This window comes from Phacochoerus africanus, chromosome 16 (assembly GCF_016906955.1).
Source record: "Phacochoerus africanus isolate WHEZ1 chromosome 16, ROS_Pafr_v1, whole genome shotgun sequence".
NCBI classification, from domain to species: domain Eukaryota; kingdom Metazoa; phylum Chordata; class Mammalia; order Artiodactyla; family Suidae; genus Phacochoerus; species Phacochoerus africanus.
The window spans coordinates 42,527,399-42,671,577 of NC_062559.1; the positions used below are offsets into that span (position 1 = coordinate 42,527,399).

The 144,179-nt window shown below is 39.2% G+C and overlaps 1 protein-coding gene and 1 pseudogene across 1 annotated transcript; one reads left to right on the forward strand and one right to left on the reverse strand.

Moving 5' to 3' along the window:
- Window positions 1-2,346: 2,346 nt before the first annotated feature.
- On the reverse strand, window positions 2,347-110,127 carry ZNRF2 (zinc and ring finger 2). The gene is made up of 5 exons (XM_047762895.1): window positions 109,598-110,127; window positions 48,491-48,586; window positions 20,437-20,542; window positions 13,129-13,209; window positions 2,347-12,729 (listed from the first exon to the last, which is right to left on the reverse strand). The coding sequence occupies exons 1-4, from the start codon at window positions 110,058-110,060 to the stop codon at window positions 13,152-13,154; spliced, it is 723 nt and encodes a 240-aa protein (XP_047618851.1). The 5' UTR covers window positions 110,061-110,127; the 3' UTR covers window positions 2,347-12,729; window positions 13,129-13,151.
- LOC125117204 (alkaline ceramidase 3-like) lies at window positions 53,315-54,030 on the forward strand (annotated as a pseudogene).
- Window positions 110,128-144,179: the final 34,052 nt, after the last annotated feature.

Below are 144,179 nucleotides of genomic sequence, written 5' to 3' on the forward strand. Positions count from 1 at the left end.
AAAGGACATGACAATTTAGGACTCTACAGCCAGCAAAATTTCTTTCAAAACTGAAGGCAATGATTTAAGACTTACTATGAACCTACAATAATCTAGACAGTATAACATTAGCATAAATACAGACATATAGTTCAGTGGAACAAAACAGAGTCCACAAATACCCACGCATGCAAGTTATTTGCTTTTCAACAAAAATGCCAAGTTAATTCAACAAAGAGAAGCATTTCAACAAATGACCTGGAATAAACTAGAGAGTCATATGGATAACATAAACCTCAACACTTAACTTCACAATACACAAAAATCATCTCAAATTCTATCACAGCTCTAAATTTAAGAGCTATAGAGAAAACGTGGCTTTGCATTAGGCAAGAATTTCTTAGGATACAAAAAGCAAGGGGAAAAAAATAAACTTAACTTCATCAAAACTGAAGTTTTGCTCTTTCAGACACTGTTAAGAAAATGAAAAGGCAAGCCATACATAGACTGAAAGTATTTGCAAATCATATATCTGATAAAAGATTGATGCAGAATGCATAAAGAACTCTTGCAGCTCATAAGAAAATGATGCACGACCCAATTTAAAAGTGAGCAGGTCCGTGTGACTTCAGGAATAACTGAGTAAGGAGTATGGCAAATTTTCTTCCCCAATATAGTAATAAAATTTGACAAAAATGTCAAAACAACCATTTCAAAACTTTGGAAGTTGACCAAAGTAACAAACTGAGATGTATTTACTTAAGAAAACCTATTGGCAGTTCCCACCATGGCTCAGTGGAAACAAACTTGACTAGTATCCATGGGAATGTGTGTTGGATCCCCAGCCCCGCTCAGTGGGTTAAGGATCTGGCATTGCCGTGAGCTGTGATGTAGGTCAAGGATTCGGCTTGGATCTGCTGTGGCTGTGGCATATGGCAGTGGCTACAGTTCTGATTTGACCCCCAGCCTAGGAACTTCCATATGCCGCATCTGCAGGAAAGAAAAGATGGAAGGGAGGGAGGAGTAGGAGAGAGAGACAGAAGAAAGGGAAGGAAGGAAGGAAGGAAGAATACCTATGGAATCGTGGTAAAATAGAAGCCCAGCATTTCAGCCTGGAGCAGCTCTACCTCCCACCCCCAACCTCTCAAGTTCTGTGGCACCGCAGTAGTACCAGAGTAGGGCAGGCTGTGGGTACCTACCTGCAGCTGCCCTGCTGGAAGGGCTGCATTGATTCAGAGCAAAATGTAAAAAAAAAAAACCAAAAAACCCTCATGCTCAGGAATATTGTTGGAAATAGTATCATCTTGGTGGCAAACAGAGAAGGCCAACACTATAGCTGGCCTAAAGATGAGATACTGGTTGTGGCAGGCAACAAGTAGACAGCCGTAATTTAACAGAGTGATACAGGGATGAGAGATGACGGTGAGTGAGCCTCCAAAATATCCTAGGACAGGACAGGATGTAAGGCTGCATATGTCGAACCCAGCAATTCTACTTCTAGGTACTTACCTAAGACAAATAAAAAAATGTACGTCCTCACAAAGACTTGAAGTCAGATGTTCCTACAGCATTATTCATAACAGCCAAAAACGTAGACACAATCCAAATTTCTATCAATTGGTAAAAGAACGAATGTGGTATATACACACAATAGAATACTATTCAGCAAAAATAAGCAAAGAATTATTAGCACATGCTAAACACAGGTGAACCCCAGAAACACTGTTAGGTGAAAGGAGCTATATGCAAAAGACCCCATTTTGTGTAATTCCATTTATATGACACATCCAGAAAAGGGAAATTATGGAGACAGAATATAGGTTTGTGGTTGTCTCAGGACTGGAGGAGGGGGAAAGGGGAGTGACTGCTAATGGATGGGAAGTTTCTTCATGGTGAAGAGTTACAAAATTAGATTAAGGGTTGCACAAATAAATATACTAAAAGCCATGGAACTGAACAATTTAAACGGCTGGATTTTACCAGAGGTAAATTATACTTCGACCTAACTGTTCAAAGTAATGGGATAAGATTTAAACAGACCTTTCAACAAAGAAAATAGGCGTGGCAAGTGAACACATAAAAAGAAGCTTAGGCATTATTAGTGGTTAGGTATATTCAAACTAAACCACAAGATACCACAACATACCCATTAGAATGGCCAAAATTAAAAAGAAAACATCAAGTGTTGACAACAATGTGGCAAAGCCCCTGTGCATTGCTGGTGGAAATGTGCAATGGCAGAGCCAACTTTGGAAAACAGTTTGGCAGGATCTTGTAGAGTTAAACAGACACTTACCATACAACTCAGTAATTCCACTCCTATGTATTTATTAAAGAAAAATTAAATCACACACGTTCACATAAAGATTTATATATAAATGTTTATAGCCACTTTATTCATAATAGCCCCAAACCAGAAACAGCTCAGGGGCCCACCACTAGGAGAATGGATAACTATAGTATATTCACATACAACAGGATACTACTTAGCAAGAAAAACAACTGGTTCAAGCCACAACACTGATGCCTCTGACAGATATGCTGAGCCAAACAAGCTTGACACAAAGTACATACTGGACATTTCTGTCTAATCTACACAAAGCAGATCAATGGCTGTCCAGGCCTGAGGGCGGATGGGTGGAAACTGACTGCAAAGGGGCTTGAGGTAACTTTTAAGAAGTGATGGAACTGCCCGCATCTTGGTCGTGGTGACAGTTTCAAAGGTGTATGTGTGTATCCAAACTCATTAGATTGTATACTTATTAGTTGCTTTTAATAAGCTGAGAAAAAAATTTGGAAACACAAGAGCATTCTCATCAAGGAACTAGGCCTCTAAGAATGGAAATGTTAACAAATTCGTCTGGCTGTCCGTACTGCCATCTAGTGTGTGTAGCACTTTCACCTGCTCTCACCTTTGTTTTAGCAGCACCGACACATACCCAGGGTCTGGCACAAGGCACAAAACTGTTACCAGATGCACAGTCGAGTAAAGTCTTTCCCAATGACTTTAATAACCTAATGCCATGAAAGATCGGACACAAATGTTTATTCAAGAACCAGATCAGAAGGTGGTCAAGAGGCACAAACTCCCAGTTACAAGGTAAGTTATTATGGATGTAATGTACAACATGATTGATGCAATTAATACTGATGTATGGTAAAGGGAAGTTAAGAGAGTAAATCCTAAGAGTTTTCATCACAAGGGCCGTAGGTATTTTTTTTTATTTACTCTTACTTTGTATCTGTATGAGATAATGGATGCTCACTGAACTTGTGGTAGTCATGTGTGTATGGAAGTCAAATCCCTATGCTATGCACCTTAAACTTACACAGTGCTGTTTGTTGATTATATCTCAATAAAAACAGAAGGGAAAAGAAAAACTTAGGTTTAAGAGACCCATGTTATTTGTATGTTCGCTACACCACAGCTGATGACCAACTTCTGCTAAGAACTCTGAACCATAAGCTCCCTAAGGGCAGGAACTATCTTTTCTCCCCATCAGTGTATGCAGGGTCGCATACACTCTCTTACATCTGTCAAATGTTTGATAAGTAAGTGCAAATGAACGAACCACTTCAGTCTACTCTGCATTCTAGTTCGAGTAACTCCCACACACTCTTCTTCATGGTTTGAAGACTTCTCAAGATTACCAACATGAAGAATGAAAACACTATGAGACTATAGTTACCCACAGTTACCAAAGTGGCTTTCTTGTGATCGACGCGCGTAAAATAAAACACTATTTTTGAATTATTAACGGCTACATTTTTCGTTCCTTGCAGTCCTTGTGATTACAGCAACCTACTCAGTGACTCACTGGCAGCTGCTCCTTCAGTAGGGAGAGACAATGAGGATGAGACAGACACCCCAGTTTTTGAAAGCTGAAGGAAGAGACAAGAGCCTGAAAGCCAAAGGGCTTTTGATTTGTCAGAGCCACGTTCTGGAGGCAGAGAGGGCTTCTAGGACTCTATAAACTTTGCTGTGCAAATCAAGGATGTGACCCTGGCTGAATAAGGTAGTTTATTATATGAACCAGAGTTGGGAAGAACGCAGAAGGATATAAGAGTGGTTTTCTCATTCAAAAGGAGCCAAGAGTCCAATCAAGCAGGAAAGAGAACCGGAGGGGATGAAGCTAGAGCTTAGCTGCAGAGCTGAGACAAACTTGACACTCTCTTCCTCAAGGGCTTACACCCTGATTTGGGGATGTGAGGAAACCTAGATAAAGGCTATATACTGGTTATACAATAGGATTACATCAAAATAATCAGCTCAGATTCAGTAACAGAATAGGACCGACTCTGCCCATGTGCAGCAGCGAAATTAACTTTGAGAGACTCAGGTCTTTACAAAGCTGAAATTACAAGACTTTGGAAAATGATCACGTTAAGGATAGAGTGGAAAGTCAACCTCAGTCATCTTGGTCTGCACGTCCAATACATAGTCACTGGTCACATACGGCTCCTGAGCACCTAAAACATGGCTAGGTCTGGATACAGATGTGCTATACATACAAAATACACACCAGAGACAGAAAAACAAACAAACAAAAAATGTGAAATAGCTCACTGACAGTTTTTATACTCATCACATACTAAAATGACAATAGTTTGGATACTGAAATACCCTAGAAAGGCCTTTAGCCTTTGCAATGCTTGAGCCCCAACAAGGGTTGAACCATGTATCATTGATTTCCTTGATGGATATATCCTCTGAATCTGGACATGAATAACCTTAAATTTTGAAATGTAGTAAGATTTCAGTTTGGGGATGAGTTATTCTGAAAGGTTCATGACATAGTTACTTGATAGTTTTCTAAAATACAAATTTACATCGCTAATACTACATAGTTTGCTGTTATCCGGCTAATAAATAGGCCAATTCAAAAGCACTTAAATCTCAAACTCGTTTTGTTGGGAAGTGCTTTTTAAAACCTTATAAAATAATGAACATTGCATCCATAAGTTCATGGGAGAGAACCATGGAAATCAGGTTCTATAAGGTAGAACTTAACATGAAGGTACTTAACTGCACAAAAACTGTTTTTTACTGTATTTTATGTGGGAAACCAAATTTTAAATCATGTAGTAATATTTAGTATATATAAGCACTTTTGACATTTTAGGACAATTCCCTTCCAGGCATTAAGTTCCTATTATTCTCACAGGCCCTGCTTTGTAGAAATTCCTAGGCTAGGAAGTTCCACGTGACCAAGAGGAGCAGCTTTGAAGCAATTTGGAGAAACTGAGGAAGCCTAAGCTGACTAGATTATACTAGATTAGTGAATCTGTAGGTGCAAAACGGACTCCTTGACCTAATAATTTAATACAAGGATATCCCCAAGTTTCTGCTGCTTCTCCAGGAACTAAATATAAGTTTCCCAGGCCTCATTTTCTGTCCTTTGCTCAACAAAGATCGTGATACAGCCAGCTGCAACCCAGTTTCAGGAACTAATACACCTCTTCTGGTCCCCTCCTGTATAGCCCAATCCACCCATCCCAACTGCAGCATCCACCAGGAAAGCAGGATTCATCCTTATTGTCCGTTTCTAAAAAGACTGCTTCCAAGAGTAGCTTACTTTTGCTGTGAACATCTGAGAAGACTAGCATGATGGAAAGGGTATGGGACAAATGAGCCAAAGGGAAAACCTCGAGAATGCTTCAGAGTGTATCTTGACAACTCCCTAAGTGAATCTGGGAAAGCACGGCCTTACTCCAACAGGCAACCAAGGTTAAGTAGGAGACTGGGGGAGGGGGGTGGGGGGAGGAGTCCAACTCAGTCAACCCAGATGTCTTAACCCAGTTCAGCGCAGCTCACTCACCACGCATTCTAAGTGGTGGCCACATTTTTGTCTGGATACCTCCCAATTCTAACAGCACCCCCACCCCCTGCAGCTTTCTCACAAGTTGCCAACCATTCCTGTCTTGCTTCTCTCTCAAGGCTCTGCCTCCCATTTAAGATCCTTCATGTTGGAGTTCCCATCGTGGCACAGCAGGTTAAGGATCGGCTGTTGCCACTTCTCTGGCATGTGGCTCAGATTTGACGTCTGGCCCAGGAACTTCAATACACCATGGTTGTATCCCCCAAAATCCTTCATGTCAGAAGTAACGGTGTTATTTATCTTTGGTTCTCCAGCAGATACTTCTGGCATAATCAGCTTTCCCCAGGGAGTGATATTCTGCCCTTAAGGTTCAACCTTTCAAAGAGGTGGAAAAAGTACAACTGGGAGTTGTCTGGGTCTTTCTTACCTGTCATCCTTTACATCTAAGGGACTACAAGATGAGTTAATTCTACTCTACATTTTTAAGTTCTTCCATCTTTGCTTTCCCTAATGTTACTGCTTCAGTTTTGCTTCTCATCATCTTGCCTGAATTACTATAAATTTTCTAACAGCTCTCTCTGCAACTCTATCTAACTGTCTTCTTCCTGCTTAAAAGCCTTCGATCTAATCACTGCTTAACTCTCTGGACACAGCAATTCTCCAAGCACGTCACGCCTGGGGAATACCCATCCCAAGCCCTTATTCCACACACGTCCCTTTATCCATGTCCCCTAGAGCTATGACCTTTTTGTTCTTACAGACGACGTTTAGACATTCTCTTGCCTAGTCTGAGTTTACTGACCCTCTCACTACCTCCACAACACCTCTGTGTGTGTGGCTATCACAGCATTTACTATTCCTTATTATATGCTTCTTTACTTATTTGCTTCACCCACTAAAGATTAAATTCCTATAGGTAAGCTATCCTTGATTTCTATATTCTTGGCTTCCTGACAGTCCGCAGAACCAAGCAGCACTGAATATAAAATTTCTGAAATAAATCTCTAGATTTTTGCGAGAGAAGATCAGGATCCACAGTATCCTCTGTAATTCTCAGGTTTCTTAAATAGACCAGTTAAGGCCTATGAGTTATTCCTATACCTCATGACTGAAGAAAATAATAAAAATTACTTACTCATTCATAGATGGGCACAAATACATTTTATCATCTATAAAAACTACTAACATTATTACTAAGTGCTTAGTCTGTGTCTGGTGCATATACATACCTTCCCATTTAATCCTCATGGCAACCCTGAGGTAGGCAGTAGTACCACCTCTTTTTACAGGCAAAAGCGAGGCACAGAGAAGTGAAGTATCTCACCCGGTGTCACAGAGATGGCAAAACTAGGCAATCTGGCTCCAGAACCCAGGTTCATAACCACAATACTACAAAATTCATTACCTCTTTCATCAGGAAAATTGTTCTTCAAAAGAGCAATTACTCTCCTTTGAAAAACAGCATCTTATTAAAATCAGTCTAAATTTAAAACGTTATGACTGTGCACTGAAAGACCAACCCACTCCCAAATTCAATAACTATTCAATCAAATTGCAATTACAAATTTACCAAATAGGTTTTACATTATAAATTTCCAAGTGCATCTTTTCTTATGGTTGTGGTAATAACGACAGACTTCTCTGTCCATTACCATTACAGAGAGTCACTTCTTAAACTATTACAGAATTTTAACTCATATTTTTAGATTCAATTTTGTGGTAATGGGTGAAGAAACTGTGACATCAATTAATTCATGGTAACCTTTCAACTTTAGACAATTGTTTTATTGTAATGTACAATCAACACTTAAACATTTAAACATAAATTTCCTTAAAAGCATTCTTTTCTTATTTTCTACCTCTAAATAATGGGATAATTTGGCAAGATCATTTGGAAGTTTTATTTATTAAAATAATAATGAATTGTTCCATTTTGGTTTAGAACATACTAATACAACTTGTTTCTGATACATTTTCTCTATTTCTTGTGATTGATGCTTTTGATACTTAACAGGAAAATGCCTTCTAACAGAGGAAATTAAGTATTAATGGAAGAGTTGAAGAAACCATGGATAGAGCAATAGAGGTAAATATCTCTTTTTACCATGATTTTCAAATAAGGGAACTCATATAGTCACTGCAAAGCAATAAAATGTAATGGATTGCTGTAATAATAAAGATCAATAATATCATCATCAAATTCCAAAATCTCTTTTGTGTATCTCTATAGGGTCTGCTAACTGTATTACATGCACACAGATGCTCAAAATGCTTTTGACTTACAATGACACCTTTTCAAGATGCTGGCACCAGGTTCACTGGTAACAGGGTACTGACAGAACTCTAAGTTTATAAATATAAATTATCAATACTTACGATCTCAGCATACCAAATGAAAATGGAAGTCATGAGAATTTAGTAATAGAAGAAGTCAGTCATTTATGATTCTAAGACCTGGGAACCTGACAGGTGCCTCACAGAGTCAAGAAGAATGATGGTGGTCAACACTGTAACATCACTTTTTAAAATTTCATCTATTACTGGAATGTGAGTTAATGCCATGCTGCTTTTCGCCTCTCTATAAACAAGGAACCAACAATCAATCTATCCTATTATTAGCCATTGGTCTAAAATTTATGATAGCTTAAGTATCTGAAGATATGCCAACTCTCCTAAGTAGAGTGATGTTGCACTTTCAACTAAAACTAAACTTTGTCATATCCGGTTTTCTTTGATGCCTCGTACTTTCCATGGAGAATCAGGTAACTTGGAAGACGAGGTATTTCCCATTCAGTACAGGAATTCTGTGATTTGAAAAGAACATTCGGTTTCCCATCTTAAGCATAGCACTCGCTGCACATGGTACTCAAAGTACTGTCTGTATAAGTTGCTACCAAAAAAGTTTTACCAGCTATTCCTGAATAAGGATCACTACTAGGAGTATACCAAGTAGCAATTTCCTATAAAGTAAACCAAGTAACAATTTACTTTCAGAATGAAAAGATCTGAAGAAAAGTGGCCAGTAACACAGATAATGTAACTACAATGCTTTACCATACAGCAAAGAAAAAATCAGAAGTTACATACTTCAGAAATAAAGGCGAATGGGCCAAAGACAAAATATTGGCATGCTAAAATGTTTTAACTTGGAAAATATCTGTACAAGAACAAGGAACATTTTGCATTTAACTACCCATTGTCAGTATGTATGGAGTTCACCTCAGGATAAATCAAAGTTCAAGAAAATGGCTCTAATGAACTAGGAAACTTCCTGCAACTAACAAACTGTACTCATATTTAATAGCAATATTTACCTCTGTGTCGTTTTACAAAATTCCTAATAATCTGATTTATGTGGAAATTTCCTCTTTGAAAGTATAAGATTACTGGATATTATTATCAATGCATAATGTAGATGTCAATCTGATAAGTTCAATTATTCCTGAATTTTAAAAAAGAAGTTCATGCTTTGTTCAAATGTAGCTTATTGTTAGGAAATTTTCCTTCTTCAACTCTCCAAGTTAGTAAATAAAATTAGATACTATTTACACATTAAATTTACAGGCTTTTTTCATTTAAAGGAATATCCCCGGGTCTTGCTACATATTAAACAATTGCTCTTAAACTTCACCATACCCAAATTTAGAAGGCAAAACAAGCTTTGAAAAAAATCTGGTATTTTCATTAACTAATTTAAACTGAAATCTTTTCAAAATACAGACTGCAAATGTGCTCCTCAGGCATTTGAGGACTACACTGTTTAGTAGGAGAAAACTGAAATAATTGTAAATAACATTTAAATGAAACAGAAGACTTGCACTAAGAAACCAAAATCTAAACACTATGCAGCGGATAACAACCTGACTTTTTAGTTGTTCTGGCTACCACAAAAAAAAAAAAAAAATCAGTCATAGAAAACGCTATTTATATTTCAATCAAAACACCACTTTTAAAACACAATCTATATCTGATTTATAACCAGACCTGGAAAACACAGATTAAGACTATTCTTAGTCTATTTCTCTGGGAAGGAGCCAGAAGAAGACAGAATAATTGTACTCTTATACGTTCTTACACTCTCTTATACATTCTGGGGGGGGGGGGGGAGCCAGATTAACATAAAATGAGTCAAAATTGGCAATAAAAAATCCATTATGAAGAAAAGGGTGGCCCTCAAGGAAATCTATATACCCAACTGCGATCTTATTTGAAAACAAGTATTTACAAAGATTCTAGAAAACTATTACCTAGGCTTTCAATCTTTATTTGTCTTCATAATATTCAGTTGTCAGTAATTTCAGCTATGCATTTAAATATCTTGGGTAACCTGATGTCCTATGTTACACTGTTCAATGTCTGTATATAAATTTACAAACATTACAAGTGATACTATGTGTAATATTACTTATGATATTTTTTCAGAATAGTAATTTTAAGTAAAAACTGGAGTATCTAGGCTTTATGAATCTTTTGACTTCAATTTCTAAATTCTTCTTTTTAGGAAGTAATTGATGGAGACTCAATTTTAAAGTAGAAAAAAAGAATAAAGCCAACTTCTTTAAATTTTAACCAAAAAAAAAAAACGACTTTTATAAGCAGATTTAAGTAAATACTGTTCTAGACAAATAATCAAGCAGCACTTGACACGGACAAACACTGAACTTCCTTTTAAACCACAGGAGCTTCTACTGCAGAAACCGCAGCACAGAACCTCATGCAAAGAGAGGCTAAGTGAACGAGACTCTGAGAGTATGATACAGGTTAAAGAAGGAAAACTAACTCAGGCCAATCAACTTTAGAAGATAATGAGTCAAGTTATATCGGAAAATCAACTTCCGAGAGAGTATCAAAAGTTTACTACCACAACTATAGCAAATCTTTTCCTTTAAGAATGGAAGCCAACAAAATAATTCTTAGAATTAGAAAAGGAGAAACAAAATGAATTATTCACATTCCAAGAGGTTTCTTCCGTGTGCGTGTGTGAATGTTCGTGTAATGTGTGAGCAGAGCTTAGAAAATTGAAAACATGAACTAAGATACATTCATATTAAGATTTCACGACAACAGAAAAAATTAAGAAAAGAATATTTTCCTTGAGGAAAGAATATTTTCTGTAACTGGTTAAGAAAGCACCTATGAAACTGTGCTGTTGGCTGTCACAATGAAGGTTTTGGATTCTTCTATCAATTGCAGCATAACAAAAGGCATTTCACAGCATTAACTTTAGGAAAAATGTTATCTGGTCTAGAATCACACAGAAAGCCATTAAAAACTCTTCTAATTGTTTAAAATACACAAATTTCTACGGGTAGCAGCGGTTGCTCCTCTACCTCCCCTTTAAAAAAATGAATCAGAAGCAATAAAGTAGGGAAAAAATTTGAGAAGGATTAAGAATAGCAGCAGTAAACAGAAAAGCAATACTTAAAGATATTAAAGAAAGCTTAAGATAAGGAAACAGTACTGTGCAACTTTCAATTATACTTAGTAAAGTGCACTGCTTTAATTGTTCACTGATAACATTTTCCCTATGTTGGAAACACAAAATCTATTTATTGGTGTCTTCGATATTAAAAAAAAAACAACAAAAAAAAACCCCTCACTATTACAGCCCTGAGAGCTCTCTTCCAGTATTTTTTAACCATTCAGATATATTTTGTGGGAATATTTATTCGCATAGTTTTGCTTAATACATTTCTTTCTACACAGACTGAATTTAAAAGTCTCCAACATTTTCAATTACAGTAATAACATTAATAAATTATAAATTAACAAAATCTTCATGTTTGCTTTAAAAAATCATTTATCAAATGCTAACATCCAGATTATCTGGAAAATTAAAGATGCAAATTGCTATAAATCTGGCATCCCAATTAAATTCTGATTTTTAAAAGTATATAAAAATGCCCCTCAAATTATTCCAAGTTCCACTCAAGAAATTTTATTTTACCCTTTTCATAAGTTATTAAGTTTACAACCTGCTAAACATTTTACCCAAATGTGGGAAAATTGCCTAGAGATGCAAAGCACAATAAAATAATTACATTAAAAGAACAAACAAACATACCCGTTAAAACAAAGTTACTATAGCTGGCAGCACTTAAAACTGGTGATTTTTTTTTTTTTAAGTTGCATAGCTGCAAGATGATTCATTGCTGATTAACTGTTGAACAGTTTTATTTAAAAGAAAATAATATATTTAAGAAATTGCAATTCAGTAGATAATCCTAGATTTAATCAATTAAAATATAAGTAGGTAACGTGATTTTCACTCTTTGGACTGCATTCTGATAATGTTAAACCTTTAATTTAAAATATTAACATACTTTAGCTTTCCTATGTAGAAGTCTGTTTTCCACTCTTGGAAAAAAAAAAAAATTGAAGAACTTGAGATCATTGTCTACATTCAGAGAATGTTTTACTGCTTGATTACATTTCTTGGTGTCACATTTAAAACTTTAGTTTTAAAGAAGTAAACTATGTGGTGTTCAATTTCAGAACAGATGAATGCAGGAACATCATGTTGGGGAAAATAAAGGGACCCCAAAGTGAAAACCAAAACAAATCAAACACAGCTAGTTGCACAGTTCAAGAGAACTTAATAAAAAGTAAATCAACTTTTAAATCAGTTAACTTTGGCGTCTGAATACAAAATGTTCATCAGTATTACCTATGTGGATGACTATTAAGGGATATGCAGCATTTTCAAAATCCCTGTGTGTCCTTTATATGCATGTTTGGTACACTGAGTTCTGTGGCAACTGTCCTCTCGAGTGGGATTTTTTTTTTCCTGTATGATTGTCCATCTCTGCATATTGAGTTTCACAGAACTTAGATTTCTGGCTGAGTGTGCCTGCATTTTTGTTTTTGCTTTTCCAGAGACAGATCTTCATATCCTCTCAGTTTTTCAAGCATCTTGAAAAGACAAGGAAACCTGTGCAAAAGTGGATACATTTAATTTAAACAGTGATCCGTAACAGCAACACAAATCAAAATACAACGTCCACTACTCCCTGAACATTGCTTTAGACGGTAAATTTTCATACACTTACTTAGTATTCTAAAAACTCATAAAATTTGTGTTCTGCTAAAAAACCAAATCAATGACACAGCAGGATCAATTAAAGCTTAAAACTGTCACAAAAAAATAGCCACTGCACAGCCTTCCTCCCCACAATAGAAACTATACCAGAGAGCAGAACACACACACACACACACACACACACACACACCCCTCAGTGAATAAATCAATGAATAAAAATGGTGGCTGAGAATATCTAACTCACATTAACAGTTTAAAAAGCAAATAAAACAACAAAAAAGGGAGAATTACCTATAAAACAGGAAGCTAAATGCTTAATCTGAAGGGTGCTCAGGGCAAGATCTATTTACTTCAAACCATTCATCTATGCAGCTAGAAAAGAAAAAACAATCAGAAAATTGAAACACTTATGTTTAATTGTTTATATCATGACAGCCATGATTAAAATGCTCACTTTTGACATTAATATCTCGGCAGGAAAAGTCAATATTTTAAATGATCATATTTGGCATACATAGGTAACAAAAAGGATATGTTTATTACATTTTGATTATTCTAAACAGTTAAGGAAATAAATGTTTGCAAAATTAAGCTATAAAGTACTTTAAAGTTTAAAACACAACAACCATTCCCAAAAGAGGACCTAAGGAACCAACACTACCATTTTTCAAAATTAAATGACAAATCTGGATAGATACTTCTCTCTTCAAGACAGTTATTCATTTATGAAAATATCAACCAGTTCATGCCACAGATCAAGCTTTTAAATTTTAATTCTTGACAATAGTGCACTGCATGTTAAAAGGCCGTATTTATATGTGATATGAGTACTGAAAACTTATTTTATTTCTAACCCTTCCTTCCTATAGTACATATGCATATACAAATAAATATATCATCATCCATTTATAAAGTATCTCATGATTTTATAAAAAGTTAAATATTAGGGTGCATATTTAATTATCATTATAGCTCTGCACTGTCCAAGGCAGTAAGCCACATGCCACATATGCTATTTAAATTTTAATTCATTAAAATTAAACAAAAGGGAGTTCCCATTGTGACTCAGTGGTTAATGAACTCGACCAGTATCCATGAGGACGCGGGTTCAATCCCTGACCTCACTCAATGGGTTAAGGATCCGGTGTTGCCATGAGCTGTGGTGTAGGTCGCAGACATGGCTCGGATCCTGGATTGCTGTGACTGTGGCTGGCAGCTATAGCTCCAATTTGACCCCTAGCCTGGGAACTTCCATATGCCACAGGTGCGGCCCTAAAAAGCAAACAAAAACAAAAGACAGTGAATGATATTATCAATGTATTGAAAAATAAAATAAAAATGCAGTTTCTCAGTCATGCAAGCCATGTTTTGAAAGCTCAACATCCACATGGCTAGTGGCTGCTCTACTAGGCAGCACAGATACAGAACACTTCCCCACTGTAGGAAGTTCTAAAGATAAACCCAAGGCCTTAAGAAGGTTAAGTAACTTGCCTAACAGCTAGGAAAGTACCTGAGCAGAATTTAAACTGTCCAATATTCCCACTGTTGATGCATGTCAAATTTGCATGTCACAAAGTTAGAAGACTTGGCTAATATGTTGAAGGGCAAAATTAATATTTATCATTCTCATATCCTGACAGGATAGTTTGGTAGGTAAAATTGATGGATAAATTTAAAAGGAAAAGAGATCAAAAAAGATCTCATGCACATGATATTCTTTCAAATATCTGAAATAATTTCTGTGCCCATTAAGAATTCTGCTGTCTAAATAAACAGGCCAAATTTGCCTTATGACACTGTTTTCAGCCTGCTCGCAAACCTATAGGATTACCTGGTCTACAAGAGTACCTTTCACCACGAAGCACTGAGAGCCGAACGAAATCCTCCAGATGTGTGAACAATTCCCAGTGCGAGTGAACAGTGCCTCTGCAACCTCTACTTCTCATTTTACAATTGTGTGATTTCACTTCATCTTGACAGAGTAACTACTCAAAAATCCCAGGTCCTTCTTACATAAATTGCTCTGTCAACCCACGTTATTTAAAACATTATTATTTCCCTTTCCCACCTCCAGCAGGAAATCTCTCCGGATTTTTGGTGCTTTTCATTTTTAGGCCTCTTCTTACTCTATAACTTTTTGTGTGTATTCCAAAACAACACGTGGCTTCTATATTTTAAATTTTATTTGAATGCTACCATGAAGTATGCTTTTTTCCTAATAGTTTTTTTCAGTAGATTTGAGTTTTGCAATTGTTAATAAAAAGGATCTAATTTTAAGATCTTCACTGTGTATAGTGTTCTACATATAAGCACATTGGAATTTCTTTTACTGATGGGCACTTTCAGTTAGGCTATGAAAACTTCTGTACATCTCTGAGCAGTCTGACTCAAAGGCTGGTCCTCCCAATGCTAATCCATAGCCACTTATTACCAGTTCTTTAAACACACTGCTTTGATTGGCTTTAAAAAAAAATAAACACACTACTTTGATTAGCTTAAAAAAAAATCACTGCAAGACTTTCTCGATGAAGACAGCCTTGTACTGATTAATATTCTGGCACAAGATCTTTGATCTCACATTGTATCTGCACACTTAGCAGTAGTTTAAGGACTGTCATGGAGCAAGATCAGGAATTCCTAACTACAGGATATGCACAGCACACAGGTAATACAGAGCTATCTGCAAAGTATGCCAACTCATATTTGTGTGCTTACTGGTCACTTGACGTTCCTTTTTGTAAATTGGTTGTTAACAATTTTTGCCAGTTTTTCTATTTTGATTTGTCTTTTTAAAAAATAGATTTATAGAAGTTATTACCCAGATATTTCAGCTATAACAAACATGTTTTCGATGAATCTTGCTTCCTACAAAACTGTGCACTAAAAACAACAGGACTTAAGAGAAAAAAAACAGGTTAAAGGCAGACCACTCAAATAATACAACCTTGTAATCAGAACAAAGATGTGTTCATTCTAAATAAGAAAAATAGCTCTGTAAACAGGACTTTTTTTTAAGGGTCAGGTTAGCTTAATGTAAGGAGGATTAAAGGAAGGGTTGATACTGTTGGATACAGAGACAAAGGGCAATGCACAGAATTTAAGAACTATGAGGTAAGCAAGCATTTCCAAAATAAATCCCAAGGCTTAACTGAATTGGGTGTGAGAACATTCAGTGAATGGATATCCTTATAGTTAATGTCTTCTTCCATGACTTGTTTCCTCATCTGCTTTTTTTGATGGAGTAAAACATTAACATGCTAAAAAACATTATATATGATCCAGTATGATCACGTCATTATGTTGTCACCATATAACCATTTCCCAATTCTAATGAGTAAATTGCATTACAAAAATTTGCTGAAGGAAAGCACTGTTTCAGATATCAAAACTTTGTTGTTATATCTATTGAAAACCATTCTGTCTGTGGTCTCATTTTTTACTTTTTCACAGTATCACGATGAAAAAAAAGTTTTAAATTGTAAAAGTAGTCAAATGATCAACTTTTAAGTTTTTATGGGGGGTTGTTTTAGTCCCCCCCCCCAATAATTCCTTACTATGAAGTTAAGAACACTCTCCATATTCTTTCCAACAATTCAGATTGTGGTTTCCATGAGCAGATATTAGTCAATATGGAGTTAATTCTTCTTTCAAATATAAAACAGGGATTCTAGTTCTTTTTTTTTTTTCCCGGGATTCTATTACTTTTTCATGTCAATGATTCCAGTGCCATTCGCTGAATAATTCATTCTTATTTTTACTACACTGTAATACCAACTTTGGGAAACCAATTTTTCTATTCATTCGTTAAACAAACACTTATACAGCATCTATTATGTGCCAGCACTTTCTAAAAGTAACTCATTTAAAACTTATGAAGTTCTATGAAGTTGGTACTCTTGCCTCATTTTACAGATAAGAGAGAGAAAAGTTATATAACTTGATTAAGATCACACAGTGAAATAGCAGCAGGGCTGGGATTCGAATCTGAGGCTTGACTCCCAACAGGCTGTGCTTTTAACCTCCAGGCTGTCCATATATGCTGTCTCTCCACACACGTATGAGTGCTGTGGCCTCTCCTCATCCCCACTGATTTGGATAGAACAAGGACCTCCCAGCATGCTTTTCTTCTTTATGAGAGACTCAGCTGTTCTTGGCCCTTTGTTCTTTTGTCTACATGTATTTAGGAATCACCTTGTCAAGATACATGAACAAACTAGTTGACATTTGATTGGGGTAGTATTAACTATTTAGATTTAGGATAACATGACCTCTCTATGACACTGAGTTTCCCTATCCACAAAATAGTATGCCTCCATATTTATTTTAGACCTTCTATAATATCTTCCAATAAAGTTTTAAAGTCTTGAATACCTTTTGTAGGATTTATTCTTCTTTTTTTTTTCCTGGCTACACCTGAGGCATGTGAAAGTTACCAGGCCAGGGATCAAACCTGTGCCATAACCAGAGCCACAGCAGTGACAATGCTGGATCCTTAACCTGCTGAGCCACAAGGGAACTCATACAGGATTTATTCTTAAATATACCTTATTCCTGTTGTAGTTTCTGTTGTTGTTAATATTATTATTCTTAAAAAAAGGTATATTTTTCTAACTAGGATATGAATGCAACTGATTTTAATATGTTGATCTCATATCTGGCAATCTGGCTAAATTCCTGTTAACTTTAATAATTACCTAATATTTATTGTCTTTAAGTTATTGATAATAAATACAGAATTTATTAAGTGAATATAGTCTTGCTCCCTTGTCAACATGGTGCATTATGACATATAAATTTTCTATTCTTTTTTTTATTACTCAAATGAATTTTTCCCATCTGTAGTTCTATAATGATCATAACAGTCTGATTTCACAGGATTTCCATCCCACAGCCCAAGCACATCCCCCCACCCCCCAAACTGTCTCCTCCAGAGACCATAAGTTTTTCAAAGTCTGTGAGTCAGCATCTGTTCTGCAAAGAAGTTTGTGTCCTTTTTTCAGATTCCACATGTCAGTGAAAGCATTTGATGTTGGTGTCTCATTGTATGGCTGACTTCACTTAGCATGATAGTTTCTAGGTCCATCCATATTGCTAAAAATGCCAGTATTTTGTTCGTTTTAATGGCTGAGTAATATTCCATTGTGCATATGTACCACATCTTCTTGATCCACTCCTCTGTCGATGGACATTGAGATTGTTTCCATGTCTTGGCTATTGAGAAGAGTGCTGCAATGAACATTGGAGTACATGTGTCTTTGCGAGTTGTGGTTTTCTTTGGAGAGATGCCCAAGAGGGGGATGGCTGTGTCAAATGGTAGTTCTATGTTTAGTTTTCTGAGGAATCTGCATACTGCTTTCCACAGTGATTGCACCAATTTACAATCCCACCAACAGTGTACTAGGGTTCCTTTTTCTCCACACCCTCTCCAGCACTTATTGTTTGTAGACTTTTGGATGATGGCCATTCTGGCTGGTGTAAGGTGGTACCTCATCGTGGTTTTGATTTGCATTTCTCTAATGATGAGTGATGTTGAACATCTTTTCATGTGTTTCTCGGCCATCTCTATGTCTTCTTTGGAGAACTGTCTGTTTAGATCTTCTGCCCATTTTTTGATGGGGTTGTTTGTTTTTATGTTGTTGAGCTGCAGAAGGTGTTTATAAATTTTGGAGATTAATTCCTTGTCAGTCGATTCACTTGCAAAGATTTTCTCCCATTCTGTAGGTTGTCTTTTCGTGTTGTTTAGGGTTTCCTTTGCTGTGCAGAAACTTTGAAGTTTGATTAGGTCCCATTTGCTTATTTTTGTTTTTATTGTCAATACTCTAAGAGGTGGATCTGAGAAGATGTTGCTTAAATTTTCTATTCTTATAGTGTCTTCGTATTCCTAGCATAAATCCAATTTGGTCAAGAGGCATTCTTTTAAATATATACTGATGAATTTGGTTTGCCAATATGTTTTTGGATTTTGTGTTTATGTTCACAAATAAAGTGTCTTTTAATTTTCTTTTCTTAACACTATCCTTGTCTGATATGGGTATCAAGTTTATGCCAGTCTATAAAATAAGTGGGAGAATCTTTTATCTTCTACTTTGGGGGGAATTTATGATCATCAACATGGTATTATTTGCGTATCTGGTAGAACTTGCTGTCAAACTGTCATCTGTAGGCCTGTTTTTAATTAGTTTTTTTTTGTTTTTGTTTTTGTTTTGTCTTTTCAGGGCCACACCCACGGCATATAGAGGTTTCCAGGCCAGGGGTCTAATTGGAGCTACAGCTGCTGGCCTACACCACAGACACAGCAATGCCTGATCAGAGCCACGTCTGCGACCTACAGCACAGCTCACAGCAATGCCAGATCCTTAATCCACTGAGCAAGGCCAAAGATCGAACCCGCAACCTCATGGTTCCTAGTCAGATTCATTTTCACTGAACCACGACGGGATCTCCTGCTAAAACTCTTTATTGCCAAGTACATGATCAATTTCTATAATACTTTCTATGTACTTGAAAAGAAAATGGACTCTCTAGTTGCTGGGTGCATGTACACACATACACATCCATTAGATCCAAACTGTTAACTGTATTGAGCAATTTTCCTAGGTCTTAACTAATTTTGTGTACGTCTGGTTGACTCAATGAGAAATATGCTGACATTTCCCATCATCATGACAGACTCAATTTTTTTCTGACAGTTCTATAAATATCTTACTTTGAGACTGTGTTATTTGGTACACAAAGAACTACATTTTATAAGCTTTTATCACCATACTGTACCAATAATACCTTTTACAATAAAGTTAGTTTTGTCCAATATTAATTGCTTTGTCAGTTTTTAGTTAATATTTGCCTGGATATAGTTTTCTATCCTTTTGTTTCCTTATTTCTCTATATCCCTTATGTTTAAATGTGTTGCTCATCAATAGCATATCCCAATCTTTTGTTTTCAAGTGGTGAGTTTAGATTTATTCTAACTGCCGATACTGAATTTATTTTTGCCTCTTTGTTTCTTGGTACTGTCTACTGTTTTCTTTATGTCTGCCCTAATCTCCATGCCCTGCTTTTAAACAAAATTCCACCTTCTTCCTTTTCTTGCCTTTAAAGTTATAGTTTTCCATTCTTTTTGTACGTTACCTTAAATCATCTTTTTACCTAAGTTTTTTCCATGTTGTTCTGCAACCAAGAACACTTTATAAGAACCAGATGGGCTCTGGAGTCAAAGAGACACGGCTGGAATCCCAGTTCTTCCATTTACTATTAACCATGTAACCTTGCAGATGTTGCCTACGGTCGGTCCCCCAGCTTATTCCTTCAACTGTAAAGTCAGACTGTTATGAGGCTTACATAAAATAACCTATTTAAGAAGTGATGGACAACACCTGGGTCAGAGTAAATGCTGAATAAATGATAGACTTCAGGATCCAAACAGATGCGGGCTTAAACTGTAGTACTATAAGGAAAAAAGGCCATTATTCTTTAAGAAATGGGGAAAGAGAGTTTAAATTAAGGAAAAAAAAAAAACCTTTTGAGCCCTAGCTACAATGTTTGAAACTTAGGTCTTTTAGTCTAAGATCAACTTGGTTATTACCATAAAATTAAACTTACCCTTTATGATATATGCATAGACAAGGCAGTCGTGCTATCGTATCTCCCTGCTGCAACTCTTCAAGGCATATTGAACATTCCCCAGCATCTTTACTCAGTACATCCTCTGAGAAAAGAGAAAGAATTTAGGGTAATAGAACTGAAAGAATTATGTGGATGGTAATTTATAAAAAGGGGTAACTGGTATATTTTGTTAAAATACATAAAACTCAGCACCTACAACTGAAAAACTATTCATAATCAGCGACTAATATTTACCTTTATTATGGACAGTGTCTTTCATTTCCATTTAAATTTCCCTGAGGCATTACAGTAAGGAAGAAGTGCACAGAATCCTCCTACTTGCAAAGGACTTTGCTATCAAACTTTATTGGTAAATCAGTTATTTGTAATTTATTTTCCTTATCCTACTAATCAGTATTAATTTGGTGCCCAAGCTAGTTCAAAAAAGTGTATAAATAGAACACAGCAGAAAAAAACAAGAAAATACTATCATGAATTTTTAAAATTCTAAAATAAAATTGTGTAAGTTACAGAAATGATCCCGAATATTAAACTTTAAAAAAATCTGCTTAATTCAAGAAAATGCAAAAGCAGCTCAAAGCTTTTATGTAGATTCTGAAAGGGACTTTTGGAAAGTTGAGGATTCCAGACAGTGGACTGAACAATTCTTCTTAATCCTTTTCCATGACAATGCCAAGCCTAATCCACGCACTCACGAGACTTATTTTCAGAAGGCCCTGAACAAAGTGTTTAAAATAACTGTTGTGAAATTCTTTATAAAGCAAAGATTCCTTTCGAAAAAAAAGTTATCTCAATTTATGTTTTACACCGAAATTTTAAATTGTTTTATTAATGTTAAATTTTAATTTTTAAAAGGATCTTGCGTAAAAACAGAGTAAGCTTTGTGACTCTGTTTAAATGAGGAATAACTAAAACAATGCCGTTACTGTAGAGCATGGAGAAACTGCTCGACAGTATACAGTCTCAGTGAGTTGTGAGAATGAAAAACAAAAGCAGGAACATGCAATATACATTTATACCACAAATAGACATGTTACTGTTTTGGGAAGTGAAAAATCAAACAAGCTAAGGAGAAAGACTGAATCAATCTTTATCTAAATACTTAAAACACAGATCAAGGTAGGAAAGTTTCCTAAAATTATTTGTCTGGTGGTTCCACACCTGCTGCTAAAACCAACAAATTTCATTGTGCACAGATCTGTAATAGTTCCTTGTACAAAGTCCATTCTATTCATTCTGAGACAGCACATTAAGAGGAAACACAGACTCTATTTGGTCCTTAAAAGGGAAAGTATCAGCAGATGTTTACCCATGAGGCTAGAGGGGGTACCAGAGCAACTTCCACCGGAAAAAGAGAGGCCTCGGCAAGAAGGTTTATGCTTTCAGATCTGGGGAATATGGTTAAAGTGATTTCAGCTAACTACTGGGTAGCTCACAAATATATCACATCGGACTTATCCAGAAAAAGATTTCTGGGCAAGTATAACTGGATAAGTGAAAAGTGCTATTTATTAATTAACACGCCCTCAAAAGTCCTTTCCCCATTTTTCTCTTCTGGATCCTGGAGATCCCAACCACTACCCCTGCCCCAACTGCAGCTTTCCTCCTTCTTTTGACCTACATTTTTCTATTACTGTTCTGGATAGCTTTCCACAGATAGGGAACTAGTTTAAGGTAACACACCTAACTAGTGCTGAAATTAACTGGTACACTGGAACCCACAAAGCGGAAGTCATTCCAGTGGCCCCGACCACATCACAAATCTGTAGCACAGTCGCCACGCACTTACGGAGAATACCTCACTGTCGAGGAAACTTAACACCATTCACGATGCTCCAACTCAGCTTTGGCTAGCTTTACCTTGCCCCCCAAAATAGGACCTGCTAAGCCTTAGAAGGAAACCCCTATCCTCCTAGCCAATCATGTCCTGTTTCTGTGGTGCCTCTTCCAAGGTCCCATAAAATTCACTCTTGCCCAAAATCCCCTGGAGAAGTGCCTGCTGAGCACTGTAGTCTTCCAATCTATGGACTGTTTTCTCCTGAATAAAGGGCATCAAACTTAAATTCACAGTACAAGTGAACATCACAGTACAAGTCTCTAATTCCAAATAATATGGCATATTCTCACCACTTACGTTTTTTCACCACAATGATATCCCACACCATAATACGAATCTAAGTCTTACAACTAACTTTAAAAAATTAACCATTACTTTTTATCTAGTCGAAGACATAAATGATAATAAGATGCACCACTAGTTTTATACTCCCAGAAAAAAAGGCTTCCATATATAAATCAATTTTAAGACATCTCACTTTCTATAGCTATTAAAAATTTTTAAAAAGAAGTATGTCCTAGAATTGATGGGAGAGGGTATCAAATTTTCTACCTCTTGGAATACATTAACAATGCATATAGATTTAAATCTAAATGAACCATAAAACCTCAATTATCATAAATCAGTGAGACAGACCAGCTTTCAAAAAATACAAAGTACTGCCACATTTTTGCCATACAAGTCTATGTAACAGAGTCTCAACTATACACAAATAGGTAGAAATCTATTACTACAAGCTTCTGAATTCATTCATTCACAGAAAAATAAGTGTCTTATAATACTTTTATGTTGACCTATGACTATCAACTCTTGTTTCTTTATTGCAAGAGGTTTGTTTTAAAAATCTTTGAGTTGGGAATTTTTAGTATCTTAAAAAGCCTTGGTTTTATCCAGTTTATGAGAATTAATTTATTTACAGTGTAACAAAGACAAATCCAATCTGCATAAAATCATCAGAATAGCTTGTATTTTAAGAATATAATGATATGCTTCTCAGTTTCTAAGTTTAAAAAAACCTTTTTAGTTTAATCTAGAATGCCGTATTAAAGTCAGTCTTTTTCTTTTTTTCTTTTTCCCTTTTTTGGTCTTTTTAGGGCTGCACCCTTGGCATTTGGAAGTTCCCAGGCTAGAGGCAGAATCAGAACTGTAGTCGCTGGCCTGTACCACAGCCACAGCCACATGGGATCTGAGCCCCGTCTGCGACCTACACCACAGCTACGGCAATGCCAGATCCCTAACCCACTGAGTGAGGCCGGGTATCAAACTTGCATCCTCATGGATACTAATCAGATTCATTTTCACTGAGCCACAATGGGAACTCCAAAGTCAGTCATTTTTATCAGAAGGTTCCTAAGCCCAAGTAATGAAAACTAAGCTGAACTATATTTTCTATATTTAGAAAGGTATACATATACATATATTCAAGAACATTCCGAACACATTAATTTCAATATAGAAGCAGCCTAATATCCAATTTAAATAGCTTCTAATGAAATGACCTCTGCTCAGAAAATTAAAAGCTAATGTTAACAATATTACAGCCACTGCTCAACTTCATTTTGATAAGAAACTGAGTTAAAAGCAAGTTCAATCTCATTATAAAACCTCACAGTTACTACCTCAAATAGCAAATGCTTAATTTTCAAGTGTGAAAGTTGTTTTTTCGGGTTTTTTTTTTTTTTTTGTCTTTTTAGGGCCGGACTTGCAGCATACTGAGGTTCCCAGGTTAGGGGGTCCAATCAGAGCCCAAACCGCCAGCCCACACCACAGCCACAGCAACATGGGATCTGAGCTGCATCTGTGACGTACACCACAGCTCACGGCAATGCCAGATCCTTAACCCACTGAGCAGGGCCAGGGATCGAACCTGCGTCCTCATGGATACTAGTTGGGTTCATTAACCGCTGAGCCATGACGGGAACTCCAAGTGTTAAAATCTTATTTCCAATAGAATTTGCCTTTGTATGTTTGAAAGTATTTTTTTTAAATATTTTTGAAAATTCACTACACAACATGATTAATTTTTGTCTAGGAATTTTCTAGAGTACTTCCCTCTTCTACCCCAATTATAACACTGTAATTTCATTGACAGGGAGTTTCCAGCTTAGTAATGAAATACATTCAGAGTTAAATAGGTCCCAGGAATATCTCTAAATCCAGGACAGTGAAGCACCTTCAAGACAGCTGAGACTAAAGATTATTAACTCTTTAGTCAATCAATTAAAAGCACTCCTGAAGAACCCACCTAAGGCAATAAGGAGTCAATGCTTTAGGAATGGAATACCTTGAAGGCAGACTACTAACTAGCCAAATAGATGTGAGAAAAGCTAAGCAGGGAACCCAAAGAGATTTAACTACCACAGCTGGCTAGTCTGGAATCCCCCTCCCCACAAGCACTGATCAGTGCAGAGATACTCAAGACTGTGAAACTAAACTTGTGTTGCTTTTTCAAAAGTGTTGTTGAAACATCTGGAAGAGAAAAATCAGTCTATTGCTTATCAGTCTAATTCTCTGATTTATTCTCATGGTACTGATATATAAAAAAGAATTAAACCTGGAAGAGAGCAATGATTTTATCCCAAAGTGGGTACCAGAATCACTTGGGTATGTGTGCTGTCTTAATACAGGGAAAAAAAAAAAAAAAATTTGCATATACCTGGGCTCCATCCCTAGAGATTCTGAAATATGTACCTATTTCTGAAATACAACTGCTGTCAAGGGAACAGCATGCTAAAGGAAAAAGAGCATAAGATTTAAAGTTGCAAATTTGATAGGAATTTCTATTCTATTAGTTAGGTACGTAACCTCCAAAATGTTGATTAAATTTCCTTTTATTCTTCTTTAATACCAGTATAATAAAGGTATTCAAAATATTGTAGAGATGAAATTTTAAAGACATATAAAAATCCTACTCTACAAAAAATTCTACTATATAAAATATTAGTTTTTATCATTATTATTAGAAAAAACTTTGTGGACTTCTCCAAAAACAAAATTGGTCATTTTTCTCTTTTCTTTTCTCCCCATTCTGGTATTCTAGCTGTTTCAACCTTATATCATGTCATAAATAATCCCTGGCCACCAGAAACTTCTGCAGGATGCCTCTGACTCAGCTACTTCTAGAAACTTATTGCAATTGCCAGCCTGGGAATAACTCCATACAAATGACACAGCCTAATAATTTTTAAGTGGTTTGGCTTCATTCTGCATTTAAAAAGTATAATAAATGCCCACTTTTTTTTTTTACATTCTTTTAGACCTATTTAAGTCTTTTATTAATCCTATGAGATAACTAAAGTTATCTCCATTTTACAGATAAAGAAACTAAAGCTCATATAAATTAATTTACCAGAAGTTACTAAACTAGTAAGTTCTGGGGTCAGGATTCAAATTCAGGCTAGGTCTTTGGACTTTTTACAACTTCAGGTATTTTGTTACAAGAAACAATTTCACTTTAAAACAGTATGAATACAGAAGCAGATGAACTATTTTAGGCAACTTTTGATTTGAAATACTTAAAATGGGAATGGCTACCTATTTAGAGGAAGTATGCTTTATTTTCTAGAGTTATTAAACTGCTACAAAAACTAGTTATCAGAAATGAGCTCACACTTTACCACTTCCTTCTGTGGAACAGGAAAACAGTCCTGTCCAATAGAACTTTCTATGATAACAGAAACAATTTTTTATCTGTTTTGTCCAAAATATGGCCTGAAAATAGCACTTGAAATGTGACCAGTGGAAGGAGGAACTCAACTTTACATTTTATTTAATTTTAGCAAAATACACTATCTATATATTTTAATATAGTAGATAAGGAACAGACATTTATAAACTGGTTAACAACTTCTGTAAATTGTTATTTTACTTATAGCCTCAAGCTCTTAATTTGCATTGCCCAAAGAAAATTACTTAAAATTCAAGCAGCCAAATATGCAAAATTAAAATATTTAGCAAGTACAAGCACATATCCGTATACTTATTGCAGATCAAGACAACATGAAAAAAAGCAGACAGCCAAAATCCTTTCGACGGGGGTGGGGGGTGGAGAAAAACAACAAATTAAGACTATATTCGTTAGAGGCAGCCATGAAAACTCCATGCGAAAATTTCATAATCATCACAACTTTATTTTCAGATCAAGCATCCAAAGGTATATGATCCTTTCAGCAAAATACAATGCCAAGCACTATTATGGATCAGGCAATTTTACCTGAAGACTTATTTTTTGTTCTTGAACCCTCAATGATAGCAGTAGAAAACAAAAGCAGCTGAAATGTGAAATAATCCCTAGAAAAATCAAGAATTAAATAAATTTACAACATTAGTAAGAAGCAATTACTCAAAGAATGAAAAATTGGGGCTCACAAAGTTTATTAATAAATACTTTCAGATATAAATTTATGTCTAACAGACTTAAAAGATGTTAACATTAATATTCCAGATTATAGATAACACGAGCTGTTACTATACTCAAATATCAAGAGGGGAATTAGAAATGATATTTAACAAAGGGAAACTGCCATTTTCACTGTAAAACTAGTATGTCAAGAAAAACATGGGAATAACCTTTATTAAACTGTCTAAAAACTCAAAGTTCATGATCAGGGTCAACTTTTATCCTTTTTAGAAACTTATTATGCTTCAATGAGGAACTACTGGCTTCCTCTGACTAGATTCCACTGACATTTATCGCATCAATGCTTTCTTTAGTTTAAATTGACTAAAACACAGCCACTTTTCATTTGCATTGTTAGAGACCTACTTTTAAATTAAGACTCTTCTTCAAAAGGAGATAGAAATTGTGACTCTTCTGATGACTTTGAAGGAAAAATGTGTCCTCTTGGGAATATTGTGGAAATTGACCTTTGGTACCTTCTCCAAGAAAATGTTTAGTAAAATAAAATGGAACCCAAACTATATATGCTAAAAGGCAAAATATGTAAAACCAGCACTAGATACTAATAAATTTAGCTTCCTTGGCCTTTTTGTTCCTAACTTGCCTTAAAAAGAGATAGCTCAGGATTAAGTATTTTATAAAACCAGGTACCGAATAAGCTGTAAGAAGAAGTCATATAAGTCACCTAAGAAATTATTAACCAAATTATTCCTCAATCTCCAAATCAAATTAAAATGACTTTCCTATATTCCTTTCCTGTCAACAAATCACTGATTTGCTAAACCCTAAACAAGTATTTACTAAAATGAGCTGTCCACTTAAAAAGTTAAAAAAAAAATCCTGCTAAATATGTACAAAAATAGAGTGAAATACACTTTGAGCTGAACCTAAAGTTTCAGGTCCATTTTTGTTTAGAATCACTATAAGAGGAAAATACCAGTCCTAAAAAAACAAAAAAAAGCTGATTTTCAAACTTAATTTATGATTGTATACTTCTAAAATTAATGTATTAAATTATAATGTCAGATTTAATGACAAGAACAAAAGAGTGAATTAAAATCTGGTGAATTAAAATGTAGCAAATAAAAAAAAAAGTGTTGTAGACAGTTCCGGGGTCAAATTCCAACTCTGCAACCTATTTAGGAGTATAATGGGGATAACAATACCTGCTTCATAGTGTAATATTAAGAACTAAATAACATAATACCTATCTGTTAAATGGCTAGCACTTAACCTGGCAAGGAGCAGGTATGTTCTGAATAGCAGCTATGCGATTACTCGCAAGAAAGGACTCTTCCTCTGCATTTGTTTTTTCCAATCTGAAGAAATGATGAAACCTGCTCAACTTGTGTCTTAAGAGTGTTATGAAGATCTCATGAAATAGCACAAATGGAAGGCAGTCCCACGCAGACACAACAGGCCTGCACTTTGGACAATGCACAAAATTCTCTGAGCCTCCTTCTCTTTAAATAAATCCCATCATAACATCTGCATCTCACATAGTCTTTAATATTGATGATTAAAAGAAATAATGGATGTAAAAATGCTTAAGAGGAGTTCCCTGGTGGCCTAGTGGTTAAGGATTTGGCATTGTCACTGTTGTGGCTCAGGTCACTGTTGCGGCATGGGTTTGATCTGTGGCCTGGGAACTTTTACATGCTTGCAGGTGCTGGCCAAAAAAAAAAAAAGCTTAAGACTCTACATATTAGTTAAATTAAAACTACTATAGTACTAAAACTATAAAATGTCAATTAAAATGGCACTACAACATACGATAAAACCTATCAGAACTATCATCAGATTTATGAACCAGGATTCTATTTATCATCCTGTTAGAATGCATTTGAGAAGGAGTATTATAATGTTTATGCATACTGCTTTCATTAACTAAAGTGTGGTCTCTTCCTTCTGCCAAGATAATTAGCAAGCTGACTGGTAAATACTGTCCCAGGGTCATAAACTCAAAATGCCTAAAGGGGGATAAGCCAGAAAACATTCAGGTAGCTCATCTTTTAAACTATTTTATAAGAAAAAGAATAGCACAGTAGTGACAAGGACTGTCAACTGAATCTGGCCTCGGCCTTAGGGGTTAACAGGTAGTCACAACCAATTGGTGCCTGCAGTCCTATCTAAAGAGGAAGCTGCTGTGGGAATAAAGGGTTAGTCTGGCTAGATACATTTCAAGCAGCTGCAAAGTTAGGTTTTAAGATGAAATTTCTTCATTTTCAAAATATCGACTCAAAAACATTTTTGATATTGTGTAAGCAAACAAAAAAATGTCTGTGAGTCAGATGGAGCCAATATTTTGCAGCCTCTATATATAACAAGCAGTAAATGCCGCAAGGGCAGGGAACCTTGTAGGTTCTCATTACTTCAGCACTTAGCATGGTGTTTTGCACACCATAACTGCTTGATAAATATTTTTTGAACAACCAATGAAGCAAACGCTCTCAGAGGACTAAAGAAAGCACCAAGCAAAAAATGAACAACGGACAGAGAAAATGCCCCAAAGTCAGGAGGTTGGTGTTTCAGTGACTTGGGTACTTTGTTTACAGTCTGGTGACTCAGCTGAGCTCAGACCCTTCTTGTTTTTAAGTGTACTAATTTCTTCTTTATCCAGATGGTTCATATCAGCCAGTCAACCAGTAAGCACTGAATATAACCAGTAATCACAGGTTAATTAATATGTATGGATAAAGAATTAAAAGCACAATGTAGGCATAGGAGAGATATTTTAAGTGTCCACTCCTAAGGATTTATTTGAGTGTGAAACTCAAATGTATCTGTAGGAAAAAGCAGGAAGTTGAGAACCACCAGCTCTGATAATAACAGTCATGTAACGTTAACCACTGAGAGCTTTTTCTTTCTCTCTCTCTTCTTTTTTTTTAAAAGGGCTGCACGTGCAACATATGGCTGTGGTTCCCAGGCTAGGGGTCGAATCGGAGCTGCAGCTGCTGGCCTACACCACAGCCACAGCAACGCTGGATCCGAGCCATATCTGCGAACCGTACCACAGCTCATGGCAACACCGGATCCTTAACCTACTAAAGCAAGGTCAGGGATCGAACCCGCATCCTCATGGATGCTAGGTGGGTTTGCTACCACTGAGCCACAATGGGAACTCTGAGAGTTCTTTCTTGATCCCCTTTTATTCTGCTATTAAATGACAAAATACTGTGACTAAATTACTAAAATAACAGTGACTACTGAGTCCTGGAGAATCTAAATCTAGATTCATCTGAAACGTTGAGTAATGAAATCTTAGGAAAATCAAGAAAGAACAAGTGTAAAATGGTTTTTCGTTTTTAAAAAAATTGTTTTAAGGAGAGGGAAAACACACTAATTTCCAAAGAAGAGGTTTCCTTCTCTCAGCTTAACATTTACCAATCCTTAAGTTGCCCAGGCAACCTCAGCACCTGAGTGAATCCCACTGGGACAAGGGAAGATGGCTGTTGTACCACTGCAAGGACCAGCAAGAACTACGACTCTCTCTGCACCCCAAACAGGGACACTTCTTTCCTCACACTTCTAGACAAAAAGTGCTAGTGTGTGTCAAGCTAATGACCACAAGGCTCACAAGAGAAGAATACCCTGTTAACCTTTTCTATTCAAGAAAGAACTAACAGTATGATCTACCTGTGTGCTGATACGACGTAACAGAGAAAGGTCATAAACTAAGTACTCACAGCAACATGAATGAAGGTGAACCAAGCAGAGAAACTGCAATACTAACAACGGATCGGAACAAATGAATGAATGGATGGAATAAAGGGAAGGAGGGATGGAGGGTGTAAAGACTTTATAAGTAAAAGTTTCTAGAACCAAAACCCATAATTTTTTAATTTAATATTTCAGAGAAAGGGAGAATAGAGTTAGTAATCTAGAATAAATATCATGTAACTAAAAAAGCAAACAAAACAAAACCCAAAAATCATTAACAAAAAATAAGACACAGAGAACAAATCCAGAAGCTCTACTATTGAAATTATAGCAATCATAGAACAAGAAAAAGGAATGGAAAAAGAAATAATAATCAAAGAAATACTAGAAGAAAATAATTCCTGGGCTGATTGAAAATATGAGTTTCTAGACTGAAAGGGCTATGAAGTCTCAAGCAGGATTAATTGGAGATTGGAGTAGAGTGAAAACACACTTAAACAGATGCACCTGGGAAAAGATTTCCAACCTTCAAAAACAGAAATTAATCTAAGTTTCCAAATGGAAAGAACAAGTAATGTAAAATGAAAAAAATAATGAGATCCAGCAAGAGTCCTCATCCATGATACTGAGAGAGAATAGAACGATTTTATAGACTTAAAGGGGAAAAAAATGAAATAAAAATATCCTATGTTTAGTGAAAATAGTAACCATACATGAAGGCAAACAACATTTGGGGAGTTCCTGTTATGTGGCTCAGTAGGTTAAGGATCTGACACTGTCTCTGTGAGGATGTGGGTTCAATCCCTGGCCCAGTGGGTTAAGGATCTGGCATTGCTGCAAGCTGTGGTGTAGGTCTCAAATGTGGCTTGGATCCATCATTGCCATGGATGTGGTGTAGGCTGAAGCTGCAGCTCCAATTCAACCCCTGGGCCAGGAACTCCCATATGCTGCAGGTGCAGTCATAAAAACAAAACAAAAAATTGGGGAGTCCAATAGCTCATTAAGTATATCATCCATGAAAATGTTTCTAAGGAAATTATTCATGGAAATGCTTTTAGCAAAAAAGAAAATTAAGAACAAAACCCTCAACATATAGAAAGAAAATTAAAGAGTATAAAAAACAGCAGTGAACAATGAAATATGTGTAAGTCAAATTTAAATCTAAGTAGATTAAAAAAAAAAAAAAAAAGAGTTGCCAACATGGTTCAGCAGTAACAAGCCCAACTAATATTCATGAGGACGGGGGTTCGATCCCTGGCCTTGCTCAGTGGGTTAAGGATCAGGCGTTGGCGTGAGCTGTGGTGTAGGTCACAGATACGGCTTGGAACCAGCATTGCTGTGATTGGTAGAGACTGGCAGCTGTGGCTCCAATTCAACCCCTAGCCTGGGTATGCCATGGGTGCGGCCCTAAAAAGACCATATATCTATAAGCAAAGACCATGTACACACACACACACACACACACACACACAGATGGATAATCCTGTGATTGTAACTGTAACATAGGTAGGGGTTTTTGAAACAAAAGGGACATTCTGCCAGTGCAATGCAGAATGTAAAGTCTAAATTATTTCATAACATCCAGGAGTCAGATAAAGGGTGGAAGGGACTAGGAGACAGCAAAGTGAACAAGAATAATATAAGGGGACAAGCACAAAGAAAACTCCTAACTTTGAAAGAATAAAATAGAAACCTGTGTTTAAAGATACACATTAAAGTAAGGTAACTAATGGAGGAATAAAAGATGTAAAAGTTCCGAATTAATCTGAAGGAAAGGGAAGGTAACCTGAGCAATCCAGAGAAGGCTGGGGAATAACAAAGTAAAACAGACAATAAACACAAAATAAGAAAAAGAACAATATATGTGTACTGAACAGTATAACAGAACATCATGTATCTGCTATCCAGACAACAAACTTACTCACAACGAATTAAAAAGAAAAAACAGTAGGGAAACACAGGGAAGCAACTGCTCTAAAGCACATGTGAGTGAAGATGAAAAAGAGGGAAAAAAACCTGTTTCAAGATGGAGGTGAAGCTGGATGGAGCACAACAAAGAACAGACATTCCTGAAATCACAGTTAGGAACACAGTGAGTCAAAAATGAGAATAATATATCAGAAGTGAAAAAGCTTTACAGAAAAAAAGGTTACCCTCAGAAGACATATCTATAGTCAAAAATAAAACTCAAGAAAACATCATGGAAACAAAAATAGATCTAGATCTATAAAAGGTACACTCAATACTAGAAAAAATTCATGATGAGAAACCAACACCATTTAAAATATATCCCAGTAGATTTAGGTCATAAAACAGAGTTCTTTGGGCACCACAGCAAAAAGACTGTCAATTCTGAAAGAAGGTGAAATCAGGATGCTCTCGGACTTCTCCAGAGTAGCATTTTACACTATAAGACTAGAAGAATGCTTATAATATCCTCAAGTAAAGGAAGTGTAAGCCAAAGATATTATACCCAAACAGTTACTCAAAAACAAAAACACAGTCAAGCAACATTAAACATGCAAAAAGTCTAGTAAACTGTTTCCACAAGCTCTTCACAAACAATTCATGAGGATAAACCTCAGCTAACCAAGAGATGCCTGGAAAAGCTAAAACAAAAAGACTGGCAGTGACAACGGAATCTACTTAATTGCAAGACTGAAACAAATGTGGGGAATTATGATCAGATAACGTATAAACTGTATACCTAAAAAATTAAAAGTTAATTCTCTATAATAATTGGGTGTAAATAAGTATCATTTAAAGCTGACAAGGCAAATAACAGAAGTACAGACATATTTAATAGTATAAGAGTAAAGATTAAGATAAGGTAATAACTAAAATTAGGACATAGGGATAAGAAAGGGAGAAAGAAGAAACACTCATTTCATCACTGCCTGCAGAAAGAAATTAACAATGTCTAAAAATATGACCTTAAAGATAATAGTTATAGTTATGAAAGAAATCTCTAAAAAAAAAAAAAAAAAGAATAGTGGTTCTTTCTAATTAAAAGCAGCAGCATATAAAACAAAGAAAAACTGGCCACTTGGTGACAAACATTTTTAAAAACCTGTAAAAACAGAAAGTATATAATATGATAGAAGTACTCACATTAAGAAATGTAAATGAACTAAATCAATACAATAAAAAAGTAAGGATTAAATTGGATTCCAAATGAAATAAACCTTGCATTGTACATAAGAAGCATATCTGAGACAGAAAGATGAAAGTTGAAAGTAAAAGAAAAACATTTATCAGGCAAATACAAACTATAGACACCAAAAGAAAAATAACTATAATCTTAACATCATATAAGGCTGAATATACTGAGAAAAGCACTAAAAGAGACACAGGACCCTTTATAGTACTAAAAGGTGAAACTGCACCGAGGTTATAATAATTAGGAATAATATTCATAGGTAGCATCAGCATTCATAAAGCAAAAAAGTACAGGCAATAGATAAAAACAGGAACACTAGCAGTAAAAGCCTTTAATTAACCTCAGTCCATGACAAAGTGAAAAAAGAGATGGATATAAAAGAACTTTTAAACTGAACACAAATATGGAACATTTGCCAAAAATGACCACATATTAAACTACACAAAGAAAATCTTAGTAAACTAAAATATAGAAGTGGTAAAATAATATCCTCTGATCAAAATACAGTAAAACTAGAACACAAATAGAAAGACTAGACGGATCTAACATCTGGGAATTTAAAACACACTCAGTAACTTTTGAGTCAAAGAAAGTATTCCCTCCAAAATACAGATATCTAAAGAAAATTTTTAAAAAGTAACAATGATAAAAGTACTACATATCAGAATCTATAGAACAGAGTTAAAACATCTTCAGAGAGAAATTCATACTTAGGCTGAAGAAGAGAAATTCATAGTTATGCTGAAAACTAAGAAAGGAAGAAAGGAAAGATGAAAGAAAACAGATTAATACTTCCAAAACAACCAAGGAAAGCACACCTAAGGAAAGAGAAGGAATAAATAATTTAAACAAAATTTTCATAAATGAATTAGAAAACAGGGGAAATGACAGCTCAAGGAATCTAAGAACTTACTCTTTGAAAGAAAAACAATCAAAATTGTCAGTAATAAAAAAGACGAGGGCTGAAACACAAACACGTAAAAAACAAAAACGGGGAAGCAACCACATTATCATAGAAAATAAAGAAGCCATAAGAGACTACTTTGTTAACAGTATACAGCAAAGAAGTAGATAACTTTCTGGGAAGTATTAAGACACAAAAGAGAATAAAGGCAGAAGTCCAAATTTGTAGAAAAAAATCAGAAACGGTTGTCCCAAAGTGAACTTCTAGGAGTTCCCACTGTGGTGCAATGGGTTAAGAACCTGACTGAGAGACTGAGGTAAAGAAGGAGACTTAACAGTTTATATCCGTTTTATCCCTCTGCTTTGGCATACATATCACCTTTTCAAAAATGAAAATATAACTTAAAAAAAAAAGAAATGAGGAAAGATGGCAGGCAAAATAAAATGAAATTGTTGGGAGGCAGTTCTCCATGGGTCTCGCATTTCTGCAAGTCTTGGGCTATCTTTTCAAGGATCTTTGTATAGCAAACAGCTGTGAAAGATAGAGACAGTGTCCCCTCCAGTGCAAAGGGCGGGCCTGCTTACTTCCTGAAGCTCGGGTTTGCTCTTTATATAATGTGCATCACTGAGTGTGCAGGTATCACCCTGTCCTCTTCACCATCACCCTGTGGGAACAGGGATTTGAGGAAACTGCACAAGAAAATGCTAATATTCTGGCTACTGTTATGATTAATAGTGTAAGTCTTTTGATTCTCTTTTGTCAGAATTCATGAAACTGCGGCAGGCTAATTTAAAGTATGGTAAAATTTCAGAGCCTTCACAGTTTCTGATGAGCATAAGTCAAAATAATATTAGATAAATCGGAATTTTATATAAAGAATAGAGAAGTATACTTGATAACATAAAAAGATTCAATCCAAAAGGAAAGTTATAAACATTCCTGCAAATAAATAACAGAGCTATGAAAAGTACAAAGCCAGGAAAAGACTGCTACAAGGCATCTATCACCAAAAGGAACTTAAAGGACTTTAAATATAAGGAAAAAATAGTAAAACTATAGCTGTAGAGTTTTAACAACCTTCCCAAATCTGTCAGACTGTGTAGACCAAACACAAGCAAGAACACAGATCATTTCAATAATACTATTAAACTCCATGTACTGGAAGGACTTACATACATATGCATTAAATAATAAAGAAAAACAGTAGAAGTAAATTTTTTTCCTCTACAGAAAATATACATGCTTCTCTTATATTCATGACTTACAGAGCTCAGTGATGTACTTGGCCACAAAGAAAACATCAATAAATTTCAAAAACACAGATATTGTGGGTAGCATCCTTTAATATCAAGACCAAATATCAACATCATTCTCTAATATCAAGACCAAATATCTAATATCAAGACCCCTCCTCTGATAAAAAAATTTACAAAATAAAAATTTTTTTAATTAAAATGAGAAATTACCTAGCATAAACAAAAAGAACATTTTGGAGCTCCTGTCATAGTGCAGCAGAAACAAATCTGATTAGGATCCATGAGCACGCAGGTTTGATCCCTGGCCCTGCTCAGTGTGTTAAGGATCTGGTGTTGCCATGAGCTATGGTGTAGGTCGCATATGCAGCCCGGATCTGGTGTTGCCGTGGCTGTGGCGCAGGCCAGTAGCTACAGTTCTGATTGGACCCCTAGCCTGGGAACCTCCATATGCTGCAGGTGTGGCCCTAAAAAAGCAAAAAAAAGAAAAAAAAAATTTCATAGTAAAACCTCAGATACAACTAAAGCCCTTATAAGAAAAATATTTCTATTTCTAAAATACTTTCCTTAAAAATCAAAAGACTGAAAAGAAATAAATTAAGTTGCTTTATTCAGTACATAGTACTAATAAATTAGTAGCTTTATTTACAGCTAAAGTTGCTTCTTTGAAAATATCAAATATAAGTCCTATTAACTAGTAAGGTTTAAAAGTACAGAAACAAAAATATACAACAGCAGAATGAAAAGGACAGTATAACCAAAAACATTAAGAAGATTAAAATACTTGAAAGAAAATGTTATTATGCGATGCTACAGCAATTAACTAGGAAATTCAGGAAGAAAATTGATTATTTTCTAGCAAAATGCAAATTCTCAAAATTGACTGAGGAAGTGGAAGAACCTGAATATACAAATAATCACGGAAGTTATAAAGACTGTCAAAGATCTACCTTAAAAAAAAAGTGGATGTTGTATAGCTGAACTTTATCTGATATGATGAGAATAGTCCTTTCTGGGTTTTACAAAGTATTCCAGAGCAAAGATGGAAAGCTTCCCATTCATTTTATTAGCATAATCTTCAGCTAGCATAAATTTGGTAGCATGTTTTAAAAGAGTACTAATCCATGATCAAACAGAATTAAACCCAACATTAGGAATCAACACAATTCAACTGAAACATTAGAAAAATCGGTGTAATTTATCAATAATAAAAAGGGGGAAAATCTTTTAATAAAATTAATCTTTTTTTTTTTTGCTTGAAGAGAATGAGATGCAAATGACATATACACAATAAAGATGATTTACCAAAACTCTAAGCAAGCCTCTACGAAACAGTGAAACACGAAAGACACATAAGACTATTATCAACATCATTTTTAGGCTTCAAACTCATGCTGTAGGACACATAAACAACACATGTGCTCAAACACTTGAAAATATCATCTTCATTTGCAGATGACAGTTACATACCTAGAAAATCCAAATACCAGCCTACAACCAACAGCTTCTCTTTAAAGCAGCAAAACCAATTTGAAACTCAAATTGTAAGCAAATGTCATTCATAACAGTAGCACAACTATAAAATATTAGGTTCTCAAACAATCAACAACTGTAGAGACAAACCATGTTCCTTAGTAGGTAAACTGAAAATCTCCCAAACCAGCATTTAGCAAGGCAGTGAACATCACTTAGTAAAAGGGTAAAACAGAATCTAGCTGAGTCTTATATTAATGAACAATAAACTATACTTCACATTCACTCATCTGTATTCTACACACAATAAACATAAAATGTCTGAAGTTAGAAAGATTTCATAATAGGAGCCCTTCACTACGAGAATTCCACAACATGAAATCTAACAACTTAACTCAAATTTTCCCTTAAAGCCTGAGGAAGAGAAAATTACAAAGTCATCTGTTGCCGGGGCTTACAACAGTAGCTCTCATCTTCTTAAAAATCCCTTTCATCCACTATTGTAATGGTGATAATAAACTACGATTATACACTTCAAATTATGTATGTCCCATATACAATATGGTGTGTTCTGGGTATACTTAAAATTGGAGAGCGCAGAGGGAACTCCCTGGTGGGTCAGATAGTTAAGGATCTAGCATTGTCACTGCTGTAGCTCAGGTCACTGCTGTAGAGTAGGTTCGATCCCTGTCCCAAGAATGGGCCAATATATGCCACAGGCATGGCCAAAATAAATAAATAAATAAATAAGTAAGTAAATAAATAAATAATCAGAGAACAGATATGGCACATTAAAAAATCTTGGGGAGTTCCTATCTCGGCTCAGAGGTAACGAACCCAACTAGTATCCATGAGGACACGGGTTCGATCCCTGGCCTCACTCAGTGGGTTAAGGATCCACCATTGCTGTGAGCTGTGGTGTAGGTCACAGATGTGGCTCTGATCCTACGCTGCTGTGGCTGTTGCGTAGGCCAGCAGCTATAGCTCCGATTTGACCCCTAGCCTGGGAACCTCCATATGGTGCAGGTGCAGCCCTAAAAAAAACAAAACAAAACAAAAAAATTTTGGAAGAAGTTCCTGTTGTGGTGCAGTGGAAGTGAATCCAACTAGTATCCATGAGGATACAAGTTCGATCCCTGGCCTCACTCAGTGGGTTCAGGATCCGGCGTTGCTGTGAGCTGTGCTGTAGGTCACAGGTGTGGCTTAGATCAAATATTGCTGTGGCTGTGGTGTAGGCTGGCAGCTATAGCTCCAATTTGATCCCTAGCCTGGGAACTTCCATGTGCTGTGGGTGCAGACCTAAAAAGCAAAAAATAAAACAATTTTAAATTTAAAATTTTTTTTAAATTTTTTTTTTTTTTGGTCTTTTGTTGTTGTTGTTGTTGCTATTTCTTGGGCCACTCCCGCGGCATATGGAGGTTCCCAGGCTAGGGGTTGAATCGGAGCTGTAGCCACCCGCCTATGCCAGAGCCACAGCAACGCGGGATCCGAGCCGCGTCTGCAACCTACACCACAGCTCACGGCAACGCCGGATCTTTAACCCACTGAGCAAGGGCAGGGACCGAACCCGAAACCTCATGGTTCCTAGTCGGATTCGTTAACCACTGCGCCACGACGGGAACTCCTAAAACAATTTTAAAAAATAAAAAATTTTGGAAGAAAATTCTTTTATACGACCACAAATGTCATGGATGACCAGCAGGCACATGAGAAATGCAAATCAAAACTACAATGACGCATCACCTCACTCTGGTCAGAACAGCCATCATCAGTAAGTCTACAAATAAGTGTTGGAGAGGGTGTGGAGAAAAGAAAACCCTCCACTGTTGGTGCGAATATAAGCTGATATAGTCACTACGGAAAACAGTATGGAGGTTCCTCAAAAAACCTACAAGAGGCGACAAATAATTTAGCAATCCCGCTCCTGGGAATACATCCAGACGAAACTATAAGGCAAAAAGATACAGGCGCCCCTATGTTCATAGCAGCATTACTTACAGTAGCCAAGACATGGAAACAACCTACATGTCCACCAACAGAAGTATGGATGAAGACACAGTACATAATACAATGGAATATTAATCAGCCATGAAACAATGCCATTTGCAGCAGCAACATGGGTGCAACTAGAGATTATCGTATTAAATGGTCAGAATGACAAATACCATATGATATCACTTACATGTGGAATCTAAAATATGGCACAAATGAACCCATCTACAAAACAGACAGACTCACAGACACAGAGAACAGTCTTGTGGTTTGGGGCGGGGGAGGATGGACTGGGAGTTTGGGGTTAGGAAATGCAAACTATTACATTTAGAATGGATAAACAATAAGGTCCCACTGTACAGCACAGGGAGCTATATCCAATCTCCTGGGACAGACCATGATGGAAAAGAATATAAAAAAGAACATATTTATGTATGTATAACCAAGTCACTTTGCTGTACAGCAGAAACTGGCACACTATACATCAACTATACTTCAATAAAAAAAATTTTTTAATGGGAATGTTAACATTTTTAAAAAGTTTTTTTTTTTGGAAAAGAAATGCATGGTTTGTCTCTTAGGATTAATCTCCAGGTTAAACTTTTACTTTTCCTTATTAATTTTATGACTGTCTGATGGAAACAGACATATTTATCTTATGCTTTGAGCTATAATCCAACAGCATGCTATATTAATTCTGTTGCTCCAGTTATTCACTGGGAACTCATTCAGGTTGGCTCCTGTGTCCCTTTAACATGCCCTCATCTTTTTTATTTTTGAGCACTTCCATGCTTTCAGATAATACAAGACCTCTAGACTTTATTTTCTCTGCTCCAGCCCTAGAGTCAGCCATTTCTCCAAGGACCCTTGTTTGGTGTTTTTGTTTGCTTGTTTTTTTAGAATGGTATTTAGAAACTATGATCTGGGTACTTGGTGTCAAAGATTTTTCAGCTATAAGTAAGTCTCTCATACCAAAAAGCACTGCAAGAAAAGACCTAAGAATTGAGAAGGACTCTAAGGAGTACAGTTTGAAGGGATCAAGATAAAAGGAGCCCTAAGCAACAATAATCTAGAAGATGCTAAGATGTCAAGAGGCCTGGAGATTGCAAAATCAATCCAGTAAAACATTTAAGAAATTAAATCAATTATTTTAAATATGTAGACAGCAAAGGAGTAGGACTATCTAGTATATTTTTCTTTATTATTTTTCTTGCTCTATTACCTTAATATACTGTTAAAATGGTAAGAATTAAATAGGATCCCCCAAAAAGCTACTGTGTTAACACTGCGTTTCCTGCAATCAAACCTCTCAGTGGCTGGGAAGATAACTTCTCGAAGCCTTCTCTGAGGCAAATCCAGAGCAGTGGTTTTTTTGTTGCTGTTGTTTTTTTGTCTTGTCTTGTTTGGCTGCATCCGCAGCGTGTGGAAGTTCCCAGAGCAGGGATCAAATCCGTGCCACAGTTGCAGCCTGTGCCACAGCTCCAGCAATGACAGAGCCTTAACCTGCTGCACCACGTGGGAACTTCTTCCAGGGGAATGTTTTGAATTATCAGGGCCAAGATGACTTAAGGGGGGAGAGAAAAAGCACTTTTAAAAAAGTTGTACAAGTAATAAATGATCACCGAAAAAAATATTCATAAGCCATTTCTTTAAAATCTTTCTTGAACTCAACAAAATATTCAGTGACCCTCTGCAAAATCCTTATTCTTCATTTTGGCAAAAATCCTTTAAAAAAGAATCACATTTCACAACTGTCACCTTTTGCAAAGATCAACATTGCTGGCACAATGCTTAGCTTGGCTAGGTCCTCTCCTACAATCTCTTACGCCCAAGTGAGTCCTCCACTGCCAACCCTCAAGTCACCTGTGACCCCTCCTTTCCTATTTCCAGCAATCCCTAAAACCAATTCATTCTTTCTTTATAATGCTTCTGACATCTGTCTCTGTTTCTTCCCAGCATCACCTAACCACCTCCCACATTTCACACCATGGTACCATACCATTTTCCAAACTGGCATTAAAGAACTTATTTTCCTTACAAACATTTCTGCACATGAACGCAAGATTAATCCTCCAAATAATTTATTAGAAAATTTCATTATTCAGCCCTAATCTATCTTTTTACCTTCAATTCTCTTTCACTATCCTCCATTGCCCCAGACTACTCCTACCAAGTTGTTATTTCTTAACACACCCTCCATTTCTCTGCAAATCTTATTAATCCTTTCAGGGTCTAGATCTGTGCCTGTCTTCAGGTGGCAGTTTGTCCTGTGAGCTCCCATCTATATGAGATCATTAATATGTGTAATCTAGTAAAAAAAAAAAATGATACAAGAGAATTTACAAAGCAGAAACAGACTCAAAATCACTCATTTTGATTTTGAAACCAAATTTATGGTTACCAAAGGGGAAATGCGGAGGGGGGGGTAAATTAGGGGTCTGGGATTGACATATACACACTACTATAAATAAAATAGGTAACAAGGACCTACTGCATAGCACAGGGAAATCCACCCAGTACTCTGTGGGAAAAGAAATGGATATATGTATGTGTACAACTGATTTGCTTTGCTGTACACCTGAAACTAACAGAACTTTGTATGTCAACTATACTCCAATAAAATTTATTTTTAAAAAAAGAGAAGTTGATTTTTCAGTCTACTCATTCAGCTTTTTACTTGTTTTTAGGACTGAGTAGCTACTTCTAAACTTTTTACACAGGCAACTGGAAACTGTAAGTCAATTCCGTCTCTTTTTATGACATTATTCTATGTATGGTGGATGTATCTGTAACAGGCTCCATGCCATGTACCTCTCTATTACACTCTGTGGAACTTCCTCAGATCCACCTTACACTTCACTAATTCTCCTTACAGCCCTATCTAATCTGATACTTAACATATTAGTTGATATTTTCAGCAGCTGATGTCCAAAGAGTTTAATTCATATCTATTCACAATGTGTCTTATTCTTTTTTTACTATTTCCCATTCATTTTTAATGATGTTAATGATTTAAATATTTATGTTCTAAAGTTCTTTAATCTAAGAATTAAAAAGTAATTCTAATCACATCTGCTGATTCTCACTCCTTGTGTATTTTTAAATTTTTCATCAGAAGTCCACCTTTAACAGAAGATGACTGCGTTTTTCTATAGGAACCCCGCATGGGTTTTAGAACAGTTTTGCCACCATCCTCTGAATTATCATCTACTTTGACATTTCTACAATATAGCATAAAGTATCTGACTTTTTTTTTGTGTGTGTGCCTTTAATTTCACTGCCTAGCATGACAATCAATTTAAAGTAGCTAAAAATAACTTCAATTCAATGCTGCCCCATATGTAATCTTTACGAAACCACAATTAGAAATCCACATTCATAGATAAAGATGACCTGGCACGCGAGCGCGCACACACACACACACACACACACACACACACACAAGATGTGGTACATACATAAAATGGAACGTTACTTGGCCATAAAAAAGAAATGACATTTGGAGTTCCCACCATGGCACAGTGGTTAACGAATCCGACTAAGCACCATAAGGCTGCGGGTTTGATTCCTGGCCTTGCTCAGTGGGTTAAGGATCCGGCGTTGCCATGAGCTGTGGTGTAGGTTGCAGACGAGGCTCAGATCCCCCGCTGCTGTGGCTCCGGCTCTGATTCAACCCCTAGCCTGGGAACCTCCATATGCCACGGGAGCAGCCCAAGAAATGGCAAAAAGACAAAAAAAAAAAAGAAATGACATCATTTGCAGCAACATGGATGGACCCAGAGATTATCATACTAAATAAAGTCAGTCAGGCAGACAAAGTCAAATATCATGAGATTACTAATATGGACAATACAAAAAAACTTACAAAACAGAAACAGACTCAAAGATTTTGAAACCAAACATGGTTATCAAAGGGAAAATGCTGGGGAAGACGGATGGACTGGAAGGTTGGGAATGGCAAATGTACACAACTGTATATGAAATAAATCAGTAACAAGGACCTATTACATAGCTTGGGGAAATAATTCAATATTCTGTGATAGCCTATATAGGGAAGGAATCTGAAAAAGAATGGCTATATGTATATGTATAGCTGATTCATTTTGCTGTATACCTGAATCTAATACCAAACTGTAAGTCACCTTTACTCCAATAAAATGTATATATAAAAAAAGAAATCCACATTTAAGTTAAAACTCAAACACAGAAATCAATGCAAATACATGAACAGACACATCGAATCAGACAATAGATATCTTCCACAGAAGGCAAAGTTCAACAAACTCAGGTAATGATAACTACCTCCTTATTTAAAATTCTGCTTGGTGACTGACAAATACATTTTTTTCACATTATAAGAGACATGCCAATTTCAGAAGGCATCTTAAATTCAGAAAGCATCTTAAATTCAGAAAGCTTAAAATGTGGGGGAGGAATCTTAGAACCCAAAAAATGTAGTATGTAAGGCAGAAAGCAAATTGATAACTTAAAATGAAAATCGTGACTGCCTGGAAAGCCAGACAGTAACTAGAGGGAGAAAATATGTACTTTCTTGCAAACATGCTAGAGTGAGAAAAGCCAGGTCATTCAAAGACTACAGGTGCACACTGGAATCAAAGTGCTGACTGCCTGCTGCAACCTCACTCAACATCCAAACAAGTGTGTAAGATACATCCTCCCACCGACAGCAACAGCACAGAAGATGGGGTCCTTTCCCTCACATTCATTACAGAACAGGGTCCTTTCCAAACGGACTCATCTTTTTTCAGAAATGATTCCTTTATTTTTATTTTATTTTATTTTTTTTTTTTTGCTTTCTCAGGGCCACACCCATGGCATATGGAAGTTTCCAGACTAGGGGTCAAATCGGAGCTAGAGCTGCCAGCCTACACCACAGCCACAGCAACGTGGGATCTAGGCCACATCTGGAACCTACACGACAGCTCACAGCAACGCCAGATCCCCCACCCACTGAGTGAGGCCAGGGATCAAACCTGCATCCTCATGGACACTAGTCAGACTCATTTCCGCTGCGCCACTACAGGAACTCCCAGAAACAAATCCTTTAAAAGAGTAACATTCCCATCTTATTCTGTCCAAAAAGGTCAGTCTTCTCCCTGACAATTTTGAAAAGCTGTTTTGATGCACTATATAAGTTTATAATTAACTCTCAGAAAACAAATTTACTTCAAGTTACACTGCCTGCCAGTGCACATGCACACACATAGTACTAATGAGAAATAACACAGAGATGTTGTAAATACAGAGTTCAATCCTGTAAGTCTAAAATGAAAACTGTATTTTACATGATGCAAAACATTCCATGATCCAATAAAGTTTAAAGACTAAGAAAATCAAGAGTAAAATTTTGCCAACAGACTTATTTCATTTTTTGTTTCTTGTGAAATATTTTAGAAAATGAGGAACAAGGAAATAGAAACTCCATAAAATTTATTTTAGGGTCATAGACAACAAATTACCAGGTTCGTAAAACTCAACAATGAAGCCCATGAAAGAGGGAAAAGCATATGAAGCAGACGGTCCCTGATTCAAGGGCAACTATCTTTCTACATACGAACACTCGCTGTGGCTCTCTGACTTTTTTCCCATCCTGCCAAAATACCACCTACAAAGGGATAACCACTTACATCACTATAAATCACTCCCTGCCTGACAGCTTTGGGCCTCCGACCTGAACCTCTGCTGAGCCAGCTGCCTAAACCCTGAGAGCTTCCACCTGGCTAGTCAATTTTCTTAGTCACCAGGACTTGGGTATCTGAATATACTACAGATTAAAAAACAGTAAGGAGTGGGATGGAAATCCTGTGAAATCAGATTGTTATGATCATTATACAACTACAGATGTGATAAACTCATTTGAGTAATTAAAAAAATGGAAAAAAAAAGAAACAAGTAAAAAAAACCAAAAAACAAAACAATAAGGAAGCTTCTGTGGGCTAGTCTGGTAGACCAAACCAATATTTGGACTATCATTTTTGTGAATACAAAATCTGAAACTCCAAATCACCAACTTTATTCAGAAATTTCTGGAATTCCTCCTATTTAGGAGTTTGACTACAAATATATCCAGCCCAAAAAACAGGCTCAACTATTCTCCTTGCTGTCAATGTTTTATACACAATTATATTAATACATACTTAACAAATAAATTTTAAAATTATAGATCTAACTACTTTAGGAGAGGGTGCAAAAGGTTTAAGTTAATAAACAAATATTCAAATATTAAGTTGTGAGGAGTCCAGCTGACTAAAAAGATTTTGTTTCAGAGATTCTCTGACTCATCTTGTTCTAAACATTTTAATAATTCTGCATTATTGCTTAGGTATTCAAGAGGCCAATTTTCACTCAGGCTCATCACCGATGACAGATTAGATTTTGGTGACCGAAGGGTGGCAGAATATACTACCCTAAAATATGCTTCTTTGGCATAAGGATTATTATTATTATTTGTAGCATAGAATTGTCTTTATTTTTTTGTTTTTAATGTAATTTTATTGGAGCATAGTTGATTTACAATGTTGCTTTAGTTTCAGGTGTACAGCAAAGTGCATCAGCCATACATATAAATATATCTATTCTTTTTTTCCCCAAGCAGGCAAAAGGATTATTTTTAAATGACTGAGAAACAACAGACACAAGAGGAGCTCTGAAAACAAAGTAGAAGTTACCCTTTTGTAAGGGAAATTTACATTTATAAGGGAACTCTTCATTTGCTTCCAGTACCAGGAAGAGAAGGAGGGCTCTAAATCACAAAAGATGCTACAAGAGAATCTTATCAATAGAGAAGGCACTAATTTATACTCACATAACAAATTCCTTGTTTACCAGGGTTTTCCTGGTAACTTTCCACCACTGGCCTCCCCATGCCCATCCTCACCCTCACCCTCTTTTCGCCTTCTTCAGTCTTTAACTGAAGAGGGTATTTAAAACCACATTTAAACCACCTTGAACATTTGCTCATTCTCCTCTGGGTATCTCCTATGAATACAGGAGCCGTACATGTTAATAAACTTTAGTTTTCCTCTTATTAATCCCACTTTTATTACAGGAGTCTCAGCCAAGAACTCACAAAGGTGGAAGGATTACTTTTTCTTCCCCTACACGGCTCTGCCTTCAAAACCTTCACATTGCCACAGCCGGTGACAGGCAAGCACACCACCACAACCTGCCACCACCACAATCTGCCACCATCAGGTTAATAAACCAGCCCATCAAAGCGGCTCCTTCTTCGGACCTCATAGTTAGCCACTGCCCACATTTTAAAACTTCAAGAATCAAATGTTTATAAAGAAGCTGTTTTTGTTTCTCACTGTAATATTTATACACATTAAAATATATTTAACAAATTAAAAAATTTCAGGCCTACCTACCTTAAAGTTGGTAGCCATTCTTCAAAATGGCTGCAACTGTACTTTTTGCATTAACTTCAAAATTGGGATACTGTCAAATATTTAAAACCTGAATTTTTGGTTCACAGTCTCCCGAAGCAGGTTACATATTGTTCTTAAACTACGAAATAAGTGACCTAGTAGAAAACTTTTATGACCTGATCACCGTTAAATCAGGAAATTAAAAACTGCCCAATATCAACATAAAGAAAGATATATCCAAATACACTACATAAAAGTAAATATATAGAATATTAAGATTATGTGCAAATATATTATATGGTAAAAGGAAACACATTTGTGATTTTAAAATTCAAGGCCAGAGTCTTAAGATTTAAGGATATTTATTTTAAAAACACTTGCAATAAACATAGTAATTATGGAAGGTGATAAGGTAATAGAATAAAAGTATGAGAAACAAGCCTAATAGGTGTTACCTCAAATACTGAACATGAATGTTTTCTTGCTTGCTTGCTTTTCCTTGCTCCTTTTTTTTCTTTTTTCTTTTTTTTTCTTTTTAAGGCCACCAGTGCAGCACATATAAGTTCCCAGGCTAGGGTTTCAATCAGAGCTGCAGCTGTCAGCCTACACCATAGCCACAGCCACGCAGGATCCAAGCCACATCTGCAATCTACTTCACAGCTCACAGCAAAGCGGGATCCTTAACCCACTGAGTGAGGCCAGGGATTGAACCTGCATCCTCATGGATATTAGTGGGGTTTGTTACCACTGTGCCACAATGGCAACTCCTGTTATTTTATTTCTTAAGTGACTAAATTTTATCTAGATTATGCAAAGTTGTTGATTCAATTTCTTAATGCAGAAAGGTTTACATACAATCAACAGGTACATTTACTACTAAAAGGAATTACTTAAAGCTACTTTTACTTATTCACTGGAAAATGGGGAAAAGTACCCAACTATCACTACTGTAATAGTATGGCTGAAGCACTATTTTCTCTTCTTCAGGAGAGAGAAATTCCTACATCAATTTGCAAAAAAAGCTACTCAAAATAACGTGCTAATTTCAATGTTAAATTTTCCCCCCACAAAATTTCTGTAATCTGAGGAGAAATCTCAGATTGTTAACTAAATGTTACTACACTTCGGTTGATTAACCTTCGGCTGATCCTAGGTTGTAGGGCCACCCGTTTTATTCACTGCTGTAACACTATATACGCCTCATACTTGATAGGTACTCAACAACAAAGATATCTGTTGATCAAGAAGCCAGTCCTTCAACTGGCTTCATTGTTCACTGGTACTCATCTTAGTCATTCTATTTCAAACCAAATTTTAGATTTGAAAAATCTGAAATTTCTCCAGGGTTTTGTTTTGTTTTGTTTGTCTTTTTAGGGCCGAACCTGTGGCATATGGAGATTCCCAGGCAAGGGGTCGAATCCGAACTGTAGCTGCTGGGCTATGCCACAGCCACAGCAACGCAGGATCTGAGCCGAGTCTGTGACCTACACCACAGCACACGGCAATGCTGGATCCTTAATCCACTGAGCGAGGTCAGGGATCAAACCTGCATCCTCATGGATGCTAGTCAGATTCGTTTCTGCTGATCCACGACAGGAACTCTTCTCCAGAGTTTTTGAAATTCGTCTTTCTATGTAGAAAATTTTGAAAAAAGCCCTCATTTTTTCTTTATTTTATTCAGTTCATCAAAGTCAGGAATAAACTTTTTCACCTTTTTTCCCCCAAGTCTATTTCAAAATGTACTGAGACTACACTGAAAATCTCTCCTGCAGTTCTGAATATCCGGAGATTGTGCTCAGGTAAGAATGGCACAGCCAGAGCACTAGACATAATTAGGATATCGGTTAGCTTCAGGGCTCATAGACAGTCCTTCCTTGCCTTTAAAATTTTACCTAAAACATGAAATTCATAAATCTAAGGTAATTCTAATTTAAAATAGAATTTTAAAGTGCTAGACTTACCATTATAGGTTATTCTTGGCTTTGTTAAACACATCACAAGATGCAAATCCATTTCATCTGAGGGTACAAATTTTGAGCATACTGGGCACTTAAATCCTAAAAAGGAAAAGAAACCCATGTTACTTATCTATTTCGAATATCCAACTCCGCTTCTTAAAAAAGCAAGGAAGAAAAAGGCATTTTAAACTTATATTAATACACTACCTATGTGCAACTCAAGTTGGGAAAAGAGTCTGTGACCATAATACCTGACTTAAATCAGTTCACGAACACCATCCGATTTCAAATCAAACAAGTTCAAATGAGGAGAATTTGGCTCACTATAAAACTCTCATATCCTTTTCTAATGCATGGGTCCACGCATTTTCATTTCTAACTATTTACATTAATCGGAACTTATGATTTCATTTTAATAGTTTTGCATTCTGACGACCCTGTGGAAAGCACCTTTCCCAGCTTGGTGTAGCAAACTTTACCTTAAAAACTCTTCTACTCCACTGAGATTTTTAAAATTTATCTGTTGAAGAAACTGAAGCCTTTTGCAGAACAGCAAAATCAGGTCTGGAATCTAAGACTCCTGACTTCTAAGATAGTGGTCTTTCTGCCATAGCATACTACTAAAGTCACAATGCAAACAGAAAAAACAGCACCAAACAGCAGGTTTTGCAGTCAATTTTGACCCTTAAATATTGGCTAGTTTCCTACAATATTCAATTTGGATTAAGTGCTGCCTGATGTGCTCTATTAAAAATGAAATGGTAGGCTCAAGGAGGAGTACATTATGTATTTATTCAGCTCTATGCTGCTCCCTCACTTACCAAGGGGAACTGTCCACTCATGGTTCCTTGCAGTTTCCCTCCTGACCTACTGCTCCCTTCCCCACCATCCCCAAGCTGCTTCAGGAGCACTGAACCGATCCGAGAAAGTCCGTTCACAGTTTGGTTAGGAAGAACAAATCACATGTGGTACAAAAAGGTGGTCTGGGTCAATTCATTTTCCTTGGAAAATGACTAAGAAACAGCAACAGGGTACAGTGGTCAGTTGTAGAGAGAAGCAGCAGAGAGGCCACAGTAGGTAACAGAGAGACTGGGGTGTCTATTCCAGGTCATGTGTAGGATGAACTTTCTTTACGAGAACGGAAACTATTAGCAAGCACATGAAAATGGCTCACATGGAGATCTTAGAGCAAATGTGCAGAGAAGAGCAAAGTGCCATGAGAGAGAACAACTGATAAGAGGGGTGGTGGAAAACCAAGCGAAACTAAACACACCCCTGATGCCGCTTCAGATTCTGCGGCTCTTTACTTCCAGTACATGCATGTTCTTACAGGCACTCTCCTGCCTGTCATGACATGAAACTCACTGCAACCAAAATGAGTCAGCCTAGAGTCATACCTCCTATGGTATGATCTATATGAACAGGAAAAAGTTTTGGCATGGGTACTTAATCCAGGTATTCATTCAATCTCGTAAATGAAATATGTCTTTGAGCACTGTTTTTCCACAATGTATTAAATGCATTTTAAAAGAAAGGATTAAAGGTATGTTTATTTCCCACTTCTTGAAAACCACTAAGATGAAAAAGAAGAAAAAGCAAAGAGGATTCATCTAAAATTAAACTACAAAATAGCCACAATCCCCAAACACCGACTATAAGGCAAAATGTGGATGAGATGGGGAAAAGACAATGAGACTCACAAGCAGCTTTCATATTTCCAGGACCAATAACAATCTTTTCCCTAAAACTTTAAAAACTTTCTTCTTTTGAAATTAAACAGGACACAGGGAGGAAAAAAGTAACCAATTTTCCAAACACTGATAAAAATAATCTGAGTCCTGGAACATAAACAAAAGTGCAATACCAATGAACCACTGGGAGCCACCCAACTGCTCACAAAGTAGAGCCGAAGGAGAAAAAACTCTATGTATAAAGAACCACTGCATTTCTAGTTAGGTGCAATAAATTAATGAGTTGCTTTCTCTTTACATCTAAAACCCAGTAAAATGACAATAAATATAATAAAAATAAGATAAAAGAACTTGAAAGGAGACAGCAGCAGATGACAAAAACAGATGACGGAATTTAACAAGACTGAGAAAATAAGATATTCTAAGTGTCTGCAGAAGTAAGCCAATTCTCACTACCTAATTCTCAAAGGACTCGGGAATTTACCTCCAATAACTTCCCAAGACAATGGTTAAACATGAGGTTTAAAATCTAGACTGATTAAAAAACTGAATAAAAAAGATCCCCAAAGAGTTCCCGTCATGGCGCAGTGGTTAACGAATCCGACTAGGAACCATGAGGTTGCGGGTTCGGTCCCTGCCCTTGCTCAGTGGGTTAACGATCCGGCGTTGCCGTGAGCTGTGGTGTAGGTTGCAGATGCGGCTCGGATCCCGCGTTGCTGTGGCTCTGGCGTAGGCCGGTGGCTACAGCTCCGATTCGACCCCTAGCCTGGGAACCTCCATATGCCGTGGGAGCGGCCCAAGAAATAGTAAAAAAAAAAAAAAAAAAAAAAAAAAGACAAAAAAAAAAGATCCTCAAGTCTCCAACTCACGACATACAGCCAAGCAACTACAGTTCTCCAACTAGAGCAGGACAATAAAGGTTTACCACAGGAAAAAAAAAAAAAAAAAAAAAAGACCCAAAATTGATTGACTTGAGGACACTAAGCATAGCAAGCGGAAGAGAAGAAAGCAAGGGAATAAATATCTGTGTACAGAAACCAATCTCCTTTCCTCTACCAAGAAGCTGGTAGACTATTCTCTTAAATCAGAAGTTCCACCGAAGGAAACAGTAAGATCTTTGTTGATAAGCCCCAATGTTACATATAAAGCTTCCAAACAGCTTTTAAGGGCTTCTCTTTTATTGCTTTTAATGTAATAAAAGAAAAAATTTGCATGGTTAAAACACAGTAGAAACAAATTAAAAAGAATAATGAAAATACAATATATATCACAAAATGACAATATCCTTAACATACAAAGAACTCTTAAAAACCGAGGAAAACCAAACACCACAGACATCTCACCGAAAAGAAAGGTGTGCAACTGAAGCTTGAATAAATGAAAAACTGCACAGTATCAAAGTGAAAAAAGTACTCTAAAGTTGTTCGGTTTCTTTCTTTCCTTTTTTTGGGGGGGGGGGAAGGGGGCACGAAATTTTAGGGCCCAAAGCATATGGAGGTTCCCAGGCTAGGCGTCAAATCGGAGCTACAGCTACTAGCCTACCCCATAGCCACAGCCATGCCAGATCCGAGCCTGCATTTGAGACCCACACCACAGCTCGCAGCAACGTGGATCCTTAACCCACTGAGCAAGGCCAAGCATTGAACCCACATCTCATGGATACGGGTCAGATTCCTTTTCCCTGCACCACAATAGGAACGCCTCTTCTGTTTATTTCTTGATCTTCATTTTAGTGAGTTAAGGAGGAAAGAGAGAGAAACACATGTGTTTAATCTCCTCAGTCTGAACTAGAAATCCAGGTGACTCTTTGTATACACTGTTTTCTCTCCTTTAATTTATCTCTGGGTTAACATATTATTACTCATCTCAGATTGGCAAGAACTCACAAGTTTGACAACACAATATTTGCTGGTGAGGCTGTGGAGAAATAACTACTTTGCTAGCAGGAATGCAAACTTGTACAACCTCTACAGATGGTAATTTGGCAATATCTAAGTAGATTACATGTGTATTTATTTTCTGATTCTGCAACACCATTTCTAGGATCTCTCTTTGAAGGTTATGTCTCAAACAATTCCAAAACACACACACACATAGAGCATTATGTGAAGATGGCAAAGTAGGAAGTGCTGAGGGAATCCACCTCCCCATCTGGACAAAAACAGCATGGGCAGAATTTGAAGTGACTGTTTCAGAAGTCTGGAGTCTACTAAAGGCTTGCAACTTCCAGGGGAAGATGTGGACAGTACACTCTGGTTAATTTCAGCTCTTAGCACAGAGGCAGTTACCCTTCTCCTAGCCTGAGCACCACACGGCAGGCAGCACCTTGCACGCAGCTTCCAGGAGGCGGGGTGGGCAAAAAGGACACTGTGCTCCAAATACAGGGATCTGATGACTGCTTCTGATCTGGGATGTACAGAGAAAGAGAAAAAGGCAATCACAGTCGTCCGGCCTCCCTCTACTGTTTTAAGTCCCTCCCCTTCTAGCTGAAGAGACTTCATGGGGATTTAAAGGGCTTGTACCCCCTTCCACTTTTCTTTTTCTCTTTGGGACATTAAAGACTACTCCCTTTTTTTTTTTTTCTTTTCTCTTTTCGGGGCCACACCAGGGGCCTAGTTCCCAGGCTAGGGTTTGAATCAGAGCTGTAGCTGTCGGCCTACACCATAGCCACAGCAAAACTGTATCCAAGCAGCATCTGTGACCTACACTGCAGTTCAGGGCAAAGCTGGATCCTGAACCCACTGAGCGAGGCCAGAGATCAAACCCACATCCTCATGGATATTAGATAGGTTTGTTACTGCTGAGCCGCAAGCCGAACACCAAGACGAGCACATTTTAAAACAATCGCATATAAAAGGAAAATTAGAAAATGACCATGCTTATCCAGGAAAAAAGAGTCAGAAAAGACCTGTGAAGTCTGTACAGCCTCTCAGCACAGAGAGAGCCTACAACACCCCAAAAAAACAAGAATATAAAACAGCAGAGGGGGTAGGCAGGGTGCGAGGCAAGTGAGGGAACAGGGCTTGAGTCAGCCTGGGAGTCCTTGGGGCCGAGCGCTACTGGGGGCACTGGGGCCCCCACTGGACCAGTGCAAGGGGAACTACCTGGTGACCTGGTACATTGCCGAGTCCTGGAACAGAGTAAGCTGATTATGATTACACCTCCAATTTTTGGTGCATTTCAGAGTGTTAAGAGATGGACTGGGAAAGCAGCAGTACATCGCTTCCTACTTAGCACTTAAAGTGGTAAGAAGGGGATCCAGGTGCTTCCACATGACGCTGAAATATGAAATGCAGCTATCAGAAGAACTCCCAACAACTGACAGCTGTTGTTATCTATGTACTGCATGTCTGAATGTTTCCAGATGAAGAACTCTATAAACTACCGTCTGCTTTCTACCTCAGTCCTATTCAGTTTAATAATAACCAGTTTACCTTACAGTAAAGGAGCCTCTTTTCATAAGGTCATGTATGGAATACTGTTACATGAGTTTATCTAAATTAAATTTATCTAAATTAAATCTAAACTGTTACATGGCTAAATCTAAATTGTTATCCATGGCTTAGAGGACTAGATTAAACATCTTTGGGTATATTTTTATTGGGATTTTTATCATGGAACATAGACAACATCTTTTGTGATTCACTGAGGAACTTTTCAAAGAAGGTATCACCTATCATAGGTGTTACCCAGTTTCACGCATGGTGGCATACTTTAACTGGCCTTGGTTCTTCTCTTCACATCCTTTTCAGCTTATATACAACACTTTACCTGAGATACAGGCCAAAAGTAAAGTTTCTCTTTAGAATCTGGCCAGTGATCTTGTTTGAGCCTCTCAGGAAGCACTGATGAATTATTCTGCTTGTTCAGAAAACAAAACAAAAAAACCTATACCAGAGTTCCTGTCATGGCTCAGCAGTTAACGAAGCCAACTAGAATCCATGAAGACGTGGGTTCGATCCCTGGTCTCGCTCAGTGGGTTAAGGATCCAGCGTGGCCGTGAGTTGTGGTGCAGTTCGCAGATGCGGCTCGGATCCACGTTGTTGTGGCTCTGGCGCAGGCCAGTGACTATAGCTTTGATTGCACCCCTCGCCTCGGAACCTCCATATGCTGCGGGTGCGGCCCTAAAATCACAACAACAACCTATACCACAGGCCTGGCCAAATGAATAAGGAAATCTTTAGGGATCTACATGTTCAAATACATCTGACCATCACAGTTGCAGAGTGACTTTCAGATTAATGCCGTCAGCCACACACAGAATAAGGAATGGAGCTTGCTGAGTGTTTTAATTTGTTATTATCTCATTTGTCTTCCCTCCTCCTCACCCTAAGATGTTTAAAAAGAAATTTACTGTAAAAATTGAACTTTACTTAACAGGTTAACAGTCTGTGCTGATCATAGGAAATTAACTGTTCTTTCTTTTTGGCAAGGCTTGACTATGAATTAAACTTCTCTTAATATTTGATTAAACAATGAAAACAGCTAAGGACTGGCAAAACCCCATATCCAGATGGCCAGCTGTAAGGCTGCACTTAGCCATGTCAGCCTTGATTTATATTTTTGCCACGGTAACCTCACGGGTGGTGTGTTTCCAAGGTAAAAGAGAGCTCAGGGCTCTAGGTAGGATTCTGGTAGTTCTTCACTGTCTGCCTCTGTGCTAGTCTGAGCGTCCGAGACAAGCTCAGACTTGCCACTGGGTTCTCTACTTGTCGCATTCCAGATCTGGGGCGGGCTCTGGGGTTTGTGTGTGGTTACAGCCCTGCAGAGCGGATATGTCATCTTGGAACCTTTATGAAGGCCATCAGGACACCTGTAGAACGTTGCGCCTCTTGCTACTTGAATGTGGTTGCTCTCTTTCCTTTGATCTTTGCAGATGTTTATCACTTTTTATGTCTAGGAAAACATGATTGGTGGTCTGACCAATCCATATTTCATCCTCCTATCTTCCCAGCGTAATTTATTTGAAATCAATGTCATTATACTCTGACTTTTTAAACTGCAATGTTTCCCAGCTTTCAGAGAGACCATAGTTATTACGTCCAGGGAAACATGCTGGGTTAACTGGAGCCAAAATGATCAGAATCCTATCTACAGAAAGCTTATCAGAGTACCTATTCCTTCATTTTTTTTTTTTTGAAAGAAATGCATTTAACTGTTGAAAAGAGCTCTAACTTACCTGAACTTGTAACAGAACTACCAAAAATTAAAGTGCTAATGGCAGTGAAATCTCACGGTAAGGCAGCTAGTTCTAACTTGGATTTCAGTGTATAACAAGTTACATCACCCTTCACAAACATAAAACCTTTCTGGAGTAAAAACCTGAGTTGACCCCTTTGTTCACGTATCACCATATTTGTAGCTCTGTACCGTCTAGAATTTTTATAACTTTTTCCTTCTTATAACATTATTATAAAATCCAGATTGTTTTTACTACATGGTGTCATTGCCACAGATTACATTCTGAGCAACAGCTTCTAAAGGAAAATCATTTTATTCTTATGCAAAGGTATGAAACACTTTTTTCATTTTTCTAGTATTCAGGAACTAGCCTTGGTACAAATTTAAAACCAATACAATTTCTGTTGTTTTTCTTCACCTGCTGGCCTTAGTTTTCATCCAAGTATTATTTTCCTTACTTTAGCATGCCAACACGCCATTAGGCAGATATTCGCCCCTACTTTTATGATCCTCCAGCAGGAAAAACACTTGCCAAAACATAAATCTAAAAGAACTTTTGTTGTGCCTTAGGAAAATATAAACTAAAAGCTCTAACACAAGCCCTTAAGACTGCTCTTTCTTTTACCACAAGATTCTGGTGTCTGGCTACATTTCATGTGCAGCTACCTAGGCTGTCAGCCATCTGACATTTTTAAATTAGTTAATTTATTTCACACCATTGTCTTTTTGTCCCTTTCACTAAGACATACTTCTGCATAAAGCATCTATTTACAGAAATAAAGGCAAATCCTCCTGAAAGGGCTGCTAAACACTGAGACTGAGGTTCCGCAGTATGGAAGTCAGATTAAGGGTCTAGAGAACACAACCTGACACCGAGGCCCTTTAGAACTGTATGTTGAATGAGCAGTTCAGTCACCACCACCTGTAGTTCATTGTTGAATAAAGCTGTCTCATCGGAGACTTATAATACTGTGGTCAATTCTTCAAAGACCTCTGTTTCTGTTATGAAAACAAACAGCATGAAAGCTCAGCAAAAAACAACATTTCAGAAGTGTTGAGCAGAAAGCAGAGACTAAATCTTCAGGCTCTTAAATTTTCTCAGTCTGTGCCTCAACTTGGCTCTCTTTTTGGCAACTGAAGTATTAGCACACTCAAGACTCTGTATCTGTGCCATATCGAGTACTATGGAAATACCACTGACCTTCAAGGATATTGCTAAGTCAACTATTCCAATGGCTTTATTTTTCTTCCCTTCTAGAATTTTGGGTTGTGTTATTACAGGGTTGGCTCATTAGCCCCCTTCCTTCCCTTCATTTTCTTGGGAGATTCCCTGTTAACTAGAGCGTACCCAAAAACCTGCTTCCTGCTATGCAAATAGTATGCATATCACCTTATGAGAAAGGCCCTCATCTGTGAGCCCAACAGCAAACCATATGTAAGAAAACATTTTAATATCCTATGTATGCTGCCATTTTCACTTCATAAAATTAAAAGCAATTTGATTCTTTTTTAAGGAAACACTGTGTGAAAGGTCATTGTGTCAGCTTACTGATTGCTCTACCCACCCCATTCCACCTTCGTGTTTTCATGAAACAGTGCCACTCCTGAAAGGATCTCTTTTATCCTTGTGATACTATGTAAATTAATAATTAACAGGAGAAGCATTTACCTTTGAATAATCCACTAATGAGAACCCTGAACAGTGGTGTTTGGTTTAGAATTAGATCAAATATTATGGTTTAAACTCAGTGCAAAATTTCCAGGACTGGGCTTTTCTTACACCAAGAAGGTTTTTCATATATCAAGGAGAGGAAGAGGTGAGAGTCAAAGAAAATCAAGAAACCAAAAGCTTCAGATACACAATGCATGAAAACCTCTAAATACCTGAAAAAACTAAGTTCTGTTTTTAGGCCAACACTTACAGAATTTAACCAATGTCCCTAAAGATGACTAGCAATTTAGTTTAAGGTTTTCTCGCAAGTCCTATGGGTTGCACATTTCTTTGCTCTTGGAAAAAATTCATCTGTTGCTTTAACAGTTTTAGCCCTTAATTCTATATTTACAGGACAGAAATATAGTTTATGATGTGCTACTGGATAAGCATTTATGTAAAATTGATGTTTCAAAGAGAATCAGTTCTAATTGTAATTTGATGCGGTGATGTGCAGATCTACCTCTGTCTTATATTCTGCATTATATCAGTGCCAATACTACTAGTTTGATCAAAAAAACCAAAACAAGCAAACAAACAAAACCCCCCAGCAGACCCAAGGGAAGGGGCAGAATCTGATTTCCAGAGCTACCAATTAGATTTAAATGTCCAGTTTTCAACAAAAATAACAACAACAACAAAAAATACAAAACATACAAATAAATAGGATAGTATCATTCATTCAAAGGGGAAAAAAATTAGTAGAAACTGTTCCTGAAAAAGACCTGACAGCAGATATATGAGAAAAAGATTTTAAAATGCTTGTCTTAACAGATGCTCAAAGAACTAAAGAAAGATGTGAAAAAAGCCAAAAAAGGGATGTATGAACAAAATATCAACAGAAAACTTAAATAGAAACCAAAAAGAAATTCTGGAACTGAAAAGTATAACTGAAAAGAAAAATGCACCAGGCAGAGTCAAAGGCCGATTTGAAAAAGCAGAAGAAAGAATCAGTGAACATGAAGATAGGACAATGGAAGTTACTGTGTCTGAGAAACAGAAAGAAACAACGACTGAAAAAACATGAAGCGCGTCTAAGAGACCTCTGGACACCAACAAGGAGACCAAAATATGCATTGTGGGAGTCCTAGAAGAGGAACAGAGAAGGGAGCAGAGAAAATATTTCAATAATGGCTGAAAACGTCCCAAATTTGATGAAAGACATGAATATAAACATCTGAAAAACTTGACAAACCTTCATGTGAGATAAAGCCATTAGAATACTTTAAAATCAAACATTCAAAAGACAAAGAGAAACATGAAAACAGCAAGTGACTCATCGGAAGCCACAACAAGATTAGAAGCAGATTTCTCATGATAAACTTTGTACTCCAGAAGGCAGTAGGCAGGTACATTTAAAGTGCTTAAAGGAAAAAACTGTCAACTAAGAGTCCTATATCCAGCAAAACTCCTTCAAAAGTGAGGGGGAAATTATGAAATTTTCAGATAAACAAAAGTTGAGGGAGTTTGTTATCACTAGACCTGCCCTAGGAGATATGTTCAATGGACTTCTACAAGATGAAATGAAAGGATACTACACAGTAACTCAAAGCCATATGGAGAAATAAAGTAAGGGTCCTTGGGTCAAGGGAAACTGTTATGGAGGTGTTGTACTGGAGAACCTGCACCTGAGATGCTTCATCCACATCTGGAGTTGACTTAGATAACAAGATCCTGGACTTCAAATTGATGCCCTAATGGGATGAGACTGTCTGGGTCTTGGGAAGAAAGTGACTTTATTTTACATATGGAAAGGATATTGAGTTTGCTAAAAATCAAACAATGATATATCGTCTCCAAGGACAGTGGCTGTCAATTTCATGCATCCTGCTCCTCACATTAAGGAATCTAATTCCCCTCCCCTTGAATCTGGGCCAGCCTTAATGGCTTGTCTGATTAATGGAATGCATAACTGATGTGGGATTTCTGAGATAAATCTTAAAAAGCCTTGAAGCTCCCATTTAGGCCTTTTGGGATGCTCATTTTAGAAATACTCCCTCTCAGAACCCAGCTGACATGCTCTGGGAGGCTCCAGGCACATAGAGAGGTCATGAGTAGGCATTTCAGCTGACAGCCCAAGTTGAGCTCTCAGCTAACAACCAATATCAACTGCCAGGCATACTGGGTGAGCTACCTTCAACGCTGAGTTACTCTGACTTTCAGATGACTCCAGCCCCAACTTCCATCTGCAACTGCTTGTGAGACTTCTAGTGAGAATCCTAGACTATTCAGAAAACTTCAAGAGATAATACATCTATGTTTTAATTAAAACACATACACATTGTAATTTACTTTGGAACTCTTTAAAATACCATAATGTTGGAACCGTGTAAGAGATTTGATGAATAAACAATTATGCATCTATGCAATGGAGTTACCACACAACTATGAAAAAGAAATGAGAACAATTTCCATAAACTGATATGAAGAGATACCCAGGCTATACTAAGTGGAAAAAACAATGTGAAGAAGGAGGCATATGTTATGCTAGGTACTGTGCTAAGCATAACGAACACCATAAAACTCCTAGAAAACACCTAGAAGAGAACATAGGCAAAATATTCTCTGACATCAACTATACAACTGTTTTCTTAGGTCAGTTTCCCAAGACAACAGAAATAAGAGTAAAAATAAGCCAATGGGGCCTCATCAAACCACAAGCTTTTGCACAGTAAAGGAAACCATAAAAAAAAAAAAAGAGAGAGAGAGAAGAAGACAACCTACAGAATGGGAGAAAATGGTTTCAAATGATGCAACTGACAAGGGCTTAATCTCTAAAATATACAAACAACTTATCCAACTCAACAGCAAAAAAAACCAACAACCCAGTTGAAAAATGGGCAAAAGACCTGAATAGACTTTTCTTCAAAGAAGATATACAGATGGCCAACAGGCACATGAAAAAATGCTCAACATCACTAATTATTAGAGAAATGCAACTCAAAACTACTGTGAGGTACCACTTCACACCTGTCAGAATGGCCATCATTAACAAGTTAACAAATGACAATGCCAAAGAGGGTGTGGAGGGAAGGGAACCCTCTTGCACTGTTGGTGGGAATATAAACTGGCACAACTACTATGGAAAACAGTACGGAAGCACCTCAGAAAACTAAATATAGAACTACCATGGTGATCCAACAATCCCACTCTTGGGCATGTATCTGGACAAAACTTTCCTTGAAAAAGATACATGCACTGGTATGTTCATTGTAGCACAATTCCCAATAGCTAAGACATGGAAACAACCTAAATGTCCACTGACAGATGAATGGATTAAGAAGGTGTGGTATCCATACACAATAGAATACTACTCGGCCAATAAAAGCCATTTGCAACAACATCCATGGAGCTAGAGACTCTCATGCTAAGTGAAGTCAGAAAGAGAAAGTGAATAACATATGGTATCACTTATATCAGAATTTAATATACAGCACAAATGAATCTTTCCACAGAAAAGAAACTCATGGACTTGGAGAACAGACCCCTTGGTTTTGCCAAGGGGGAGGGACAGGGAATGGGATGGACTGGGAGTCTGGGGTTAATAGACACAAACTATTGCATTTGGAGTGGAAAAGCAATGAGATCCTGCTGTATAGCACAGGGAACCACACCTAGTTACTTATGATGGAACATGGAGGATAATATGAGAAAAAGAATCTATATATGTGTGTGTGTGTGTGTGTGTGTGTGTGTGTGTGTGTGTGTGTGTGTGACTGGGTCACTTTGCTGTACAGCAGAAATTGACAGAACACTGTAAACAAACCATAATGGAAAAAAACAAAAATCACCTTAAAAAGAATAAATAAAAATACATTTGTATGTATATATCTGCAAAAAGAAAAACAAGGAAGGATAAATTCCAAATTAAGGTTTATATACATGTTACCTACAAGTGGTAAATGAGAATGTAGTGAAAGAAAAACTTAGGGAAGAAGGTGCTCCTGAGTCCACCTTTTAGTTAAGTTTTTGACTTTCAAACAACATTAATAATGAGACAGAATATTAACTCAGGTAGTCAGTGTAGGAGAATGGGCTTTGATGCATTCTTTGATATGGCCATTGATTAACATTTGTGGCTTAAGGGCTCCAGGGAGTAACATCCCCATAGGCCTTGTTTACTGTAGGGAGTGTACCTTCGCCCAGATGGACATTAATCCCTAATCCCCTATGACTCAGTTTACAAGACGACAGGGACAAAGAAACTATGAGACTTATAGGCCATTTCCACCCCTAAGACCCTACTGAACAAGGACTCATATAGGTAATTGAAGAAGGCCGATGGGAGAAGACCACATCTCTCTGGACCCCACGTTGGTACCCCCCCAACTTTAAGGAATGAAAACCCCTTATAGGACAATAGAGAAGGGGAGCTCTTCTCCCCCTCCCGTAACCCTGGGAGCTATCTGCTTTCCTTTAATAAAAACTTTTCTTGCTTGCTGCCTGCGTGTTCGTGGAGTTCATTCTTTGACCGCCGTGAACAAGAACCCGGATTCTGGTACCATCTTTCCGGCGTCAATAATACGTGTATTCAAAAATTAAAAATAAGGATTAAGGGAAAGCCCCTCCTAAAATTAAATATAAATGTAAACAAATGAACTTAACTCTATATCAAATAGAAACTGTCAACTTAAAAAATATGCACAACCTAGAAGCTGAGAGTTAAGTTTTATCTGGGACAAAATGAAGACTATGACCCAGGAGCCAGCATTTCAGGTAGCTCTAAAATACCGCTCCGAAGAGGTAGGGGGGATGCGAGTATGTATATATGTGATTCTGGTGAAGGGGGAGGTACATGCAAACAAGCACACATTTTACAGAAGGTTGCCACTTGTCTCGTGAAGGTTATTGCCAGTCACAAGAAGCAGACATGACCATAAAGGATTTTAGTGCTTTTCTACATATAAGATGCAAGAATCGGGCTCATAAAATCTTCTCCTGAAATCATCTATCCGAAGACCTATCTGCCAGTTTTCCCAGAGCACAGAGCGCCTCACTCCTGATCTCCACCCTGAGCTTTTTCAGAGGGTGTGGAGGGTCAGCAGCTGCAGTGGCTCAAGATTCAATCTCTTCAGAAGCAGATGACAAGTGCCAATCTCCAGTTCACAATACAAAGAAAAATACACACACTGGAGTTCCCGTCGTGGCGCAGTGGTTAACAAATCCAACTAGGAACCATGAGGTTGCGGGTTCGATCCCTGGCCTTGCTCAGTGGGTTAAGGATCCAGCGTTGCCATAAGCTTTGGTGTAGGTTGCAGACGTGGCTCAGATCCTGCGTTGCTGTGGCTCTGGCATAGGCTGGTGGTTATGGTTCCGATTAGACCCCTAGCCTGGGAATCTCCCTATGCCACAGGAGTAGCCCTAGAAAAGGCAAAAAGACAAAAATACACACATACACACATGCATGTGTGTGCTGAAGGATACACACACACACTCAGTCCACTAAAAGAGCCTAAAAGCAATGACACTTCAGTAGGAAAAAGTCCCAGGTCTTGCATTTCTAAATATCATTCCCCCCATGAAAAGGTACCAGGGATCCTTGAAGAAATGACCAGTTTTAAGTCTGGGAGCACAAGGTGAGCCTCAAATACCTTGTGCCAGATTAAGGAAGTGCTCAAAAATTGATAAAGATACACAAAAAAGCACAGAAGCCAGTTTGAAAGGGATTCTCCCAGTCAAATTTGGACAATGTAAACATCAAAATGGACAATGACATAATAAATTACAATAAATTTTAAAAGAATGCAAAAGTACAGATGGATAAGTATACATTCTGAAAGTATCAACTCTCAATCACTTAATTAAAAAAGATTAAAAGGTATTTTTTAAATGGAGAAACTGGCTGACATTATCTTAAACAAATGGTCAAACTTAGTATCACCAAAAAAGGGACAAACTGACATCTGTAGTCCCCAGTGTGACTCACTGAAGACATGATACTTACATGTTCTCCTGCCGAATAGAATTTGAACCTAATTATGAGGAAATTTAGAACATATAAGATGTATACCAAAATAAATATAAAAGAGGAATTAGGATAAAGCAGTCAATATAGAAAATAGGAAAAAAACTTTAGCAATGCTGCCCCCCCCCCAAATCTTTCAAGATTTTTTTTTTTAAAGGAAGACTTTTATTTACTTTATTTATTTTTGTCTTTTTAAGGCCGCAGCATATGGAAGTTCGCAGGCTAGGCATCAAATTGGAGCTGCAGCTGCTGACCTATGCCACAGCCACAGCAACACCCAGATCTTAGCCAAATCTGCTCATGACAGCTCATGGCAAAGCATGATCCTTAACTCAATGAGTAAGGCCAAGAATCAAACCCGCAACCTTATGGATAATAATTGGGTTCATTACCACTGAGCCATGACAGGACCGCCTTTTTTTTTTTTTTTTTTTCCTCCTCTTAATGGCCTCATCTGCGGCACATGGAAACTCCCAAGCCAGGGATTGCATCCGTGCCGCAGCTACGGCAATGCCAGATCCTTTAACCCACTGTGCCAGGCCAGGGATTGAATAGTGCCTCCGCAGTGACCTGAGCCACTGCAGTCAGATTCTTAACCCACTGAGCCATACCAGGAACTCCAAGATTTCTATTTAATTTTGTTCCTACTTATTTATTTACATTTGCTTCTATTTATTTGTTTTGGCATCCATCTTTATATTGGAGGTTTTTTCTAAATTTCCTCAATTGTCCCGATATTTCAAGATGATACTGCGCCCAAGAAATAAGAAAATTATAAACTGGGAGCAGAGAAGCAAAAAGCAGCTTCGGAAAATTAAACTTTTGGTAGAAATTAAGAATTCAAACAGATGATTAAAATAGTAACTTTGCGGTAATAATGACGCCAAATGATAATAAGGCTTAACATGTACTATGCACCAGGAAATTATCTAAGCACTTTGGATGAATTAACTTATTTATCCCCACATCTTTTGAGTTAGGCACTACTATTAAAGCTATTTAACATATGAAAAACATAAAAGGTCACAGAGTTAGAACTTGGCCAGGGAGAATTCAAACAGGCCTTCTGGCTCCAGTTTAATTCTTAACCATTACTCTACACATGTTTTTTAATCTCCCAAGAAGTAGAAGCAAAAGTCAAAGAGGAGAGTAGATAATAAAATCAGAAGATCAATCCAGCAGGTCTAACTAACCAACTTGAAACAGAGCTGAGAAAAGAGGAAGAAACGGTCAAAGACATAATTTCCCAAAATGAATTTCATAAATACCGACTGAAAGAATATATCCACACAGCAAACGAAAAAAATAGCCATACTCAAATACATTACCATGAAATAACATGGGGATGAAGGAAAAAAAATCTAAACATTTTCAAAAAGAAAAAAGATCAACGTAAAATATCAAAACAGTTTCCCAGACTTTTAAATTTTCTTTCATATTAATATTTTTAGAGACTCTAAGCCAACTGTTTCTCAGAATCAGAATGGTGTTAGTTTTCTCAAAAGCAATACTTGAAAGAAGACATCACGCAGTTAACTTTGAAATCATAGAATTATTTCACTTAGACTACATACACAAACGATTACATATTCACATTTGATTAATAAAAACATATTTTCCTGATTAAAAGAGCATCAAAAACGTTCCTTCCTGTGCATATCGAGAAACTTGTAGAATCTGTGCTCTAAAACAAGGGAGCAAACACAAGAGGAGCAAGATAAAGGAGACAAGACCTCTCACAGGAAAAACGCTGAAGGGCAGTCCTTGGGTAACTGTGCAGCAGGTCTAGACTGTAAGGCCAAGTAGAGCGTTCAAGATGGGAGCGAAAGAAGGCAAGAGGGAGATGAAGGGAGAGGAGGAGAGAGAAGGCGCAGGGAGGAGGGGACTGGGGTAGGTGTGGGGAGTGAACTGATCAGGTTTTTGGATGTGTTTAATCATGTAGAAAACAGTATTAGACAGTTTCATAATTCCTTGGGCAAGTTTGGGAAAAACTGATAGGAACCTGGAAAATTAAGTAAACAAAAGGATGAGGCAATTGTCAACACAAGATGGATGCAGAATAGAAAAGGCAATCCAAAGTCATAAACAATGAGCATCAATTTAAACAAATTGTCATTTTAAAAGACATTCAAAAGGCAGAAGCATAAAAATAAAGATAGGTGATATATGTAAATCCTCATCTTCCATAATATGCAGTTAAAGCATCTAAAAAATTAAAAATAGGAATATAGGCACACTATTTATAAATATGGAAGTAAACGTTATAATCAACAGCTACAGGTATTGAAAATAGTTGTCCCCAGAAAATAAAAATCGGGTATTGGAGAAGGTTCAGGCAAGAGAACAATGATTTTTATTATAAGACTAGAAGTATTCTATATTTTTGAGATATATACATATATTACATTGACTTACTTTTTTGAACTATTTAAAAGGAAAAAGAATACAGAAAAAATTAGCCTAGTGAAAAAGTTTCTGTAGGAACATAGCTCAACTGAAGCTGTAGGCTGCTCCATATCACTTCCTCTGCCCTTTCCCCGACTCTGTCTTCACAAACAACAGGCCCAACTACAACTGGGTCCATTCTTCAATGAATACTAAGAAAGGATTCAATATGGGACTGAAGCATTGAATCTACTATTTAAGGAAGACAAAACAGTAAAAAAACAGATGAATTAGACAACTTAGAATATTAACTCAGGAAAATAGTTCAGGAAATACATTGAATATAATCATAAACTTGTAACAGAAATAAAAACTACAGAAGAAGAAGAAGAAAACAGAAACAGCTACGGAAATATCACTGACATGGAAAATAGATTTATGAAAAAGACATGAGATGAGAGCGATGTGAAGAAAGATGAAATGTATGGAAAACAAAAGGCTAATATGTTCTCTCAAAGAAGAGAATGCCATGTCCAGAAGGATGGAACAAAATTATCAAAGATAGTAGAGAAAGAATCCTAGTGAATATCTAGACATAAAACGTAAGATGTCTACAATTGAGGTGGAGAATGGCAGAAATAATACTGGTCCCAGAAATATTCACAGAATAATATATAGGTTTTACTCGGGACACATTGTGTGCGTGGGGCGGGGGGGGGGGGGGGGGGGGGAGCTCCGAATGCTTAAAGGGAAAAAAAAAAAAAAAGTGAGACTCAAGTAATTGATAGCCTCCAAAGTTCAAAGACTCAAGACCCAACCAAGAAATTAACCAAAATAAAGAATTCAGGAATGGACAAGCTGTGATTTTTATATGTACACACACACATACCTATATATGCACACACGTGCATATATACACACATACACTGGTAGTACACCACACATGTTCTTTAATTGAATAGTGTAAACAACTGCAGGAATTATTGTAGTATATAAATATTAGAAATGTCAAAAGTGTAAAAATGATATAATAACAAAAATTAGGATGAGAATGGCACGATCCTATTGCACATAAAAGGGAAAAGGAAGACGGGGATGGAAGAAGAGAACAAAAAGCAGAAATGAGCTAGGTTTCTCTGTTCTTTGAAAGCTAAGTATAGAAATACTGAAACACTAATGTTATTGTTCCCTCTCTTCTATCCTAAAGAACTTTTAGGTTGTCATCAAAATCTCACTCAGGAGTCACCCTTCTCCAGAAATCCTTCTCTAAACACTACACAATGTTCCACCTCAATGCTGACTTAATCATCTCCTCCTGTGTGACCTCTGTACTCTGATGATACTTTGAATACTGCAATATAGTACATGGCACTCAAATTACCTATGTGTGTGTCTATCTTCCTTACTAGCTTTAATGGTCTAGTGAAAACACGTATTTTCAAGTCCAAAGGACCTGAGTAGAAACCTAGGTACAAACCTGGGCATATAGTCTCTACTTCATACAAACCGTGTGACCCCAGGGAAAGCAAGAACTTAAGTCTTCCAGGTCTGATTTTTTTCCCTGTAAAACACTGATAACATCACTTACATACCAGCAATCTGATGAGGATTAAAGATTACAGTAATGTATGTAAAGTGCCTGAAACATAGTCATTTAGTAAACAGTGGCTATTATTTATTGAAATTGTCCTTTTCCCAATTTTTAGACAATTCACTTATTCTTCATAAGTTTTTAAAACCGTACAGGTCTTTTTTTTTTGGGGGGGGGTCTTTTTTGCCATTTCTTGGGCCACACCTGCGGCATATGGAGATTCCCAGGCTAGGGGTCCAATCAGAGCTATAGCCACCAGCCTACACCAGAGACACAGCAACGTGGGATCCAAGCCACGTCTGCAACCTATACCACAGCTCACAGCAATGCCAGATCCTCAACCCACTGAGCAAGGCCAGGGATTGAACCCTCCACCTCATGGTTCCTAGTCGGATTCGTTAACCACTGCGCCACGAAGGGAACTCCAACAGTACAGTTCTAAAATAACATTCTTCAATCGTAAAATCCAGATTCTTTAGACTGAAGGAAAACTTCCTGTAACAATTCAATGAGATATACCTATGATAACAAAGTGACCTTATATAGTAAAATAAACACCAACAGCACCAGTAACTGCGAATACCTTGTCCTTTTCCACTTTGATGACTAAGGCAAGAGATTCTTCTTTATCTCTCTTGTGGCCCAACCCTACATTAACTTAGTATTTGTCATTGTTTCCTTCTTCCACAAGCAAAAAGCTCCTACGCCAAAGTCTTCCTTAGGGGCAGGTTCTGCAGCCATGGATCCAAACAACTAGGATTGAAATATGAGGAGGAAAAAATATTCCAGAAAACAGAACTTGAATTTGCTGTATCCCACCAACTATTTACATAATAGTACTTACACTGTATTAGATAGTGCAAAAAATCTAATGATGATTTAAAGTATGCATAGATTATATGCAAATATGACACTATTTTATATAAGAGGCTTAAGCATGGGTAGATTTTGGTACCCAGGGGAATCCTGGAACCAGTTCCCTGCAGACACCAATCAGCAGGAAAAATGTACACCCATAATCAGAACCTGTTGGGCAAGACAGATGAAAGTACTAGGTCCTATTATGAGATTTACATATCAAATAGTCGCTCTACAACTGCAAACAAGTCATGTAAATGCTTAACTGATAGCTATAAACAAAATTAAAAAAAACAGAAAGAGGCACACTGGAAAAGCTATCCTCCCAAGGACTGCGAGAATGTTTAAGAAGAGGAAGATAAGCTGTGCTGGCAGCTGTGGAGATCCGAGAGGACTGTTTCACCTCAGCCTTTGCAATAATCCAAGCATTCAGTCCTCTTCCAGGTGTGAGCAACCTTCTACTACCCCCAGTAGCTACGGATGTCCTCTGCCAAAGCTGGCACTCCAGGTTTCCCTAAGTCAAAACTATTCCTCTACTGTTTGCCTTACACTAAGTAAGCTCGATTCCTTATGACCTCAATTAGGTAATCTAATTGACTAATAGAAATAATTTCTAGAAGGAATGGGCCAATAAGCTTAAAACTCCCTTAGGTATGTGTGCACTGAATGTGAACAATGGAATGAATCAATAATAGAAGAATGATTCAGGAGATTTTTACAGCAGGTTATCCCAATCTGCTACACCAATCTCCCCAAGCAATACAAAACAGTAGCTGCCATTTCCCATCTTCAGTAACTGAAGAAGATTAGGCTAAAGGAGTCTACAGACTATCTTGGTTTAAACTGCTCATTCAAAGAGAACAGCAGTCTAAGTACAAAGAAATCAAAAGTGACAGAGCTCAGCTCTTCTAATTCCTAAGCTATCAGGACTTCTTCTTTTTTTTTTTTTGCTTGTAACATAAATACATATTATTTCCATGTTCAGAAATTCAAAAACTCCAGCTGTTTTGTCCATGATTGTTGACATATTTGAGAAGCAGGGAAAATAATAAAGCACAAATATACCATACATCATTTATATTTTTGCTTTTAAAAAATTATTCAATACAAATATATGACTATAATTTTAAAAATAGTAGTAGGGGAGTTCCCGTCGTAGTGCAGTGGCTAACGAATCCGACTAGGAACCATGAGGTTGTGGGTTCGGTCCCTGCCCTTGCTCAGTGGGTTAACGATCCGGCGTTGCCGTGAGCTGTGGTGTAGGTTGCAGACGCAGCTCGGATCCCGCGTTGCTGTGGCTGTGGTGTAGGCCAGTGGCTAGAGCTCCGATTCGACCCCTAGCCTGGGAACCTCCATATGCCGTGGGAGCGGCCCAAAGAAATAGCAAAAAGATTAAAAAAAAAAAAAATAGTAGTAGGGTAAAACATGGGTAAAGAGACTTACTGTTTAACCTGCTAATATTTTTCTATCACATGAGAGAATTGATTTTTTTAATCTGATAAAGATATTTAATAAATATTTATTTAAAAAATCATTAAATAATGCTTTGAATTAAAATCTTTCCTTTTTGTTTTTTCAGGATAAACTCAAAGCTGGCAATGCCCTAGCATTTTTGGGTCTTGAAAGACAACAATTTGAATGACGGAATTTACAACAAAGGCAAAAACACTCAAGAAGATATTTTATTTTTGTTTTTAAGTATGTATCAGACATGCATTACTAAATATCAGGACTTCTGCTACAACATCTAGCTCTTGATCATCTTTTACTTTACTGAGTATGCACACACACACACACACACACCTTATTTTCCCCCACACTGGACTTTCTGCATAATCACTGTTACCCTAATGCAATAGGGTATTGGTAATGCAATTGGTGTTGGTATTTAATCCTATCCTTCCAATAGAGTACACTCATTCACACCTCTATGCCTTTGCTCTTAAGTCCACATGCCTTTTCTCTTATTTATTAAAAATATACTTATACTCCCTTCCCTTCAAGCCCAAATCAAGTCTCAATATCTCAATGAACCCTTTTAAAAGAATTCACAGCTGTGTCCTTCTCTGTCCTGCTATATTCCATTTACTGATAACATTCATTTGATATATATCAGCAGCTTTTACATTTTTGTGTAGATTTTTATCTTCCAAATTTGGTAACACCTGTGGGGCAGAAACTATATATTCTTCTAAGTATTCTATCCAACAATCCTGCCCCTGCATCCAGCCAGACCTATATCAAGCCGCAGCAAACATCTACATGCATATACGAATGATGTGTATATTTGGCCTGACTTCTATACAGGCAAGAGTGGCGCAATCAAAGGCAGATTGGTAAATTCTAAATGCGAGTAATTCTAACTTCAATTTAAGAGTTCTAAGCATTATTTACAGGAATAAACTGAATTTTTTAAAGAAATTCAGTTTAAAGGTTAAATTACTCTAAATCCTAAACATGTCAATAAAAAGACATTAAAAACATGCTAACAGAAAGAATGATAAATAAAGCAACTTCCGCAAGTTTTATAATATACGACATACAGCAAAAGGTCTGGTGTGTAAACTGAGATTTCAGTTGCCAGTAGGACCTGAGAGCTCAGCAACTACAGAATTCTCTGATCTGAAACTTTTCCTCAGAAAATGAAAGCCCATTTACCTAAACCACCACAGGCAAGATGAGCTGTAGACAATCTTCTAGCTTGGTTTTTTTCAAACTGGCAAAACTTCTGCTATAAGAGGGGAAAAGAAAAACTGCTCAAGAAGCCAAAAGGAAACAGGTAAAATCTCTATTGTTTAAAAATGACAGCTACTTCATAAGAGACAAAAATATCTCTAACAAAATTTAAACGGCAGGAGAGCAAATGTTTCACAACACAAAACAGTAGAATACATTTTTACTTTGTTCAACAAGCATATTTACCAGATTACAAGTTTAAATACCTAATCCTATATGAAGCCATCCAAAACAATCCTTGAGAACCTACAAAATAACATCACTGCCTGACGAACGTTGCTGAAGAGTTTGGTTTCTGTCAGGATCTTATTTTAAGTCCATTAGGGTAAAGTCATTATCTCCTACTTTGTACCCACCTGTGACAATTCTGTTAATATATGAAAAGAGAATAAATTACTTTTTTAAAAGAACTATTTCTGATGAGAATGGAAAAGAGGAAATGAATGAAACAATTTTAAGTGAAAATTAGGATTTTTTGTAGGGCCAAAGCCACTAATATGCCTATTATGACACACAGTAGACATTCAAATACTGGAATGAATGAAAGGCTATCCAAAGAAGTGTATTTTTTCCATGTGAAACAGTAGCACACGGAAATGATTCATAAAATGTTCTACAAGGGCACTTTAAATATGCCCTGAAGGTTTCTCTGTAGTTTAAGGAGGGGGTGGTGGTGTAATTTCTTTTCCCTCTTTTGGTTCCTGATTTTAAAAAAACAAGAGGATTTAGGGGCTGGACATTTTTATATGTTTTATGCGAGGTGCACCTGCCAACGCCGCCAGTGGTTTAAAACAGCTGCCTCTTTGCGTTCACTGTAACCACTCTCACACCATTTAGATGCAACCTAATGGACTGTGAGCGGGGCCCAAAGAGAGAATCTACCCTCATCTACTTTCCTGGATAGGAGAATCCAGCCAAGTAAAATGTCTGCCCAAAGCTATAAAACAAGACAGCAGTAGGGCCTGAACTAGGGCTCTCTTCATGACACTCCCCAGTCCACTCATCTACCAGACCTCTCTCGTGGGCATCTGGAACCAGTCCTAAGGGTTTATGATACCTTATACATCAAAACATTATCACCATACAACCATTACAGGGGATCTATTTTGAACTTGTTTGTTTTCAAGAAGAGGTGATATTCCTGTGTACGGTAGAAAAATTCTGCAAAATTAATGGCTGGGATTAAGAAAATATACCAGGAACCACAAGCAAATCAAAATCTATACTGGGACCAATTCCTGGACATCTTAACAAACATACTTCCCATAGTCAGGAAACTATTCAGAAATCCAGAAAGATTAAGTATTGGAGATACAATAATTTTCCTCCACCAATTGGAAAAAATTTTGCAGTCATTTTTTAAGTCATAAAATGCAAGAAATACACGTATAAAAGCTTGTCTTCGGCATATTCACAATCTTAAAAATACTGCAAATGTGACCATCTTTTTTTGTTCCTTATCATTTTTCATTATTTTATTATTCTTTTTATTGTTTTCCAGCTTATCAATCAACTCTCTGTCAACTTTTTTTCTCTTTCCCCCAGCCTACTCCCCAAAATATCCCATTAGCTTTATTTCTCATCCTATGATTTGGCTTTTTTACTGTCTAGATTATTTTAAACACATCTAATCTACGAATGTGATAGATTAATTACATACAGATTTTTTTTCCCCCTTGTCTTTGGTCTCCCACTTCTCTTTTAGCCGTTTCAATGCTCATGATTTGGAGTTCTTTTTTGCACTTAGGACAGAGGACAGCAGCCTACCATCACACTAGTGAGTAGGTTCTTGGTATTTCGCCTCAGGAGAATTTTTACAAACCTATTAGGACTGCTCACTTTGAGTTTGTTTTGTTTTGTTTTGTTTGCTTTTTAAAGCCACACCTGAGGCGTGAGGAGGTTCCAAAGCTAGGGGTCGAATCAGAGCTACAGCTGCCAGCCTACACCACAGCCACAACAACGCCAGATCCAAGCCTCGTCTGCAACCTACACCACAGCTCACGGCAACGCCGGACCCTCAACCCACTGAGGGAGGCCAGGGATCAAACCCGCAACCTCATGGTTCCTAGTCAGATTCCTTTCCGCTGCGCCATGATGGGAACTCCTACATTCAGATCTTAATAGTGGGGTACAACTGACAGAGAATGCTTCTCTGCCACTGTAATTTGTGTGAGCTCTATATTATGTACAGAAAATAATTCTGATATGGAAAATTATAGCTTTATTAGAAACTAAAGATCTTCAGCAACATGGATGTTTTCTCTGGGAAAAGTAACAAATAAGATACATCTTTCTCTTTTAAACTTGTCTGAGTGAATTAAGAAATTAATCCGTCTTACCTAAGAATGCCAAATAGGATACAATTGATTGCTCTTATTAAACAGTTGGAAAAGCAGAACAGAACCAAATGGGATTCAGAATGGTAGAGAAGTAAACAAGCTAGGGTAGCATGCAGTGGGCCAGCTCCTATGGAAAATTAAATAAATTCCATGTGGCAATATAAAAAAATGCCCTTAATTTTTAACATGAGTAGGATGTCAATAACAGCATAAGGACGTAGAGATCAGTGGTTTAACTAGTACAAATGAGCCTTGTAAAATTCAATGCATTGTGTAATGGCCACATATCCCCACTAGGGGAGAAGGGCAGTGAAAGAGGGCACTGAATGACCGAGAGAGAGAGAGACAGAGGCCAAAGAGAAGTAATTCCTTTTTATCTCTCATCAATGAAAACAAGTTTGCTATGAGAACAGGAGGAGGATGACGCGACGCCAAGGGTAATTTAGATTCTGCCTTCTTGGGATGATTTTAGAAACTTATACCGGAGGCTGAGTGGCTTATAAATAACAGAAATTTATTTCTCACAGTTCTGGAGACCAGGATGTCACCATGGTGGAGTGAGGACCCTCTGCCGGGCGGCAGACCTCCCACTGTATCCTTGCACAGTGGAAGGGGCGAGGGAGCTCTCTGGAGCCTCTTTTTCAAGGGCACTCAAGCCTTCCATGAGGGCTCCACCCTCATGACTCAATCACCTCCCCAAAGCCCCATCTCCTAATACCATCACCACCTTGGGCTGAGGTCTGCAACATAGTAATCCCAGTGGTTGAGGTGGGGCACAAACATTCGAATCACAGCTGTATATAAGGGACTTTCAGAACGGAGCTTCAAGAGTAGTCAGTTTATTCATGGTCATAACCAGGACAATACCTCTGCTCTGGAATTTTCTCAGTTGAGGGAGGAGGAAAGGCAGAGGATGAAGTGATGCTATTTACTCCGGGAATTCATGTACTAAGTGGAGAAAAGCACTCTGGGGCCACAGCTTCTTATCCAAGAATGAGTACAACTGTCTAATGCCCACTAGCCTACGTTCATTGCCTGTTTCAGTTCAGGTTCTGTTTGTAAGATATACAACATGTTCCTATCATATTTATATTTGTTGTCCTGTCATGTATTACTTATCCCAAAAGCAGTTTCCTCAAGGTTCAGATGAATTCTACTGAAGCTCTTAAGACTTTAATATTCCACAGAACTAAAAAAATAAGGAAAGATTTTAAAATGTATCTTCTTCATATTTCCTATCACGATATCTACTTTCCAACACCATGTCAAAGCAGAGGAGACAATAAATATTTACTGAATGAATGAATGAACAGCTGTGTACTCACTCTAACACACCTCTCCTCCTGCTCAAATCTGAAAATGAAGTGGGGAGTTTTTCTCTCTCCACAATTCTACCCTTAGTGCTCAGATTAGAACAACAGCGGCAGCTCGGAAGAGCAAGCTGGATGACATTTCAAAAGCATGGCTGGCTTAGGTTTCTCTCTTTCCCTCTCTTCCCTCGCCCCTCCGTTTCTCTCCCTCTCTCCCTCTCCTCCTCTCTCTCTCTCTCTCTCTCTCTCTCACACACACACACACACACACAATAGTGGACATTTTACCATACTGTCAAGTATCAGAATTAAACCTAAATCAAAGACAACAAAATATGTAAGACTTAATTTTCTAGCAAAGAGGAGAAGATGAGGTGAATAATCAAACAGTATAATAACTATAATAATTTGGTGAACTATAGCTAGTGCCTTTCTGTTGCTGTTTGAGGTAAAACATACATGTTAAATGGTTTCACATTCTACTCAGCCACAGAAACAGGAGGGAGAAGCAGACATAATGAGACACATGTTCTTCTGATAAATAACCACAGCATAAATTCTCATAATCAACCATAAAAATGTATGCTTTTACAAAAATCAACCAATGATATGCATATTACCTTAGAGGGCTTACTCTGTAATAAAATCCTGAAATTTTTAGTGTGCACTCTGTTTCTAAGGGAGATGATCTTTTATCACTCATTCTCATCAACTAAATCCTAAAGTCTTTAATGAGCCTATTCACTCACATGGAATTAGAGACTCACAGGATTCCCTAAGAATAGCTACTTAGAACAAAGCAGCAAAAGAAAAAATGTTAAGATCCAACTGGGAAAGGTTAGAGATCGAGAGAGAGTTAAAGAGCCTGATGTACTGGCGAAAGCAGAGCTATAAGAACACAGGTGAGAACACAGGAAGACACCATAACGAATGAAATATAGCTGTACTTCTCTTCTCATGTACTCTGTACTGTCCAAGCATGAGGAAAAATATTTTCATTGGAAATGCAAAAGAAAAACGTTGAAAGAAAAAATACTGAATTCCGGAGTTCCCGTCGTGGCGCGGTGTTTAACGAATCCGACTAGGAACCATGAGGTTGCGGGTTCAGTCCCTGCCCTTGCTCAGTGGGTTAAGGATCCGGCGTTGCCGTGAGCTGTGGTGTAGGTCGCAGACGCGGCTCGGATCCTGCGTTGCTGTGGCTCTGGCGTAGGCGGGTGGCTACAGCTCCGATTCGACCCCTAGCCTGGGAACCTCCATATGCCGCGGGAGCAGCCCAAGAAATAGCAACAACAACAACAACAATAACAACAACAACAAAAGACAAAAAAAAATACTGAATTCCACATTATATACAAAGTATACAAATATTTACATTTTTAAGCTTTTAGAATTAGATTTAAATGATATTTGTGTGCCATCTTGGTTATTTCTTACTTGAATGAGTAAATCTACTTTTCTCCATGTACCAATGTACTAATGTGAAATATGAGAAAAAAACTAATTAATAATAAAAATAAAAATAATTTAAATAGGAGCCAGATTTTTTTATTTTTCGGCAGTGTGCAGCAGCTTGATGCGGCATCTCAGCTCCCAGACCAGGGACTGAACCCAGGCCACAGTGGTGAAATCCTAACCACCAGACCACCAAGAAAGTCCCCAGGAGGCAGAAATTTTAAAATATTACTTAAATGTTAAATAAGGAGTTCCCATCGTGGCGCAGTGGAAACAAATCTGACTAAGAACTATGAGGTTGGGGGTTCAATCCCTGGCCTCGCTCAGCAGGTTAAGGATCTGGCTTTCCCGTGAGCTGTAGGATAGGTCGCAGACGCGGCTCGGATCTGGTGTGGCTGTGGCTGTGGTGTAGGCCGGCAACTACAGCTCCAATTTGATCCCTAGCCTGGGAACCTCCATATGCCACGAGTGTGGCCCTAAAAAGACAAAAATAAATAAATAAAATATTACTTTCCATTAAAAGTAATATGGCTTTGATGTTGTAGATTTCTTATCAATAGTAAATGTTAATACAGTAACTCATGAGTGGGTGAAAATGTAACATAAACCTGTTTACCACGAACACTACATTCTTTACCAAATAACTGTTTTTAGACACCCAATCAAATGCAAAATGTACCTAACAAAATTTTGACAGGATTTTTAAAATGCTCTTTCGGCAACTGGTGCTTTAAAATCTTAAATGTGCTTGACTGCAAGTATTTTGTTATTATCAATAGCTTGATTTTTTTAAGGCCACCATGACAAATGATGAGATAATTATGACGAATGGTACAGTTTAGTATCACAATTAAAAATCAAATGTTAATTACAGAAGTTGGGCATCTGCCTGTAATCAGTATTGCATTTATGTAGATAAAACTCTGCCCACTATGTTTGCACTCAAATAATCTGACTCAATGTTGGCAGTGTTTCAGTGCATACATAATTTAATCCTCATTATTTCATCCTGTCAAATTTGACATAGAATTAAAGGTTTGGTTCTATAAGACTTGAAGTTTAGTAGAAGATGTGAAATCACAAGTGCAACGTAGTCCAAGAAGAGCCAAGACCAAAAGAAATACCGGCTCCCAAGTACAATTCAAGCTTCTCCCGCCCATCTCCTTAACAGCTTGCAATCAGTCTGACAAAGTTACTTTCTTTCCAAAGGGGCTGTCCTCTGGAAACTATTTCTCATTGGTATGGTGTTAATTACCTCCTTAAAGACACAGTTCTTTAGGGATTCCCTTCTGCATTAAGTATTTCCTCAGCTATACAGAGTTTGCCAGGAGTTCCTTGTTTCTACATGCATTCCACTCTCTTGGGTCCCCCCAGCTCGCAAGTGGAAGGATCAAATAATAGCATTACAGACTGAAGGACTGTAATTTCAATGCTTAGGAATGAAAGGAATTAACATTTTACAGTCTATTTGCTATTTATCATTAAAGTTTCTTACGAAAAAACTGTACAGGAGTAACTGGCAAACTATGGGCCTAAATGCAGTCTGCTTTTGTAGAGCCTTTGCATCAAAAAGTTTTACATTTTTAAATACCCTGGGGTGGGGGGACAGAAGTAGTATTTTGTGATACATGAAAATTACATGAAATTCAAACTTCAGTGTCCACTAATAAAGTTTTATTGGAACACAGCCACATGCATGCATTTATATTTTTTCCATAGCTGGCTTCACACTGAAGAACTGACAGAGGTCAAACGGCCTGCGAAGCCTGAAATATTTATTATCTGGACCTTTAATGAAAATTTGCTGACCCCTGGAGTAAGTCATTAAAAGTACTCAAACTGTCTGAATATTTATTTCAAATAGGGAGCTAGGAAAACAACTTAGAAAATGTTGGGTCACGGCAAAAACTGTTTGTAAGCTGCCAGTGAACTTGATTAAAAAGTTTAGACCATGAAAAGATTTGAGGAATAATGATGATGTTCCAGTCAGGCCAGTATTAACACCGCTTCCCTGAGGCCACACTTACTTATCTCCATCCATCACCAACCTGGGTAGATTTTACCTCCTGAGTGTCTGTCAAATTCAACCACTTCTTTAGACATTCATCACTACTCTGTATCTAGCTATTTTATCTCCTGGTCTTCTGCAGTAGCTTCTACACACATCTGCTTTTGCTCGCCCCTTCCTCAACCATTTTTCTCTTTTAGGGCCGATCCTGCGGCATACGGAAGTTCCCACGCTAGAGGTCAAATTGGACCTACAGCTGCCTGCCTATGCCACAGCCACAGCCACGGCCAAACTAGATCTAAGCCACATCTGAGACCTTCACCGCAGCTTGGGGCAATGCTGGATCCTTAACCCACTGAGCAAGGCCAGGGATGGAATCTGCTTCCTCATGGATACTAGCCAGGTTCGTTACTGCTGAGCCTTCAAACTATTTTTATAGCCTACCTTCCTAACACAAACCTGATCTTTCACTCTCCTGTTTGAAACACACACAGAAACCTTCTATTACACAAAGCCTTGTGTTCTTTGATCTCTCCCAATTCCAGCCTCATTCCTATTCCAACCATTAACTGACACTTAAGAAAAAAAAACAAAACATATATTACATACTACATTTATCTATAGTTTCCTGATCAGCATGACTTGGTATTTAATTGAATCATAATAATGCAAAAGTCAACCAAATATTACCGAGGATTTTTTGCACGGCATAAAAACATGCAATGTTAGAGCATCTAATTTTTGCCTTCCCACCTACCCTGAAAGTAACCTAGACTTTCACTTTTATCCAACAATGACCAACAGAGTAGACCCACTCAAAAAATACTGATTCATTATAAACCATGCATGTGCTCTTAATCCTGCTGGAAGCTGAGACAGGACTATGCTGATTCAGGGTACTCAACTCAGCACAGCTCAACAGCAAATCAGTGGCAGATGTGGAGACTGTATGTTTGGACTCTCAAAGTGTTGCTTCTAAGGACAAAGTCAAAATAAAGTCTATTTTAGCAGCCTACCCTGGTCATCAACTAGGACAGCATTACACATGTTGAGTTTCATTAGAGAAGTAATAAAATTTCTAAGCACTCAAACAAGATTTTCTTATCCCTAAAAGTAAAACCTCATGAATTATTTTAAGAAATCTAAATTTCTGATTCTATTGGTCAAAGATTCAACACTCCAGTATCATCATCTAACTGAATATACCAGAAGAGTGCAAAAAAAATACGGAAAAGACTGTGAAATCTCTCATTTATAATAACTCAAATGCTAAGTTTATAAATTGTGCTTTGCCATTAAACTGTGTAGATGTTTTTAATATAATGGTGCCTAACTTTTTAAAAATTAAAAAAAGGCCCCCTAAAGATAGTATCATCATGGAAAGAAAATGGTATGAATTTCAGACATGTACTTTATGCATATGGGGGGAAATGAGGGATTTGGCTTAAAATACTTCAGAGAAAAGAATAAAGCAAATACAGAAAAGCATAATTAACTGGAAAATATGGATGATGAGTATATGCAGTTTATTAATTCACTGTATTATTTCTACTTCTGAGAATATTTGAAAACTTCCAAAAATATTTTAAGAAAATCTTCAATAAGTCTAAGAAGTCGATTTTTCAGTAAATCTGAAAAGGCAAAATTCAACTGCAATTAAAAATGAACTCAGGGTTCCTGCTGTGGCAACAAACCCAACTAGTATCCATGAGGAATAGTTCAATCCCTGGTCTTGCTCAGTGGGTTAAGGATCTGGCATTGCTGTGAGCTACAGTGCAGGATCGCAGATGAAGCTCAGATCTAGCATTGCTGTGGTTTAGGTTGGCAGCTACAACTGGGATTGGACCCTTAGCCTGGGAACTTCCATATGCTGTGGCTGTAATCCTAAAAAGACAAAAAAATGGGGGAGGGCACCCAGGGAGTTCCCTCGTGGCTCAAGCGGGTTAACGAGCCAGCACTGTCACTGCTGTGGCTCTGGTTACAGCTGTGGTATGGGCTTGATCCTCAGTCTGGGATTTCTGCATGGCGCAGATGTGGCCAAAAAAAGGGGAATTTGGGTGTGGCCAAAAAAAAAAAAAGTGAATTCATAAAATAATGAAATAAAAAAAACCCAGAACCCCAAGACTTTGACAACATTGTTACAGAGCAACAGTAACTCTCAAACACCACTGGCCTAAGTAAAAACTGATACAAAACTAATACAACTACATGGGAAAACTGTTAAATAAAGCTCTTCGAAGGTATGCACAGCCTATGTATGATTCAGCAATCCACTTCAAGGTATATATCTCAAGAGCAGTGATTCCCAAACTTTAATGTGCATGAGATTCACCTCAAGAGCTTGTTTCAGTTCCCTGGACCCCAAAGATTCTGATTCAGTAAGTGAGGGTACGGCCCATGAATGTGCATTTCTAATAAGCTCACAGGTGACAACACCTATGCTGCTGGTTGGAGGACTGGAAGAATCTGTACACATGTGCATCGGAATGCATATTAACAAAATATTTACAGCAGCAGTGTTTATAATAATGAAAGAGAAACAAATATCCAACAATAGAATGGTTAAATAAATTGTGGTATAGTTATAGAAAGGAATGATGAAATTCACCACAGCTACTGAGGGATAGCAGATTATGCCACCCCAAAATATGCCACTTTGGTCTACTGAGGAGGCACATGAAAAATAACCAATCCAGGGAGAGGCTGCCTCTGAACTCCTCTCATCCTTCTTCCACAAGGACCTCAACTGGGGAGGGTAAGAAGGAATTCCCTCCCCAGGAGTCACCAACAGGGAAGACTGACTCTTACCACAAGAAAGGAGACACCACATCCAGACAAATGAGTCATAAACTATTGTACTTCCCATCTATTCTTCTAAGGGCACGTTCATCTTTCCTAAAAATCATTTCTGTCTTCTGAGAAGACGACACCCCCTTCTTCCACCTCCCTATTAAAATGATATTTAAGCCTGAATTCTAAGCCATCTTGTAAAGCTATTCATTTGTCCCCAGGTTTCTCCCACGCACACATAAAGCATGTACTTAATAAACTTCTGTTTGTTTTTTCTCATGTTAATTTGTCTTTTATTATTATAGTCTTGGCTAAAAACTCAGAGGGGTAGAGGAAAAATTATTATTTTCCCCATATGCTACACACAGTATAAATGAATCTTACAAAAACAATACTGAGGAAAAGAAGCAAAATCCAAAAATAAGAGTATGATTCCACTCACATCAAGTTGGCAAGATTGAAGATATTCTTTAAACTTCATATATAAGTGATAAAAAGAAAAGCAAGGAAATGATTATCATAAAATATTATGATTATTCAAAGAGAAAGAAAGTTTCATAACCAGAAAGACACAGGAGGGGGTTTCTGGGGTACTGGCAACGTTCTACCTCTGGACACTGGTGATAGTTGCATTGACAATCATTTTATAAATATGAATTCTTCTGTTTTATCTCTTATGTATGACAAAAACAATCTAAGATTTTTCTTTGATAGGATTTTATAAAAATGACTTCTCAAAGTTTACTACTTGAATCTTAGTGCTGTAAATCTAGCCTCATCCTTTTAATCAATTAAATTATATTTCCTAATCTAAGTTCAAAGAAATAAATATTTGAGCCCTGGTGGTGAATCAAATGTCATTAAAATAGTTGTGAGGCAACAGTGTGACAAACAGGTATTGCTATGATAAATCCTAAAAAACATATTTTTACCTTTTAAAGACTCAAATATCTTGATATTTAAAATAAAAAGTAAAGAAACACAAAATTTAATAGCAAATTTAGCAGTGAAGATTCAGTATCACTCAATGGACTTGGTCTCAATCTACAATTCTGCCCAAGGATTAATAGTAATTATGTTTTTAATTTGTATAAAACAAACATCTTACAGATATCTAACTGGCAAGATTTGGAAAGATTCCAAATACTGTAGAAAAAATAAAAGTGCAGGTGTGAGAAAGATTTTTCTCCTTCCCACCCCAAAAGCCCCCCTCCCCTTCAGGGGAAAAAAGAGCAGAAAGAAGGGGAGAAGGAGAGTGCAAGCGCCAAGAGAAACATCACTATGAAACACACAAACAACGGATGCCATCTGACACAGCATGCATGGACAGGAGAGCCTCAAAACTAGAGTTCATCAGTCTACACACAAACAAGGCAACAATGAAAACCTGGAAACCACAGAGACCATCTGGAGTCTACAAAGTTTTCACCAACATCGGTGAGGGTAAAAAATTCCTCACTAGGTCAAAAACTTTGTAAATCTTATTTAAATACTTACCATTAAGCTACTGGTTCCAGAAGGAATAGAGGTAGCAGAGTAGAAAAAAGAGGGAAAACCCAATCAATACTAAGAATAAAAAGTGGCAACACAGTATCAATTTCTAGGTGCCTAGAACAAAATAGCAAATAAATACAAAGTATGAGGTTAACAACCAACTTTCTAGAAGTATTGACAGGTGGGTTATCACTGTCCCTGTCTGCTTCTTATTCCTGTCTTGCTTACAGTTTGGACAGTTACTTAACAGCTATTCTAAAAAGCAGACCTGCAAGGAAAAAGAAGGCAAAGTCTAATTTTCATTCAGGCCGAGAAAGTCAATTCACGACTTAAATCACTAAGGGAACAATAATCCTTAAATTCTATCCTGTAGCAACTGGGACTATCTAGTATTTTAGGAAAATCACCTAAATTTATCCAGAATATATCCATACAAATAAAGTAATGGTTTAACATTTCAGTGAATAAAATAGATGGTTTTCTTATTTAAGGATATGGTTGGTATCTAACCTCTCCTCTGAACAAAAGAAAAGTGACAGCACTTAATCACAAACATGCACCTAATATACCACAGAAGACTAAATTTTATTCATAACTTTGTTTCAATAGCTTTAATTATTTTATAAAGTATACACGTAATCTTTTACTTACTACTAGCTTTCATACCCACCATTCAAGGCAACTGGTAGGCAGGAGGACTTATTATTTTGGTAATAAGGATGTTCGCTCACATTCGCAGAGCACTTTACTATAAGCCAAGCAATTTGCTGAATGCTGCATTACTTCTAATCTTCAAAACCACCACACGAGGCAGGTACTATTTATTACCACCATTTTCACTGAGGAAATAGGGGCTTAGAGGCTGAAGTCACAAAGGCCCAACTACAGATCCAAAAATGTAAACCACTATTACTGCAGAATAAAAGGTAAGCAACTTCGAATAATATTTTCACAATGTTTCAATTTTTATTTCTTATTCCTGTAAGTGCTAAAAATATGTATGACAGATCTATGTAACATGAATCAAAAGTTTTGTTGAAAATTTCCTAATTCACTGATTTTCTAAAGTACCTGAACATAAAGACACCAAATATACAAGTAGGAAATAATTAAAATAAACTAATCTTACAAAAATATCAAATTCTAGTCATAAACAAAAACACTAGAGAAATAGTATTTCTTAGTGTTAACTGGTTAACTTCATCTGTAACACTGCTGTAAGAATTAACCTCTCTCTCTCTCATGCCCAAGATAAAAAGAACAAAAAGTACATTCCTTCTTGCTACAAAGAACTCATTAAGTGAAATTAATAACTTACAAGAAAGACAGATTTTTCAAGACATCTTTAAATATCAATGCTTTAAAAGACTAGGAGGACAAATTTATAAAAATAATATACATATAAGTAAGAGCTAAATAAAAGAAGGCGTATCTTCAAGTGTAAGACAGTTTTAAGAACAATTGAGTAGACCAAGTATAAGTGGATTTCCATTTCCTTAAGAACAGATACAGCTTTTTTCTTCCTTTCTTTCTTTTTCAGCTGTACCGCAGCATATGGAAGTTCCTGAGCCAGGGATGGAACCCAAGCCGCATGCGGCCTATGGCACAGCTCCAGCAATGCCGGATTCTTAACCTGCTGCACAGGCCCAAGGATCGAACCATCAATGACACAGAGACATGCTGGATTAATCCACTGAGCCACAGCGGGAACTCCAGAATAGTTAAATCTTTACACACAATACCGCAAGGACCAAAACTTTAGAAAACAAGTTCATTAACAGAGATGAAGAGCAATTAATATTTCAAACAGCAAAATATTATTTATACCCAGTGGTGTCCTGGTATAAAGAATACCAGGACATGTAGACGTGTAACAACTGCCCTCCAGAGGAAAAAAAAAAAATCCTGATTTTTAATATTTGCTCATTTCCATGGTAAAAACTCTATCTGATTTTAAGCCACCAAAGTATCATCAATGAACACAGAACTGGGAAGAGATGAACAAGTAGTTCATAGGCTATATAGTATTTCCACTATACAGACAGAACAAATAGATGTCAATAACCTCAAGAACACTGAGCAAAGTGTAATGAAATAATTAGGAAGTGATGAGTTTTAAGTATTTATTATGCCCTTAAACATAAGAGATTGGTAACAATCATTCATTTCCAGTCCTCACAGAAAATGAAAGCAATGGTCAGATGCTTTTGCTCGAAACATACTTCCCCAACCTATGCCTCTGAATGTGAAGGTTTTTGCCTGACCTAAGCTGTTCTGAAGTTTCCTCAAAGACCAGAACAACTCGCAATTAGTATCATTTACAACATTTGTAATGTATGTTGATACAACTTTACTTTCTGCCAATCAAAGAGGTATAAAGTGCTACTGCATTACTGCTTTAGTTTGCATTTCCCTAGAAAGCAATCTGGCAAAATCTATTGAATCTAATCATAGAGAATGTTGTTCCAGGAATATAGTAGAATAGGTACTTAGGCCAACTCTCCTAATAGAAAAAAAAAAAAAAAAAAAAGAAGGAAAAAAAATCAAAATCCAGGATTTAAAAAAAAAATCAAAAAACCTTAAAAACATTACAGCCACGGGAGCAGCCCAAGAAATGGCAAAAAGAACAAAAACAAAAAACAAACAAACAAAACAAACAAACAAACAAAAAAAAACATTATAATGAGCTGGCCAGAAAGGTACAAATTCCTAGGCCCGAAAATGAGAGAAGGTTGAAAACCCAAAAGAGTACAGTGAACAACGATAGAGGCTTTTGCCTCAAGTAAGGATACCCTCAAATGGCTATAACTTCACTAATAGGGCAAATTAGAAAAAAAACCTTTCTCTCCTAAACACCACCTCCTAGGCAACTTCAAAGAAAATCCACTGAACCTTGACACTGGGTGGGGAAGAGACAGAAAAATCACCGGTGAGAATTTGGAACCACAAGTAGAGACCTTGATGTATTGGCCGTCTGAATTCATAATTCCTAGGTATTTAAAAACCCTAAACTGAAATTCTCACACTTTAACACACACAGAATCACCTGGATGGCCTATTTAAATTAAATATAGATGGCTGCTCTGCTTCTTTCCAATATATAAACATATATGAAATTTTATAACTTCAATGTTACTTTAATTAATTGTATATCATCATCTTTAATGTTTAATATCTAGAGCTTGATGGTAACATAAAATTTTAATTGAAATTTAAAGTATATTTAAAATATATGAAATTTTATGTATAAGTACTACATAATACACATACACATATATATAAATACATTAAGAGGAATATGATAAAGCAGTCAATGAAGACTCTTAAAAGTATGCTCTTCTGGGGTAAAATTCTATGAGGGAAATAAAACAAATATAATTTCAAGGTGAAAAAGGAACAATGTAAAATTTCCAACAATTGCAGACTAACCTGTTCAAGGATGTTTTTAAAGGATGTTAGCAAATCTTAAGACTCTAGGGTATTTACATTTATATTCCACTGGATACAGTTAAAAGAGTGATACGAATATTTTAAAACCTCAGTATTTTTCCTAAGTAGACATGTTTCCAAAGAAGACATACAAATGGCCAATAAGGGAGTTCCCGTCGTGGTGCAGTGGTTAACAAATCCGACTAGGAACCATGAGGTTGCGGGTTCGATCCCTGCCCTTGCTCAGTGGGTTAATGATCTGGCGTTGCCGTAAGCTGTGGTGTAGATCGCAGATGAGGCTTGGATCCTGCGTTGCTGTGGCTCTCGTGTAGGCCAGTGGCTACAGCTCCTATTAGACCCCTAGCCTGGAAACCTCCCATATGCTGCGGGAGCGGCCCAAGAAATGGCAAAAAAAAAAAAAAAAAAAAAAGACAAAACAAACAAATGGCCAATAAGCACATGAAAAGATGCTCAACATCACTAATTATTAGAGAAATGCAAATCAAAAGTATAATGAGGTTATCACCTCACACCAGTCAAAATGGTCATCGTTAAAAAAAACCTACAAATAATAAATGCTGGAGAGAGTGTGGAGAAAAGGAAACCTTCCTATGCTTGTTGGCGGGAATGTAAATTGGTGCAACCACTGTGGAGACCAGTAATGGAGGTTCCTTAAAAACTAAAAATAAGAGTTAACATATGATCCAGGAACCCCACTCCTGGGCATATACTGGAGAAAACTCTAATTCAAAAGGATACATGCACCCCAATGCTCACTTCAGCACTATTTACAATAACCAAGGCATGGAAGCAACCTAAATGTCCATCTACAATCGAATGAATAAGGAAGATACGGTGTGCATGCGTATGCATGTGTAGGCAAACCGTATCTTCCTTATTCATTCGATTGTAGATGGACATTTAGGTTGCTTCCATGCCTTGGTTATATATATGTGTGTATATATATATACGTGCGTGTGTGTATATACATATATACGTGTATATATATATACACGTATATATACATATATTATACATACACACACAATGGAATATTACTCTGCCATAGAACAGAATGAAATAATGCCATTTGCAGCAACATGGACAGACCTAGCGATTATTATACTAAGACACAGGAAGACAAACACCGTATGATATTACTTATGTATGGAATCTAAAATGATACAAATGAACTTATTTTCAAAACAGAAACAGACTCACAGACATAGAAAACAAACTGATGCTTCTTACCAAAGGGAAAAGGGAGAGGTGAGGGATATATTAGAAGTTTGGGATTAGGAGCTATAAACCACTATACATAAAATAAAGAAAAAGGTCTTACTGTATTCAGCACAGGGAGCTATAATCAATACACTCTAATAATCTATAATGGAAAATAACCTGAAAAAGAATAAATATATCTACATATGTAACTGAATCACTTTGCTGTACACCAGAAACTAACACAACATTGCAAATTCACTCAATAAATTCAATTTTAAAAAGGAAAATTATGTAGAAGATAAAAAAGCAAAAAGGTCAAAAAGACCACTGCCGCAAAGTACTTGTGATCATGTGAACATGTGCAGCAGGAGTCGAGAATAAAAATGTTCACTGGCAGCACTGTTTCTAACAATGCAAAACTGGAAACACCACTGCCACTGACAATAAAAATGGATAAACTGCGCTGTATTCATTCAGTGTGTCCGTGAAGATGAATAAGCTATTACAGAAAACAACATGGATAAAATGTACATATAATGCCATATATTTAGAATGACTCTTTATATAATATTCATAACCAAGCCTACTGTTTGAAGACGTTTATTGTTTAGGGGTGCACAAATGAGTGGTAAAGCTATAAGAAAGAGAAGGAAAATACTCAATTATCCCAGAAGCAGGAATAATACAATAGAAGGGCACAGAAGGAGACTCTAAGAAACTATGAGTGTTTTTTTATTTCTTACCACGGGTGGTGGTTCAAGAGGATTCATTTCATTAAAGACGTATATATGTTTTACATACTTTTCGCATGTAAAATATATTTCATAATAAAAATTATCTCTAAAAATTACCCTTTGATCCAGAAATCTCCACCTGGTAATCTGTGCTAAGGATAATGACATCAATATACAAAGAACACATGTGCAACTTTTTTTTTTTGTCTTTTTGCTATTTCTTGGGCCGCTCCCGCGGCATATGGAGGTTCCCAGGCTAGGGGTCGAATCGGAGCTGTTGACGCCAGCCTACGCCAGAGCCACAGCAACGTGGGATCTGAGCCGCGTCTGCAATCTACACCACAGCTCACAGCAACGCCGGATCATTAACCCACTGAGCAAGGGCAGGGACCGAACCCGCAACCTCATGGTTCCTCGTCGGATTCGTTAACCACTGCGCCACGACGGGAACTCCCGCAACAATTTTTATCTGTTGTAGTAAAAAAAACTACTACAAAACTGTCAATAAAAACAGCTCAATACTTTGTCCAATATCCCTACTATGGAATAAAATACAGTCATTAAATACAATTTGAAGTATATCACTAGAGGAACTTTCAAAATGTTTTAAAAAAAGTAAGATGCAGACAAGTATCTACAATACAGTCCACTCCTATAAAGCAACCACAAAACCCCTTCGCATATGTATATATTACTCTATCTGCATAGCACATAGGTTCAGAGGGTAAACACCAGATTTGTTTATCTGGCAGGTAAAGGTGTGCGGCATAAAAAGAAGACAAAGAAAGCAAAAAAAAAGAAAAAGAGTGTACATATATACATTTATAAAGAGATGCACCAATTAGTGTACCAAAGTTTCACTGGTATTAGGGATTTCTCAAGTCATCTTTCAGGTAATTTTTACCTTCTTTGTTATACTTTCACATGCTGTTTCAAGATTTTAACAGTAGCATTCAAGATTCACCAACAGCATATATTATTGTCAGGAAACATTAAAGTAGATATTATCATTTTGGACAAAATATTTCTTAAGCTCTAGAATAAATAATATTCTAATTGATAACCTCGATACAGAAACAGCCCTAAATGGTCAATTTATAAAGTGGAGAATAAGTCATACACTGCCCTAGGGGAGCTTTTTCCACGGTGTATGCTACCACTGGTGCTTCCAGGGGGTAACGTGCACGCACATCACTCAAGCATTTTAAAAATGCAGATTCTGTTTCGGTAAGGCTGGGATAGCATCAGAGATTCTGCATTTCCAATAGCTCCCAAGAGAAGGTGACACCACTGGTCCTCAGACTGTACTTTGATTAGCAAGGCAATGGGCACTTGCAATGTAAGCACTAGATGGTGATGAGCACTACGCACTTTTGCAAGTATTACATCATTTAATCCTTATTACAACTTTTTGAGATAGGTTTAATCACTTCCACCTACAGATGGTTAAATTGAAGCTCCCAGGGTGGTAGAAAAAATTCTGAGGACAGAAGAGAAATAATGCCCCTTGGGTAATTTAGTTAAATAAAGCTCCCTTCAAGGGCTCTTTCCATGCTAAACACAATTATTTCCTACTTTAAGATACTTTCTTTCAGCAGGAAAACACTAAGATCATAATCTATCCTAAGAGTTCTACAAGCTTACGTCTTGAGGCAAAACAAGATTGCAAATCATGACAAAGAGCACACTAGGTGTGATTCTTGCACCAGCAGCATCAGCAGCACCTGGAAACTTGTTAGAAACACAAATTCTCAGGCCCAAACACTTTGGTGTTGCGGGGTGATTCTCATGCTCACTAAAGTTTGAGAGCCACAGAATATCAATAAAGGATTAATGAAAAAAAAAAAAAAGAATCAAATTACTATGAAACGAATATGTGAAATGCTGAATTAAAATGAATTAACCAGATTTCTTTACTGCTTTGTTGTAAAACCCGCTTGGCTACAGAACTCTCTTCCAGGAGAATTTTATGGGGCCAGTGTTTAATAGGATTAAACTCTGAATGTTATTGTCCCAAAGCAGATTTTTCTCCATAGAGTCTAAGGGCACACACCTGGAATCAGATAAAGTGAAGTACAAATCTGAGCTCTGAAAGTATGAGTAACAGAAGCACAGTACAGAAGAAGTAAGAATAGCAATGATGATGACCCCACTACCAGCTCGTTTCTGTTCATAAAAGATACATACATGTGTAACTATAGAAAATACGTGACAAACACATCAGAAAAAATAGAACAGCAATGTCCTTACTAGCCGGAGAGATCCAACTTTTAGTGCATTGATATTACCTTCTGGTCTTTTTCCTTAAATACACATGTATACATGAATTTGGGAACAACCAAAACAAACCCCAAACCACTTTATACCCGTTTTTACAGTGTTACATTTTTGTTTCCAAACCATCTACCTGCTAGACTATGCTTCTTGAGGAAAAAGCAGTTTTCACCTTGGCATTCGTTGCAGCTGGCACTGAGCATTTTTTGACTGAGTAAATAAGCAATAAAGAAAAATCAGATACACAGACTGTGTATAAATAATAAGAGAACAATTCAAGTTTCCTCTACACTCAAGCCAGCTAAAACACAAAAAAATATCCAAGTCCTGTGCTTTCACTCATAAAAGTGTACTGCCACATTTCCATATATATATAGTACAAGAAATATTTTTCTCTAGTCCTTGCTACACTATAAACCTATCCTGGGAGTTCCCGTTGTGGCTCAGTGGGTTACAAACCCGACTAACGTCCATGAGGACCCAGGTTCAATCCCTGGCCTCGCTCAGTGGGTTAAGGATCCGGTGTTGCTATGGCTGTGGCATAGGCTGGCAGCTGCAGCTCCAATTCAACCCCTAGCCTGGGCACTCCCCTATGCCACATGTACGGCCCTAAAAAGCAAATAAATAAACAGAACTATTTTCTTTAAAAAGTGCCTTAAGACATTAAATATGTAGATACATAGCAAAAGCAAGAATGTCAATGGAGTGACAGACAATTTGGTCCCCAACAGACCTCAATGTTCTGTGGCCTAAGTCTGTTGGATTTCCGAAATTTTCCAAAGCTCTTAACATTCGGCAGAAGGCTGCTTTCACAACAGCAAGGAATAATGCTGACAAAACCAGTTCACCACCCCCTCTCAAAAAAGTGAAACCACCTCCTCCGAACAAGCAACAGCGCGCCCCTTTCTACAAGTGTCACTGTGACTCGCTGCAGTGTGCTAACCTGCCAGAGGACCCTCCTCTGGGCTGCTGTCCTGCTCATCATTTGTTCTCATAGAGCCAATGTAATCACCTTTTTGGCATTCGTAATAATGGGAACTGCCTGCACTAGTGTATTCCAATCCAAGACATGGATATAGCTAGGGGGTTTGTTTGTTTGTTAAGCCTCATTATTCTTGAAATTGTCTATCCTGGAAATTGAAAACCAAGAAAAGCAAAAGATAAAGTTTTGACTCAAGTTTTACTGATCTCAAAGTGGAACGTGTTTTCACCATAACCAATGACCTTTCCAAAAATATTTAATATATTAAAAGTGAACGCAGCTAACCATGCCCCAGTTTGCTCTCAGGAATTTTACTCAAGCCCTTTTACAAGCTTTTTAAGGATACTCTTCCCCACAGATACTAAAGGAATCCCCAGGCTGAGGTTCTGCCATCCTAATTGTCTTTCTCAACTCATGTAGTTTGAAACATGCATCATATAAAATATGAGCAGACCCTTTTCCTATTCTCATCCTTGGTAAATATGGATTCCATATCCAAGACTTGGTACAGTCTACCTCATTGTCACAAAAGCTATAAGAACTCCCTTTTCTGGAGTTCCCGTTGTGGTGCAGTGGTTAATGAATCCGACTAGGAACCATGAGGTTGTGGGTTCGAGCCCTGGCCTTGCTCAGTGGGTTAAGGATCCGGCGTTGCCACGAGCTGTCGTGTAGGTGGCAGACGCGGCTCGGATCCCGCGTTGCTGGGGCTCTGGTGTAGGCCGGCAGCTACAGCTCCGATTCGACTCCTAGCCTGGGCACCTCCATATGCCGCGGGAGCAGCCCAAGAAATGGCAAAAGGATCAAAAAAAAAAAAAAAAAAAAGAACTCCCGTTTCTGGTTCTTCTTATATAATACCAGAATTTTTATTAGGCCCAGCTATTATTTTGGCTTACAAACAAGTTGTACACAAAATTTAATGTGATCTCTGACTAATTTATACTTCCTAGATTCATATATGAAAATAAAAACCATAGGCAAAAAGAAAATTTTATGTCTAGCCACTATTTTAAAAAGATTTAGACTAAACTAAAAATGTAATAAATTTCCAACTCTTGCTTCTTTGTTCAGCCTCTTCCCTCCATTCCTGGGACAAGCTAAATTTCTCCCATACTTGAAAATACTGACCGTAAAAATATGCCACAGGTGCGGCCCTAAAAAGACAAAAAGACAAGAAATAAAAAAATAAAGTTCCCTGAACTTTGTCATTTTCCTGATAACTGACAATTTTCAAATAAATTAACGACCATATCCCACTTTGTTGAGAGCCGCATGGGAAGTCCGACAACTACATTCCACTTTGATACAGTGAATACCATCTAAAGCATTCAGTATCATTCAAAAACTTTGCCAATTAGGTGATTTAAAGAATGGACAAAGTAAGGATAAATTTAACATTAATTTTAAAATTGTTTCTCTTTTGAGATATTTATACACTTAAGAGTTCTACTATAAATCCATCACTGGTTAAACACTTTCGGTATTCTTGGGTTTAGTATCCACACATTAGAGTACAGTGTCACTGCACAGTAACTGATTAGGGAGGGAGTGGCGCGCAAGAGAGAAAATAGGAGTGGCAAGAAAAAACTTTATGAGCTTCTCCAGTGCCTCCCATTTCTAACTTACTTTACAATGACCCCAAACCCTCAACATGAAAAAAGTGCATGTTATATGACTCCATTTATATAAAGTTCAAAACAGGCAAAACTAATCTATGATAACAGAAACAGGTAATAATAATTAGCTCTTGGAAGTGGTGTGGGAATAACTGGGAAGGAGCTAAGAGAACTTTTAAGGATAAAGAAAGTATTTCCTGGGAGTTCCTATCGTGGCTCATTGGCTAACGAATCCAACTAGGAACCATGAGTTTGCAGGTTCGATCCCTGGCCACGCTCAGTGGGTTAAGGATCCAGCACTGCTGTGAGCTGTGTAGTGTGGGTCTCAGACGAGGCTCGTCTCCTGCGTTGCTGTGGCTGTGGCGTAGGCCGGCAACTACAGCTCTTTTTAGACTCCTAGCCTGGAAACCTCCATATGCTGCTGGTGTGGCCCTAGAAAAGGCAAAAAAAAAAAAAAAAAAAGGAGAGTATTTCCTGCATTGATAGTGTGTTGGTTACACAGCATACTGTCAACTGTATTTGTCAGAACTCTTCAAACTGTACACTTAGGATCTGTGCATGCCAACATATGCAAAATAATTCCAAATTTTAAAAAAGTGGGGGGAAGTAGTTGCTTCCTGTTTACAAAGAGGTCAATTCCCAATGATGATAAAATTATAGAATGTGCAGGGGAGTTCCCATCGTGGTGCAAAGGAAATGAATCCAACTAGGAACCATGAGGTTGTGGCTTTGATCCCTGGCCTCGATCAGTGGATTAAGGATCTGGCATTGCCGTGAGCTGTAGTGTAGGTCAAAGATGTGGCTTGGATCCTGCATTGCTGTTGCTGTAGCTGTGGCTGTGGTGTAGGCCGGCAGCTGTAGCTCCGATTAGACCCCTAGCCTGGGAACCTCCATACACTGCTGGTGCGGCCCTAAAAGGACAAAAGACAAAAAAAATTATAGAATGCTCAGGGAAAAAAATTTAAAATAGTTTAAGAAAAAAGATTAAAAACATGACAATTACCCAGCTTGATGAAAACAGGGCCCATGTTAATACTCACTACTATCAGCACCTAGTATAGAGCAGAAGCTTAACAATTTGCTTTATACATAAAATTTTAATAGGACTACACAGAAACATGAGAGATTTACCAAAAAAGTTAAGAACTTAATCAGACATGAAAAAAAAATTCACAGACCGATGGTTCTTGCTTTTTTTTAGGGCTACACCCTGCACATGTGGAAGTTCCCAGGCTAGGAATCAAATAGGAGCTACAGCTGCCAGCCTACACCACAGCCACATGGGATCAGAGCTGCACCTGTCACCTACACCACAGCTCACAGCAGCACGGGATCCCCCACCCACTGAGCAGGCCAGGGATCAAACCCGCATCCACATGGACACTAGTCAGATTCATTTCAGCTGTGCTACAACAGGAACAACAATCAATGGTTTTAAAATTAATTTAGAGAGACCCCTTTGAGAATATAATGAAATCTATGGATTATTCCTCAGAAAAACGAACATAAACCACAAAATTTTGTGCCTAACTTCAAAAGCTTTATGGGCCACCTGAAGTAGATCCATGTAATCCTCTGGGACTACCGACTATAAGCAAAGAATCTCTTCAACTAGACTTGATTTCAATATTTAACATGAGTAAAAAATGATTCAACAGACTAGACAAGATGATCATTGCATTTTTTCTTTTGTTTGTAGGTTTTTAAAATTCTACGAACTCATTTTTATTGTTTCATAGAATATGTGAAAAATACTCATTTAACTTTCTTTTAGCTACAACACCTATTTGCTAATTAACATTTACTCGAAATATTTTTTTTCAGTTCCATTTCATTTTTTTCTTCTCCTATGTTTCTCACACTATATAACTAAAAGTACTGCATTTTCCTTAAGCAATAAGGATATTCAAGAGTTATCAAAATGTGATAGGAAGAAAAAAGGCCCTTCAAAAAAAGTCTACAGCCCCATCCCTGGAACCACATTAGGCTACATGGCAAAGGAGAATTACGGTGGCAGACGGAATTCGGTTGCTACATCAATGATCTTAAAATAGGGAGATTATTCTAGATTATCTTAGTACGCCTAACTTAATCACAAGGATCCTTAAAATGCGGAAGAGGAAGAGTGAGGCAGAAGAGTCAAAACCAGAGAGATGCAGTGTGAAAAAGGCCTGGCCCAAGGCTGCTCGCTTTGAAGATGGAGGAGAGGATCATGGGAAATCAAAGTGGCCTCTAGAAGCTGGAAAGGCAAGCAGTGGGTCCCCCCAGAGTCTCCAGAATCAGCCTGCCAACATTTGTCTCTGAGCCCCACTGACACCTACTGCATACCTCTGACCTCCGTAACTGTAAGGTTTTAAGTCATCCCACCTGTGGTAATTTATTACATTAACCACAGGAAAATAACAAACACGGTGAACTGAAAAAAGAACTGGACTGATTCAGAGTCACTATGAGTTACACTACTTAAAAACCAAATTTCTTAACATCTCAGAGCTTCAGTTTTCTTATTTACAAAAGCAGGAAATTATGTTCTCTGACCCTTGCAAAGTATTAGTCAAAGATACACAGTATGTAAACGTGCTTTTATATTAATTTATCACAGATGTGAACTAGCAGTATTATACATGATCAAAATGAACATCCATATTGTCACATTAAGATATTATATTCAATACATATGCAACTAAGAGTTCTGGAAACAAAGAGTCATTAATATTATTGGGTTATTTATAATATGTATTTCTGAAAGTTTTATGCCAAAAAATCAGCATTTAAATGTCAAAAAAAAATCTTTTCAATAGTAAAATTTTAAATGGAAGAACTAAGCCTTCTACTACATCTTTCTGTATTTCATAAAGAACACACTGCACAGCAATTTATAGATGCAATACATGTATCATTATAATAGAGAATTAATATTTATAGATTTACATCACTTGGAGTTACAGACAATTCTAAATCACCTTTACTGAAACAGAAGAAGGATGGCAAACACCATCCACACGATTTTTTAAAATCAGCTATTTCTTTCGGATTTCCCCATCATAGTGCCACAAAAAATATCTCCCCTTATTCCTACTCTTAACTATTCTTTACAGAAATGCAAATGTTTCCCAAAAATGGGAAAGAGACTAACGGCCTATAAAATTTAAATCTCTATGAAATTAGACCCAATATATCTAAGACAGCTAAAAATCACAAAAAACTTACTATTAATAAAGGCCATTTCTTCCTCACTTATAGGAAGCAACAGCCTTTTAAGTACCATTTTAATAATTTAAATTCATAACCCTGCACCATTAGACTTGACACAGCAAATTTAATTCATAAAAAATTTAATCTTACAAGTCAATAACCTGGGAGGAAATATTTAAAACATATAAATAGCCAAAGAATAATGTGTAGGATATATAGTAAATTACAAATCAATATAAAATAAACCATCCAACAGAAAAACAGGCAAAGTCACTGAGGAGGCAATTCAAAAAAGAAATATAAATATACATGGCTAATAATAAATACATGGGAAAATGCTCATTTTCGCTAGCAATTAGGAAATGTAAATAAAAATTTTTCATCAAGTGAAATGGAAGAAAGAGTAACATCTAATACTAGCAAACCTATAGAAAATTTAGTACTGTCATATAATGGTGCAGGATATATTACTAATGGTCTCTGAGGGGAGTTTCAATATCTATTAAAAATTTTCAACCTAAAAGTTCTACTTCTAGGAATCTGATGTATAATAATTTATCGGGTCTCAGTTCCTGACCCAGAGCCTCCAAAAGTCTTAGAATTTTCCCTGTGCTGATTACCTTCATTAGCCCTAAGCCCTCTGGATGGCACCTGACTTTACGTTTAGGAGATGATTCAGAATGGGGGCTAGTCACACAAAGACCAGCCACGGGAGAAGAAGAGACACAGAGACAGGGGCCAGCTTCGGGGGAGAAGAAATACAGGTGCTCTAGGGACCTCCAAAGCGCGGCCGGCATCCGAAGTGAGGGCAGTCTTCTCAGGTCAGCGTCCTTAAGCTTGGGGAGTCTAACACTAATTCCAGGCAGTTGGTGTCATAACAGTACCCGACTGAGAAAAATCTGTACACATGTACCTCTTCATAAAGATGTTTCTCACGACAATGGGAAATATCAATCTCCTAAATGCCTACCAACAGAAGACTGGTTACAGAAGCTACCTGCATGTTACGGAACAGTAAGTACACAGCAGTTAAAAAGAAGAGTTACATGTACCGAAGTTCCCAGGCTAGGGATCGAATTGGAGCTACAGCTGCCGGCCTACACCACAGCCACAGCAACGTGGGACCCGAGCCGTGTCTGCAACCTACACCATAGCTCAAAGCAACGTTGGATCCTTAACCCACTGAGCGGGGCCAGGGATGGAACCTGAATCCTCATAGATACCAGTCAGGTTCATCACATGACAGGGAACTCTTACGACCACATTCTCAACAGTAACAGCCTCCCTTACAAAATCATGTAACAAATAAAATTGGTTTTCTCTGTATTTACAAGTATGTAAATAATTTGAGAGAAAGCTGGGAAGTACACATACAAAAAAATGGTAACAGTGACATTTCGGGAGAGAATGAGATCACAAGAGGGGGACTGAAAGTGACTTTCGTTTTATCTGAATTGTCTGAATTTCACAGAAGTGGATTCGTATTTCTTCTGCAATTAAAAGAGAACTTGCAATTAAAGATGACTGCCTGAACACATCAGCCTCTTCTCAGTCTAAACAGTCTATTGAAATCATTAAAATGTGTTTTTTAAGGAAATAAGCCTATAAAAGGATAGAGTGGGGGGGGGGGGGGGGCAGAGCAATGCCATTAGGTTATGTTAAGAAAATAAATGTGTTAACTTTCACTGAAGAACTAGGAGGGCAGAAAAGCAACCTGATTTACACCAGGCATAAGAATTGCAGGCAGAGGAGGGCCAACAAAGAGAAAGAATTGGTGCAGGTCTGTGTAAGAAGCAGTGAGAGTCGCCCAGTTGTCCTCCCTGACTGAACAACTAGGCAACTATTCCTGCCAGCCCTGGCTTAGAGGGAAGTTTCTAGATATGGGGCAACAGGAATAGCTAATGGCAGAGGTACCTATTGATACTGAACATGAAGAGTAAATAAAAGTACCATATTGAATGTTAAGTCTCCCAACTTTCTTCCCACTCTGCTCCTAGAACACTGGTATAAAAAAAGAATGTCCCCAGGCAAGGAAAGAGAAAAGCCATTCTGAAAAGTATGACCAGCCAAGAGAAAAAGTTAGTAATTCACTATTCCTAAGAAAAGAGTCCAGAAAGATGGACCCCCACCCCCACCAAGAAAGCGTTCCATTGGTTTTTCCGGTGTCTTAAAGAATGAGTAACCAGCCAAAGACCACCAAACACTTGAAGGAAGAACCTAATGAAAGACTGAAACCAAAGAGAGGGAGCACCTGGGAAGAAAGTGAGCGATCAAGAGAAAGCAAAAGCATATATGCATGATACATACGTACACAAAACACATTTTACTATTCTTAGAAAAAGATACTGTACTCACAAAACAAGAATAGAATATATGAAAAAGTTCATTATAAAAAGAAAGCTTTTGAAAAGTAAAAAAGATTACAGAAACAAAAATTAACTAAACGGTTCAAGTTAGGAGGAAAAAAAACTCCTAAAAAGAGATTAAGAGATTTTAAAAAGAGAGGGATAAAAGCTAAAGCAAAAGATCACTCTTAAGTGTCCAAGAGTGAAATAATGAGAAAAGAAAATGGAAGCAGAAACAATCCCAGAAACATTTTTTTTAAACTACCCAAAATATAAGCCAAGAGTTGGCAGAATGAAAGGGCCTGCCAAATACGCAGAGCAGCAGATGAACACACACCCCCATCACAGGACACAGAATAATGGAACTCTCTAACCCTAGGGTAGAAGACCATCCTACAAGCTTGGGGTTGGGGGTAGGGGGAAGAGATGTTTCACACAAAGGGTCAAAAACCAGAATGACACAGGGGTGCTCAACAGCAACACCAGAAGCCAGAAAGCAACAGAGTAACACATTTAGCATTCTGGGGACAAATCATTTCCAAACCAGAATCCTCTAACAAGTCAAACCACCAATCAAGACTGGAGAGAGAAATAAAATATTTTCTTTCAGACACTGAAGTCTCAATGTCTTTTACTTTACACACATTCTTTCTCAGCAGGACATAGAAGATTGTGTTCTACTAAAAACAGTGGAGGGTATTGAGAAAGAAAAGCCATGAGACCAAGGAACCAGGAGATTTAACCTCGAAGACAAATGAAACCTTCGGAATGATAATGACACAGACCCCATCCAATAACTAATTCAGAATGGAGTTGACCAGAAGGCCCCAGAAGAGATTTAACAAGATGAAATTCATAGAACACATTAGCTTATGAACAAAATGAGAGGAGATATATACAACTCAGAGAGGGTTTGGAGTTTACATACAAAACTACACAAAAAAAATTTTTAATTGTGCAGGAAAAGAAAAACAGCCAACTGTAAACAGGACGCTGAATTAGGAGAAGTTAATTATACTTTACAACTAGATACCGAATAAATAATACTTAAAATACAACTGCAGGTAGTTCATTTAATTTCTGATGCTCATCTCCAAATAACACCTGAAGAAACTATTTACCCTACAAATTCTTATGAGACACAAATGAGTTGGTGCGTGTAAAATCACTGTCCTAATCCACAATTTCAATTACTACGTAAAAGAAATGGTATTGAATATTTAAAAGACACTAAAAGGAGTCTCTGATATTAAGTCTTCTTCATTTAAGTTTTTCCTTAGGGAAACTAACAACACTCCTCTGAAGAACTCTTTACGTGGCAAGGTGGCGGAGAGTGGGCCACTGGGAGTTATCAAGGAGCAGAGATTTCAAGGTGAGCAGAGGTAACGTGCTTAAAGTGTTAGGTAGACAGGAAATCTGAAAAATTCCAAATCAAGACCATGGAGGTCTCAGACCAGAGGGTATCACAACACCAAGCTGTTAATTCCATTTATCAAATGCCACGTCATCCGGATTGCCCGAGATGCACTAGATCATACAATATAGAAATGCTAAGTTTTTCAGATTCTTCCCTGGAGAAGTAGCATACACTTAACAGAAAGACTGACCTGCCTTAAATTCTCACCAACCAACTCCAACCACCCACAAAACATATTCAGACTGATTATGAATGTTGTGGAGCACAAATGGTTATGAAAAAATGAGCTATGCATTAAGCACAGCATAATTTTATCTCTAAGACAACTCTGTGTTCCCATTTGTAGAGTCCACATTACACTTTTTTTTGGGGGGTTCAAAAATTCAATTTACATAAACTTACTTTACACAAATAAAAAAAATAACACTTCTTCCTGGAGCAGTTAAATTTTTATATATGATTTATTTATTTTTATGGCTACACCCATGGCATATGGAAGTTCCTGGGCCAGGGACTGAATCTGAGTCACAGCTGCGACAACGCCAGATCTCTCTGTACCCACTAAACCCATGCCTCTGTAGCAATCTGGGCTGCTGCAGTCGGATTCTTAACCCACTGCGCCACAGCAGGAACTCCATATACGATTTAAATAAACAATAATTTTGGTGACCCTTAGCCTTGTTTTCAAATACAAAATGTATTTGAAGAACGCTGGATATTAACAAAGTTTTTACCATGTGACTAACACAGTAAATGCATCATAAAGCTTAATGCAAATATTTAAGAGGGATTCTTAGAAGTAGAAGACATAATGAAAACTGAAACTAAAATTCTGCGATTTTTTGCAAAATCTGAGAAGTTGAGAGGAGTAAAGGGCATGGTCTTCCTGAAGAGGGCTGAGAATGGGGAGGGATATGAGTCCTGAACGTCTTCATTTTGATAGAGGTTCAAATGTTCGTTAAAAATATGAAGATGGAACATAACTTACATAGATTGTGTTAAGCCTTACAATACCACAAAACATGAACTATTTTTTTCTTGATTTTAGAGATGAGAAAACTAAGGTACAGAGAGGTTAAATAACTTGCCCAAGGTCACATAGTATGGACGGACTCGATGCAGACAGCCTGACTTGAGGACCCAAACTCTCCCCCGTGGTAACAGCTACAGCCTGGACACACCAGGAGGGCATGCCATCTCCTGCACATCAGCGACTGATTTAGGGAGATGCACGTGGCTGGAGGCAAATACTGCCCTCAGGCCACTCAGAGGACATGTGGCTGGAATGGTGGGCCTGCAGGCCATCAGCTTATAGAAGGCCTATAATCAATATAAGAGAATAAAACTAGGTAATAAGCAAAAAGAAGCCAGGGCGTGGGTGGGCACACACACCAACAGAATTGCTAAATTTCAGCTCCAGGGACCCTGGGTTCCTGAACTAGTTCTTGCAGTTCTATGAACTATTTTAGGAATAGTTCCTTTCTAATAATTTCAGACAATATATTGTTTTTCCACTTAATGTTATTTTGAGTTGTGTATCTCTCGTGCACAGCCGAAAAGATCTTTAGATTCTCTGACCACAATGCAAAACTGGTGGTTAACACTAGAAATAACAAAAAGAGTACCAAGAACAACAGTAAATTTACCTCCTAAAATTGTTACAGCTACACTTTAAAGTGACACCCAGGTTAAAGAAAAAAAAATCTAAATATAATTAACAAAAATATTCCTCAATAGCGTTAACTTAAAATGAAAAAAGTGGAGTTCTGTGGTGGCCTAGTGGTTAAGGATCCTATGTGTATCTATACATAGTTCTTTGTTCTTTTTCTCAGCTTACATGAATATAAGAAGGATAAATTAATAAACTGTCACAGACTAATCACAATAACTAATCACAATTCATACAAAATTAAGGTATACAAGATAGTCAGAATGTATTACACTGAAATGATGAAATGTCCTTATTCTTTTTTTGATAGACTAAATTTATTTTAAAAAAAAGAGAGTACACTGAATAGAGCAATGATCCTGACAGATATTATTCAAAATGTACCTACCAACATGACCTTGTACTAAAAACCTCACTTGGGAAGCCCCTATGTGGTTCGGCAGGTTAAGAACCTGATTAGTATCGTGAGGACAAGGGTTCGATCCATGGCCTTGCTCAGTGGGTTAAGGATCCAGCATTGCTGCAATCTGCAGTGTGGGTCACAGATGTGGCTTGGATCTGGCGTTGCTGTGGCCCATGGCACAGGCCTACAGCTGCAGCTCTGATTCAACCCCTGGCCCGGAAACTTCCATATGCTGTGGCGCAGCCATAAAAAGGAAAAAAAAAATTAAAAAAAAAACCCTCACTTGGGAGTTCTCTTGTGGCATGGTGGGTTAAGGATCTGGGGTTGTCACTGTGGTGGCTCGGTTTGCTGCTGTGGCGTGAATTCAGTCCTTGGCCCAGGAACTTCCATATGCTGTGGGTGTGGCCAAAAAACAAAAAACCTTTGGTTTTCATGGGGAGGAAAAAAAAGAGTTAGATAGTCCTAAAAATCATACCTTGCTTTGAAGAAGCTGCCCTTTCTGAAGGGCAATTTGGTGATAAAGATCAAATGCCTTGAACAAATGTATACTTTTTGTTCTAACGATTCTTGTCTCTGATAAATTTCTAAGAAGTAACACCAGAGAAATATAAAAATTTGCATGTCACAGAAGTTCCTCTGTCGCACAGTGGGTTTAAGGATTGGGCTTAGCTGCAGATGTGGCGGAGGTCACAACTGTGGCGCCAGCTGGATCCCTGGCCTGGGAGCTTCCACATGCCTCGGGAGGGGCCAAAAAAAAAAAAAAATGCATGCAGGATTTTGACAGCAATAGTATGTCTAACAGTACCGAACTGCAAACAAACGACAGTTGACCCTTGAACAACACAAGTTTCAACTGTGGGAGTTAAATTGTACATGGATTTTTTTCAGGGCTGGATACAGGGGAAGCGCTGTTTCGGAGGGCCGGCGACAACCTCGGCTGGACGGCCCAGGGGATCTGCACCCCTCACCACCAGGCTGTGCGAGGGGCAACTTCTGCATAGACATCGATAAATCTTTCGCTCCTCCACACCTAACCCCAGATATCCAGAATCCGGCACCTCTCACCAACTCCAGCGCCACCACCCTCTCCAAGCCACCATTAACTTCTGCCAAGGGTTCCGCCTCCTTGTTTGACTCGTGCTCTCCGGGGTCTATTTCCACATGGCCACCAGAGCAATGCTTTAAAAGCCCAAGTCAAAATGTATCCATTTTTCTCCTCAAAAAACTCGCTAATGCCTCCCCACCTTTCTCTAGAACACAATTCTTAAAAACCAGGTCAATGACTATAAGGCACTCCACGATTCTGTCCTATCCCCTCCTCTCAAATCTCCTACAGCCTTTCACCTCTGTTCCCACAACCCATCAGGTACATTCTTTACAATCACACCTGAGGGCCTTTCTAGTTACTGGTCCTCTGCCTGGGTTTGCTTTTCCCCGAGAGAGACCCTTCAGGACTTGCTCCCTCAGTCTCTGCTTGAATGTCCCCTTATCAGTGAGGTTATCCCTCAGGCCTCCACCCTACAATCTCTACCTTTCACTCCATTTTTCTCCATCACTTCCAATACCCTCTGACACACTATATACTTTGCTTGCTCACTGTCTCCCCCAGGTAGAACATAAGGCCCATGAAAGCAGGGAGGTAGGTCTAATTTCTTCACTTCTGTATCCTTAGGACAGTGCAAAGCAAGGTAGGTCCTCATTAGCTTCTTACTGAATGAATTCTGGAATACTGGGCAGTCATCGAAAACCATGTTATAAAAAAAATTAACATGACAGAAGAAAGTGACGAAGTAGAGCGTGTTATCAAAGAATATGTAACTGACAGATCAAAGAAGAAATCACAAAGGGAAATTGGAAAATATTTTTAGCTGAATGTTAACTAAATACTTCAAAATTTGTGGCTTTCACCTAAAAGATTTGGAGGGAAATCTGTAGCTTTAAAATCTTATATTAGACCATCAGGATTTAAAATTAAAGGACTATTATATATAAAATGACTGCTCCAGATTTTCTAAATCATATATATGGAAAAATAGACATCAACATTTTATTCTGGTTACTTTTGGTAGTAAGATTACAAGTGGATTACAAGTGATTTGCAATTTCTTAAATGTACTTTTCTGTATTTTCCGCATTTTTGTTTTCTCTAATGAACACATTATTTTTACAATTAAAAAAAAACATTTAAAACAACTTATTTTTCCTATGTTTCAATTTTAATTTCTGGCTTCCTACTCTGCCTCTCTCTCCAAATTCTTGCTCCCCAGGATTCCAGGCTTGCTCCTCAATTTAAATCCATTCCTCAGTAATCTTACCACTTTTCGGCTTTACTATAACATGAAAATTGACAATTTCTCAATTTTTTTGTAATGGCCCAAATGAGAAACTTGTATTTCCAACTGCTTAACAGATGCTTCTAGATGGAAATCCTACAGCCACTCAAAATTGAACAAGCCCAAAGAACTCATCACCGTGTCCTGAAACATGTTCTTCTTTATGTTTCATCCTGGTTAATGACATCGCCACACATCCTCGTTCTCAGATCCTATCAGTTCTACCTTAGAAATCGCAGTCAAATCCAAGTTTTCCTCCTCCTCACTTACGCCATAATTTCAATGTAGGCACTTCCAGCAATTACATTCTAAGAGTCCTAGCTTATCTTCCCGCTCTCACTCTCCCCTCCTTGAACACGCAATTTCATCATCATCAGGGCTGTTGTATGCTTCTTCAAAGGCTGACCCCACAGTCTGATCATGATACCTCCCTGCTTTAAAATGTGGTTAGGGAGGAGTTCTGTGGTGCAGTGGGTTAAGGACCCAGTCTCACTGCAGCAGCTTGGGTCACTGCTGAGGCGCGGGTTCGATCCCTGGCTTGAGAATCTCAACATGTCCCAGGCTCGCCCCCCCCAACAACAACAATTAACAAACAAACAAACTTATATCACTGTAAAATTCTTCAACAACTGGTTGAAGTCTGTATTTCTAGTTGTGTGTTCTCAAAATTCCTCCCTGCACCCTACAAGTCAGGCATATTTATCTCTTCAGTATGCCCTATCGAAGGCAAGACTTTTGCGGATTCTTTAGTCTATAGTGTCCTCCCTCCATAAAACTTTTAAATCCTTCAAAACACAGTTCAAATGTTATCTTCCTCTGTGAGGTATTACTTGACTGCTCTAGCACTGATGCCTCAACAAAGCATTTACTGCACTTGTTTCAGTATATGATCATCTGAGATTCAACTCAGAGCTAAGAACAGGAAGAAGCCCCTCATTGGTACCCCTGACAACTATAACGCCAAGCCCCTAGAAGGGAATCAATTCATGGTTATTAAAGCAACTCTTATCACATACACTATTACAACTTCTTCAAAGTAAATAAATAATGAGTTCAAAAATACAATTAGAACAGTTGCATGTTTAGCTGGTCAATCTAAGGCTATAATCAGTGCAGCCACACGTGGTCCCTCCCTCCTGATATTTACACTTTTCTGTCATTCTCTCCTCCTTGAGTATGAGCAGGACCTGTGACTTGTTTATAACCAATGGAATGCGGCAAAGGCCATGGGCTGTGTGTTATTACGTGTACTTATTTACATAAGATGTAGCACCAGCCCATCTTGCTAGTCTCTCATTGCTGGCTTTGAGGAAGCCCGCTGCCCAGAGTTTAACAACAATGAGGAAATGATTTCTACCCACAGCCGGAGGGAGGGAGGGAGGGAGCTTGGAAGCAGACCCTTCCCCAGACCAGTCTTCCCCGGACAATCGGTCCTGCCAAGGACCCAAGCTAAACTGCACCCAGACTTCTGACCCGTAGAAGCTGTAAGATCATAAAGACGTGTTGTTTTAGGCAGCAAATAAGCAGTACAGAAAACTAATACAATCACAAACTAAGGTATTTCTGAAGGCTCTGTTCACACAAAGGGTATGTTTTCCCCAATCTCTAAATAAACACTTAAGTATAGAACTTAAGTAATAATGCCAGTCAAGTACATCCATGCAAAATTAAAACATTTAGGAAGTACTTTGCTACCTAAAGTTTTCTAATCCACTTGTTTTCTAATCCATTTGCTAACACACCCAACTGTACCTATACCCAGTGTATCTAAGTGTATTAAGGCAATTCTCCTTATAAACAAAAGATAAATAATAAAGATGAAAAAACAGGTATCTAATTAGTGGTTATCAGCAAACAAAAAATAAATAGGAATCTATTTACTGATTTCCAGGCAAAGCAATCAAGCTGGAGAAGGGGGAACATACAGGAGGCACTATCTATTAGTGCTGGCTTTGCAGCCAGCAAAGCATCAAAAGTACTTACTTAGGTGAGGCAGCTCTCATTGCCCATGTAACACAAACCACGCCTTTCTTTACTTCCACCTGGCAGCAGTCAAGAGACCTTTCAAAACATCCCCAAAGCAGAAACTTCGTAACAGAATTCACACTTTAGCATAACACAGCATACAACACGAGGGAGTGTTTAAGGGTATGTGAGATTACAAGTGAGAAACATTAACCACTAGACTTCTTGGGGGTTTTTTTTGGGGGGGGGTAAGGAGGATGGGGGGCTGGTGGTTAGAAGAGCCATTTTTCTTAAGAAGTAGTCATTTCTATCACCCCATAAAAGTCTTCAATTGAATATAAGAACATTTAGGAATAAAAAGTAGATTAATCACAATATACTCAATGCAAACACTTTGGCACCAGATACTAGAAGTGACGACTGAGCACAATTCAATAGTTAGTTAATGCAGATAATCTAACACCTTAAAACCCACATCTGTCTTGAAGACTTGAAATAAGTCTGCCCAGATATACAAATTTTATTTAACATATTCAATTTTAAGAGATAACTACACTCCTTCAATAAAAGGAAGAATGTTTCCCAAGTAATAGGAGGCCCCAGAATTACAAGCAGGCTACTGAAATACTCATGAACAAAACACACTCAAACTCAAGCCAATCAATTAGGAGGAGGCCAAAAGCAGCCCAGTACCATCAAGAAATTGTCTACGTTAATTCATTTTGCCTTTTCACTTCCAGACTCATAGATGCACTATAAGAGAAGCCCACATGATTTCTCTAGAAATGATCTTCGCTGAGTGGGATAATTTTATAGTTCAATTTACCTCTACTATCCTTGTTGGATCATTAAACACTATTTTAGCACCCCGTAATAATTGATTTTATGAACATTAGCAACTTGATAGTGGAAAAAATGTACATGTACAATAAAGCTAAAAAATTTGTTCTGTAAGGCACCAAATCTAAAATATTAGACTATTCCCTTAAAGACCATTTTAAAACAAAGGTGATAAATAAGAAAAGGTTTCTGTTCACTGTAATAGTATTAAACTCAGCAGAATGAAAATAATAACCAAAAAAAACCCTACTTGACCTAAAAACTCCTTTATGTATTATAATCATATTCTGATATACAACTCAGTTTGAAGAAATTCTAGGAAATTCCTGTAAACTGAAATATCTGAATTAAGCACTTCTTTTCTGGTTCTCTAGAGAATAAAAATGACTATAGCCAAAATGCATGTCCCAAAGAGAGCAAAGCATAAAACCAACACAGAAAACCTCATTTAATTTGTTAATTCATTATGATGGAACAATTCAACTTGCCAGACTTCTAAATTAAAAAATAAAAAAGTGGTAGTGTTTATAAATGTTGTAAATTACATGACAGCCCACAAGAGAATGATAATTTTGAATGTTATTAGCACCATATTATCCTATTAGCCGATAATATGAACATCAATTAAAGTAAGTTTTATAAAATTACAGAAAGAACTTTCCACTAAGTCAGAAACATTCCTTTTCTCAATTTTCAGATGGACTTATTTTACATATGTCCAACATTTGTACAATTTTTAATTGAATAAGCACACTAACACTATGGTATATACCAAAAACTTATGTCAACAGGAAGTATAATAAGGCCTAATTTGTAAAATAATACGATTCATCATCTGCTTCCCTAAATCTCAGGATGATGACAAACATGCTTCTATGTAAGTTTCCCTGATGAGCCCATCCACTGAATTACAGGTAAAAATCTCATTAAAGCAAATGCCGCTAGAATGACGCTTTTTTACCCAAGTGTATTCTATCTCCTTGTTTTAACTAGGATTTAAGGTACTGGCATTTTGATCTGTTCCCATCATATAATAAGAACAGCTAATTTCTCTGATCCTCTTCCAAACTTTCTCAACTAGTTCCTCAGGTGAACCACTGAACACAGATGACTTGAATGACTATTTTCTCAAATTTCCCAAGAATAATACATAACTAGAGACATTCAACATGCACAGAAGAGCTGATTAATTGCATACAATAGAGGCCTTAAGCCATGACAGCTCCATTCTCCACAGAGGCCCGGTTAAGTAAGAAAGGCTGCCACAAGGGCTGGGTGTCACTATTCTCCCACTAGGCCCCAGTCATCCTAACCCCAAAAGTTTTAGAAGGATGAAGTGTACACACCTAGGAATTTAGACAGATAAATACTTTACCCCTCCAATTTTCAGCAACTACGTCTTCTTCCTTTACTATCTCACCAGGAATTAAGAGCAGTTGCCCCCTGCTCTCAATGGAATGGATTTATTTTAGGAAAATAAACCCACACAGATATACCTTTTGTTAAAAGAAATTATCAGCCCTTTTAAAAAGTGAATTAAGACAGTCCATCAGTACACTGAAGAAATAAGAGCTACTAATTTGAAAAACCTTTTCTCATTCTTCAGCAAGCTTTTAAACATACATAACTGCTAAATACAAATTTCAATCTAAAAAAAGATAGTTAAAAAAACTTGCTTAGCCTTTATTCTTGCACTAATCTTCCATCCTCAAGAAACCACCTTCTGTTATTCTTCGATGTGGTGACTCCAGTACCTTCAATTGTGTTAATTATGATCAAATCACAGTACAGACAACACTGGTTCTTTTTCTCAATGAAGGCTTTTTTTTTTTACAGGCCAAACTTAGGAAACGTCAGTATTTTTAGTTACATAGTAAAAGTCACTTTATAACAAGCAACTGAAGTAAGGTAATTAAAGAGTTGTTGTATATTTTGAACATGTAAAGCAGTACTAAAAAGATGGAAAAACTAAATGTCATTCCCATGTTTAATTTATGCTAAGGTGAATGTTGATAACACAGAACATTATTGAACATTCCACTCCACCAACTACCTACTCACATTTCTCACATTTATAAACGAGAGTAAAAGAGGCACAAAAAAGGTGAAGACGGTATTTTCACGATTCATCTGGGCTCAACCGTGAATGTAAGTAGTATTATGATGCATAATGCAATCAATGATACGGAAATGTTTTTCGTCTATAGTTCTCATTCCTAACCAGATTTGACTTCTTTTCATGAAACAGGAAGGGAGAGGGTCTTTAATTCATTTAGCATTACCCATACTGACAAAAAGGAGATCACCATAAAACATCACTGAAGAGGTCGAATTCACTTTCCTCAGATCAGGTGCACCCTTCTTCCTGTTTGCTACTGAAATTTCCACTTTGCACAAGTGTCTTTCCCTGAACTTCACTGAACATCGCTTTTCAAAAGCAACTAGGCTTTTTACTGCATCTTGTAGGCAGAGTTGTGATAATGACTAGTTTCTCTCCTTAAGAAACTGTTCTCAATTTCTTTTCACCAGGACGCACACGAACCATTACCCAAGGTAACACTTTACCGGGGTTAAAAATATACTTTTCATTAACACATCCAGCCAATTAAAGTGTACGCAGTAGGTGGGACTATTTACACAGACATAAGAATTATAGTTGTATATTAACAGTCACTCCAAAGGCAGTAACTCCCTTCTTTCTCAAATACTCTTCTGTTCATTTGAGACCCTTTGGCTTTCGGCCTTTAAAAACTGCTCGCCACTCGAGTCCCCAGTTAGAACTACATTTAGCAACGGGTCTTCTCCTGACTTCCTGCTACTAAAAGCCGCAAGCACCAGGGCTGTTGCGTCGGTTTGTTTTTAAAACAGCACTCGCTCCCTTCACCTCCGGGGGTAAACAAGGGCTTACTGTACCGGGGAGTCGCGTTGAGGTGAAGGTGCACGCGGTGTTTAAAAACCAAACGCCAGGGTCGCGCGGCAGCGGTGCTGCAGGGGCGAAGGGGCGATCTCCCGCCCCCCACCCCCGCTCCCAGGAGGGGTGACCAGACCCGGCCGGGCCGCGAGGCGACCCGCCTGCGCTCAGGCTGAAGGAGGAAAGGAGAAGGGTAAAAATAAGCGCAGCCGCGGCCCACGTGCCGCCTGCGGGAGCCGGGAGCCAAGGAGGGAAGGGACCGTACCTCCAAACATGTGCGGCGAGAGGTGAGCTGGTAAAGAGCCGATCACCAGGCGCGGCCCGCCGGGGCCCCCGCCCGCCGGCCGGTCCCTGCCGCCGCCGCCGCCGCCGCCGCCGTCCTCCGGGCTGCTGTGAACCGAGTCCTGCGAGCCGTACGGGCCGCTGCTGCTATTGGGGATGCTGAAGGTGGACTGCGCCGCGCGGGCCCCCGACGCCACGGTTCCCACCGCCCCGCCGAGGGAGCGGCTGCGCGGGGCCGCCGAGGCCGCCGCGGCGCCGCCGGAGGCGCTAGGCTGGTGCGCGCCGGGCACCTGAGCCGGCAATCTCCCGGCGGCCGCGGCTCGCGCCCCGCTGCCTGCGGTCCCGTTGGCCCCTCCGCTGCTGCTGCTGCTGGAAGGTAAATCCGAGCCCGAGTACGCACGGGTGCGGCCGTTAGCAGCGGCCGGGCCGCTCTGCTTGGCTCCCATGTCCGCCCTGCCCCGGGCCGGGCCCGCGCGCGGCGCCCGGAGCGCCGGGAGGGCGGGAGCGAGCGCGGGAGCGAAAGGGGAGGGCCGAGGCGCCGGGGCCGGCGCAGAGAGAAGTCCGCACGTCCAGGGCCGCCGCCCCGCGCCCCGAGGGGCGGTCGCGCCCGGCGCGCTCTCCTCGGGGGCGGCGAGCAAGACTGGCTGCTTGACGGGGGGCGCGGGAGACGAGAAGAGGCGGAGATGAAACAGGTCTCGGCTCCCGTGGGCGCCGCTCCCGGGCTCCTGGCGGGAGCGGCGGCTCAGGTGGCTGCGCGGCTGCAGCTGGTTTCGGTTCTGGGGCGCCGAGACGAGCCGCTGCCGCTCTCTGCTGCCTCCGCGCTCTGCGCCCGGGGCCTCGGCACCGCCTCCTCCCGGGCGGCCGCCGCTATCGCCGCCATCCTCCTGTTCCCACGGCGGCTCGCGGCTGAGTGGGAGGCGCCCGCCCAGACTCCGCTGGGGCCACCTTCCCTCCTCCCCCAGCCACCCAGCTGTTACTAACCGAGAAGGAGGAAAAACGGGTGGCGCGTGAGGACAGGACGCAGAAGGGGGGGGGCGGCGCGCGCCTCCCGGCAACCGTCACCGCGCTCCCCCTAGAAGGAGGGGCGGGAGGGGAGGGTCTGGGCCTCGAAGGTTGCGGTGCCCAGGAGGGTAGAGGAGGCGGTTCTCCGGCCCTCGCACCGGAAGGCGAAGGCGCAGCACGGCTCCACGGTGCGCCGGGACCCGTGTATTTGGGTCGTACGCGGTGACCCCGCCCCCGCCCCCTGGTGCCGCCTGGCGGATTGGCTCCCGCCAGCCGGACCCCGCCCCCGCCGGCCGCGGCCTTCCCGCTCGGGCCCCATCTCGCCTAGGTGCCTTGGTGTGGTAGGTGCTGCCACAGCGGATTCGGTGATAGACAGGTTGCTGGCCCCGCCCTCCCGCACAGGGCGCGCCCCCTCCTTCTCCGAAGGGCCTGCCCTGATTGGCGGCAAGGTGCCAACTGGAGGGCGGTGCCTCCTCCCGCACGTGGACCTCGGACGCTGGACCGGACTTTGTGTCTACTTCACCTTTGTCCAACTGGGACTGGGAATCCTCTGTCTTGAAAAGCCGTTCAGTTTGGGTGGGTGTTAGGCTCTTCCTTGGTGTTGCTCTGAGTGTGTCTTTTAAATAGAAGTTCACCAATGCTTGTGGTAAAAGACTGAAAACAGCGAAAACAAAATAAAGAACCGTGGAGGCAGAAGCCAACTTGATCTGAATAAGATCTGTCCCGTTAAACACTCCCAGTGTGGAGAAGGCACGGAGTTGGAAGAATTAAGGATAATCCAGCCTGATCTTCACTGGTAGGGCAAAAACAGTGGCGCAGAAAAAGCTGCACGCGATTCAGGATACCTCAGATCTGGGAATAGGAACAAAACTCCATTACATGTAATACATTATTTTACCTTTTTGAACCTTAGTTCCCTTACGTGAGATGTTTGTATCAAATCCCTAGGGCACCTGCAGCGTTAAAATCCTATTGTTTCTTTAAAGTGGCAATAAAATTCTCACTCTGTTCCTCAATGTGATGTGGTATTGGGGTGGCAAAGCATGGTCTGTAGACATCCAGTGGACAGCCTGCTCTGACCCACCCACTTTTAAAATGTCTAAGGTGTCCTCTATGTGAAAATAATAGCAACTGGTATTTTTTCACAAACTGCAGAAATAAATACTTTGTCTTTTTTCTGTATTTATAATGTATCATTTATGTAATGATTTTTATCATTCTTCGAAGTATGAGAATCAAGTTTCTAAACGAGTGAAGAATATATAGGTATCTATGTATTGTGTGTGTTATGCAAAGCTACTCAATTCAAATCTAAAATTCTTCCATCTTGTGTATGATCTGAAATGTGCATGAACAGCCAGTGTGGCTACCAGAATAACAAGCTTAAATTTTTTTTTTTTTTTTTTTTGGTGGTGCCCATGGCATGCACAAGTGTCTGGGCCAGGGATCGAACCTACACCACAAGGGAACCCACAAGTTCTAAGATAAGATGGTATTTGGTGATTTGATCTGATTTAACTTTTATTGAATAGGCCTTTAGTGTAAAACTCTGGCTCAGCAGGAATTTGTTATCAATACGGTAAGAACTTACTGTTAATACAGAAAAGTAACAAACTTATGACTTTTAAAAAGGAGTAAGAGGCTTTTGCAAGTTTCTGAGGAGCTAAACCGATAAAGACTTTCACATTCACCAATATACATTTTATCATGTATAAAATTTTATATATCATTATACATTATGCATTTTGAAAGGTTTATGGCTATCTCTATAATATGGAGCAAAGCCATTAAATGGGAAGATTTAACTCTCTGACTCTGACTTGTATTAAGATTTAATTATATTTTGCTTTACATCCAAACATATTTTTAAATCGCTTCTTTTTTTAAGGCTGCACCTGTGGCATAGGGAAGTTGTCAGGCTAGGGATCAAACAGCCACAGCAATACCAGATCTGAGCTGCACCTGCGACTGCAGCTTGTGGCAACGCTGGATCCTTAACCTGCTGAGCAAGGCCAGGGATGCAACCCACATCCTCATGGACCCAATGTCAGGTTCTTAACCCACTGAGTGACAGTGAGAATTCTTTAAATCATTTTGATCCAGACATTAATTACATTTTAAAAGCATTCAACTTTTATTCCCACTCAGGAAAAAAAAAAAATTCCCTTATTAGGGAATTAGGTTTACAATAGTCACACCTGTGGAAAGCAACATACTGCCTTTTCTATCAAAGGAAATCTTGGTTACTCCATTTTGTTCCAATTTGGGCTGAAACGCCTTTCTACCCCCCCCCCCTACCCCCCCACTCCCCCCCCCCACTCCCCCCCCCTGCTTCTCCCAGGAACAATTTGTTTCAAATTAGCCAACTGGGAAGGATGCGCGCCCTGACCTGACCAATGGGAAGGGGACAGGTAAAACACCTGCGTTAGAGATAAATAGGGGAGGGTCCTTTGTTCGGATCACGCTTTTTGGAGCACCCGCGCCCTTCTGCAGAAGTAAAGAGCCTTGTTGGGATCGCCCTGTGTTCATGTGTCTCATTTTTCGACACTGACAATCCGAGCCACGTCCTCAACACACCTCACACTGCGGTTGGAATTTTACATTTGTTTGATTATTTATGTCCATTTCTCACAAGACTATAAGTTCCCTGGAGGCATGGAAAACGTTTTTTGCTCAATGTTGCAATGCTTGGCACTCAGTAGCCTCTAGGTAAGTATTTGTTGAATAAATACTGAACATTGGACATAAGTGGATAAAAATCAGAGTTGTAATGATCATTCATTCAGCTCATAAATATGTGTTTTGTGCTGCTCAGTGCCAGGCCCAGCATCTTAGGCAGGCAGGCTGAGCCAGGCGGTAGAAATAAGCCCCTAAACCTCAGGGTCTTGATACAATGAAAGCACATTACAAGTTTAATTGGTACACCCTCTCATCTCACTCCAAACGTTTCCCTTGAGTGGCAATCCTGAGTGTCTCTTCTCCAGGTGGCGACTCAGGGATACAGGCTGGGAGTCCTTCACTCTATCCTATACACCCGCTAGCCAAAGGAAAGGGGCAAACTTTGGAAGGAGTTTTCGCCAAGCCTGGAAGAGTTTACATCCCTTCTGCACACTATCCATGTTGGCAGAGACCAGTCCCATGGTCTAACTACCTGCAAAAGGGTCAGAAAATGTGATTTTGTGGGTGCCCAGGAAAAGAAGAAAATAGTTTTGGCAAGCACATGACACGCATGTCTTTGCCACACACAAGAACCACTGTCTGGCTGTCAAATATCTAAGCTAAATGTGAAATCTTAATAAAACATGTTACAATAGGAATTCCCTGGTGGCTCAGCAGGTTAGGATCTGGCATTGTCACTGCCGTGGCTTGGGTCACTGTGGCGTGGGTTTGATCCCTGGCCCAGGAACTTCCTATACCATGGGTGTGGCCCCCCAAAAACCCATTTTATAATAAAAATTAAGTTGTATGAAAATTTTCAAGTGACAGTTGTTATCAAGCCATCAAAATGTCATAAAGAAAAAAAAATTTTTTTGCCATCATGGATCAGCTGAGTTCCATCTGCTTTACATTGCATTATCTAGAAACACCATCTCTCATAACTCTTCATTCAGCCATTTGGATCAGTGATCCTCAAAGTATGGTGTCCAGATCAACAGTATCTGCATCATGTGGGAACTTGTCAGAAAGGCAGATTTTTCAGACGCCCCCACCCCAGAGCAACCAAATCAAAAAGTGCTTGACCAAGCCCTCAAAGGGATTCAGGGGCCTGCTAATGTTTGAGAACCACTGATCTAGATAACCACTGATTAGTTTCAGAACTGAATCCCATGTTAAGAGGTGGCCATCATTTTGATTAAATGCCCTCTCCACATGGATGTCCCCTGTCACCTCACTCTTAACCCCATCCTTACAGGCGAGCTGCAGCATTCCCCTTCTGTGCTGTGTTAATAATCCTTTCATAGCACAGATCGGCAACTGTGACGGTACAATCAAGGATCTGTGAATGAATGAATGAAGGAGCAAATGAATATTCCAACTTAAATGATGATTTCCCAAAGGTCGCAGATAACCTTATCTTGTACATATACGCCTTAACGTCTCCCCTGTGGTAGGTACCCCTTCTATTTCCTCTCTGGGTGGGCCTTTTTTTTTCTTTCCCCTCGAGGATTCTGGAGTTATGAAACTTTGGCCTGCGATGCTCTTTCCTTGGCCGGCTTCCCTTTCTCCTCAGTCTCTCTCAGGACGGGAATCCATAGTAAGTTGTCGATGTGTTTTGTTGTCAGCCAACCAGTTCTGACTTTATTGAAAATGCGTAGCTTCTTTATTCCACCTACCAGTTCTTCAAAAATTCAAAGTGCTGCTTCAGCCAAATCAGTACATAGGTATGGAACTGAACAGAGTTTTATGAGATCATATCCAGGCTACGTGGGCTGCACTCCAGTTTCTATTCTATTCCATTTCACTTTTGTGAAATGCTGGTCACTGCCTGCTGAATTGATTTTATAACCCACTAATGGGTTGTAATCTACAGTTTGAAAAATGATGGTCTAAATCCGGGCTCTGCAAACTTTAGTGCATGAAAGAATCATCTGGAGACCTTGTTAAAACAGACTGCTGGGCCCCACCTTCAATGATTCTCATTCCTTAGATCAGGGTTAGACCTTGAGAATTTGCATTCTAACAAGCAGCTCTGCAATGCTGATGCCACAAGATCTTGGACCATCCCTGGAGAAGCACTGGTCTAAGTGACACTCTCCTGGACATAATCAGAACTGCTGTTTTATTAATGTCTCAGTGACTCTTCAGAGACTGGAGCCCCAGCTCTTTAAAATTTCTAATATTTAAAACCTTTTTTATGCCCTGTTTTTCTTCCTCCCAGCATGGTTAAGTGATGATATTTGACCAGTGACTTTGGGGATTTGGTATCGTTAAAGCGCTTCATGCTGACAAATTGGTGACCAGAAGCCCTGCACTGGAACAGATAAGCTAGTTGTGGACTAAGCAATAAAAATACCTGACCGATCAGTTTGCTGTTATCTAGTTTGAATTTCAGTTAGAATAAGTCTCTCCACTTTGGCACTTATCCTTTTGGTGCCTCCTTTCCTAACCTGTCCACTCTTTTAAAGCTGGGATGGATCAGACTTTGGATATGTAGGACAGCAGATCTGCACAGAGCACATGACCTGTCACCCCATTTATCTGTTCCGTCAGGCCCACAGCCTCTCAGCCTGGCTCTCGTGCAGCCAGCACCAGCCCTACATTTTATGTTAAAGTCTCTGCCTTCCCACTTTCCGCTCATTATAGTATTTAAAAGATTGCCATGGTTTTGCCTCTTTTTTTTGGTAAATATATACTACCAGTTATATACTACCCAGTCTCTTGACTAAACTATGGGACTATATGTATAATTACCTATCTTTAAATAGGCTTTAATTCTTCTATTCTTATATTTCATTTTTAAGGAAATAAATGAGGCATCTAAACATTAAAATTTATCTTAATCCACCCTACAAAGGATTTCAGTGGTGATTAGAGACATAGCTGAAATTCTAAAACGAAAGTCAGTGTAGAGGAATATTTAGGAATCACGTTGTTGGGTAGTTTTTCAGAGGACATCAATAATTGATATAATGTCTCTAACATGCTTTTTTTGTCATGAGTAAGCCAATTCTTCTTTCCCTTTACTCGCATTGATTCTTTAATCAATCATGGCTGTCTTCCAAAGGATGGAGCCTTATAATCATGACAGGATTATAAGCGCATGTCATGAAGTGGGCAAGCCCAGGCCAGAGTTAGCCTCTGACTCTGCTAAGCCCTGGCTGTGGGATTTAGAGCGAGCCACTTCACCTGGCTAAACCTGTTTCCTCTGTAAAATGCAGGAGATCATAACACCTGTCTCACAGAGCAGTTGTGAGTCTCAAAGGACTCGGTCTCTATTTGAGATTACTTTGAAATTTGTTATAGACGCACATTGCGTATGCATCTATTAGCAAATAGACTGCATTATCCCTAGCAGGTTATAATGACTTGCATATCATCTCTAGCAGGTAGCGATATTGTGCAGTTTAATATCTACTAATACTGACTGGCATTGATTTTACTACTTGGTATAATTTTAATAGATTATTGACCCTTAAGAATTTATTGGTAGTAATTGTTTAGTAGTAATTTACTAGTAAGTATGTATATCACTACTCTAATCTTGATGACAACATGACATGTTATGATGACAAACCTACAACTTTTCTGTCATAGGCTAGATGAATGTGTATGCATGTGTGTGTGTGTGTGTGTGTGTGTGTGTGTGTGTGTGTGTGTGTATTTGAAAAGAAATTGTCATTAAGAGACTAAGAGACCAGGAGTTCCTGTTGTGGCTCAGTGGTTAACGAGTCCGACTAAGAACCATGAGGTTGCGGGTTCGATCCCTGGCCTCGTTCAGTGGATTAAGGATCCAGCGTTGCTGTGAGCTGTGGCGTAGGTTGCAGACGTGGCTTGGATTCTGCCTTGTTGTGGTTCTGGTATGGGCTGGTGGCTACAGCTCTGATTAGACCCCTAGCCTGGGAATTCCATGAGCCGCAGGAACGGCCCTAGAAAATGCAAAAAGACAAAAAAAAAAAGCCTTTGTTTCAGAAGAAAGAGTGGGGGAAAAAATGTAATTGTAATGTATACATGTAAGGATAACCTGACCCCCTTGCTGTACAGTGGGAAAATAAAAAAAAATTATAAAAAAAAAGGAAAAAAAAAGAGACTAAGAGACCAGAGACAGCATTTGAAATATCTAATATCTAAAGCTTTTTTTTTTTTTAAATAATCTCTTGATTCTTGATTCTACAGGATAATTAAATTACACTTTCACTAAGGATTCTTTGGAGTCCTGAAAAGGACTAAATGTCTTGTGAAAGCATTTTATGTTAATCGGTCAGTGACCAGATCCCTAAGTTATGTCAAACATGGTTTCTGGAATCCTTTTCTTCTCTAAAAACAGCTTGAGATACAATGTCAGTACCTACTAATAAAAACAACCTAATTCTAGCTTATCAAAATGGTAAGGAGTATCAATAAAAGCTTAAATATGTATATTACATTCTTTTCTCAGTTAATCCACTTTGATTGCAAACTATATACACATATTTATATGCAGTTTGGCTGCACCAATGGCATGTGGGAGTTCCCAGGCCAGAGATCAAATCCATACCACAGCAGTGACAACACCAGATCCTTAACCCACTGAGCCATCAGGGAACTCCTACAATTTTTTTTTTTTTAGTCTTTTTAGGGCCACACCTACAGCATATGGAAACTCCCAGGCTAGGGGTCAAATTGGAGCTGTAGCTGCCGGCCTATGCCAGAGCCACAGCAACACCAGATCTGAGCCGCATCTGTGACCTACACCACAGCTCATGGCAACACTGGATCCTTAACCCATTGAGGGAGGCCAGGGATCAAACCCACATCCTCATAGATACCAGTCAGGTTCTTTACCTCTGAGCCACAATGGAAACTCCCCAAACAATATTATATATCTATATAAAAATCTTTCAAAGCCCTCATTTTAAAACCCTTAATATGAAAACACCGCAGCCCATGATGATTTTCCTTAATCATCATGAAGAAATCTCTCAGATTCCATATGTAGTGCCTTAAAAGGAATCCTGGCTCTTTGCAAGGGGGCATACCGTTGAAAAAACATAAAATGTAGTGGAAAGATGTGTCATGGGGTCCGTATCAAGGGGTATTTCCCTGCCTACAGAAAGGAAGAATAGCTCGAAGAAAAAAATAGCTCTCTTCTCCATAATGCATGTGGTCCCTCCTCCAGCGCATATGCACTCGCCTCCCCGCTTCCTGTCGCTTGCCCAAATCACTATAGTTATACATGAATGATTGAGGAGTAATAAAAGACATTTTCCCTTACCACCTCCTCCCTTACCCCAAGAGGTAGCCAAAAGCCCCAGTAAAAGCAAGCCCCTTATTTTAGGCCTCGATGGATTGCATAAGCCTCCCAAGTACAGAACTCTGTTTCTGTTTTATTTTTAACTCCCCACAGTGCCTGCTTTTTCTAAGACAGTCTGCAGACAGGAGATAGCCATCACTGCTGTGGATCATGAGGGGCATCAATGACAAGAAACCTGTCCTGCATCACTACTGGCTGTCATTACCATCACTACTGGCTGTCATTACCACACTCGGCTTGCATGTGTCACACTGGCCATCTCCTATGCTTTTCAGCCAGGGCAGGTCATACCTTCAGTGGCCAATCCCATTTGAGGTTTTATTGATTGATGTCGGTCCCCAGGTGAGGCCAGGTTAGAAGTGGCAAACTCATAATTGCAGGATGATCTCTCCCTGGCAACCAGAAAGAAAACAGAGCAATAAGAGCTACCGTTCAACTTGCCCCACCCTCTTTTTCCCAGAAACTAGCTGGGCTCTGGCTGCACCCTAGGGATACAAGTCTAAACCGGGTAGGTTTTGGAACATAGCCCTGAACCAGGTCATCTCTGGTGCATGGAAATATCAGAATGCCTCGGGAACTGCGCTGGAGATGGCTTCATTCTTTTAGAAAAAAAGTGTGCATTTGTAATGACCATGCTCTGTGCTTACCATTTGGAGATACAACATGAAACCAAGGGTCCCTGCCTTCAAAAGCTTTCCAGCACAGAGACAGGGGACATAGATATAAATAACGAGATGGTTAGACTGCAGTGCTGGAGCCGAGTGCAGGGATGGGGGTTGGGTGCAGGTCAAAGAGGAATTCCCAGAAGTGATACTGAGCTGAATCTTGAGAGAGAGTTGGCTTAAGCAGCCAAAGGCATTCCAGGCTGGGGAGAGCATCAAGCATGGGAGAGCTCTGAGCATCCAAAGAACAGCAAGCGGTCCCTTAGAGCCAGAATGAGGAGGAGGCGGAGGCTATAAGCGAGCAAATAGGCTGCAAAAATAGGTTGAGGCAGAGGCTGACTAGCTTGGTCGGCTGGGCTAAGAGCTTGGAATCAACCCAGGAGACAAAAGGGAACCACTTCGCCAAAGAGGGAAGTAGCATAACTATATATACAGTTTAGAAAGATAACTCTGGAGTATTTTGGAGAATTTCTTGACAGGAGGGAGGAAAGCACAGTGAGACAGAAGACTAATTAGGAGATTCAAAAGCTACTAAGAGAGTAGCTACCATAGGTCCTGGAGACCAACCGGATGTTGTGCATGACTGAGAAGGGACACTCAAGGATGACAGGTAAGGTTTTGAGTCCCTCGGAGCACAGGGTAGGAAAGATGGAGGAAAGATCGAGACTGAGAAGTGGGGAGATGAATTCAGCTTTATTTACCAGGCAGATCTAAGCCTTTAGGATGTGGCAAGGCATGGGGTTAAATGCTGTTAGCTTTAGACATCCAGTCCCATATTGAATTTGCATGGTGGTGTAAACAGGTTTCTCAGAGCCCTGGGTTTCATTTTGCACAATGCTTCTCGGTGCAAGAATCACATCTTCCCCTCTCTGTCTGTTCACCCCAAACCAACTCGTTGCTGTTCCTAGGACAGGCATCCTGAAGATGGAGAGTCACAAGGGGCAGCAGAGGTAGCGCTGTGCACAGTCAGGTTGGAGGATGACCAAATATTAATGCCGGGTGTGGCAAATTATCTTTCTTCCTTGCTAACATTGCACAAGTGAAGGATATTTAGACCTTGGTATTTTCCCACGCAGTCTGCTACAAAAGTTCATCACCTCAAAAACTGCATCTTATTTTATTTAAAATAACAATTTCGATAGGCAGAAATATGCCCACCTAAAGATGTCTGTGCCCTCATCCCTGGAACCTGTGAATATGTTACCTTACATGGCAAGAAGGACTTTATGGGTGTAAATAAATTAAGGGTCTTGTGATAGGGACATTGTCTGTATTATATAAGTGGGCCCAATTTAATTACAAGGTTTCTTGCAGGAGTTTCCTGGTGGCACAGCGGATTAAGGATTTGGCATTGTCACGGCTGTGATGCAGGTCGCTGCTGTGGCATGGGTTCAATCCCTGGCTCGGGAACGTCCACATACCACAGGTGCTGTCAAAACAAAACACAAAAAACCCACAAAAAACAAAAACACCCAAACCCAAACCAAACCAAAAAACCCAACAAGGTTCCCTACAAAAGATGAAAGAAGAAGGAGGAGAGGCAAAGGCAGCTTAGTGTGTAGTGCAGAAAGGACTCAATGCCATTGCTGGCTTTGAAGACAGAGGGGCCATGGGCCAAGGAATGCTGGTGGTTCTAATAGCTGGAAAAGGCAAGAAAATGGATCCTCCCCAGAGCCTCCAAAAGGAACCCAGCCCTGCCAACATCTTGACTTTAACTCAGTGGAGACCCATTTTGGCTTTCTGCCTCTAAAATTGCAGGATAATAAATTTGTGTTTTAAGCACCTCAGTTTGTGGTAATTTGTTACAGCAGCAATAGAAAAGTAATGTAATGACTGTTCTTTGAGACTTCAGAAGCTCCCTGATTACAAGCTGCCTCAAAAAAAAAAAAAAAAATCTATTAACATGGCCATGAAATCCTTATGTGGCTAATCATATATATTTTTCTTGGCTTCCTGCCCCATTCTTGAGCCCTGGTAGCATGGCTTGGTTTCCTAAAGCTGGCCACTCCAGGTATGTGAGGTAGCATGCTGCTTTTAAAAGACCCGAAGAGGATCATGGGCTGGGACTTCCCATCACATGGTAGGCTGCCTTTCGGGTGCAAACACTGAGATTAGAAGGTTACCGCATTAAAAAGAACAGCCTTTGAGTCTAAGTTTCTGTGTTTTAAAAGAACTCTGAAAAGTCAAAATATGTAAGTAGATAATACATTTGGTGAAATTACAGTTCTGAAAATAGCCCTGTGTTTGCCAGGACTTGAGGAAAGATCCAGGGTGCCGGCTGGTACATCTCCTGCAGAGGAGCGAGGGTGGCGGTCGGGAAAGCCCACACTGACATCTAGTGCTACAAAACTGCACTGCCAAAGGCTCCAAACCCGAAGCAGTTTGGTCAACAGGCTCCTCACTTTTGATGCCCTTACCTCCCAAGACAGCTCCAGACTCAGGGCAGAGCAGGTGACGTCAGCGGCGGGGGGTGGGGCCGGGGCGGGGCCGGCTCCTTTACGCTCTGTGCCCTGGGTACCAGGTTCAGGCATCTAAGAGCGTTGCCTCTTAATTTTTTGAAATGACTAGTTCTACTTTAATTTTTTGAAGTGATTAGTTCTGCACAGTATAAAGTTAAAGATTTTACGTCTAAATTTGTGCTTCTGGTGGCAGACGCTTTGGCGCTAAATGAGTTTAAGAGCATTTATGTTTTCCAGGCTCACAGAACAATCGCTTCGGCTGTGATGTCCCCGGAGCAAGAAGTAAACCTGCATTAGGGATGCGCAGGTGCAGCAGGAACATGCACTTCTTTGCCCCCGGAACTTTATCTGCGGATGATTTCCACCGCCTAGGTAGCCTAAAGCACCGGAGAAATGGCAAAGAACACCCCCTCCATTTTTCCGTTTTTCTCCCGTGCATGTGGTGAAAATAGGTCAACAAAGATAAGATTTCTATTTCTTTCCTTAATGGGGGCAAACCTAGAAGCAAGACTGGATTCTGAAGGCTGTCTCAGGAACCCAGGTACAAAATGATGAGGAGGTTGCACAACTCTGTGAATCTACTTGTACACTTAAAAGTGCTTAAAATGGTCACTTTTATGTTAGGTACATTTTACCAAGAGAAAAAAATAAAAGAGAGGCTGACCCACATCAGTAATGGGGGAATGGAAGAAGATTCTACAGGTCTAATGAAATGATTGGCTGCCAACTCATTTTCATGTCATGAACAAATACTAAACTCTGGAAGATTAATGCCAAAACCCTCTTACAACCTTCTCATTGAAACAGACTTAAACAGTATGAAATAATCAGATTTTACAATGAAATGTATTTTTCTTCATACATTTAGCATATTTTCTTTTATGATTGTAAATACCAAGCTTCAAGCAAATCATACAGATGGAAAAACAAAATGTGTTGCACTAAAAGCACACAGATTTAACAGAGAAAGGACAAACACACACACACACACACACACACCACTGCATGAGACATCTCTGATTCAATTTTGACTGTCAGACATAAGAGAGAGGTAAAAACATTTCCAGAACTGAGCTGCTTCAATGAGGCAAGCAAAAAAGAAAAGGATATTTAAATAGGAAAGAATTTCCCATGTGACTTGTGAAACAGCAGATTCATAGGTTTGGAAATGACAATTTGTTACTTTTTAGAATTTGTACTACATTGAAACTATGATTCATTGAAATTCCAGGAGGAATTAGAAGAGATCTGGAATTTCGTCAATTAAATGTAACATTTCAATTAAACATTCAGATGTGCATCTATCTGGTTTCTCTAGTATGCCTCCCCTCTTTTTTTTTTAGAGCTACACCTGTGACATAAGGAAATTTCTAGGCTAGGGGTCAAATCAGAGCTGTAGCTGCCAGCCTACACCACAGCCATGGCAATGTGGGATCCAAGCCACATCTGCAAACTACACCACAGCTCCTGGCCACACCAGATCCTTAACCCACTGAACGAGGCCAAGGATAGAACCCGCATCCTCATGGGTAATAGTTGGGCTCTTAACCTGTTCAGCCACAATGGGAACTCCCTCTAGTATGTCTTTTAACCTCCTGGGCCATGGTGGGAACTCCCTCTAGTATGATTGAGTGAAGTGAAAAATACTATTAATGCCAATATTAATGAGGAGAATGGCAGCAACAATCAAGATTTCATTTTAGGAGTTCCCACTGTGGCGAAGCAGAAACGAATCCGACTAGGATCCATGAGGATGTGGGTTTGATCTCTGGCCTTCCTCAGTGGATTAGGATTCCAGAATTGCTGTGAACTGTGGTGTAGGCTGGCAACTGTAGCTCCGATTCAACCCCTAGCCTGGAACTTCCACATGCTGCAGATACAATAATAATAATAATAATAATAATAATAATAATAATAATAATAATAATACTTTTAATACAGGAGGATTATTTCCTACTGAATTAAAGTTATTTGATAATGACACATGACTTTCAGTAGCAAAAGTTATTTAATATCATGAGTTGTTTTTTCCATGAGGAAAAACGAAAGGCATTAAGTCAGGTCTCCCAAATTGGAAGTTGTGACCAAATTGTGGGTAGTGCAGGAAACCAATTCAGTTAGGCATGACCAGTATTTTTTTCTAATGAAAGAAAAGAGGGTTGAAAGACTGGAAAATATCAAAATGTGTCACATCTAGGGAAGGTAAATATTGTTTCATTGGCTTCATCAAATGATCTCTATAATCTGTCATGGCTTAAAATTCTATGAATCTCACTTTCACAGTAAACACAGAACTCTCCCTTCACCCACACCGGCTCACCATCCCCCTCAACAAACCCAAGAGCTCCTATTTGTCTTTGAGACTAATGAGGATTCCTAGGAAGGGACTCCATCAAGGGAATCGACCTTGATTCTTTCATGCAGACTTGGATGTCGGCCTTTCCTCTAGATCGCCCCTGGCCCATGGGATAGTGATTTTCATAGTGCCTATTCTATACTATTCTAATAGTTTGTCTATCTCCCTATAAAGCTGTGCCTGTACTTCTGCAAGGTCGGGTGCACATAAGAGAAATGAGGGAAGGAACGGAACAAATGAAAAGCTGTATTTGCTTAAAGGAGTGGTTCTCAGACCTGGCGCCACACCAGAATCCCCTGGGAAGCTTTAAAGCTCAATACCCAGACCGTTCCCAGGCAATTCAAGCAGAATCACTGTCAGCGGAACCTAGGCATCAGGATTCTTTCAAGCTCCCTATGGAAGTTCAATGTGCAGATGAAGCTGATCCCCACTGATTTAGGCCAGGACCTGGGATCTTGTTACAAGGCAGGTTCCAGTTCCCTAGGCTGCAGTGGGACTCAAGAATTTTCAAACGTACTTTCAGGTGATATCACTGCTGCTGGTCTGCAGCACTGCAGACTTTGGGAGAGTACCTTGTGGACACCGGCAATATAGAATGACCCAAGATAACAACAGCAAACAGACCGGAAGACAGCGACGTCACTGACCAGGCAGGTGGCTTCTGGAGTAAACTGTCTGGCACGGTTTCTTCCTAGGTTTGTGATTCTGGGCTAGTAACTTGAAGGTTTTCCCATCTGATGATGTGAACACCACAGTTTCTTAACTCAGAGGTTGGTTGTGAAGACCAAGCTGCATATTTCATGAAGACCACAACATATGCATATGTTTTATCAGCATTATGGTTATGTATTCCAATCCACTGGTTCTTGATAAGTTACTTAACATCTCTGAGCTTCAGTGCCCTCTCACATAAAGTGGGAAATCATAATATCCATCCTACAAGACTGGCGACATAAAGAAATGTACATAAACGTCTCAGCATAGTGTTTGATTCATGTACATGGTCAATATGTGGGTATTCTTCAAATTAGCTTCATTCGTATGGGGGTACATCTTGCTGCCCTTCCTCTATTTAGCCATCTGCCGGCTCGCAGAATCTTCTCTACCCCACCATCCACAGGCCCTAGACCGTGGGGATGGATGACAGGAGTTGGACGGCTCATCTCACTCTTGATTTCAATGTGTTATACTTCAACAGCAGGACTTGCTTTTATTCCCCTCTTGAGTTCACATGGGTAGGTTTTGGCAGCAGCCATTATTCTCCTTATTACTTTACAGATGAAGAAGAAATAGACTTGGCCCTGACATGTCGGATTTTGTCAGGCAAGTCCCATATGGAAGATAAAAGCTCTTAATTCTCATCAGAGCCAGAGAAAATGCTCCTGGCTTCATGCTTCTCTAAAGCCTCTCTTTCAAAACACTTTGAAGACCTGCAGTGGGCCAGGTGTTATGCCAGATTCAAAGCAGAACCCTTCCCAGCGATGTGAACAAATTGCTACAGGATCTCCGGCGGGGGTCCAGGAATGGTGGGAGGCAAGCTCTGATAGGTGACAATGGAGCCAGACAGGATATGCTGTTTCACAGAAGAGGTGCTCTTTTGGCTGGACCGTGAAGGTTAGGGAAGAGCTGGTGACTGGGAAATGGGAAAAAGGCTGTTGAGAAGGAGGGACTGTCATGGACAGTGACAAAGAGGTGGGCAACAGCTTGGTTATGTTTGGGGAATGGCCAGTGGCCAGAGTAGAAGATGACAGAGCCAAAACATCCGCCTTGGGCCAGATCGTAAGCCAGATAAAAGAGTTTGGATTTTATCCTGTTAGCCATGGTAGAATGACCACCTACTTCATCATCCAAATGGGGCGCTTTTGAGAGCAGAAGGGCATCCTAGCTAGATGGAATAGCAGAACAGCCAACATCAAACTGCCCTTCTCCAAGCTAACAGGGCCACTCAGTCACCCTAGCTTTGGAAACCCTCTAAGGCCTCTAAACCCAGCACAATCTTCAGATGTGTATATTGTATAGAGGATTCTGGTAGCAATGCAGGTCAGAAAGCAAAGCAGAGGTGCCTATAATCAGGAGGAAAGCTAGGAACACAACAAGGAGAGAAGAGAGGCTCTAGGAATGGTTTATTCAGAAATGGAATGAATCGAACATATATATTCAAGAGAGAGGGGAGAGAATGTAATGACTCAGTATTTTCAGGCTTGCTCAGTGGGTTAAGGATCCAGCATTGCCGTGAGCTGTGGTGTAGGTCGCAGACGCAGCTCGGATCCCCCATTGCTGTGGCTCTGGCGTAGGCTGGTGGTTACAGCTCCGATTGGACCCCTAGCCTGGAAACCTCCATATGCCTCGGGATCGGCCCAAGAAATGGCAAAAAGACAAAAAAAAAAAAAAAAGGAAAGAAAAGGAAAGAAAATTAGAGAAAAAGCAGCTGAATTTATCTCAGTTCCCCTGGGTCTCACTTTCACAGTCAGAAGAGCCGAACTTGAAATGATTTTCCTTGTCCAGAGTGATGGTAGCTTTAAGCAATTATGCTGAGTGTTCTCCAGTCCAAATCTTGATGTCTTGGCTTGTATTCAGATATAAATTGATAGTGGCCCAGTTAAGACACTTTGGTATATAATGCTTTTGCACTTCAGTGTTGTAGGCCACTATGCTTAGCTATTACAAATAGTGAAAAGGTCAAGTAAAAGAATTTTATATAGGGAGTTCCTGTCGTGGCTCTGTGGTTAACAAATCTGACTAGGAACCATGAGGTTGAGGGTTCGATCCCTGACCTTGCTCAGTGGGTTAGGGATCTGGCGTTGCCGTGAGCTGTGGTGTAGGTTGCAGACGTGGCTCCGATCCCACGTTTCTGTGGCTCTGGGGTAGGCCAGCAGCTACAGCTCTGATTGGACCCCTAGCCTGGGAACATCCATATGCTGAGGGAGCAGCCCTAGAAAAGGCAAAAAGACAAACAAACAAAAAAAAACAAAAAAAGTATTTTATATAGGAGTTCCCATCATGGCTCAGAGGAAGCGAATTTGACTAGCATTCATGATGATGCAGGTTTGATCCCTGGCCTTGCTCAGTGGGTTAAGGATCCAGTGTGGCCATGAGCTGCAGTGTAAGTCGCTGGGATCTGGCATTGCTGTGGTAGGCCAGCAGCTACAGCTCTGATTCAACCCCTAGCCTGGGAACCTCCATATGCCATGGGTGTAGCCCTAAAAATCCCCCCTCAAAAAAAAAAAAAGAATTGTATATAATAAATATTCATGATTATATAAGGCCAAAATTGGATGAATCAGTGTCCTATGAGCCTACAGAAAGCACTGACTTTCCAAAGATGAAGGCAGTGTGGGGCACCTTAAATTCTCAAGGCCTTAGAGTTGCCTGGTGGCTCAGTGCATTAAGGATCCAGTGTTGCAACTGTTGTGGCTCAGGTCACTGCTGTGGCACAGGTTCAATCCCTGGCCTGGTGCTTCCCCATGCCTTGGGTATGGCAAAAAAATAAAAATAAAAATAATAAAAAAATAATTCTCAAGGCTTTAACTAACCTTGGTCTGAAGATATGCAGGTCACCAAATGGGTCCTCACAGTGGGTCATCTCTAGTGACAGAGACTTGCGGGCTCTATTATAATATACAGCTAGAGAGAGGGAGTTCCCATTGTGGCTCAGTGTAATGAACCTGACTAGAGTCCATGAGGATGCATATTTGATCCCTGGCCTCACTCAGTGAGTTAAGGATCCAGTGTTGCTGTGAGCTGTGGTACAGGTCGCAGACATGGCTCAGATCCTGAGTTGCTGTGACGGTGGTGTAGGCTGGCAACTACAGCTCCAATTCAACCCCTAGCCTGGGAACCTCCATATGCTACAGGTGCAGCCCTAAAAAGCAAAATAAAGTAAAAGCTAGAGAGAAAACAAGATAAAATAAACTTCGGAGAAGGAGGGCTCTCTTGAAGTATGAATAGAGAGTAACTCTATGAAAAAACAGATGAAATATCACAAGAAAAGTAAATAATAAACCAATAATCTTTATGAATGCAGATGTAAAAATCCTCAACAAAATGCTAGCCAACTGAATCCAACAATATAAAAAAAAGGATTATATACCATGACCAAATCATTTTTATCCCAGTAATGGAGAATTGGCCCAACATATGAAAATCAATCAATATGCTACACTGTTTTATTTTTTATTTTGTATTTTCTCTTTAGGGCCACACCTGTGGCATATGGAAGATCCCAGGCTAGGGGTGGAATCAGAGCTGCAGCTGTCGGCCTAGGATTCAGAATGGTCACCACAATCCTGCAAAATAAAGGCAAAGTAGGAGGACTTCCACATCCTAACTTCAAAATCTACTACAAAGCTACAGTCATAAAGACTGTGGGAGTTCACTGGTGGCTCAGTGGACTGGGGATCTGGCATTTTCACTGCTGTGGCAGAGGTTTGATGCCTGGCCTGGAACTTCCGAATGCTGTGGGCATGACCAAACATAAATAAATAAAGACCGTGTGATACCAGCATAAGGAAATACATGGAGATCAATAGAATGAAGGCTCCAGAAATATACGTTAATGATCAGTTGATATCTGAAAAGAGTGCCAAGGCAATTCAGTGGGCATAAAGAATAGTCTTTTCAAAAAACGATGCTGAGACAACTAGGTATCTACGAGCAAAAGAACAATACTGAATCTCTACATCACACCATAGGCAAGATTCATTTGAAATGGATAAAGACCTAGATGTAAGGCCTAAAACTATAATGTCTCCAAAGAAAACATAGGTGTAAGTCTTCACGATCTGGACTAGTAAGACATGGTCTTAGATATGACACCAGGAGCAGTGGCAACCAAAGAAAGAACAGACCCACGGGATTGCATCAAAACTGAAACTGTTTGTGCTTCACAGCACCTTACTAAGAAAGTGAAAATATGACCCACAGAAAGGGAGAAAATATTTGGAAATCATATATCTTATAAGGTCTGCTCTTCAAGATATATAGAGAACTCCTATAAATCAAGAACAATAAGATAACCCAAGTGAAAAATGAGCAAAGAATATTTACCAATGTCCAATAAGCACACAAAGAGATATTTAACATCATTAGTCATCAGGGAAATGCAAATCAAAACCACAATGAGTATCACTTCATACCCATGTGATCGGTAGCTATCATAAAAAGACAAAAATAAATTGAAAAAAAAGAGAAGAAAACAGAATCAAAGGGGTGGGGGAGAAGATAGATAACGTGTGTTGGCTGAATGTGAAGAAATTGGAACACCTCGTGATTGCTCACAGAAATATAAAATGGCACAGTTACTTTGAAAAAGAGTTTAATAGTTTCTCAAAATACCCTAAACATAGAGTGATCATAAGACCCAGAAGTGCTATTTCTAGACATATACCTAAGAGATGTGAAAATGTGTCATACTAAAGAATCACAAAGACTGTTATTCATAACAGCCAGAAGATGAAAACAACCCAACTGCCTGTTAACTGATTAACAAAATATGATCTATCCATACAATGGAATATTATTCAACCATAAAAGTCATGAAGTAATAGCTGAAATTTGAAAACATTATACTAAGAGAAGGAAGCCAGATACAAAGGCCACTTGTTATAGGACTCCATATACGCCATGTGACCCAGCAATCCCACTCTTGGGCATATATCCGGACAAAACTTTCCTTGAAAAAGACACATGCACCCACATGTTCATTGCAGCACTACTCACAATAGCCAACACATGGAAACAACCTAAACGTCCAGGGACAGATGAGTGGATTAAGAAGATGTGGTATAGCGGAGTTCCCGTCATGTCGCAGTGGTTAACGAATCCAACTAGGAACCATGAGGTTGTGGGTTCAATCCCTGCCCTTGCTCAGTGGGTTAAAGATCTGGCATTGCCGTGAGCTGTGATGTAGGTCGCAGACGAGGCTCGGATCCCGCGTTGCTGTGGCTCTGGCGTAGGCTGGCAACTACAGCTCCGATTTGACCCCTAGCCTGGGGACCTTCATAATGCTGCAGGAGTGGCCCAAGAAATGGCAAAAAGACAAAAAAAAAAAAAAAAAGATGTGGTATATAATATGAAATGGAATACTACTCAGCCATGAAAAAGAACAAAATAATACCATTTGCAGCAACATGGATGGAACTAGAGACACTCATACTAAGTGAGATAAGTCAGAAAGAGAAAGACAAATACCATATGATATCATTTATTTATTTATTTATTTATTTATTTATTTAGTCTTTTTGCCTTTCATAGGGATGCACCAGCAGCATATGGAGGTTCTCAGGCTGGGGGTCTAATCGGAGCTGTAGCCCCCGGCCTTCACCAGAGCCACAGCAATGCAGGATCTGAGCCGTCTGTGACCTACACCACAGCTCACCACAACGCCGGATCCTTAACCCACTGAGCAAGGCCAGGGATCGAACCTACAAACTCTTAGTTCCTAGTCAGATTCATTAACCACTGAGCCACGACGAGAACTCCATATGATATCAGTTATATCTGGATTCTAATATATGGCACAAATGAACCTTTGCACAGAAAAGAAGATCATGGACTTGGAGAATAGACTTGTGGTTGCCAGGAGGGATGGGGAGGGAGTGGGATGGATTGGGAACTTGGGGTTAATAGATGCAAACGCTTGCCTTTGGAATGGAAAAGCAATGAGATCCTGCTGTATAGCACTGGGAACTATATCTAGTCACTTATGATGGAGCATGATAATGTGACAAAAAAGAATGTGTACATGTGTGTGTGACTGGGTCACCTTGCTGTACAGTAGAAAATTGACAGAACACTGTAAACCAGCTGTAATGGAAAACATTTAAAAAAAAAAAAAAAGAGAGAGAGAGAGAGAGAGAAGTGTCCAGACTAAGTAAATCCATAGAAACAGAAAGCAACTTAGTGTTTTCCAAAAGCAAGCCAGGAGGAGGGGAGAGCAGAGCAATTGCTAATGAATAGAGGGTTTGGGGGGATGAAATATTCCAGAACTACGTAGTGGTGATGGTTACACGACCCTGGGAATATACTCCAAACCACTTTTAAGGATATCTTAAAAGGGCAAATTTTATGTTTGTGAATCATATCTCAATTTTTTAAGAAGACTTCATTAATATCTTTAGGCTCTTGACCTCACAATTTCCTTCCAGTTTACCTTAACTCTGGGTCTCACCGCCTTCCCTGTACAGATGGGCTATCTGTGCCTTTGCAGATAGTGTTTCTTCTGTCTGAAATAACCTCCCTTTCTCCACCTTGTTTGCAGAGCTAACTCCTACCATCCTTCTAAATCGCAGGCACCACTTCCTTCGGAAAGCCTCCCTGAACCCTCCAGAATTCATCACTTCCTCCTCTGTGGCATCTCCATCCCTCGTACACACTTTCAGTATTTATCACACAGCTTTCATTTCTTTGTCTCTGTCTCCCCCACTACAATGAGCTCTCCGGGTGTACAAATTGTATCTTAAAGAGTGTTACCTCCTCAGAGCCTAGAACCATTAGTTGCAATTCTACATTCTATGTCTGTTGAATTATAGCTGAAGTTACAACTCTTTATTTCCTGAGTTTCCCCCAAGGACTTCAAAAGAACTAAAACATCTTAGCACCAAATCTCACTTTTCTGCCACACAAACATGATCTTGCTAAGGGACTCTTCTTTCTGGCTGGGCTGGCTCTTGTCCTGTGCCAGCAGGCATAGACCTCACGGGTGAAGCTTCTTCAGTAAGGGCAGTGACCAAAGAAAAATTAATTGCTGCCTTCCCTTTGTGCTTATGTGATCCATTAGAAGGTACGTTCAGAAAAAACATGTGACACTAGATGACTCTGCAGAGATGCTGCTACCACTTCTTCTATTGTCCAACTACCCACATCAGGACAGTTTGTGTACCACACAGAAAAGATTAATTCTTGTCAAAATAAATGAGGGAAGAGAATGTGCTAACAGGGCTGCATCCAAGATATGACCTTGCTTGTCTGAGAATTCCTCACGGAGATGAAAATAGGGCAAATCTTAAAGCAATGCCTCACTAGGAAGTAGCAGGCCTCCTGAGACTGTACAGGGAAAGACAAGTGTCACAAACCCTTTATGTCTGCTGAGCCCACGCCGTTCCCCCCAGCCATTTTGACCATTAAAGTACCTAGAATGCTTTGAACTTCTCAGCAAACATACAGCTTACACAGCCTTGTAAATATACCTAAAAGTGGATATTGAGGATAAAGAGAACAGATTTCAGGGTTTTTTTTTTTTTTAGTTTGGTTGTTTGGTTTTTTTCTTTTCTTTTTTAGGAACACACCCATGGCATATGGAAGTTCCCAGGCTAGGGGTCGAATCAGAGCTACAACTGCTAGCCTATACCACAGCCACAGCAATGCAGGATCCAAGCCAAATCTGTAACCTATGCTGCAGCTCACGGCAACTCTGGATCCTTAACCCACGGAGTGAGGCTGGGGATCGAACCTGCATCCTCATGGTTCCTAGTTGGGTTCATTAACCACTGAGCCACAAAGGGAATTCCACAGGTTTCAGTTTTGAATGGGGGAAAGTCACAGACTCTGTGGAAGGTTAGTAAAAGAACCTCTGATGAATAGATTTGGATGAGGTGGTAGTAGAGTGTGTGCGTGTGTGTGTGTGTGTGTGCACTTACACATGTGAGTGGGGTGGAAGCAAGTGGATGTGTTGTAAGGTGAGGTTAATCAACTGAAGAAAAGGGACCTCTGGTAAAGGAGGTGAGGGAGAACACTCCAGTAACCTCAGGGGGCCAGTCTGACTTCCCACCAAGTCAAGCGACTTTGCCCACAGCTGACCTTGTCTCCTCTCCATCCATATATGACAACACGGAAGAGAGAGCCCTTCCTAGAGAGGGCCCTTTCTAGAGAGCTCTAAGGACTCTCTAGAATGGGGACTGTTTGGACTGAACTTGCTTCATCCCTGTCTTTGAACCAGCTGGCAGTCATGGGAAATCAGAATTAACAAAATAGGTTAACTCCAGTGGATTTGAATCAGAATGGAGTCCTCAACCCATGAGGACTTGACTGCAGTGGGACGTCATCATTCTTCGTGACCAGCACAGAGCACTGGGGAACCTGGCAAGCCTGACTGGCCAGCGTGATGCAGTGGTCCTCTGTAGAGCATCCTTCGTAGTCAGCTCTTACGGAGGGACTGCTGGCTTGAGGGTGGTGAAGAACAAGGGAGAACAAAGTTAGATGAGAGCCCTCGTACAATTGCCCTGAACTCCTAATTTTAAGCCCATTATTAGACACGAATATGTCTAGAAAACTAGCTCTTGAAAACAATTGGCACCAAGCTAGGATTATTACAAATAAGGTTTACAAAGGAAGAAGATATAGTTAGGACCATTTTGAGAAGAATAGCCAAGCAACCAGACACAGCTTAATAGAAGGCCCATCTATAAGACAAAGCTCCCTACCATGAGGAATCTTATTTCTTTTGTAAATTAAGTTTTTCAGTGCTTTTTGGTCTTTAGCGTTTTTTAAATAAGCATAAAGGGATAAATCAAATCACCTAAAAAACTGCCACTCAGATAAAACTACTGTTAACATCTCAACACATTTATTTCTAGTCTTCCTTCCATTAATTTTTCTTTCTATAATTGAAATCTTAAATGTCTCTGGATAGCTGGATTTGTTGCCCTTTTTGCTTCTTTTTTCCACTTTTGCTTGCAAGGATAGAAGATTTTCTAAAGTTACCTTAAGTAGTTTCCATTAAATAATGGAAGTTTCTTCAGGTCTGCCATCATGAGACCCCGGGAAAGAACAGATGGTCCCGTGGTGTCTAGAAGGTCCCTCTGAAACTTTGGGTCACTCAAGGCCCTGAAGCCACAGCTTTAGCAACCAGGTTACTCAGTCCCCTTTCATTTATTAACCCTATATGCTTGCGACAGATCTTGTTTTCCAAAAGTGGCTGCAAAAATATCTCCAGTTCTACGTCCTCCGCTAGAACCCTGCCATTCCTCTAACAAGAAGCGGACTCTATGATCCCTCCTTTTGAAAGTGGAAGGCAGCTATGCCCACCACTATACCACCACTGCACAATGGAAGGCAAGGCCATCTCCTCCTGTTTTAGAAAGTAGAAGGAGAGCACACGAAATCGCCCACCCTGAGTGCCGTGACTTGGATTTGAACCGAGGTTGCTGCAGCCACAACGCAGAGTGCTAATCACTGTATGATCACAGCACGCCACGGTGCCTGCGTTCCCTTTGACAGTGGTATGACTGTCCTAACGGCCTGGGCTAACAGTCTGCTTAAAGTCACGCTTTGACTTCTAGGTCTAGGTCATGAAAATGCCATATACTTCCTCATACTGTGCGTGAGGAAGTCCACGGAGAAGCCCATGTGGAGAAGAACCGAGGCCCGCAGCCCACAGCTAGTGGCCAGCCCACATGTGCCAGCCATACGGGTGAGCCTCTGTTGAGCCCTGTTGAAACCGGATCTTCTGGCCTCCAGCTGCACTTCCCGAGCTGACTCTTCTCACGGAACAGACACCAACTGTCCTCACTAAGCCCTGCTCACAAATTGTAGATTTGTGAACAAGATTTTCTTTCTTTTCTTTCTTTTTTCTTTCTTTTTTTTTCCTGTTTTAAGGCACTAAGTTTGGGGGCGGTTTGTTACGCAGCAGCAGATAACTAATACACTGCTTCCGTAACCACTGTGATGGAGACCCTACCCCTCGTCAGCTCTCCTCTGCCTCCAACTGCTTTTCTCTCCCTGGGCCTCAAGTTCAGCCTCTCTGCATGTCTCTGTTGGTCACTGCCTTCCCTGCTGACCATCCCGCAGATAAATTGGCTTCCCCTTGGTCAGTTTTCTGCCCTTGGCCCTGCTGGAAATATCACTGGATAAGAGACCCTTAGAAGGAACCACAGGAATGGCTAGCATTCTAAGGCCTATAATAGTTTAGGTTCTGCTGGATATACAAGTTTAGATACTATTTTTTTTTCTCATTTAACCTTATTACAACCATTTTCCAATGTTACAAACACTTTACAAACATAGTTTTTAAAAAAACTACTTTATAGATCACTTTATAAAGATACATCATAATCTTTGGAATGATTATCTTATTGAACATTTAAGCTGTTTGTAGTAATTTTCTTTTCTTTCTTATACGTTTCTGGCTATTTTAAATAATGATGTGGTGAAGATCTTTTGATATAAAACTTTGTTTCCTTAAGAAAAATGTTTTCCTAAAAGTGGACATAGAGTGTCAAATGGATGAAATGTATTTTGCCAAATGATGTTCAGAAAGTCTGTATCTGTTCATCTTCCTGCTAAAGGGATAGAATATAGAATCTATATATATGTGTATACACACACACATATGTACATGTAAAATATATATTATATACAATATATAAAATACATATATTATATAGAAATATAATATAAATATATCCTAGCCTAACCAGCAGTGAGAATTAACATTGTTAAAAAATATCATTGTGCAGTTCCCGTTGTGGCTCAGCAGAAATGAATCTGACTATGAGCTGTGGTGTAGGTCGCAGACGTGGCTCAGAACTGGCATCGCTGTGGCTGTGGCACAGGCCAGCAGCTGTAGCTCTGATTAGACCCCTAGCCTGGAAGCCTCCACGTGCCTCGGGTATGGCCCTAAAAAGCAAAAACAAACAAGCAAACAAACAAAAACCACACACAAAATCATTGTTATTTAAGTGGTTTGAAAATGTTAAAAGTCTTATTTCAATTTGCATTTCTTTCATTAATGAAATTGAACATTTTTTTTCAAATGCGTCTGTACCACTTATATTTTTCTTTTAAGTGATTTGTCAGTGTATATACACAGAAGCTCTTTTTCTGTAGTCTAGAAACATTAATACAGGAGGAAGTTTTATTTAAACATATTTGCCCCCAAATTTTGTCTTTTCTCATCTCTCTTCTGCACCTCCCCCCCCATTCAACTCACCAGTAGGGCAGTGGAACTGAGGAAGTGAGAAAAAGAAATAAATGAAATGAAAAAAAAAAAATCCTTAAGGGAATTCCCTTCGTGGCTCAGGAGTTAATGAACCCGACCAGGATCCATGACGATGTTGGTTCCATCCCTGGCCTCGCTCAGTGGATTAAGGATTCCGCATCTCGGTGAGCTGTGGTGTAATTTGCAGACACAGCTTGGATCCCGAGTTGCTGTTGCTGTGGCTGTGGTATAGGCCAGCAGCTGTAGCTCTGATTCAACTCCTAGCCTGGGAAGTTCCATATGCTGTGAGTGCAGCCCTAAAAAGCAAAATAAAAAATTAAAAAAAAAAAAAAACCTTAAGACCAAATCATATAATCTATATCTCCTTCTGTTCTGAATTATTGTCAAGATACTTCTAGGAAGATAAGCCCTAATCCTATGATATGACTCTTGCCAAGTAATTGCTATGGACTCTTTTCCTTAACAGTTTCACTTTAGTGTTTTAAACTAAGATCTCTCTTGTTTTACGGTTTACTGCCGCCCACCTTTAGAGATTCTGAGGGAAAACATCTTGTCCAAATAAGCTGGAATTCAGAGGTGGTAGTTTGAACCTTTAACCAGCGGTAAAATGAAATCTTGGTCCCCAGATGTGCCTGTCTTTTTTTGGATTCCATGATCAAATCCAACACTGAGCTGGTTTCATTTCAGGTTACATGTCCATAAGAGTTGAGATTTCACTGTATTATTATCTTTTCTTTCCTTTCGTATTAGTTGGGGTTCTTTGGAGAAACAGAACCAATAAGATAAGTGTGAATGTGTATGTGTGTGTGGAGACAGAGACAGAGAGGCATGGAGAGCGGGAGACTGGTTTATCGTAAGGAATTGGCTTGTGGGATTATGGAAGTTAAAAAGTCCCCAGACCTGCATTTGGCAAACTGGAGACCCAGGGGAGTGTTTTTTCAGTCCAAGCCTGAGAACCAGGAGAGCGAACGGTACAGTTCCAGTTTGAAAGCTGATCGCTCCCAGCGCCAGGAAGAGCCAAAGTTTCAGTTCAAGCCCAAAGATAGCAAAAGACTGATGATGTCCCAGCTCAAATTCGCTCAGGCAAAAGGAGTTCCCTTTTGCTCTGGGGTGAGTTGGCCTTTTGTTTTATGCAGGCCTTCAACTGATTAGGGAAGGCAATCTGCTTTACTCAGTCTCCTGATTCAAATGGTTTTTTCCAGGGCTGCACCTTCAGCATATGGAGGTTCCCAGGCTAGGGGTTGAATTGGAGCTGTAGCTGCAGGCCTGCCCCATGGCCACAGCAACTCGGGATCCAAGCCGCATCTGTGACCTACACCACAGCTCATGGCAAGGCCAGATCCCTAACCCACTGAGCAAGGCCAGGGATGGAACCTGTGTCCTCATGGATACCAGTCAGGTTCATAACCCGCTGAGCCACAACGAGAACTCCCAACCCTCTTACTTTTGAATTATGTGCCATTTGACTATACCGCATGAAACATAGGAGAGTTTCCCAGCTGAAGGACTCAGCACTGCATCTTTCACTGTCTATTATGGGCCGTAACTGTATGTCTAAAATCAGGGACATTTCCAGGGACTCATAGCTCTCAGACATGGAGGAGATCCCAACAGATTATTTGGTCTACCCATTGCCACCAGCCAGGACACCACCAGCCAAAAGGCAAAGTGTCATGATGGTTCAGCATGCTGGCTCTGGATCCAGACTGCATAGGTTCAACTCCTGGCCCTGCTGTTCATTAGCCTGTGACATTGGGCAAATTACTCAATCTCTCCGTGACCCAGTTTCCTCAACTATGAGTTAGGGATGATAATATAATAGTTCCTACCTCATTAGGGTGTTGAAAATGAATGCAGATTAAGGACCTGGGACATGTAAGTGTTTGCTAGTATTGTTATTGTTATTGCAATTATTAAGTAAGTAATTGAGGAAAGGGCTCCTTCTTCCTAGTGTTATACATTTCCCATTATGCTGTTAATAAATAATAATAATAATAACTTATACAGTTGCCATGTTTCAGACACAGTGGTAAATTTCTTTGCATGTGTTCCTATTGAATCCATCCCATGAAGTAGGAACTGTTATTGACTCCATTTCACAAGTGACAAAACTGAGGCTTAAAAGAAATGAAATAACTAGCCCAAGGTCGCACTACTAGTTAGTGATGGGGTAGAATTCCAAGTTAGATGTGGCTCCTGAGCTTCTACTTTATATTGACAACTCAGAAAGCAGAACTGTCAAGTCGCTTAACAGAAAACAGGTTAAATAGTCAAAAACTACCTTCCTCTCATCCTATTTGCCATGTCCTCTGTATTTCCTCACACAATTCTTCAATGGCATTTTTCTACAATTAGTTTTAGCAGTCAAATCACACATTGCTTCTTTTAAACCTGAAAAATAATCACTATTACTCTAAATCTTAATGATTTTTAAGGCTCTAGGCTCTCAGCCCATGTGATGGTTAATATCATGTGTCACTTTGGCTGGGCTAAGGAATACTTAGAGAGCTGGTAAAATATTATTTCTGGAAGAGATTAACGTTTGAATCCGTGAACTGTGTCTTACCAGTGCAGGTAGGCATCAGCCAATCCATTGAGAAAACGAGTAAGCCAAAAAAAGCTGGAGAAAGGGAGAAATCACTCTCTTTGCCTGAGCTAGGACATCCCTCTTCCCCTGCCTTTGGACATGGGTGTTGCCTCTAGAGCCTTTAGACTTGGAATAAATCACTTTCCTGGCTCTCCAGCTTGTAGACATCAGATCATGGGGCTTCTCAGCCTCCCTATTTTCATGAGTCAATTCCTATAACATGTCTCCTTTTCTATGTATCTCCATGTAGCCTATCAGTTCTGTTTCTCTGGCCAACCTTGAATGACACAGCCCAATACCACAAGCACATCAAACCCCCTCCCCACCTTAAAACACAAAACTTTCAGGTCAAACTGCAAAGCCAACCCTCTGGTGTTAGAAAATTTGGTTACGTTATCGAAGGCTGGTGATTTTCAATGCACGTACACGTTCTAGAAAGGAGAGTGTCCCTGAAGACAAGATGATTTAATATTTAAGGAATCTTAATTGTTATTTAAAACAAAACCGAAACCAAAAACGGCCAAGAGTCAGGGAGTGGTGCGACAGGAAGCAAGGTGCATGCCTTCTCTGTACCGTTTCGCATCCATTCGGCTGGCCACAGGTGGGATCATCAGCACCGTCAGGTGGGGCAGGTGATTCCAGCGAGCTCAGCTGGGACAGAGTATGGTGATTTCACAGTCATAATCCATATTAATCCACCATGTCTTCTGTGTGAAGCCTGGTGACAGATGTTGTAAATCCTACCACAGTCATGATCCACCCCAGGGGATTTGAGAATGACGGTTGCTTCCAGGGCATGGGGGAACCTGACACGCTGGCTATCGGTTGCAAAGAAAATAAGTGACTACACAGGGAGAGGCACCTTGCAGGGATTTCCCTGTTCCTAGCTTTGAGAGACACAGGCTGAGTGGCATTGACTGCTCATTAGTTCAGAAACCTCGGAGAGCGTCTGCCTGAACTACTGTAAATCTCCTGTGTGAGCAGCATGGAGATGGCCATGTATATTCATGAGGAGGAAGAAAGAGCTGGTGTGTGTTTCTGAAAGAAGAGATCAGCAAAGAGCCAGAATGCAGCCCCCTAGAGCCCGGCTAACAGGTATGCCACCCAAACACGCTCCCCTTATTGAGTCCTTGGCAGACATCAGTAATCAATCATTGCAGACGATCCCTGCTGAGACTGATCTCTGAATCAGTTTAAGCTCAGGGCAGGGAGGTATTACCTGTCCTTCAGCCTTAACTCTCCTAGAGAAATTGCCATTCCTGGTCTAGGTCCCCCAGTTCGTTGGGGATAGCACACTAAATATTTTTAGCGATGTTCCCTGCTCTTGCACCGCCTGCCTCGTATTCCAGCTCTCCTTCCTCAAGGCATCTGTGTGCCCTCTACTCCTTGTGACTCTCCATGGTCACAACTTGCCCAAGAGGCTCTGGTACAGCTAGGGATGACTTTTGGTTTATTTATTTATTTATTTATTATCACTATTATTAATATTTTTGTCTTTGTGCCTTTTCTAGGGCCGCTCCCCCTGCATATGGAGGTTCTGAGGCTAGGGGTTGAATCGGAGCTGTAGCCACCGGCCTACACCAGGGCCACAGCAACGCGGGATCCGAGATGCATCTGTAACCTACACCACAGCTCACGGCAACGTGGGATCCTTAACCCAGTGAGCAAGGCCAGGGATCGAACCTGCAACCTCATGGTTCCTAGTCAGATTCGTTAACCACTGCGCCAGGACGGGAACTCCACCATCAGTATATTTAACAACTTGTTCAGCCCAGATGCTGATCATCTAGAATGGCTCCCTGCCCATAAACAACCATGAAGACAGGCCTGCCATGGGGCAGCTTACCCTGTAGAAGAATGGCAGCCAGCCAGAGCCTTGGTATTTTCATGCAGCATTTAAAAGATATGCTGACTTGTATACTCGATAAAAACAGAACTGTCTGGAAATTCCTAAGGACTTGACTCATTGTGACCGCTCAGCCCGGATTTATGGCCTTCATGCGGACGGGCCCAGCATCTGCCTTGAGGTCGTCCTCTCTTGGATCTTGAGTATTACTCGGGTTTTGCCTCTCCTCCACCTCAACCTTCTGGAACTCTCCACAGCCAAGGATTTTTCTCTTTGGCCCTTTTTTTTTTTTTTTTTTTTTTACACATTGAAACATACCCAGAAAATGAGTTGTTATTTGGAGGCTTCTGCATTTTCCTCTCCGCATTAGGGCCAAAAACCACTGTCCTTTATCTCTATCGATTGAAAAGAACACTAATAAAGGAAAAACCTCCACTGCGCAAATGAATGATTATATCCCCTTTGAATGAAATGTATCTTAGAACTGTTTCCTGATGTATGGTCCTTGACTCCTCAGCCTACACGCAATCCTCTAATTTGTTTGTTAAAACACAGACTCCAAGCCCCTACCCCAGACCCACCGAATGGGAGAATGGGGGCCTCTAAACAGGAGGGCCAGGACTCTAAATTTTTGTGTGGGGGAGGTTGTTTTTTGGTATGTTTTTGATCTTTTATTTATTTTTTAATTTCCAACAGCATGCAGAAGTTCCCAGGCCAGGGACTGAACTTGAGCCACACGAGTGACGATTCCAGATCCTTAACTATGAGGCCACCAGGGAACCCCAGGCCTTCTCCAAGCCACATCTGTGATCTATACCACAGCTCATGGCAACAAGGGATCCTTAACAAGCTGAGGGAGGCCAGGGATCGAACCCACATCCTCATGGATACTAGTCGGATTCGTTCCCACTACGCCACAACAGGAACTTCCTAGGACGCTACCGTTTTAACTAAAATGTTCGAACCTGGGGCTTAGAGATGTTTAGCTATTCTGCCCAAAGAACTGGCCTTCTCTTGAACTGATTTCTTGACAGTAAAGTCTCAAAAATTCAGAACATTAGACTTTCTTTGTCATCATCATAGTAGAATTTAATCACAGATAAAACAAGGTATCAGACATAGAAATAAACCCCGATCTGTATATCACTGAATACAAAGCCACTTGCTGGTTACGGTCTTAGAGGGGAAATGAATCATTGACTTCTAGGTCATGAGATTTAGTCGGTAGTTTAGTTTATATTATGGACAGAGGGAGAATCAAGAATAGATTATTCAAAAGAAGAGATAATCCAGAATACATCACATCTAGCTCTGTAAGGTACTCAGGGCTCCAGTATGTCTTGGGCGCCTAGTCTCACTTGGTCCCCAGCCTTAGAACCTCTTCAAATTCCCTCATGCACTCTACAGACAGGAAGAGGCCTTGGTGTCACAGGTTATCCCAGCCTGGTCAAACCAGTATTGCCTCTGTGCCCCTGAAGTCTTTTCATGGTTTGTTTGTAGGTATCAGGATTAATTTGCCAGTCCCCAAATAGCCTTCAACTGACATCAAAATCATATCCCAGATTAAAATATGTGTCCTGGGTTTTATTTTGGGAATTAAGCTGGTGAGTTTAAAAGACCATGGACTTTGGGTTCAGACAAACTGAGTTCAGATTCAGACTTTGCTGGTGAGTAACTCCGGACCTTGACCAAGTGACTTGTCTTTTTCTTTCTTTCTTTTTTTTAAAGGGCCATACCCGCAGCATAGAGGTTCCAGGCTAGGGATCCAAGCTGCATCAAGGACTCACATCACAGCTCAAGGCAACACTGGCTCCTTAACCCACTGAGCAAGGCCAGAGATCAAACCTGTGTCCTCATGTATACTAGTCAGATTCCTTTGCACTGAGCCACAATGGGAACTCCATGACTTGTCTTGGACCTTCATATTTCTCTTTTTTTTTTCCTTTTCTTTTTGGATGCACCCATGGCATGTGGACGTTCCCCGGGGCCAGGGATCGAACTCTCGCCACAGCAGCAACCTGAGCCGCAGCAGTGACAATGCTGGGTCTTTAACCTGCTGAGCCACAGAGGAACTCCCATATTTCTCCCCTTTTAAATGGACATAATACCTCCAACTTCATAGAGTTACTAAGAAGCTTTAATGCAATAATGGATATGGAAGCACCAAATGCATTTCCTGGCACACAATAAACACTCAGTGAACGTTAGTGTCCTTCCACTTAAGAAGCTGGGTAAATTTCCAAGGCTTAGATTATCTCTGCTAGCCAAAGGCAGTTAATCATTGACTGACAAAACCAGGTCACAGAAGATCTAGGCAACAATGACGAGGTTGTGCTTCAGCCTCATGTTTCCAAGCTGACTTTGGAATCTTATGGACGAGGGCATTTTATGGATGTGAAAAACACCAACCTAACTCCGAACATAGGAAGGGCATTATCGCAGAAGAAAGGACTGGTGGCAACAATACTCACGTCCACACACTCACATACAGACACACCTATACCACACCTACCCTTCTTTTATCACTGGTAGAAAGACCCCATTAGAGCTGGTCCTTTGGAAAGCCACTGTCCTAGAAGTAGCACCAAATCTGTATTCTCAAGCCACACAACCCCATGAGTGAGCATCTCACTCTAGAAACCATCCTTGACACCCAGCGACAGAGGTGCCACAAATCCCTGGCAGGTGCACTGCCCTGAGGTCAGGCCTCTTCATGGAACTGGCCTAGGCACAGCCACTCATTCCGACAGCCTTTGCCAAATTCCTTGGGACATAGACAGAGACAGGTACTCTTGTCATTTCATTTATGAAAAAAATTTAAAAACCTAGACATTGGAGTTCCCGTCATGGCTCAGTGGTTAACAAATCTGACTAGCATCCATGAGGATGCAGGTTCAATTCCTGGCCTTGCTCAGTGGGTTAAGGATCCGGCGTTGTGGTGAGCTGTGGTGTAGGTTACAGACACGGCTCGGATCCCGCGTTGCTGTGGCTGTGTCTGTGGCCAGCGGCTACAGCTCCAATTTGACCCCTAGCCTGGGAACCTCCATATGCCAAGGGTGCAGCCCTAAAAAAGCAACAAACAAACAAACAAAACCCTAGACATAAAGGGGTTAAATGATTTTTCTAATTCACATTGATTTAGTGGTGAAAACAGGATGTACAATCATATTTTAAACCTGAGCCAAGGTCCAAAGATTTGAGAGCAGTCCACCAGACACCGATCCCTTCTGCAGACACACAAAAAATAGAAGAAATAGGGCAATTGTAAATCTGCTAGCGTCAATCTGGACATTAACGCCTTTTTTAATTCCCAAGAGTATGGGTGCGCTGTAAGCCAATTATTTCGAGAAAAGTTTACATGTATCTTTTAGATCTAAACAGGAAGATTTATTTGGAGACTGTAACAAATGTTTAAAAGCAGAGAAAATCACAAATGTCACAAATCTAAAAAAAACTTTTATGTGGTGTATGTTAATTAAATACCTGACATACTTCTATTCTTCTTTTTCTTCTTCTTTTTTTTTCTAACATGTGAGAGATTTGGGCATTACTGCAGTCAGAAGAGCTGCACTTAAATCCAGGAATTTCAGGGTCCACTGAGGAGTGAAGTGGGGGAAAGAAGTGAATCATCTACAGAGGAAGAAAACAGGCCCATAAAGGCAAAGGGCCTTGACTCACAAAGGCTGGATTCTGGTCCTTGTTCTGCCAAAGGGTCCTGGTGAGATGGGAGCAAGTTCCTGACTTTTCTATCTGAAGCTAATATTCCT

What these genes read in the sequence shown, in the direction of transcription:
- ZNRF2 (XM_047762895.1), bottom strand. Translation starts at nt 110,060, where the DNA reads ATGGGAGCCAAGCAGAGCGGCCCGGCCGCTGCTAACGGCCGCACCCGT. An exon ending in GCCAAGAATAACCTATAATG is followed by an intron (nt 20,543 to 48,490) that starts GTAAGTCTAGCA and finishes CTCTTTTCTCAG; the next exon opens with AGGATGTACTGAGTAAAGAT. An exon ending in CTATGCATATATCATAAAGG is followed by an intron (nt 13,210 to 20,436) that starts GTAAGTTTAATT and finishes TTTCTTTTCTAG; the next exon opens with CTGCATAGATGAATGGTTTG.